Source organism: Notamacropus eugenii, chromosome 4 (assembly GCF_028372415.1).
Source record: "Notamacropus eugenii isolate mMacEug1 chromosome 4, mMacEug1.pri_v2, whole genome shotgun sequence".
Lineage (NCBI taxonomy): Eukaryota > Metazoa > Chordata > Mammalia > Diprotodontia > Macropodidae > Notamacropus > Notamacropus eugenii.
In genome coordinates, this window is record NC_092875.1 from 173,086,178 (window position 1) to 173,208,605 (window position 122,428).

General features: G+C 40.0%; 1 protein-coding gene and 1 pseudogene across 1 annotated transcript; one reads left to right on the top strand and one right to left on the bottom strand.

Annotated features, from left to right (window-relative positions):
• The first annotated feature begins 32,505 nt into the window (after positions 1–32,505).
• LOC140498294 (ubiquitin-conjugating enzyme E2 L3-like) lies at positions 32,506–33,013 on the top strand (annotated as a pseudogene).
• A 32,439-nt stretch (positions 33,014–65,452) lies between these two features.
• PXDC1 (PX domain containing 1) lies at positions 65,453–121,232 on the bottom strand. Its single transcript, XM_072603695.1, has 5 exons — positions 120,358–121,232; positions 85,798–85,889; positions 84,526–84,643; positions 71,989–72,100; positions 65,453–66,865 (listed from the first exon to the last, which is right to left on the bottom strand). Exons 1-5 carry the CDS (start codon positions 120,611–120,613, stop codon positions 66,748–66,750), a joined length of 696 nt encoding a protein of 231 aa, XP_072459796.1. The 5' UTR covers positions 120,614–121,232; the 3' UTR covers positions 65,453–66,747.
• Between the last annotated feature and the right edge of the window lie 1,196 nt (positions 121,233–122,428).

Below are 122,428 nucleotides of genomic sequence, written 5' to 3' on the forward strand. Positions count from 1 at the left end.
AAGAAACAATCTGTAAATAGCTATACATATACAAGATATATAGATATAGATACATGGGTATGACTCCTTTTGGGATTTTCTTGGAAAAGATATTACAGTGGTTTGCCCTTTCTTTATCCAGCTTGTTTTACAGATAAGGAAACTGAGGCAAACAAGGTTAAGTGACTTGCCTGGAGTCATGCAGCTATTAAGTGTCTGAAGCCAGATTTGAACTCAGGGAGGATGAGTCTTCTTGATTCTAGGCCCAGCACTCTATCCACTGACACTCTATCCACTGAGTCACTCAGCTGCCCTTGTAATAGAGATATATGTATATTTCTATATCTATTATTACATATTACATATCTATATATTATTATTTATCTATATATTATAACATACTATAAATCTATATATTTTATCTTTATGTATTATCACATACTATATATCTATATATTATTATTATGTATCTTTATTTTATCACATATGTGTGTATATTACTAGATATACAGATAATATATTCATGTATTTATATTATATATATTATTTGATACATAGAGAGGTATAGACATAGCTCTATGTGTTTATGCATCTGTATGTCTATATCTACATTTAGTGGCAATGGAAAGCAATTTAAGAGGGAAGGTACTAGGGGCAAGAAGGGCCTCCTACAGAAAGTAGAATTTGAACTGAGTACAGAAGGAGGCCAAGGAAATCAGGCGATAGAGGTGAGGAGGGAAAGATTTTGAGATGTGGGAGATTCAAATATTCCCCCAGTACTACTGAACTGCAATAGGTCTACAGTCGGATTCATTTTGATGTTCTCTCCAAAGATGCAGATTACAACCCCTCTGTGCTTATCTGTCCTGTGGGATTCTTCACTATGTGCCATAGTGGATAGGGCAGGTGAGTAGGTGGCCCAGCGGGTAGAGTGCTGGGCCTGGAGTCAAGAGGACCCGAATTCAAATGTGACCTCAGACTAGCTGTGCGGCCCTGGGCAAGTCATTTAACCTTATTTGCCTCAGTTTTCTCATCTGTAAAATGAACTGGAGAAGGAAATGGCAAACTACTCTAGTATCTGTTCCAAGAAAATGCTAAATAGAGTTACAGAATTAGATACAACTGAAAACAACTAAACAGCAACAAGTAGATAGAGCCCTGGACTTGGAGTCAGGAACTTGGGTTCAAATTCTGCCTCTTATTAGCTTGGTGACTACAGACACGGCACTCAGCCTACCCAGGCCTCAGTTTTCTCATCTGTAAAACGATGGGGGTTGAAATCAATGGCTTCTAAGGCCCCTTCCAGCTCTAAACTGATGACCTCATGATCTTTCCATAAGTTTGCCACAAAGCTTCCACCCCTAATGCCGAGGTCTTCCTTGCTTTGTCCTGACATCATAAAACTACCAGTGGAATTCTCTGTCATCACTTGCCTTCACCTTGTGACAACTCCATTTTCTCTTTCTGTCATATATTATATACTTCCATGATGACTTCCTATACTTGAGAAACTTCCTCATTGGCTAGATGCTGTAGCCTGCTCTCCCCCACCATGCATCTCTGTGCAGCATTTATTTTTAATTCTTCAGAGCTTCTCTTATATGGCAGCAGAAATGGGACATGGTGGCTAAGGAAGTTAGAGGAGATGTCAGTTTGAAAGGAGTCTATGACAAAAGTAATAGCAACATCTGGGTGTGGACAACTCTGCGCCAGAGGCAAATTGTCACTGAAAGGAGTAGCTTTAGTTTAGTGAAGTTAATAAACCCTTAATTGGATTAAAGGGAAAACAGGGTGGCTGGGAGAATAACAAGTCTTCTGGATATCATCAGATGTATGTCATGAGGGTGATGGGCAAGAAGTGACAGAAAGTCACTGACTGAATGGCACTACCTGAGAAGATTCTAATTTCAAAAGAAATTTATCTTTTCATCTTTTTTCTCTATTCTATTATGTTATGGAAATGCTTATTTTATGTCTTAAGTTCAGAATAAAATAAAGATTAAAAAGAGAAATTGATTAGATGTAGAAGAGAATAACGTTATTAAATAATAGTATTCACGTTGTTTTGAGATTTTTCTAGGGATCTGATATTTATTTCACCTGTTTATTACTTAGAGTGGACCACTTGGTGGTGCCAGGCCTGGAGCTGGGAAGACTTATTTTTCTGAGTTCAAATCTAGTCTCAGACACTTATCAGCTGTACGACCCTGGGCAAGTGTTTATCCCTGTTTGCCTCAGTTTCCTTATCTATAAAACGAGCTGGAGAAGGAAATGGCAAACTGATCCAGTATCTTTGCCAAGAAGACCTCAAATGGAGTCATGCAGAATCACAACTGATAACAATTCAACAACAATAACTTAGGGAGAGAGGCTGGGCCTGTTAATTGATAGAGGGTACCACCTTTTTCATCTAATGTGGAAGTTGAGGAGAACTTTTCTCCTCAACTGATTGTCTTAGAGAGTTGTCTAGAACATTGAGAGGTTAAACAATTTGCACAGTCATATAGCCAGTATGTCAAAGAGAGGCTTTGCTTATAAATAATTTAATTGTCATGTTGTCTCAATGGGTCTGGTTCATTCATATCCTGAAGTGTCTGCTCCTCATTGCTCTCCTGAAAGCCTCAGAAGATCTGTGTTCTAGTCTTGTTCCACGACTAATTTGCTGTGCAAATTTGAGTGAGTGACTTCACTTCTCTGGATCTCATTATCCTCCTCTGTAAAATATAGCTATTTATATCCCCCTCCACTTTTTCACATGGTGACTAAGAAGATCAAATGAGATAATGTGCATGAAAGTTCTTTAGAAAAGTTGTAAAGCGTTCCCCAATCAATAAATGATCAAAGGATATGAGTAGGCAGTTCTCAAAGAAAGATACCCAAGTTATCAATAGCCATATGAAAAAAATGCTCTGAATCACTAATAATTAGAGATAGGCAAATTAAAAGCAATCCTGAGGTTCCACCTCACAGCTATTATATATCAAACAAAAAGGGAAAATGACAAGTGTGGGAGGATCTACGGGAAAGTGGACACATTCCTGTGAATTGGTACTGGCAAGAACTTCAGAGTTATGCCCTCCCAATTATGCATGCTCTTAAACTCAGTGATATCTTCACTAAGCCTCTACCTCAAGGACATCAAAGAAAGAAGCAAAAGATCCACTGTACAAAAATATTTATAGTATCTCTATTTGTAAAAGTGGCAAAGAATTGGAAAGTAAGAGAATGCCCATCAATTGGAGAATGGCTGAACAAATTATGATATTTGAATGTGATGGATCATGATTAACACCTAAAGGGATAAATTCAGTGAAACCTGGGTCTACCTAAATGAAATGATTCAGAGTAAAGTGAGCAGAACAAAGAGAATAATTTGTACGATGACATTGTGAAGCAAGTTGCTTTGAAATACTTAATAATCCAATGACGAACTATGATGCCTGAAGACCATATGAAACACCTTCTGACAGGGAGGTGATACATCATTAGACATACATTTCTGGGCATGGTTGAGGTGGAAATTCATTCTGCCTAAGGCAAGGGATTTGGTTTTTCTTCTTATCTATTACATTAGGGGGAAAGGGAACAGAGATGTGTTGGACTCAACTCAAACCAACCCATGTTTACATTTTCAGTGTAAGCATTTATACCCTGGAAATCATCGAATTCCTACAAATCAGGGTTTGATTTATGGCTTTGTTAATTTCTGGGAGTAAGAAAATGATAGAGAAATGGTTAATAATTCATAATGAACTTAAAGGGTGTCGTGTGCATTTTTTGGGGAAAGCGGGTTGTCACTGAGAAGGTGCCACCAAAGGAGCTTTGTCCTTTTTTGTTTCAGTGAACTACATCACTTTTTGTAGGCTCTTTTTCTGGAGCTTTGGCACAGATCTCATTACCACATATTAGTGAACAATTTGGACATTAATGCAGTATGAAATGAATATGCTAATAAGGGATTAATGATAGACATTCTCTTCAATTTTACTGCAATGCCAAAAATGTGTGCAGTAATTAATTCTAGACTGTGCTAATGAGATTAACATGCTTATTGGGATATTATTAGATTATTGATATAGTTGTTCTTTGAGCTTTGCTAGGAAATTTCCCAAGAGAAGGGGATATTAACCTAGAACTTTCAAAGGTTGCTGTTTGGAAGAGACACTGTCGCTATTGTCATTCACTGTAACCCAGGGCGGTTCCAAAACAGCCATTGAGTGGAGTTTGGGCAGGGACTAATTGTTCTTCAATCCATGGACTTCAGAGTGTGTGTGGGAAGTTTTTGGGGGAGGGGGGAGTGAGAAAGAGAGAGAGAAAGAAATCTAGCCAAGTACCCCAAGTTAACTGGATAGCTTCCAGCCATCAAAATTTACCTTCTTTTGGAGAGGAGAAGGAGTGGAAAGAACTAGGTTGAGAGAGAGGATGAGGCTGAGTTACCCAGCTAGCTGAGTCCCACAGTGTCCCAGAACAGCAAAGAGCTCTAGACACAGTTTGCCTCAGGCCTTGTTTTGCCCATTCTCAACTCTTCAGGCAAAAGTGATTTGGCCAGTTCCTTTCAGGAGTTTTCACGCACTACCTCCAGAGATATAAAGGGAATAAATACAAAGAAATAAAAAGTGGTTAAAGTTAAGACAGTCTGGAGTACAGGACTAGCAGTTTGGAGGACCAGGAAAGGCTACATGCAGATAATAATTGAGCTTTATCTTGCAGAGAGGGATTCTCTGAGGTAGAGGGAAAGAGGAAGGAAATTCAAGGCATGAGCACCAGTCAGCCCAGAGACATAGGTTTGGGAGAGGGAGAAATGGCCAGTATAGCTAGGATTGAGGTGAGGATCAAATGGGATAGTAACTGTGAAGTGCTTAGCAGAATGCCTGGCCCATAGCATTAGTACTGTTCAGTCATGTCTGATTCTTTGTGATTCCATTTGGGATTTTTTTTTAATTTTTAGATTTTGACATTCATTTCCACAAAATTTTGAGTTCCAATTTTTCTCCCTATCTCTCCTCCCCCCCAGCCCATAATACCTTGCATTCTGACTACCCTTTCCCTCAATGTATCCTCCCTTCTATCACACCCCACCCTTCCCTTATCCCCATCTTCTCTCTTTTCTTGTAGGGAAAGATAAATTTCTATACCTCAATACCTGTATTTCTTATTTCTCAGTTATATACAATAATAATTCTCAACATTTGTTTCTAATACTTTGAATTCCAACTTCTCTCCCTTCTTCCCTCCCTACCCATCCCCACTGAGAAGGCAAGCAATTCAATACAGCTACATGTGTGTCGTTGTGCAAAAGACTTCCATAATAGTCATGTTGTGTAAGACTAACTATATTGCCCTCCATCCTACCCTGTTCCCCCCGCCCTTTTTTCTATTCTCTCATTTGGCCTTGTCCTTTCCCAAAAATGTTTACTTCTAGTTACTTTCTTCTCCCATTTGCCCTCCCTTTTATCATCCCCCTTATCCTACTTGTCCCCTTCTCCCCTACTTTCCTGTAGTATAAGATATATTTTCATATCAAATTTAGTGAGCATGTTATTCCTTCCTTAAGCCCTATGTGAAGAGAGTAACCTTCACTTTTCCCCTCACCTCTTCCCTTTTCTCCTCCATTGAACAAGACTTCTCTTATCTCTTTTATAAGTGATAGCATGCCCCATTCCATTTCTCCCTTTCTCCTCCCAATATTTTCCTTTCTCATTCCTTAATTTTATTTTTTTGTGGATATCATCTCTTCTGATTCAACTCAACCTGTACTCTCTGTCCATATGGGTGTGTGTATAATCCCTCCACCTACCTAAACACTGAGAAAAGTCTCGAGAGTTACAAATATTATTTTTCCATGTAGGAATGTAAACAGTTCAGCTTTAGAAAGTCCTTTACGATTTCTCTCTTGTTTACCTCTTCATATTTCTCTTGATTCTTATGTTTGAAAGTCAAATTTTCTATTCAGTTCTGGTCTTTTCATCATAAATGCTTGAAAGTCCTCTATATCATTGAATGACCATTTATTTCCTTGAAGTATTATACTCAGTTTTTCTGGGTAGGTGATTCTTGATTTTAATCCCAGTTCCTCTGACTTCTGGAATATCCTATTCCAAACCCTTCAATCCCTTAATGTCGAAGCTTCCAGATCCTGTGTTGTCTTGATTGTATTTCCACAATACTCAAATTGTTTCTTTCTAGTTGCTTGCAATATTTTCTCCTTGACCTGGGAACTCTGAAATTTGGCCACAATATTCCTAGGAGTTTCTCTTTTCAGGTCTCTTTCAGGAGATGATCGGTGGATTCTTTCGATATTTATTTTGCCCCCTGGTTCCAGAATATCAGGGTGGTTTTCCTTGATAATTTCATGAAAGATAATGCCTAGGCTCTTTTTTGATCATGGCTTTCAGGTAGTCCCATAATTTTTAAATTGTCTCTCTTGAATCTATTTTCTAGGTCAGTTGCTTTTCCAATGAGATATTTCACATTATCTTCTATTTTTTCAATCTTTTGGTTTTGATTTTTAACTTCTTGGTTTATCTCATAGTCATTAGCTTCCCTGAACTCCACTCTCTCTTTTAAAGATCTGTTTTGTTCAGTGAGCTTTTGAACCTTCTTTTCCATTTGGCTAATATTGCTTTTGAAAGCATTCTTCTCCTCATTGACTTTTTGGACCTCTTTTTCCAATTGAGGTAGCCTATTTTTAAAGTATTTTTTTGGTTCTCCTTTAGCAAGCTGCTGACTTGCTTTTCAAGCTCTTCTATGGCTTGAACCCATTTCATATTCATTTTGAAGGTATTGGAGGCAGACGCCTTGACTTTCTCTGACAGTGTGCCTTGTTCTTCTTTCATCTGAAAGGATGGAAGAAGACACCTGTTCACCAAGAAAGTAACCTTCTATGGTCTTATTTTTTTCCCTTTTTTGGGCATCTTCCCAGTCAGTTACTTGACTTCTGAATCCTTTGTCAAGAGGAGGGTCCTAGTGCTCCTCCTCCCCCCAGTACTGTGCTCAAGGCTGAGGTTCAGATCAGCTGCTCAATTCCCCCAGAGGCTTTAAGCTGAGCTGCCTGGACAATGGAATCAGGCTGCTTTGGCAGCCACCATAGCCTCTCGCCTCCTGCTGCTGCTGCTGCTGCCACCTCTGCCACCAGTGCTGGGGGGACCTCAGTCCCCTCTTGCCCAGCTGAGAAAGCCCTCCTACACTGACCTTTGGAGTTTTCATTGACTCTTGTGGCTTGAAGGATCTGGGGCCCTCCCTGTTGGGAATTCAGGTCTGTTCAAGTCCTGTTCCTCTCAGTGCCATGAGGTCAGGGCTGGGTTCTGCTCTGCTCAGCATCCCATGAAATAGACCATTCCTGTCAGCCTTCCAGATTACCTTTGGCTGGAAACCTCTTTCACTCTGCTGTTCTATGGCTTCTGTTGCTCTAGAATTTGTTGAGAGTCATATTTTACAGGTATTTTGTGGGCTGTGGGGGAAGTGCTAGAGTATATGTGTCTTTCTACTCCATCATCTTGGCTCCACCTCCCCCCCCATCAGAAGTTATGAACTGAAGTTTATGGAATAGAGATCTGTGCAGTAGCTTGAACCGGGAGTCATTATGCCCTGGGGAGCCTAACAAGGGAGAATAAGCTGGGAGGGTACCCCCCCCCCCCCATGTCTAATGGATGGTTATGAAAACCAGCACTTTCTAATTGATGATGTATGAGACTAGAAATCATATGGCCTAGGCTCTAATTCCACTTTTGCTACTTTAGTAGTGTAATTAGCCACTTTTCCTCTCTGAGTTTCTGTTTCTCATCATAAAATGTGGATAATAATAATATCTGTCCTAACCTGAGTCAGAGCTGTATTTGGGGGATGAAGTGAATAAATGCTTTATAAGCTGCTACACAAATGTAAAGTATTATTATTGTAATATTGTCACACCTAGTCTGTGCTATATGTACCATCTACAGAATGACTAGCAAGGATCAGGAATGCAGCTTGTCTGAGAGGGCCAATTGGAAAATTTAAATGAACAATCCTGGCTTTAGTGACTCTTTGTTCTAACAAACTGAGCAAATCAGACAACTTTTGAAAGTTTCATCCACCCAGTCTTTAACCCAGTAATGTGACATCTTATCTATAATAACTTAGAGAGATGATTATTACCAAGGAAAGCAGCCAGGGCAGCTACAGAAGAGCTATCTTGAAGGGAAATTGGAGGGTAGGGCTCTCTGGATGCCACTGCCCATAAATGAAAGTATCAAAAAAAAAAATGTTGTGTGTTGCAAATTTAGAAAACTACTTGCCAGACTTGATCCTTTGTTTGTCTCAGTATGCTGCTGTTGTAACCTAACCTTGCATATTATTTTTCACTATCCCCTCCCTCCATTGGACTTTGCTCATCCTGGTCTTGACTACTTCTGTTCTGGACACCATTATCTTTCTCTTTATCTCTGTGACTTGAATCTCAGGTCCTGACTTTCACAGAATACTCCTGATATCTACCTGTGCAAGACTTTCCTGTCATTCTTGCTTTCCCCCAAACTGGGAAAACTTCCATTAGTAACAAAGAACTCACCAACTTGAAGCCAAAAATTAGATTCAGTCATGGTCCCAACAAAATCTTGGGCTGGGTGAAACTGTGTAATCATAACCACTTGTTATCTGGTGTTAGAGAGGAGAGATTCCTCTCTAATTACATTTGTAGAAGGAGTAGAAATGGCTTATGATGCCTGTGTTTGTTATCAGGAGAAAGAGGCTCCTCACCTAAAAGAATAAATAGAGCAAGAATTCTTAACCTTTACTATGTCATAGACCTGTTTTGGAGTTTAATAAAGTCTATGAACCCTTTCTCAAAAGGATGATTTTAAATGCATAAAATAAAATACATATGATGACAAAGGACACTACTTATATTGAAATACAGTAATCAAAGTATTTTTTAAATGTTCATGGAACCCAAATTTAAAACCCTAGCTAAGGCGATAGGATCTGAGAAGTCTGATTATAAAGAAAGGAAACTGGCAGACATTTAAGTGACTGGTGTATTCAAGAGGAACTAAAACCTCAGAGATAATTTCATTCTTGAATTTAAAAAAACTTCTACAGCTAAAGCCAGGGCCAGCCCTTCACAAAATTGTGACATTCTCATGGCTTTTAAAAGTAGAAAAGGTGGAGTCAATATGGCAGAGTAGGGCAATCAAGATGGTGGAATGCAGTAAGCACTCAAATGGTCTCTCCCAACATTCCTCTCCAAACATCTTTGAAATGATGCCTCAAATCGAATTCTGGAAGGGCAGAGCCAACTAAAGGTGAGTATAAAACATTCTTCCAGCCCAAGACAATTTATAAGGTCAGAAAGAGAGAGAGAGATCTGTGACATGTGGCTGGAGGCTGTGCCAATCCCACATGGAGGAAACACTAGTGGTGGGACTAGGAGGTAGCAACAGAAGCAGTAATAGCTTTGGGAGCTCTTAAGTTAGAAATAGTAAAAGAACTTGGCAACTGGTCAGAAAGAGATTACAGAAGTTTCCTGTGCTAGTACTGGACATAGGACCAGAGGTTATTTGGCAAATCCATTGCCTATACCCATTTCTGGGCAACTAACTGGTATGGCAGATAGAGTAATGGTCCTGGAGTCAGAAGGACCCGAATATAATTTTGGGTTCAGACACTTACAAACTATGTGATCCTAAACAAGTCACTTTACCCTGTTTGGCTCAGTTTCTTCATCTTTAAAATGAGCTAGAGAAGGAAATAACAAACCACTCTAGAATCTTTGCCAAGAAAACCCCAAATGGGGTCACAGAGAGTTGGACACAACTGAAACAATTCAGCAACATCAAAATATCAATTTATGGGTTGTAGTTGAAGGGTAGAAAGGAGCACTTTCAGTCAAGAGGGAGAAGAAGCCCTGGGGAGCAGTATCACTTTTGGTCACAAGGAATCAAGAACTCTGAGAGGCAGTACTGATTGCAATCCTGTAGCAGCAAGCACCCTGACACATCCAGGATGAGCTGCTAGCACAGGTTCTCAGATCTGCCTTTCTAAAAGGAAAGCAACTTTTGAGGGGTTATCAATCTTCTTTAATTGCATATACCAACAGAGAAAATACAAGCAGAGAAATTAAGACTGATAGACAAGGCTTCTAACTGTCTGACCATAAGCAGTATATGCATTACAGATCAACAGACAGATCCAACTGTCTGATTATTACATATATATATATATACATATATATATATATACACATATATAGTTACCAGAGAGAGAAGCACCAACATCTGCCTTTTCAAAGTTAAGGGGCTCCTTAACAGCTACCCACAGTCTCATTTAGCACACACACCTTTGGAAGAAGAGTAAGCCCCATAGCAAAGCCTCACCTCAGAGTATACACACACTTTTCAGATCTGGAGGGCATCACTACCCAGTGTCTCATTAGAAAGTAACAAAAGGTGTGGGTCTTCCTACAAAACAAGCCTCCTGTAATCAAGCTTCCCTTAATAGGCTCCACCTGAGGTCTATTAGTGGGCAGGGAAGATCTTTAACTCTCATTGCCTGTGGTTGTTTACATTACAAATCCCAAGGGAACAGAGGTCCTTCCTGGATAAGGAACAGAGTGCAGACCAGGAAGAACAGTGACAATATCTCTCTCCAGATCACACCACCTTGGAAGCACAGAAAGCTTCCAAATCCCAAGGATTACCTCTGGAAAATAGCAATACACACATACACACACACACATACAGCCTGAATCTTGGGACAGTTCTTCTTCACTCCCAAGTGAGCAGAGCCTAACTTTAACATAAAGTTTAAAGCAAAAAAAAAAAAATAGACTGGGAAAATGACCAAACAAACTCAAAAAAACAACAAAACTTGACCATAGAAAGCTACCTTGGTGGCAGGAATAAACAAGATATACTCAGAAGAAAAAATGTAAAATGACTATAAGTAAACTGGACACATGTCCAACAAGAATTCCTGGAGGACTTTAAAATAATTTTCAAAAGCAAATTAGAAAAATTAGGTAAAGAAAAGAGAGCAAAATAAGAAGATAATGAAATGACAAGAATCTGGTTTGTGGAAGCATAAAAAATATTGAAGAAAATATCAGTTAAAAAACAAAACTGGCCAAATGGAAAAAGAGGCACAAAAATTCATTGATGAAATCAGGATTAGTCAAATGGACAAAAAGATATAAACTCACTGAAGAAAATAATTCCTTAAAAATTAAAAAATTGAATAGAAGCTAATGACTCCATGAGAGAGAAGCAATAAGGTAAAAAGAATGAAAAAGTAGAAGAAAATGTGAAATATCTCATCAGAAAAAATGCCTGCCTTAGAAATAGTTGAGAGACAATTTAAGAATTACTGTACTACCTGAAAGTCATTACATATATGTGCATGTATATATATATAGAGAGAGAGAGATATAGATATAGATGAAACCTGAACATCATATTTCAAAAAATTATCAAGGAAAACTGCCTTGAAATTCTTGGACCAGAGGATAAAATAGAAATTGAAGGAATCCAACAATCACCATCTGAAAGAGATCACTAAATGAAAACCCCCAAGAATATTATAGCCAAATTAGAAAGTTCCCAGTCAAAGACAAAATATCCCAAGCAGCCAAAAAGAAACTATTCAAATAAAATAGAGCCATGGTCAGGATCAGAAAAGATGTAGCAGTTACCATGGTGGATGGCATAGAACATGTTATTCCAAAAGACAAAAGAGCTGGTATTACAATCAAGACTACTTGGGCATGCAACTAAAAAAATTAGAGAATGAACAAATTTAAAATCCCCAATTAAACACCAAAATGGAAATCCTGATAGTCAAAGGAGAGATTAATAAATGTGAAAGTTAAAAAAAGAAAAATGAACTACAAACAAAACTAGAAGCTGATTTTACCAAAAAAAAAAAAACCAAAAAACAAAAAAAAAACAGTAAAATAGATAAACCATTGGTCTTCCTGCTTCAGATCTTCAAAGGCAGTTAGACAGAGAACTGGTTGCAGAATCAGAAAGACCTGAATTCAAATCCACCCTCAGATACTACTGGTGTGACCTTGACCGAGTCACTTAATTACTATCTACTTCAGTTTCCTCAATTTTAAAGGATATAATAGCACCTTCTTTCCAGGGTTGTTATGAGCATCAAATGAGATATTTGTAAGGCATTCAGCACAGTAGCTGTCTGGTATGAAGCAGGTGATTAATAGTAGCTTACAAGCCTCTCCCACTCTAGTCCATACTCCCTTTAGCAGTCAAAGTGATTTTCCTAAAGCACGGATCCAACCACGTCAAACCTTCATAAGCTCCAATGGCTCCCAATCACCTCCAGGATCAAATATAAAGCCCTCTGTTTGGTATTTAAAGCCCTTCAAAATTGAATTTGATGATCTCTGAGTTCCCTTCCAATTCTCAATCTACAATCCAACTGATACTTGGGCACAGGATAAAAATGCTCAGGGATAAAAGATGAAAGAAATGTAGTCAGTAATTAATCATGCTACACGGAGAACCAAGTCTTAAATTTGAATACAAGGAACTCAAAGACAATAGAAAGGTGCTCACTAGCTGGGATGGCTCTGAGAGCCTATCAAACCAATAGCAATACGCAGAAATTTGGAGGAAAGAAATTATTTTTGTAAGAAAGTCATATAAAAGAATGAAATCCTAGAATATTTAAAATTGAAAGGGATCATTTAACATGATCTAATCCAACTTTCTCACTTTTCAGGAAGGACACCCAGGGAGGTCTCTTGGACAACCAGTAACTTGCCCAAGGTCACAAAAATTGTAAGTAGCAGATAGAGTACTTGAATCCCAGTCTTTTCTATCTAAGTCTGTCTATAATACCACACTGCTTCTCAAAAAGAACAATGTTCTTCTATGACTCAGATGTTACAGTGTAGGAAAGATCTTTGATATTAGCGTGACCCCCTTTCTTCTCTCATTGCTCTCACCTTGACTGGAACTGGGAAGCCAGAGAGTCAGTGTGCAAAAAAAAAATAAAATAAAATATGAGATATGGCAAGAAAGGAGAGGTGTCCTGGGCATGTTGATAGGACTGAGAAGGATGGAAAGGGACATGTCTCTTGGCAAATGGAAACAGGAACTAGAGATGTCAAGAATAGAGGGATACTAGGATGGTATGATAGTGGCAGACTTCTTACTATCCATTTCCCCTGACCTATGAGTGATGAGCTAACCATAATGAGTAGCAGTCAGAGGTCACTGCAGTAACAGGACAAGGAATACAAATGTATTAGATACCAAGTCCATGCCCTTGTTCTGAGGAAGAGCTGAAATTCTGATTCCAGAATTTCTGATTCTTCATCTAAAGATTGGTCCTTACTGGATGTGTGAATTGAACATCGATTGCAAACTATTTTTTGTCTTCTTTATTTCCTTACCTGCTCATTGGAGGAAAGACTCTATATGCTAAGCAGCCTGAAGTGTGCCTTTCTCAGAACTCCTGGAGTTGGAGCAGCCTACGTACTATGGAGTGTGCTTTGTACTACCTGGAAACTGCCTAGGTCTGGGAGAAGCTAAAGGTATACAAACATATGGTGTTTTATTACGTATTTTCCTGCTTTTATTGACCCTATGCCAAAAGTAAAATGCTATGTACAACTAAGCAAGTTTTGTTTCTTTCTGTGGGGATGTGATTTCAATACGCCAAGGCCATGCAACTGGGGCTGAGGGAATTAGAAGTTCCAGGAAGAAATAGAGATTTGCAATAGAAAAGTAGCCCTGAGGTGCTTATTACTGGGAGTCACACTAACATACACCTGCTAGATAGATAGGCAGAAACTAGGGATAGAAAGTTATCTATTTCCCAGTACTTCTAGTAACTGGTGAAGGTTTATAACTTCCAGAGTGAGCATCGGATCTGCCCACCTATGATTCTTCCTGTTGAATAGGATCAGGTTAGTGGCTAGCAGCACCACCTTGTGGTTAAATGAATCAACAAACGCAATTTGTCTTTGAATCCCATCCCCTGACACAAAGCTATTTGCACATAAAAGACACTTAACAAATGCTTACTGAATTGAACTGAACTTCACTTTTACTAAATTGTTCCTTTGAACTAGAAGAGAGAATGAAAAGAGATGAACTGAAATTTCTCTGGACTCCAAACAATCCCTTAAAAGTGTCTTTTCTTTTTCCTTTGATGTGATTTTTACATATTTTTCACTCTGTATTTATGGGTAGGTGAAGAAGTTGATTTTGAGGAGTTTTTTAAAAAAAAATTACTGAGACACTATCGAAAAAGCACTTTTACATCTGCCTTGATATAATAAAGTCTCATTCTATTTAAATTATGGCAGCTGTCCGAAATGACCATTATCTCCAGGTACTTCAAAATAGAGCAACTCTACCTCTCTAGGACTTAGCTCTGCCTCATTATAGAGAAACGCTTCAGAAACATTAACATTAATGATCACCTGAGCCAGTCATGCACTGTTAAGAGAGAATATAAATTCTACCTTATGGGAGATTGAGCCTCTGTAAGGAAGAGAGGAGAGAACAGATATGGGAAAGCTCCCTACCCCATTTCTTTGGCTAATGCAGGAAGAATTAGAAAGGTGAATGAATATCTGTAATTCTATGGGGTATGATTATAGGCATCAGAACTAGGCAAAAGCTTGTGCCTGTGGCATTGGGGTGTTTGAAAGCCACCCTACATCTTATCACTGTATTAGTATAGAAGGCTAATCAGTGGTTGGACTGATTTATGGTACGTGTTTTGTCATGAGGACAAAGTATTAGTAGAAGACTTTGGGGTTGAGGTAAATGTACGTTTTTGCGTGACAGGTTGCTGTTTGTCCTTTGTTTTGGAAGAGGACTGTGACATCAGGGAGGTGATGCCATGATATGCAAGTTAATTGGATTTAAGTGGAGCCATCTGCGTCCTGTGGCTAGGTATGGATCAGAATGACTGTAGATGACCCAGGATGCAGTGAGGGACCTTGGCCTTTTCAAGCTAAGGTCTTTAACAGGCCTCAGTTTAACTGCGTTCAAAGAATATGGAAACTTAGGGCCCTCATTGCTGACAGGAATGCCTGAAGGATGAAAGTAACTTCAGAGTCTGGGAACCCCAAGCAGCTGACCTTGCCATAGAGTTCTTTCCCCTGAAAATCATCATGGTAAGGGATGCAGAGGCCAGAATGTGCATGACAGTAGGATGTGTGATCTGCTTGCTATATGTAAAAAATATATAAGCAACCCAGGAAGTGAGAAGACAGGATTTTTGTCTCATATAACTTATGAGCATACCTGAGCCATTTCCATAAGAGAAGGCCAAAGGGTAGAAAAGGAAACTGGATGACCTAACAATACTCAGTCTCCTCTTCCTTTCCCATTCACTTACCACATAGTGACAATATTTAGCATGATGATCCCAGGGCATGGAAAAGTACTGACACATTATTAATAGTCAAAAGAAGATGAAGTGTATGCCTAACATTAAGCACATATTAAATATATACGCACATATAGAATTACTTTTTAATTCTTTATAGGTTAGTAATCATGAATAGTATAAATAATTTTTTTAATCTAGTCATCAAATTAACCAGCATATACCATTCTCTGGTCATTCTGGATAAGTGAAAATGTTCTGTCTTTCAAATTTGTCAACAAGAATATATCATACGGTTTTAGAAACAGTGTAATGTGGGGGCCAAGGGAACCTGGATGGAAATCCCACATCTGACACATGCTCACTGTGTTACCCTGGGCAAATCACTTAACCTCTAAGTGCCCTAGACAGCTCTCTCAAGACCATTAGTTCTGAAGAAATTCCAATAAGCATTGGTGGAGAGACTTCCCTCATCTAAGAGTTCACTATGCCAAAGAAATCACAAATACTTTATCCTTACGCTATTAAAAAAGTATCACTATGGTCTCAAAATATGGTGGCTTACTACTAAACAATGTTATATACCCCAATTTGTTTATTTATTTGGAAAGGATCTGTTTGACTACTTGGCCAGTTCCTGGTTACCATGGCAACAGCTCAGTGGTAAATTTCATTCAAGTACAAGTGCCACAAAAGGAAACAACATTTAAGAAGACTTAGAACAAAGAATATAAAAACTGTCTTCACTTCACAAAAAATGGACTCATCGTCATTTCATAATTATGCTAGGGAGGCAGAACAGCTTCAAATAGCAACTTAAAATTAAAATACATAAGTCAAACCAATATTGAGGAAGTCATGTTTCATTTTATGCCTAGGTAAAAAGTGTTCTCATTTATCTGGTCTTGTTAGCTGCAGTATTTTCTTATTCCATCCAAATTATAAACAACCATGAATTTTATACAGAGATTAGGTGGCTCAGGTATAGAAAATGAATCCGTGAGAAGGTAACTTGAGTTTGGTTCCATGCTTGCTTATTGATTTGTGGCTTTGGGCAGGTCAGTTGACCTCTCTGTCACATTTTGTGGGAGATAAGACTTGACAGCAAGTCTTTTATGAGCAAGATGTTGGGCTTTAATGGACTGGAAGTTTTCAATAGGAATCAAGAAAGTGACATGGCAGCCAAAGAGACTAATGCAATCTCAACTTGCATTGATAGTTCAAAGCAAAAGTGTACTCTGCCCTGGTCAGCCTACACTTGACTATTGATTTCAAGTTCCTGCCTGGGATCAGTTCCTGAAGGGATATGGACAAACTGGAACATGTTCAGAGTAGAATGATCAGAATGGTGAGAGGACTTGAAACTATGTCCTGTAAGGATCATTTGAAAAAAAAAAATCTACAGGTCTCCATTTGACTAATAGTCAAAAGATATGAAAGGAGAATTATTACAGGAAAAAAAGAAAAAGGATGAGGAATGTTCAGCTTGGAGAAAATAATAATTATAGATAATAATAGCTAACATTTATATAAAACTCTCCTAAGAACAGAAAAGGCTACCTCTCTTGGTATGTAATTTCTCATCACTGGAAGTGTTCAAGCATGGACTGTACCACCACTTGTCAAAGATGTTATAGATGGGATTTAATCATTTATTAGATAGACAACCTCCCTCTATAGGTTCCTTCCAGTTCCAAGATCCTACCACGTCTAGTGGAAAACACACTTGTCATCCCACCTACCAGAGAGGTTGAAGGTAGTGGATCACTTGAGTTTGGGAGTTTTTAGCTATAGTGGGGCCAAAGTTGATTAGGTGTCCAAAATAAGTCCAGCACCAGTGTGCTGAGCTCTCAGGGAAAAAAATTACCCCAGTTACCTAGGAAGGGGGCAAAAAGGCCCAGAATGGAAATAGGAGAGGTTAAAACATCTATCAGGAATTGGGTCTACCAGTAAATGTCTGCTACACTTCCAGCCTAGGTAAGAGCTAAACAAACCACACAAAAACAAACAAAAATACTAAGATTTTCTGAGTCAGAAAAGTTATTATCAAGACATCTTAGAAAGAGAATTTTTGCCTCTTCCTTGTCATAACAGTGTTACCTATAATAGAAGCTGTCACAGGTAACATGTATAACCAGAATTCAGTGATTGCTGGTGCTGATTGATGTGTCCATGTATTGGAACATAAAGTATTTTTATTTATCACAACCTCTCTGCTAGAAGCCCACTTACCAGATACTGGGACCACAGAGAGCAAGGACCTTAAGCACACACACACACACACACACACACACACACACACACACACACACGGTATCTCAGGGACGTAAACACCACAACTCCCTTGAAGCCACTCCCAAAGGGAGAACAATTAGGGAGGATAAACAGGAAAAATAAACAGAGGCTTGAACTCCCAAGCCTTGACTGCTGGGACTACGCTCCCAAGTCACCCCTGAAAATTCTACCTGCATTCTCTCTTGCTCATTTTCACACACAAATGAACTCACAAAAAAAGTGCATGGTCAATTCTCCAAAAACAAACCCACCTTGTTTCCATGTTCATTTCCCTTAAATATCCTGATGATGGTGGTCTCAGGAAGAAGCGAAAGGCAGCTGGCCAAATTGACAGCTTTTATCAGTAGCCAGGACTCAATGAAAGACTTTTGGGGCAGCCTCCTATTGAGGATGCCTCACCTGATCTCTCTACAGAATGCTGGCAAATGTTTAATAACTATCTCTTCAGAAAAAAAAGTATGGATGCATATGTGTATTTGTATATGAATATATGCATATATATACACACATATGCATATATATGTATATATATGCACATACACACATATACCCACAACATGCTTTTAAGTTTAATTTGCACTGTTAACATTTTCTCCATAACTTTTTAAAATCTAGATAATTAGCACAACAGTAACTCAAACCCTGGTTTGTAGTATTTGATGATTTCCAAGGTGTACACACACTGAAAATTTAACAACTGAGCTCTCCCAATCACACTACTGTGGTGCACCCCTATCTGTCTTCTCCCTCTGAGTCCCATTATATTTCTCATTTGCCGTTATAGTGACATTCCAGAATTCTCCCCTCTCCTCGAAGCTGCTCTGAATATTAAATAAGTCTTTTTCCGATCCTCGAGTGACAAATGTTACGCCAGTAGAGGACATTATTATATCAACACAGAGCTGAAAGTAGTCTTTCTGTGCCCATCCATTTCATATTAGAAAGAACAGAATGTATCAGCATGCTCCATGTAAAACCAATTCATTTGGAAATATTCTCATCATGTATAAGAGATCTAAGAACACTGGAGAAGGTTCCGCAAGATTCTTAAAATCAGGAAATTCTCTCTAAAGTCTCCCAAAAGGCCCTTCTGCAACTATTTAAAACCATTCCTCGATCTTTGATAATTATCTTGCTACACTTAGACCAGGTCACCTCTCAAGGTTCTCTCCAGTTCCGGGATTCCATAAACTAATGTCCTCCTTCTAAATTCCACATCAGTGTGAAGGTAGAATTCAAAATTTAAAAAAAATCCAAGATTATACATATAGGTGGCTATTGGCTTCAGACATTTTGAAACATAAATTGCCTCTTCTCTGGGCATTTTCTATGCCTCATTACAAATCTACACTTTAGAAACATTAGCACTAAAGGGAAAACTTTCTCCAGACACACACCATTGAAGACAAAAATACCAGGCCCATCTGATGTTGCCAAAGTGTCTTTTATTACAAATTGGCCTGATCGTCTGGATTTATCCACAGCCAGGCCTGAGGCATGCTATACTCTTTCAACTCTAGGACTTTTTACACAAGTTTAATTTTATTCCATTACTTGTATTCTGGAGCTCCTAAGGTTTGTTTCTCCCTTTCTTGTTAGGAGAGAAGAGATAAAAGAAGAGAGAAGAGATGAGAAGAAGAGAGGGAGGGGACCGGTTTTTCTTTCACATGGTCAAGGCATGCTTGGAAACCATGATTCTCTAACAAGCCTAAGGACAGACCATTTCATACCTGTTTAAAATTTTTGTTGTGTCTTTTAAAATGTGTTTTAAAGATTAAATTCTGATACAGCTTGGTTTTGTAACTCCAAACAGATAAAGGAAGCAGGTGTATATGAGTACAGGGGTATCTATGTGATCTTACTGCTGAGAGTTGCTATGGAAACAATTGAATGCAAAATTTATTCCTACATAGCTCACCTAAGCTATCGATTAGGAGAAAGAAGCTTAGGGTAGTCTACCTTCAAAAAAATTAAAGGAAAGTTGGAAAGGTGTGTTTGTCTGAATAGAAACCTTCTGGTTCAATTCAATTAAAGAAGCATTTATTAAGCACCTACCATATGCAAGGTATTGTGTCCTAGCACAAATCTGTCTTTGGAGCTGGGAAAACAAAGCAGCAAGATCATTCTCTGTCCTTAAAAAGAGGTGGAGAGATCAGTCAAAAATACAAAATAATCCAAGAAGAGGGAAAATACAAATTTTGAAGATCTGAAAAGACTTCAAGAGGAGATGGCCCCTGAAGCTGGAAGAACTGTGATAAGCGATAGCACAGGAGGTGTGGGGAAATAATCTTTCGCTTTGGGGACCCACGAGAATAAGAAAGGAATTTTCTTCCTTAGATTAGGAAGTGTGGCCTGCATACCACTGGCTGGGGGGAAGTCTGAAAACTCCATGTTTCTGTTGCTCTCTCTGGATAAAATCTATTACAAAAAGTTACTGGGGCCCTGGCATTCACTAAAGTCTCTGAGAGTTCTTCAGACAAGTCTGGGAAGATCTAATTATGGAAAAACCAATGTTAGGGTAGGAAGGATTGATTATATTTAAGATTAGCCAGTAAGGTACTTAACTGTGGCTAAATGGTTTTTAAATTTTTCTTTAGCTCTTACTTTTAATTATATATCATCTTTTGAAATCATAGTTTTATATTATTATTAATCAATAAGCAATTATTAAGCACTTACTAGGTGCTAGACCATATGATAAATGTTGGTGATATAAAGACAAAAGTGAAACAATTTTTCATTCAGCTCTCTCCCAGGCTGTCCTGTTTGCACTAACCATTCTTTCCTCTTTTCCCTGTCTTGATCCCTTGATGAAGCAATTCGTGTGTACACTGCTCTCCTCTTTAATACCTAGCCCCCTTATCATATCACCAATTGCACCCAGTCAAGCCTTAGCTTTGGATATACACATACTGCTGAACAAAGATGGTGAACATTCTGAGTGGATCAACTAGAAATTTATGCTATACAGTCTCAAGTGGGTCCTCACTATTGCAAAGCAATCCTACTATCCCTTATCAACTAATCAACTTATCAGTTTATCCTTCTTTTGCTTTTTATAGATAAGCCATCAAAAAGGCCATCTACAATAGTAGCTTTCATAATCTCTCCTCTCACTCTTTTCTTTACCTCTTACAATCCAGCTTCCAACCTTGTTATTTCACCCACACTACTCTCTCCAAAGTTACCAATGATCTCTTAATTGACCAATCCAATGTCCTTTTCTCAATTCTCATCCTTAACGTTTCTGCAATCTTTCACACTGCTGATCACCCTTTTCTTCTTGATACTCTATCTTTTGGTGATAGCATTTTCTCCTGGTTCTTCTCCTAATTATTTCTCTAGTCTCCTTTGCTAGGTCATCATCCAGACCTCTAACTATTGGTGTTCCACAATATTCTGTCCTGTTTCCTCTCCTCTTCTTTCTCTATACTAATTCACTTGATTTCATCAACTTTCATGGATTTAATTACCATCTCTATGCTGATAATTTTCAGATTTGCTTATACTGCCAAAACCTCTCTTTTGACTTCTAATCACATGTCAAGCAGCCTTTCAGACATATCAAACTGAATGTCCAGTAGATAAACACAGTCTGCTCAAAACAGAACTCATCATCTTTTCCCCAAACCCTCTCACTTCCTACCTTGCCTATCACTGTAGAGGGCCTTGTCTTTACCATCCTCCCAGTCCCTTAGGCTAACAACTTAGGTGTCATCCTTCACTCCTCCCTCTCACTCCCATATCCAATCAGTTGTCAAGGTCTGACAATTTCACCTTTTCAGCACCTTCCAAATATACCTCCTCCTTTCCTGTGAGACTGCCACTATTCTGGTGGAGGCTTTCATCACCCCACACCTGAACTGCTGCAATAGCCTGCTGGTGGGTCTACCTGCATCAAGTTTCTCTCCACTCTAATTCATTCTCCATTCAGTCGCCAAAGTGATCTTCCTAAAGCACAAATCTAACCATGTCACCACTCTTCTCAATAAATTCTAATGACTCCCTATTGCCTTCAGGTACAAAATTCAAAGCCTTTTATAACCTAGCCCCCTCTTACCTTTCCAGTTTTCTTATACCTTATACCTTACTCACCACCATGTTCTTTTTGATCCAGTGACACTGGCTCCCTTGCAGTTCCATAAACAAGACATTCTGTCTCTTTGCTCTGGCTGCTCTCCATGCCTAGAATTCTCTCCCTCCTCATTTCCATATATTATCTTCTCTGGCTTCCTTTAAGTCCCAATGAAAATCCATCCTCTATAGCAGAAGCATGAAAACTCAAGACCCTCCAGTGGAAAGAAATAAAAAAATACAATATAGATAAGATTCGTTATGGTTTTCTAAATCAAGAGAAAGCTCACACGATCCCTTTCAATGTGAGTTTTACTTCACTGTTCTACAGGAAGCCTTTCTCAGCCTCTCTTAATTCTAGTGCCATTCCCTCGCCTAATTATTTCCTATTTAGCCTGTATTTAGCTTGTTTGTATATGTTTGTTTGCTTTTTGTGTCCCTCAGTAGATTGTGGACTTTTTAAGGGAAAGGACTGTCTTTTCCCTCTTTTTGTATAACCAGTGTTTGGCACAGTGCTTGGCAAATGGTAGGGCTTCAATAAATGTTTATTGACTATTGATATGTATGCAAAAGATGTTTATACATTAACATGTATATCTATACATGTATGTATACATGTGCATGTATGTATACACAAAATTGGAACAAGTTAACCGTAGAGAAGAATCCATAGACAGTTGGGGGTAGGGGACAAGGAAAGGTCTCTTGCAGAAGATGGTTCTTGGGCTCAATATGGAAGGAAACCCAGGATTCCAAGAGCAGGGAGTGAAGAATGAAAGTGTTACAAACATGATGGACAGCTATGGCAACAGAGATGGAAATTGGAGCATCAGGTATGAGAAACAGCAAGTAAACCAGTAAAATTAGATCCTAGAGGTGGTAAAGGAGAGTAAGATACAAGAATAAGGTAGGAAGTAGTGAAGTGGTAAATGCCAAACAGAGGTACTGGAGAACTACTGGAGTTTACTAAATCAGAGAATGATGTGGTCAGACCTGCCTTTTGAAGAAATGACTTTGGGAGAAAATAGGATGATATTACGATGGTGCTAGGTGTGAGTTGATAAGAACTTGAATTAGGGTAATGACTGTGTGAGTAGAAAAGGCAACAAATGTAAGAAATATTATGAAGGTAGACAAGATTTGGCAACTGATTAAAAGTGAGCATTTGAGGATAACAATAACATGGTAAACCTTAGTGACTGGAAGAATCTTTAATATTTTAATCTTAATAATAGGAAAGTTTAGAAGAAGGATGAGTTTGGGGTAACGATAATGAGTTTTGTTTTGGATGAGGTGAGTTTTGAGATGCCTTTGCTGCAACTAATAAGCAGTTCATAATGTTATAGAAAAGCTCAGGATAGAGATTAGGGCTGAATATATAGCATAGAAGTCATCTACATAGAGATGATATTGAACCTATGAGAGCTGATGAGATCTGCTGGAGAATGTGGAAAAAAAGAAAAGAGAATCCAAGATAGAGTCTTTGGGCAAATCCATAGTTTGTGAGTATAACAAAGATGATGATCCAGGAAAGGAGAGTGAGAAAGAGCTGTCGGTAAGGTAGGTAAGAGAAGAACCAGAAGAAAACTGAGTTACAGAAACCCAGAGGGGAAAGAGGGTATTCAGAAGCAAATGGAAGTCAACAATGTCAAATGCTGCAGAGAGGTCTGGAAGAATGACAGTTGAGGACAAGACCATTAGCTCTGACAATTAAGAAATTATTGACTGATGTGGCTGGAAACAGATTGCTAAGGGTTATAAGGCAGTGAGAGGAGGTGGATGCCTTAAGTGTAGGTAACATTCTCAAGGAGTTTGAATGAAAAAGTCAAGGATCATAGAATCTTAGAGGTAATAAAACCTAACCCCCCCCTTATTTTACAGATGAGGAAACTGAGGCACAGAGGCTTAAGAAAAAAAGTGCTTAGCTAATTTTAAGAGTTCTATTTTTATTTGGGGGAGCCATAGTTGAGAGATGAAGTATGCTACTCTCTCTCTCAGTTAACCATACTGAAAGGAAGCCTAGCAGTTAGAAGTATGAGGCCATAACCAAAGCAATATTATATACCAGATAACATCCTAAGAGTGGTCAAAATTCATGGCTTTCTAGATGGTTGGTCGTACAAAGTCAAATACATTAAATGACCGTAGAAGACAGACCAAAACACAACAGTTAGAGATTACTTAACCAAAGTATGAAAAATGTCCCATTTTTCTAATCAGCTTTTGTTTAATTACATTTATGGTTCGGGTAGTAACAGTAATATGGATAATGCAAAATAGTTCAAAATTCACTAGTGTAAACATGTCAGATATGGGGGAACTTCACCAAGAGCTTTCTTAAGCAGAGAATCCCCTTTCTTTATCTAGGGCTTCTGCTTGACTTCCTGTTTAGGGCTTATCCTGTACAAAAGCATGTATGCCTAGGAAAACCTGCCTATCCCTTGTGGGCCAGTTATCTTAACTCTCTGTACCCTAGGCAAACTCTCCAACACTAAAAATTTGCCCTTGCAAAGAGTATTGGAGGATGTTGTCACCTAAGAATCTTTGACCCAGTGAAGACATAGAATCATAGATTCTAGAGTTAGAAGGAAACTTAGATTTCCTTAGATTTAAACTTTAGTTTAAATCCTTTATTTTTGCAGATAAGGAAATTGAGTCCCAGACAGGTAAAGTAACTTGGTAATAGCAAGTGTCAGAGCTGGGAATTTGAACCCAGGTTCTCTTATGTCAGCATTCTTCTCCTGTATCGGAGTTTCTCTCTAAGTCACAGATTTTATCCCAACCCTTCCTCCCTCACCCCCCACAAAAGAAAATCACTCAGAAACTATGCAAAGAGCTTCGTAATTTCTCAACATGCTATATAAACGTAAATTGTTATTGTGACAGATATCTGTCTTTCCTGGAGATTTGGGAAGAATGAGAGGTATTTGGCCAGTTATTTGAGCAACCAATGTTTATGCAATGCCTGCTGAGTGTGAGGTACTGTTGGAGGTACCCAGACAGATCCCATGGCTTCATAGCTAGGTCCCCTCCAGTTCGAACATATTGTGAGTCTGATTTTATTATGCCTAAAGGGACATTAACACAACCAAAGCCAAGAGGAAATTTGAGAAAATTATGTGTATAATTTCATCCCACCTTCTTCCTTTCAGGGAGGTCTTGAATCCCAGTTATAAAAGAAAAAAACATTTTTTAAGACCTGAATTATCTAGAGCTGAAGTTCTTAACCTGGAATCTGAGAATAAATTTCAGGGTGTCCATGAACTTGAATGGGGAAAAAAATTACATCTTTATTTTCCTAAACCTCTAACTGAAACGCACATTTCCTTCAATGATGAATATAGGCAAGAAACATAGTCTTCAACAGACTGCCCAAAAGGCCCATTACAAATACACAAAAAGGTTAAGAACCTTTGATCTAGGTGGTCTGTTTATCCAGTGGGAATTTTCTTGCTAATTGTTTCCTACCTCCTGGGTAGACGTTGGGTCTATACATGGCTTTGTTGGTACTCCCTCAGCCCTATTAGCTAGGGATGGTGGAAACTAGCGGAAACCTATAAAGACTGAAAGGGGCTCTAGATCCCACCATCTGAGTCAGCTGCCACAACATTTGCACGCAAGCCTGTGGAAAATAACCTCATGGTCCATTCTATCCTTTTGCCTTTTCCTCCCAAGTTTCCTGTGTTGATAGCTTAACCTGGTGGCTTGGATGCACTAAATCCTGTCTGACCTGATGGAAAAGTAAAATGAATTTTCTGAGTTAGGTTACCCTGTCCAATCAAACCTCAAAGTCTTCATTATATACTCCCGGACTGCCCGTCCTCCAGTGTTTATGTTGCTTTTTTTATCCTATATCTGTTTACATTTTTTAGAGGCCAGTCCTTTTCTTTTTTACTTAAAAATCTAATAGCCCACAGCTCTCAACTTTTATCATTTCCCAGACTCTTAAACATGAGGGAGCCAAATCTTATTACACATTCTATTTCTGTAGCCTTTCCCCTTCAAAGGAAAGATGAGTTCACACTCTTTAAATGTAATCGTTGAGTCATCACCCAGCCCCTCGAACCCCCACCCCCTCTGACTGGATTGGGTTGAAATTGCAATAGTGCTTTTATTAAGGAACTAATCTGACTCCAGGGGTTTTAGCAACCTTTCCATAAGCCATTTGAAGGGTTTCTGAGATAATATCCAGAAAGTCCTTTAAAAATATTTCTTTAATGGGCATTTACAACCTCTACAATCTGATTCCAACTTACTTTTCCAGACTTTTATCCCCCAAGGCCCCCTTTCAGACAAGCATCCCTGTTCCCTGGTCTGCTTATTTAGTAATAATGACAACTAGCATTTCCGTAGCATACCAGGTGCTACAAAGTACCTAAAACATAGTAGATGCGTCAGCCAGATACTCTGGCTAAATATGTTGCCTTATTTAATAATAATAATAATAATAATAGTAACAGCTAACATTTATATAGTAGCTACTACGTGCCAGGCACTTTGCTAAGTGCTTTACAAATATGATCTCATTTGATCCTCACAACAACCCTAAGACGTAGGTACTTTTATTATCCCCATTTTACAATTGAGGAAATGGAGGCTAAGTGATTATCCAGGGTCACAGAACTAGTAAGTATCTGAAGTCAGATTTATACTCAGGTTTTCCTGGCCTCAGACCCAGAGCTGTACCCACTAAGCCACCTAGTTGCCATTCATCCCTAAAGACATTTTTGCGTAGGCTGTTCTTCTCTATGGAATGCTGTCCTACCTCCTGCCTATCCTTGCCTCCCACCTGGTCTATGAAGCCTTCCTGTAACTCAGGTTACAGAGTGCACTCTCTCTCTCTTTCTCTCTCTCTCTCTCTCTCTCTCTCTCTCTCTCTCTCTCTCTCTCTCTCTCTGTCCCTCTCTCCCTCCTCGCCTGTCAGTTCCTACTGTACCAGTCATTTGGCCCTTAGCATAGACCAAATTGTTCTGATAACTATCTTTTCATGGCTCTAAATCTTGTCAAATTTCCAAGGGGAGAGAGGGATGTCATATTTCATTATATCCACCATAGTGCTTTGCACATGGAGACACTGGAGTCATACCTAGGTTAGAGAAGGAACTTGCTCAAGGTAATCAGTGACAATCCTGAGATTTGAATCCAAATCCTCTGATTAAAAATCTGGGACTTTCATATCAGATTCCATGCCGTCTTAGAGATGGAAGGGGAGGGAGGGGGAGAAAATGTAAAACTTATGGAAGTGAAGGTTGAAAACTAAAAATAAATTAATTAATAATTTTTAAAAAAGAATCTGGAATTTTTCCCACATTGCCTTATTTTACAGATATAGAATAATTGGCAGAACTCAAGATGTCTCCAAGCATTTGAAGGACTCTCTCACATGGAGGATCTCTCACAGGTCCCAAAGAGCAGTGGAAGGAAGATTCAGAGAAGCAGATTCTCGATTTGAGACAAAGAAAATCTTCCTAACAATGAGTGTTATCCCAGAGTGGGTTGTCTGAGGAGGTAGTAGACCACTCTCACTAAGGGTCTTCAAGAAAAGGCTGGATGATCAATTGGGGAATGACTGGACAAGTTGTGATATATGATTGTGATAGAACAATATTGTGCTGTAAAAAATGATAAGCAAGATGATTTCAGAAAAACTTGGAAAGACTTTACACGAACTGACACAGTGAAGTGAGCAGAACCAGGACAACATTGTACACAGTAACAGCAATATTGTATGATGGTCAACTGTGAATAACTTAACTATTCTCAGTAATATAGTGATCTAAGACAATTCTGAAGGACTAATACTAAAAAAGGTTATCAACCTTCAGAGAAAGAACTGGTAGTTCTTTCTGATGAAGATCTGAACTGATGCAGATCAAAGCATACTTTAAAAAAAAAGCCTTTCATTTTCTTTTCTTCCTTTTGGTCTGTGTTTTCTTTTGCAACATGGCCAATATGGAAATGTGTTTTAGCATGATTACACATGTACAATCTATATCTAATTGCTTGCCATTTTGGGGGGGAGGGAAAGAGGGAAAGAATTTGGAAGTCAAAATTTATTAAAAAAAACAACAACAAAAGTTTAAAATTATTATACAAGTAATTTGAAAAAAACCTGAGGCTTCAATAGCTCAACTATTCATGAAATCGCCAGTGGAGGCAATGAACTTTCCCTCAGACACAACCTGTATACATACCTTTGTTCACAATTATTGATATGCAAAATACCCCAATAAGAATCTGGGAAGTGTAACTGACTGACCACTAAGGTCAGGATCCTGAACTGAGGGAAGACACTTCTGAACCAGAAATAATTCAACCTCTCCATGTCCCACCTGTAGATGACAAACTTCAGAGCTGAATTACTGAGTCAAAGAAGAGGGGCATCTGCCTCTTAAGTGAAGGATTACTGTTCTTGCTGGAAAATCCCAGTAGCGCTATAATAGCCACCCCAAGCAAAGACTGGATGTGGCGAAGACTGCACTTGTCCATTGACGAGTATGTCCAAGGAATCCATCATATTGCCCCTTTTGGCAGAGATGTTAAGTGACTTTTCTGGGTCAGCCAAGAAAGTCATAACACAGTCACTCTTGGAGGAACTTCCCAAGAACTGAGTGACCCATACATTAGTCCAGGGGCAAAGCGAGCAGCGACTGAGCAAGCTGTGTGGTTCAGCTGAGATGTAGCTGAATGACCAATTCAGAGTCTACTTTCTTCTAATAAGGAAGCACAGCTGAGCAATGAGATGTCACTCATCCAACACCAACACCTCAAAGTGAACTTCTTATGAGAAGACAGATACAAAGGACATATAAAAGAGAAATAAAGGACATTAAAATTAAGAAAAAATAAAATAAAAATGTTCTCATAAAAAAGAAAAGGTTGGATGACTGCTGTTGTAGAAGAGCCAAAGAGATATTTATACAGAGTTTAGCACAGAGCCTGTAAATAGTAGGTAGTAGGTAAATGCTTCTCTTTCCTTATCTTATCGATAAATATAACCCATATTAAAAAAAAAAAACTCTTAGTGGAGGAAGGTGGTATCCTCCATAATTTTTTAAGAGTTTGTTATAGAGGAATTCTTGTTCAGATATGGGTTGAACTAAATAGTCTCTGAGGTCCCTTCTAAGTCTGTTGTTCTTTGTGAACATCTACACCACCATGCAGAATCAGAGTAGGATTTCAGGTTTTAAAAGCAGGACAGGGATTTCTACAGGCAGATTAGATAAATGAAGTAGGTAACAAAAAACCCACATAGGATGGCAACAGCAGGAACAGTCAGACCATGAATGCAATTGTCCTAAGAGTGGGAACAGTCTGATTTTTTTCCCTATGAAAGCTGTATGGGAAGATGGCCCCACAGAGGGAATATGACAGAATAATCCCTGGGAACAGCAACTGTAACATGAGCTGGTGGGAGACCATGAGGCAAAGTACAGTGACAGTGATAGGGAAATCTCCTGGGGAGGAAGCATCCCTCCAAGGAAGCATGCCCCCTCATATATTGCACTGTGGGAGAAAGTCCCTCTAGTCCCTTGCTAGTTATGTCCCTAGGAAGCACTCTAGAAATATGTGATGAGTGACTGGAAAGCACAAAGTGCTATACAAATGTAAATATTGTAATTGTTTCTCGGGTTCTCATCCACTGATTATAAAAGGCTCCTGACTAAAGGAAATCCATGAAAACTCCGAACCCTTCCTCTCTCTATTGACTAAGGAACCAGTAGGCTGTATATTTGATACTTCAGCAATGTTAGAGTATGGGAATTCAGGTCAGATGATCCCTAATGCTTTTGGGTGTTGAAGTGATGGCATGCAGATTAGCCTGGGCTTTTTCACAGGGATTTAGACATGGGAACCAACAGCCAACTGTTAAAACCTACTTCCAGTAACATCATTCCCTGAAATCACTCTCCCTAGAATCTGGACCCTTCAGAAGCTCCCTTCAGTGGCATGCATGTGTCTAGTCTGCTGGTAGAGAAATAGGTCAAGCCAGTGAAGGTGGTGGTAGTAAAATGGGAGAGGGTCTGTCTTCAGGTCTCTGGTTGTGAAGAATAAAAAAGAAATTAACCTTCTCTACTCCTCCTTTGGGCAGAAGGAGTATAACCATACAAGTTTCCCAGTCTCTTCTGCTGACATTGACATGGAATGAAGTAAGCCCCTTTTGCAAAAGGATTTTTGTGAAGTAAGCTCCCGTTGTAATTTGTGAATTTCAGTTCAAGGATTCTATACCAGTGAATGTGAACTTGAGCCTGTAGCAGAAGGCAGCATAAAGGAAAAATCTGCACCCTTTAAGTATCTGTTCCCTGCACCTATGAAATAGCAGACAAGACCCTCAAAGCACCAATTCATTTTCCTGCCTTTTATTTTAGTTCTGTTTGCCTTTTTTAAAAAGATTCTGAGAGAGATTCAACATAGTATCTCTTTTAAGTCATGTCAGTGAGGAGAAGAGAGAGACAGACAGAGACAGAGACAATGAGAAACAGAGAGACAGGGAAAGGCAGAGACAGAGAGACAAAAACAGAGAAAGACACAGAGAAAAATAGACAGAGACAGAGAAAGTCACAGAGAGAGAAATAGACAGAGACAGAGAAGGAAAGGCAGAGAAAGAAATAGAGACAGAGAAAGAAAGGCAGAGAGAGACAGAGAGACAAAGAGTTGGAATGAAAATGAAGTGAAATCTATTTCTTTAAACAGGCACATTTTTCTACAACTCTTCAAAGAGTTAAGATTTCTAGTGCTGACAGCTTACAGGAATAAATGGTGTGATAACAACCAGCTTTGTGTGGAAAGAAGGTAAGTTTAGAAGAAAATAAATGACTTAATGAAAGACAGTAAAATAGAGGAGCCATATTACTTTCACCAAAGCTTTTAGGTTTTGAATCCTTTCCATTTCCAGGGTTTCTCAGTCTCCTTTCATCCCAACTTCATGGTTATGTAGACTGAAGCCATGTGGCTGCTCCCCATTAAGTGTCACTGATTCATGCCACAAGGAGAAACAAGAATGAAAACCCCCACATGATATGGGGTTTTTGATTGCCTCTACTTTTTTGGAAATGGAAATGTGGAGCCTAAATATCTTGAAGAAGCCCATTATTGGGTCTTGCCATTTTGATTTGGGTTTACCGTCATCCCTTCCACATTGCAACTTTCCCCATCTTGGTTTAAATATATCTTGGTTCAGCATAAGCAATTAAATGGAAATTTGGGGGGAGTTTTGCAGAAGTCACAGATGATATACAAAGGCCTATGATGACCAAATACTTAACCCACATTTTACAGTTAGTACTGTAAACATCCCATAAAAGTAAAAGAAAAAATTCAGACTTCTCTGGTAGGAAGGTAGATTTTCCAGATCACAAGTGTGCCAAGCCCCTGGCTCCCAAATGTCAAAGGAATAGCTGTAATATACTTTATTACTTCAAGGATCCATTACTTCACTGACATAATAATAGCTAACATTTGTATAGTACTTACTCTATATACCAGACACCACGCCAAGCGTTCTACAGTTATCGCCTCCTTTAATATTCACAACTCTAGCAGATAGGTGACATTATTAATCCCATTTTACAAGTGAGGAAACTGAGGCAGGGAGCAATAAGTGACTTTTCCAGGATTATACATTTAGTGTCTGAGGCTGAGTTTGAGCTCAAGTCTTCCTGACTGGAGACTTGTGCTCTATCCTTGTGCCACCTAGCTGTATGAGTATTTCTTCATGTTCAGATCTTAGCCTCTTTCTTAACTTGGAGGTCACACATACCTAAAGGATCCACATATGGATTTCAGAGGACCCATGAATTAATGTTTTTAAAATGGCTCTTAACGTGCTGACCTGAAGCCTAACATGTCTTCTCTTTTCATGACATTTCACAGATCCACACAGAAATATACCCAATGAATCATGTCAGTTATAGAGCAAAGAGAATAGGAGACTTCACTGTTCTGCTCAGCTTGGTAGCTGAATGAATAAAGTAAAGGCAAACAGCCATTTTGGTAGTGTTCACACTGAGATGTAGCCGTGCCAGAGACTTCCATATTTTTAAATTAAATTTTCTTTTCTTTTCACAAAGATCTGCCTCTTCTCCCTCCCACATCGCCATTGAGAAAGCTGTTTCATATTTATTAATGAACTCCATTAACCACAAACAATTCACATGGATGAAGCAAATATAAAATCTTGGCAGAACAACGACAGATTAGAGGCCAAAATAATGTGTCTCCAGAAAGCCAAACCAAGGGTGGTGGAAATAGCAAGATGTCCACTCTCCATTCTATATTTTCAGAGCTGACAAACAAACACACCAGCACAGGGCCTCAGGACACTGGAGACAAGTTTAAGTCATTACTAAATGAACAACCTGTGCCAATACACAAATTAAATCATTAAGGAAACAGCAGCTCTGTGGCAGAGGACCAAGCCTCTTTCACACAAGTCTACATTCCACATCCCTTCTCCCATGCGACTTTATCATTTTAAATAATTAATTCAAGTCACATAAATAATTAAGTCCCAATTATCATCTGGTAATCCTACGGTTGGCTAACACTTTCAGCTTCAGCTGATAGAAGAAAAAAATATTTTACACAGTGCAGCAGGATAACCCAAAGTGTGATATCAGGGTATTTCAACAAAGTTACAAGAAGCAAGGTGTAGCAACAGGCTACCTGGTAACTTCTCCATTAAGAAAATAAAAAGAATTTCAGATTCAAATCATCTCACAAACCATGGCTTCTGAAACTGTTTTCTGTTGGGGAGATGTAAAAGATTACAGAGATTATACAATGTGGAACAGCAGCAGCACCAAATCCAAAATGGCAGCCAACAGGAAACTGATGAAGGAATTGAAAGAAATTCACAAGGGTGAGATGAAAAACTTGCATAACATCCAGGTGGTTGAAGGTTATTTATTGACTTTATTTATTTGTTTGTTTGTTTGTTTGTTTGTTTGTTTATTTGTCATTCCTGACAACCCCCCATATAACCAGAGCCTTCGGAACAGAAATCAACTTCCCAGCAGAGTATCCATTCAAACCACCTAAGATCACTTTTAAAACAAAGCTTTACCACCCTAACATCGATGGAAAAGGGCAGATCTGACTGCCAGTGATTAGTGCTGAAAATGAGAAGCCAGCAACCAAAACTGAACAAGTCATCCAGTCCTTCACAGCACTGGTGAATGACCCCCCCCCCCCAAACTGAGCACGTTGACCTTTGGGTTGACCTAGCTGAAGAGTATTCTAAGGATTGTAAAAAAATAAATAAATAAATAAAGCTGAAGAATTTACAAAGAAATATGGAGGAAAGTGACCCATGAACTAAATCTTCTGTGATTGATTCCAACCAGGGTGAGTAGAGACCTGGAGCAATGCGTTTCCTACAGCCCTGCAACCAGGACTCCTTGGGAAATTGACAGGGGCTACCTCCTGGTGTTGACTTATGACAGTTACTAACTTTCTACAGTTTTCTTAATCAAAAGTGGTCTAAATAAAACTATTTTAAAAAAGGTTTGAAAATTTAAGATGTTCTAGTTTTGATTTCTTTAAGGTAGCTTCAGTCTATCTTTAAGAAAAAAAAGCAACACAGAGATTTATTCCCATTCTTCATATGCTTCCCAGACCATGGAGTGCCTCTGAATACAATCATGTGGTATGTGAGTCACTGGGCAAATAGGAACTTCAGAATCAAATGTCTTAAAGACATCTCCACAGGAATTAACTTTTATGAGAAATGGACAAAAACGGGTTGCTAGCACACACACGTACAGACAGAGAGAGTGACAGAGGCAGAGACAGACAGAGAGAGAGAATGAGACAGAGAGAGAGGGAGAGAAGGAGAAAAAGAGGGAGGGAAGGAGGGAGAGAGGGAAAAAAGGTGGTGTAGAAATACATCAAATTCAAACAGAGAAACAATTGGGTATGGGGGTGGTGGAAAGAAGGAGGAGATACTGACAGGAAAATGGTTTCAAGAAATATAAACTTCTTGATCATGAAGAGGAGGGGGGAATCAAAAGGAAATAAGAAAGCATAGCAACCGCACCCCTAAAAAACCTAGATTCTAATTGGGTGCCCATGAGTTACAGAATGGTTATGGTATATGAATATGTAATTGTAGTTTTGACACCATCCTTAAAAAAATAATAATATTGACCTGTAAGAAATGACTAAAGAGATGTTCAGTGAATCCTAGGTTGTATGAAATAATAGAGGATGAAGTGAACAGAACCAGGAGAACAATGTATACAAGGACCACAGCATTTTAAAGAAAAACGGCTTTGAAAGACAAGAATTCTGATTGATGTGTTGACCAACTGTGTCTCCAGAGGACCTAGAATGAAATATGTCAGTCACCTCTTGACAGGGATTAGACTTAAGATGCAGAAAGAGACATACATATTTTTTTACATGACCATGGCATAGATTTTATGTTTCTTGCCTCTGTCTTTTTGTACAATGTTTTGTTTGTCTCCGTTTTATTTTTTATTAATGGGGAGAGGAGAAGGGAGATAAGAATAGTGTTGCCAAAAAGGAGACACTGAGACATTTTTTAACAGACACAAAAAAGAAGAAAGTTCACAAGAGCCCAGACAAGCTTACAGTTTTCAAGTAGCCTCAGAATTTATTATATGCCTTTTTATTTAAAGCAAGTAGCATGAAATAGAGACACAGTTCCATATACATAACTCTGTGTTCTGCTGTAAATATAGAAATGTTCTTTTCTTGGTGTTTAATTTCAGAATAAAAATGCAGTTAAAAAATTATGTTGACAATGGTAGTGGCTTCCATTTCTATAGTACCTTATGGGTTATAATGTGCTCTTGTTTTAACAATCCTTTGAAGTATAAGTATTAAGAGATGAGAGAGCTATGATTTTTAGAACTAATTTGTCGCTTGGTAGTGGCCAACTCTTCATGACCCTATTTGGAGCTTTCTTGGTAGATATTGGAATGGTTTGCCATTTCCTTCTCCAGCTCATTTTTATGGAGGAAACTGAGGCAAACAGGGTTAAGGGTTAAACCCAAAGTCACATAGCTAGTAAGTGTCTGAAGCCAGATTTGAACTCAAGAAGACAAATTTTGCTGACTCCAAGTCTGGTACTCTATCTACTGTACCACCTACCTGCCCTGAACTGACAAGCTATGTAGTCACTTTGCTTTTAAGTGAGAAAGTTCTAACACAATCTATTACAGTTATCCCTTCCCCATCCCAGGGGTTAGGGGCATAGGATTCCCTGCAATCTGGAAAATCCAGTGAAATTTTTTTGACCCTGTCCTCATACCAGAGAAGAAATGTGATTTTTTTCTTTTTCCTTTATGGGGTGTTTACAGTACCTTTTTGTAAAATTTGAGTTAAGCATTTCAGAGTTTCTAAGCTTTTTCTGTGTTGTCATCTATCATCTGTGGCTTCTGCAAAGCTGCCCCCAAATTCCCATTTACAGCAATTTCTTATGCTTACTGACGATATATCAAAATTGTGATGGGGAAAGTCTCAATGTGGAAGAAATAACTACTTTCTTCTGGATACTGTCTCTGCTCCACATTTTCCTGGTTGCTTTCTCCTGCTTTTCTTCCCACCTGTCTGAATACTCTTTTTCGGTCTCCTTTGCTGGATCTCCCTCCAGGTGACACCTATTTGTAGGTGTCCAAGAGTCTTTCCTGAACCCTCTTCTTTTCTTCCCCTGCACTTGATGATCGCATTGGTTCTCAGTTGTCATCTCTACGTAGATGATTCTCACATCTATTTAACCAGCCCTAACCTTCCTCCTGACCTTCATTCTTACATAACCAAATGTCTGTTGGACATTTCAGACTGGACATGCCTTAGACATCTCAAACTCAACATGACCAAAAGAGAAGTCATCTTTCTCACTAACCCCCCTCCTCCTCTAAAATTCTCAGACCTATATGTCCAGCTCTTGTCTCTCTCCAGAGCTCCAGTCTCATATCGCCAAGTGCCTTTTGGACATCTTGAACTGGATCCAGTAGAGGTTTCCAACTTCATATCCAAAATAGGAATCATTGTCTTTCTCACCGAACATCTCCTCTGCCTAACTTTCCTATTCTTGTTGAGGGTACCAGTATCTAGTCCCCCAGGCTCACAACATTGATTGACTCTTCACTTTACATAGGCAAACAGTCAGAAATGTTTGTCATTTCTGTCCTCAGAACCTCGCTCCTATACATATCCCCTGCACTCATTACCTCCCATCTGGACTATTACAGTAGCTACTTAGTTGGTCTCTCTGTGGCAAGCATCATCCCACTCTGATCCAACCTCCCACCAAAATACAGGCAACTAGGTGGCAAAATAAATCGAGCTCTGGGCCTGGAGTCAGAAAGATCTGAGTTCAAATCTAACTTCAAACTAGTTATGTGACCCTGGACAAGTCATTTAACAGCTACCTACCTCAGTTTCCTCAACTGTAAATAGGGATAACAAGAGCCTCTGCCTCCTGGGGTTGTTGGGAGGATCAAATGATAACATATTTGTTAAGAGCTTAGCACACAGTAGGTGCTATATAAATCCTTATTCCCTTCTGTTCCCAAAGTGCTCCTGTGGTAATCTTCATAAAATGCAAGTCTGACCATGTTACATCCCTATGCAATAAATGCCAGTAGATCCTATGACTTCCAGCATCAAATACAAAGTCCTCTTTGGCTTTTAAAGCCCTTCACAACCTGGCCCCTTCCTGCCTTTTCAGTCTTCTCATACCCTTCTACATATCCCATGATTCAGTGACATTGTCCTTCTGCCAATTCTCACCCCATCTCTCTTGAACTCTGTGCTTTTTCACTGACTATCCCAAATGCCTGGAATGTCTTCCTTCCTCAGTTCTGCCTCCTAGCTTCCCTGGATTCCTTCAAGACAGATCAAATCTCTCCTTTTGCAATAGCCCTTCCCCATACCCTTCCACTGCTAACGCCTTCCCTTTGAGATGACGTCCCATTTACACTGTATATATCTTGGTTGTTCCTAGATGTTTGGATATTTCTCCCCCATTAGACTTTAAGAGAAAATAAGGGTAGCCCTTACAACAGCACCATGTTTTTGACTTCATATTTCCAGCATTTAGCATAGTGCCTGGCACACAGTACTTAATAAATGCTTGTTGATTGACTTTCCTCATCTGAAAAATGGGAGTGATAATTGCACCTTTCTCAGGGTTGTGGTGAGAAGCAAATGAGATGATGTACAGGAAGCATTTTGCAAATCTTAAAAATGTCATATAAGTAGAAGGTTTTATTATCATATTCTCTAAACCAGGCATGGGGAACCTGAAGCCTTGAGGCCACAGGTAGCCCTGTAGGTCCTCAAGTGAGGCCTTTTGATTGAATCCAAACTTCACAGAACAAATCCCCTTAATAAAAGGATTTGTTCTGTAAAAGTTGGACTCAGTCAAGAGGTCACACCCAAGACCCTGGAAGGTTTCATGTAGCCTCAAGGCTGCAGGTTCCTGACCCCTGCAAATAGGCCTCTGTCAGTCATTAAATTGTCTTAATCCTTCTTGAAATTATTTAATTTCTGGCTTCTATCACCTCAAGGTAACAGATTCTTTAGGTTTATTACTCAACATGAGAAGTCCTAAAATGCCCTTGTTTGAGTGACTGACACTCTGGGATTTAGAGAAGTCTATGAGTCTACGCTCATACTATTCAGATTCTACATAGCTTTGTAAGACTTCATTCTATATCTTCAGAGCGTATTGGAAAGAATATTAACAGCTTACCCTTTAAGGCATTTAAAGGCTTGTTACAAATATTGTTATCACCAGGCAATTAGGTAACTTAGTGGCTGGAGCACTGGGTCTGGAAGTGAAGAGTTCAAATACAGCCTCAGATGCTTGCTAAGTGTGTGGCCCTGGATGAATCATTTAATTTCTGCCTCAGTTTCCTCAACTGTAAAATGAGGATAAGGATGGCACCTCCTGCCCAGGGTTGCTATAAGGATCCAATGAGATACTGGTAAAGTACTTAGCACAATGCCTGGAACATTTAATAGATGCTTATTCCTTCTCCTCTCTTTTATAGATGAGGTCAGAAGATCGTGGATGCAGATCTGTAAGAGATCTCAGAAGCCATCTAGTTCAACACCTTCATTTTATGCATGGGGAAGCTGTTCAAGGTCATGTGGCTCCCGTAGATTATAAGCATGAACCTACATGCTCTCATTCCAGAGAGTTCTGCGCTCTTTCTGCTGTATCATAGTAGCTGCTTCAGCTCTCCCCCTTGACTTTTGTAGTGCGTGTACTGGCAGGCTCAGGATTGATTCCCAGGTTTAGAGATGCTCTTGTGAATTTGATTCACAAGAATCTCTTATACCTTAGGCATCCAGGCGGCACAGTGAAATGCCTGCCTGTATTCAGGAAGACTCATCTTCCTGAGTTCAAATCCAACCTCAGACCCTTACTAGTTATGTGATCCTGGGCAAGTCACTTAACCTTGTTGGCCTTAGTTTTCTCATCTGTAAAATGAGCTAGAGAAAGAAATGGCAAACCATTCCTGTATATTTGCCAAGAAAACCGAAAATGGGGTCATGAAGAGTTGGACACATCTGAAAAACAACCAAACCACAAAAACAGGCAGAAGAGTGATATTGTAGCTGGGAGAAAAGTGAGTTTACATTTGAAACAGGTACTAATGTACTGTACTAGAGGAAATGTTTTAGAAACTATTAAGAACAATTATTATTTTCAGGTTGAAGATGTCTGCTTTCATTTATCCTATTGCCTTTTCAGAAGTCAATAAATTCTTTAATGTTCTGCTCAGCACTTCCCACAAAAGCTCAGCCTGGAGGCTTCCCTCCTTAATAAAAATGACATGTTCTTTACTTGTGGTTGTTTTCATTTTTTTAAATCCATTCCTTCAACCCCCAGTCCACAGCGTTTTGTTCTGCTTGGGCAATTTGGGTAAACATGAATGTCTTTCTTAAAGAGGCACCATTCTGTATCATCATCAACCCATATCTGGGCTATTCCATCCTTAACTGGAGCCAATGTCTGTCAGTATTTTGGTTCTCACAATGTGACTTGGGGTCATTGATAAGTGCAAGTGGTCCACAGCAGGGCTCTTGCAGCATCTATCCATCATAGTCCAAGATCATGCTCTCATTTCTAACATAAATGAATCATTTATATCTGATTTTGCCCCCCACTGATCAAAAGCAGTCACAGTGTTCCTGTTAACTGTGATGGACTTTGATAGTGACATGCTAGAAAAGAGTGATACATGGCCTATGGAATCCCTAGAATGGTATCTGCCCCTTTAGCATATATTGAGAACCCCTGTTTGGAGGAACTTTGCATAGGCAGAGAAATTTTCCTGGAATAAATTGCCATCTTTGGGACCAAAAACATATGAGTGTTTGCAAAGTATAGTGGAAAGAATGGTGGACCCCGATGAAATCCAAGAAGTTGGGTTATCATGAGCAAGTAACTTAATCTTTTAGTGTCTCATTTTCTTCTATCTATAAAATAGGGAGAATAACACTGACCTATCTAACAAAGTGGTTGTGAAAAAAAAATGCTTTGTAAGCTTGAAAGTGTTACATAAAATATAAGTTATTATTGAGAGCTTCAAAAAGGAACTCTTAAAACACTGATCAACACTTTAATTCATGGCCTGTTGATCTAACATAGAGGATCATGGCTTTAGTGATGGAGGACACCTGAGGGTTCATGATAAAGGCTGGCATTTATAAAGAGCTTTAAGGTTTACAAAGCACTCTACAAATATTATTTCATTTGATTCTCACAACAACCCTGGAGGTAAGTGCCATTATTATTCCCATTTTATAGATGAAAAAATTGAGGAAGACAGAAGTTAAGAGACTTGATCTGGGCCACACAGCTAGTAAAGGTTCAAGGCTAGTTTTGAATTCACGTCTTCATGATTCCACTCCATTGCCTTCCTCATCTAAGTTGCCTTATTCTAGTCCAATGAACTTTTCTCAGGTCTGTGAACTTGGAAGGAGGAAAATATATATATTTATTACAATATAATTTTCTTTGTGATCCAATGAATTTTATTTTATGCATTTAAATTCATTGTTCATAAGCTTCACTAGACTGCCAAAGGTATCCAAGGGACAAAAACAGGAGTCATTGATCTAGTCGAGCCACCTTATTCTACCAATGAGGAATTGGCATTGACCTTGTCCAAGGTTACTGGGGTAGTCAGAGGGAGATCTGTGATTCAAAACTAGGTCTAACTCACAGGGAGTATTTTTTCAATATATCATGCTATACTTCTCCTAGGGCAGGTCACTTAGAACCTTGGGAAAACAACAAAAACAATGCTCATACTTCATCATTCCTTTTTCTTATTTTCTTTCTGGTAAATTTGGACAGCAACCTCAATTTCCTTCCTCACCAATATCCAAAGGCACTATGAACCAGTTCAGAACCTGAATATTGCTCTGGGAGAGAAGGGGTAAGTAGAAGGAGAACTGAGTGCTTTGGAAAGAGGCATCTCTAGTCATTCTGAGGAATATCTGACCACTGGGCCCAGATGGCTCTGGAGGAGAAAGTGAGGTTGGTGACCTTGCACAGCCCTCCCTCACTCAAATTCAAGTTATGTCATCATCTCTCTGGTGTCATGGTCCTCTTTGAGAATGAAGGACAAACACAACCCTTCCATCCCACAATTATTGTGCTGAAATAGTAAGTGAATATTGTACCTGTCACCTTACAGCAAAAGTTCTTAAGCGTTTTTTAATAGTAAGTGAATATTGTGCCCTTTACCTTAAAGCAAAAGTTTTTGTTTCTTTCGTTTGTTTTGTGTGTGTGTGTGTGTGCATGTGTGTGTGATATAGCCTCCTTAGCAGTCTAGTGAAACATCTGTCCACCTTCTCAGAATGTTTTTAAATGCACAAAACATATAGGATTAAAAAGAAAACTAATTATATTGAAATACAGTTATTAAAATATTTTTTTAAATCAAGTTCATGGACCCCAGCTTAAGAACTCTGACAGAGCCTAAAGAGTTAATATCTTACAGAATGCCTAGTTTATTCCCTGAATATAAATTAAATTGGGAGAGGATTCTGGATCTGAAGTGGTCTGTCAGCATCTTGACCCAAACCATCAAAGAGCAGCCATCAGGACACCTTCTGAATAGATATGAGCAGTAACAGATGTGTGTTGTTGCCCATCTCTAGCTAAAAATCTGCTTTGTATTTAAAGCCCAAAGATGCAAAATATTGATGGCAAAGTCTCCCATAGAATTAATGGAGAATACAGCAAAATTAGCAACTTTGCCCCAGATGAAGGGTTAAAATCCAAAGGCTCCCTCTCCTCTTAGGAAAGTACAGCATATTAAAATCCTTTTATTGCCCCCCTCTTCGTGTCTTGCTCCATAGCGACTCTGTCCCCAAAACGAACTGAGTACCAGGAGGCAGAGGCAGCCTGAGGGGAATTAGACTGTTCTAGACTACAATCTGAAGCCTGAGAAGGAACTGGAGAGTGAATTAGAAATGACAGGAGCCTTGGGAGCCACTGACCATGCTGAACTAAATTAGAGTTAACAATAGCTAAGGAGGGGGATTTTGGTATTGTCTGACATGCACCCTAGACTTGAGAAGAACTACTTTCTTTTTTTTTTTTTTTATTTAACTTTTAACATTTATTTTCACAAAATTTTGGGTTACAAATTTTCTCCCCTTTTATTCCCTCCCCCCCCAAACCCAAGCATTCTAATTGCCCCTGTGACCAATCTGCTCTCTCCTCTATCCTGAGAAGAACTACTTTCAAAGAGCTGAAAGAAAGGATAATGAGGTTCCCTGAGTCTAAAAGAAGAATTGGCACAAGGGGGAGAAGATGCCAAAATTCTCAAGGCACAGCGGTAAATGATTCCAGTGAGGATGAAATGAGAGAGAGTCTGAAGAGCCTAGGATGGCAGATCTGGAATCGCACTGATAATCTCATTGAGGCTGGGACCTTCACTGCTTGCTGTGCCCCACTCCAGGGTGTTCTCCTCTAGAAGCAGGAGCCAAGAGATGGGGTCAGTTGCCCAGAAGTGAAATAACTGATCTCAAGAGTTTTCATCATTGGATCGCAAAATGAAGCAGACCATTTACTTTTGCATTATGTTTTGTCTTGTTTTGTTTTGTTTTACAGTTTCTCCCACTCATTTTAGTTCTTCTATTCAACATGACTAAGATGAAAATGTATTTAATAGGAATGTATGTGTAGAACCTATATAAGATGGCACACTGTCTCAGGGAGGGGAGGGAGGGGAAAAAAAATCTAAGATATATGGAAGTGATTGTAGAACACTGAAAATGAATATTTAAACAAAGAGTTTTCATCACTGATTATATGATGTTATACATGACCTTAATGGTAATTTAAAGTTAGTGGTGAGTGAGGGGAAGAGTTAAAGATCTTCCCCACTCATTAATCAACCTCAATACCTTTTGCTAATTTCTACTGAGGCACTGGGTCAGAGGGTCCTGCCCTCTGACTCTGTAAAGTATATAAATACTCTGCGGTGAGGTTTTACTGTGGGGCTTAGTTTTTGGAAGAAGTTTCCTGTGCCAGACGAGACTCTGGGCAGCCACTTAGGAGCCCCTCAGCTCCACTTTGAAAATCCAGGGAGTGCTTCTCTCTCTGGTAACTATGTATGTATTGCTTATGGTCAGACACTTGGAAGCCCTGTCCGTCGGTCTTTATTTGTCTATTTATCTATGTTTATTTATTATATCTCTTGGTTATTTTCTCTGAAGTTCGGAATTTTTCTCCTGAACTAAGTGAATGATATATGAGCTTGATTAAAGGGATTGTTGACCCCTCAAAAGTTGCTTCCCTTTTAGAAAAGCAGATATAAGAATCTGTACAGCAGGCTTTATGTGTATGCTGGGGTCCTTGCTGATATAAGGACACTAGCAAGCAGACTATGAACCCTTCCCACCACCATGCCCACACTCCCATGCACTATGATAAACAACATGCAGAGCAAAGAGTTCTATGACAAGCCCTGTGATGGTAAGCATTGCTAGATTCCGTAGTCTAGTGAATTCATTCTCTTCCCTCACAATGAAAGGCATTTTGTTGTTCAATGGCTTCACCTGAGTCCAACTCTTCGTGACCCCTTTGGGGGTTTTCTTGGCAGAGATGCTGGAGTGTTTTGCCATTTCCTTCTCCAGCTCATTTTACAGGTGAGAAAACTGAGACAAACAAGGTTAAATGACTTGCCCCAAATCACACAGTTAGAAAGCGTCTGAGGCTAGATTTGAACTCAGGAAGATGAATCTTCCTAGCTATTCAAAATAAAAAGCATACTTGCAACAAATATTTGAAGAAGAACTTTGGAATTGATTGTGTAACATGAGAGACACTGGCACAGGACCACCCAGCATGGTGTACCCTCATCAGAAAAGGTATTGTGTTCTATGAGCAAAGCAAAACTGAAGTAACTCAAATGAGATACAAGATGTACAAATTTAGAGAATCTACTCCAAATGTTCACGTGGTCTATTAGTGCCCGACCTGTGGTAGAGCATTCTGAGTTCGTGTTGGTTTCATCAGCCGTAGTCAGACAAACTGTTACTTGACTCTAGCACAGTGATGTCATTTTGGTCCTCTTTGACAACGGACAATAACCAACCAACCAATCAGCCTGCCCAGCACAGGAGGTAGAGCACTGAGCTTGGTGTCGGGAAGACAGGGGCCTTATATCCTCTCAGATACTTACTACCTGTAGGAGTCAAGTGGTTTAACCTATCTGAGACTCAGTTTTCCCATTGTAAAATGGGAAGCATAATATCACCTACTTTACTGTTACTATAAGGATAAAATAAAACAACACTCATAAAGCACTTCACAAACCTTAAAAATGCTGTATAAACATGATCTGCTGTTACCGTCGGGGGCATTTATCAGCCCTATGGCTCTTCCTGCATTCCAGCCCTCACCATAACTGCAATGGCTTCACCCCACCCTTTGCCACGTGCTCCATCCCTTTGTCTTGATGCCCCTAAAACTTCCCATGGGATTGCAAATGCTAACTTTCCTTTCGACTTGCTTTTGCAATAGAGAGAAGTAAGGAGAGAATTATCTCATGTAAGAGACAACACCTGGCTCTATTTTCCCCTTCTCAGTACCATAACAACACAATCTGATAAGAGTTGTAAAACTGAGAGCAGGATGACCAGTCTAGAAGGAAATTTGAACACGTCATTTGCTCAACAGAGTCAGAACTAGTGTAGAGTGACTGGGGTTTTGTCCCAGAGGTCTTGGGGGTATGCTTTTCCTCTAGAGGAATATCTCCTCAGGGAGGGATGGTGTATTTCCTTACTGCAGTAACCCCTATCCTCTACCAGCCTTACATGGGTCCTCCCCCCTGTTACTCCCAAGGTTTCATCACTGATGCATCCCTGTCTGTTTCAGGCTAATTGGCCTTAAACTCAATCCCCAGGGTTACATGGATCAGACTATGATGGGAACAGTTTGCTTCATCTCTCAATGCGGTTGCACGCACAGTCATACCATCCTGTGTGCCACCACCTGTCTCCCTCAAACTAAAGTTTGTCTCAGGCATGATAAATCCTAGTTATGTCTCTGTTGACAATATCCTTCCGAGTTGCAAATGTTTCTTAAAGTATAGTCTGTTCAGTGAACATCTGCACCAGCCATTGGTGTAATAGTAATGTGGATCGAAGGAGCTGGAGATTTCTAAACTGGAGACTCAGTAATAATACCAATAGTTGGAATTTATATGCAATATTCAATTTGATCCTCAAAACATTTCTATGAAGCAGGTGCTGTTACCATCCCCATTTCAAATATGAGGAAACTGTTTAGAGGCTGTGACCTGTTTAGGGTCACACAGCCAGCGTCTGCAGTTTAGATAGGGTATGATTTGTTGTTGTTCAGTCATTTTCATTCATATCCAACTCTCTGTGACCATTTTGGGGTTTTGTTGGCAAAGATAGTACAGTGGTATGCTATTTTCTTCTCCAGCTCATTTTAAAGGTGAGGAAACTGAGGCAAACAGGGCTAAGTGACTTACCTAGGGTCACACAGCTAGTAAGTGTCTGAGGCTGGATTTGAACTCAGGAAGAAGTCTTCCTGACTCCAGGTCCTGCACTATGTCCACTGCACCACCTCAATGGAAGTGTTACCTAAGGAACAGAGATGAGAAGAATTCTGCTCAGCTCCAGACAGCGGAGCTAAGAGAAATGGGTGAAAGTTTAGAAAGATAAGTTTAGGTCCGATGTGAAGGAACGATTCTGAACAATGAGGGCTTGTAGAGGATAATTAAGACCTATGAATCAGAAGACCTAGGCTCAAATTCAGACTCCACTATATATCCACTCGTATGATTTGGAGCAAGTCTATTAACCTCTCTGGGCCTCAGTTTCCCCATCTATAAAATGAGGGAGTTGGACTGAGTGGCCTCTAAGTTACTTTTTAATTCTAAAGTTCTGATTCTTTGACTGCAAGTTTTCCCCTTCCATTTAATAAGCACCTATTCTGTGACAAGTTGACACTGGGGATGCAAAACCACAAACAAAAGCAGCCCTCAGCTGAAAGAGCTTACCTTCTATCAGGGGAAACAACATATACCCAGATCAATCAACACATGATCTATACAAAGTGGCTTAGGGATAAAAGGGGGTGAGGGTATAAGGGGTTTCTGCTAGCAGCCAAGGGATAAGGAAAGGCCTCATGTGGAAGGTGGTATTTGAACTGATTTCTGAAGGACATTAAGCATCTAAAAGGAAGAAAGAAGCAGGACGTGCATTCTAAATGTAGTGATGCATGGAGACAGGAGATGAAGTACTGTGTATAGAAGAAAGCAAATGAGCCAGTTTGTCTGGAAAGTAGACTGAGGGGTACGTAACAAGCCTGGAAAAGTAAGGTAGGGGGCAGGTAGGTAAGATAGTGGAGTCAGGAGGATCTGAGTTCAAACGTGTCCTCAGATACTTAATAGCTGTATGACCCTGGGCAAGTCACTTAACCTCAATTGCCTCAAAAAGAAAAAAAGAAAAGTGAGGCAGGACCAGATTGTGAAGTTCTTTTCATGTCAAGCAGAAGGGTTTATATTTGATCCCAGAGGTAAAAAGGAGCTTCGTCTTGATCAGGGGAATGACATGGGCAGACATATGCTTTAGAAATGTTAATTTGAAAAAAATTTTTTGAAAGAAATATCAAGTGGGAAGCTATATGGAGGATGGATCAGAGAAGTGGGAGATTGGAGGCAATGAGGAGAGCATTTGTAATCCTCTATACGAAAGGTGCTGAAGGCCTGGACCAGGGCGGCTACGTAAGGAAAGAGAAAGGAACAGAAACAAAGAATCTTGTGGTGGTACAAGACTTGGTGATTGATTGGATGTAAAGGGTGGGCAAGAATGAGGAGTTATTCAACTCTAAGATAACAAACATGACTAGAAGGATGATGCCTTCAATAGATAGAAAAGTCAGGGAGAAGAGTAGTGGATTTAAAGGGAAAATATAATAAATTCTGTCTTGGTCATGTTGAGCTTGGATTTTCTATAGGGTATAGAGTTAGAAACATCCAACAGATAATTGGTGATGCTGAACTAGGGATCAGGAGAGAGACCAGAGCCAGAAGTCATCTGCAAAGAGATCATAATTGAGATAGTGGGAAGAAGAGAACAGAAGAGAAGAGAGGGGAGAAAAGTGGAGAGGAGCAGAGGGGAAAGGTGGTCCCAGAACTGAGCCTTGGGATCTCTCTCACTAGAGCACCCCAAGCAAAGGCTAGATGACCACATGTGGAGAATGTCACAGACAGGATTCTTGTTCAGGTACAGGTTGTACCATACAGCCTCTGAAGTTCTTTCTAACACTGAGAGTCTGTGACTTGGGGTGAGGTAAACAAAGGGAGGGAGGAAGTGCTGTGATTTAAGGAGGGCAAAAAGTATATTCTACTTTTGACAATACATGATCTGCTGCTATCATAGAGCAGTTGCTTATAGGAAGTGGCTCAAGTCCCAAAGCCTTTGGGGTTTCAGAGGGGTATGTCTATGTGTAGATATAATGTAAATAAGAATTGTTTCTGTTTTAGATGGAAACCCTAAAGGTCTTTCCCTCTCAGGTTGATTTTTTTTTTTAAACTTGGTAAAGAGACCATTCTCTGCCTCATTTCTTACTTAACCTTAATCATAGAATGGGTGTTGCGTCAGTCAAACTGAAACCTGTTGAAGACATTCAGGTGTCCCACTGCATCCAGGGCCATCTCCTGTTGTCCTGATCTATATCTTGCCACTGGAGCCAGATGGTTCTGGAGGAGAGATGAGGTTGGTGACTTTGCATAGCCCTGCCTCACTTAAATCCAATTCATTTTCATGTCATGGCATCACCTTCCTGGTCCTCTTTGAGAAGGAAGGACACACAACAACAAACAATCTATATATGTAGTCAGGCTCCCACAGAGCCTTCCCTGATGTGGACATTCCTTGTGTGCTTTCTGGTATACCAGCCCTTGTGAAGTTGGCCAGAGAAACTCTCTTGTCCCCTCTTTGAATGGGGTCCTGTGGCTGCTCTTACTACCTCCCAGCTGGCTAAGAACTCATATTGTTGGTAGAAGAGGATCAGCAATGAGACAGTCTACACTGTCCTGAGACAATTCAAGCTATACCCCTGGTATGTTATTTGTCTAAGATTCTGCCTCACCAACCTCAAAAGCCTGAGATATACTATGGGCATTCTGAAGCCCACTCCTCCTTTTCTTGTCTCACTGAGTGCGAGGCCAGATGGTTCACAGACTGGGGGACCAGCTGCATGAGCTGTAGAATTTGGGTGGCAGCCAGGACAGTCTTGTAGCAAAATTAGCCCATTTTAATCACCATGTCCATCCCTGCAACTCTCCCTTTGTTGGTCCCTGGTAATGCCAGATACTTTCAAAAAGTACCAAGATTGAGCAACAGTGTGAAATAGCATTTAAGACAATCTCTCACTTTGATGGCAGAAAGAACCTTGGATTTGTCAATGCTCTGTCCCAATCCAGAGACTTGGGATTGAACACTGTCTCTGCCACCTATTAACCAGGTGACTTCAGGCACTTCATTTAACTTCCCAAGGCCTCAATTTCCTCATCTGTCAAATGAGGGGATTGGATTAGATGATTGCTCAGGTCACTTTCGGTTCTACCTCTACAAACCTTTTGTAACTGTCTCCCCAACTAGAATGAAACTCTGTTGGGATCAGAGACCATTTTTTTCTTTGTAAACTCAGCACTGAACATAGGGTCTTGCACCTAATATGTCATCTAATAAATGTTTGTTGATTAATTGGCTGATGGTGGTTCAGGTAGTAGAAGGTTTTGCAATAAGAAAATTAGGTGGAGCTTCTATTGAACAAATAGTTCCCCCAGAGATCAGAAAAGCAGCCCCTGAGAAGTGCTTTAAAGATAAGCTCTCAGCAGCATTTGGGTCCCCAATCAGAAATGTGATTTAAGGACCACAGTGGTAGTTCTAAAACAAAGTGCCAGTCACTAGTTTTCCATCTTAATGAATTTTAACAGTGACAAGCAATTCTAAATTGAAGAGAGGAATGCACAAGGAAACATTTAGTTAAGGATTGAATGGGGAGTTAAAAAACTGATTAGAGGGCCATTTGGTTTCTTAAAACCTGGCAAGAGTAATCCACTTTATCATTCAGTCCTGTAAGGGGCTTGGATGAGAGGAAGATGTAGTCTTTGGTTTAAGAGGAGGGCCAGTTCAAAATGATCAGTCAGCACAGAGAAAAGGTAACTGAAGGCAGAAGAGTCCTGAAGGAATGGGGGAGAAGGAGGGCTCAGGGCAATGCCTAGTCTTTGTTTATACTGCAGCACCTCTAAGCCTCAGACCTCAGTGTAGACAAAAACCTTCCAGATCAGGCTTTCAACTTAAGCTGACTCTGAATGAGACAAAATATGCAGTTCACAGGGAGAGACATAGAAAAGTACAAAGATGAGGTTGGGAAGGCCATTTGATGACCCTTGGAATTAAGACAGTATGGGAAATACATAAGAGTATGTCTGGGAGGGTACAGTGGAAGACCACTCTCCCTGAGGGGAACTAAGAGTCAGAGTACAATAGAAAGAGTTCTGAGTTTGGGGTCCTATGACCTGCCTCTGCCACCTGTAATACTTGTGTGGCCTTCAGTAAGCCACTGATTTTTTTTCTCAGTTTTAGTTTACATCTGTAAAGTAAGGGGGTCAGATTAGGTGGTTTCTAAACATCCCTTCTGGCTCTATATCTATGGCCCAATGAGTTCTGATACCGCTGAAGTGATAATCAAAAATGTAGCCCTGTGTGTTGCATTGTTGATGGCCTGACCAGGCACAGGACATCTGGCATTATGTTCAAGACTAATGCTAGGACCAGTTCACGAAGAGGCTCAAATGGAAGTCATTGGAAACACTTTGTGCATAAAGGTTATCAAATAGAAACTGTTTTTAGAAAAGATTTAGCGATCTAAATGGACCATAACCATATAAAAAATGTTTTAAATCATTAATAATTAGGAAGATGCAAATTAAAGCAACTCGGAGATTCTCTACCTCACACCCATCAGACTGACAAAGTAGACCCAAAACACAGGAAAAACAGGAAACATGAGGATACTGTTGCTGGAGGTTTGAAATGTCTCAAGCATTCTGGAAAGCAATTTGGAATATAGTTACAAAATTGTAAATAGGCTTCAACCTAGTGACGCCATGATTAAGCCTACCCATGTCCCAAGGAGATCAAAAAAAGGGGAAAAGGACTCATACGGACAAAAATAATTTTAGAAGCTCTTTTTGTGGTGGTAAAGAACTAAAAACTAAAGGAGTTTAGGATTGGCTGTGCAAATTATGATTTATGAATGTAATAGGTTATTATCGTACTATAAGAAGCAATGAAAGTAATGGTTTCAGAGAAACCTGAGATTTCTATGAACTGATGCTGAACTGAGCAGAACTGGGAAAACAATTGACTCAATACCACCAACACTGAAAAGACAAACAACTTAGAAAGACTTAAGAGCATCGATCAATGCAATGACCAATGACGATGCCAGAGAACAAATGATGAAGTCCTGAGAGAGGAGATAGATTCAGGTATAGGTTAAGAGATACTGGCTATGGCTAATGCAGGAATTTGTTTTGCTTGACTGTACATATTTGTTACAAGGGTTTTGCTAATCTATCTTTCTTCAATGTGCATACAGGGAGAAAAAAGTAAGTTTTTATTTATTGAAAAAATTATTTTATAAAAAACTATGAATTTAGTCTTCTTCCCAGGAAATCAACGTCTTCATGGCCATAGGATCATGTCTCAAGAATGTGTTATTTTATCCCATGTTGCCAACTGGCAAAAGAATGAGGTGTTTTTTACATGAACTTCTGCATACATGGACTTGTGATGCAGACTGTTCTGAAGAAGAAGCTGCATTCACTACTAGGTTCTGGAGAAAGAAGACTTCAGGAAAGACTAAAGTTTGGTCTACTGAATACAGCCATATACTGCCCCACAAGTCATCGCATGCATACGGCAATCAACAGTCTCTATGCTGACATATTACGTACTTTGCATGATTGATTTAATTCTAATTGGGAGGGGGTTTGTTTTTATTTTTCCATGAGCTGGGAGTTGGGTTCTGGCCTGTTTATTCAAAGGAAAAGTCCTCTTATTAATGGAGTTCACTAATGCTAAGATTAATGTAAAATAAGCAAGATTCTAGGAAATAAAATATCTTGGACAATAGACTTAAAATGTTTTTCCAATAATTATGGATTTAAGAAACAGGGCACCCATAAATTCAAATATTTGGATGGCAGAGTTTTCCAAGAACAGCATGATCCAATCTAGCCTTAGAAGCTCACCTTTTCCCCAAGTCTGCAGTTTCTCTCCAAGTATGTCTTGAAGGCAGAGCTGATTCTCAGGAAATCCCAACCTTGGTGAAGTGGTAGCAAAAACAAGCAGGGAGCAGGGAAGCCCAAGAGATAACAGACTGTCACCTCCATGTGGATCCATTGTATTTGACCAGGCTTATTTTATTTCCTTCATTTATCTTGGTTAACTGGGATGGGAGTGGGGAGGGGGGGAGGAGGACGAAGGACAACCGGAAATACTGATGCCTTCCAAAAAAAAAAAGAGACAGAGCCTTTGAAACATTTTTACATAGAATGGTTGCATAGAAGCACAAACAAGCAGGACAGGGTTTTTTTTAGCATATTGTGTAAAATTTATTGTATGTTTCTTTAAAAAGCTATTTAGTCATTTACTGTCCTGTCTGAGTCTTCATAACCCCATTTGGGGTTTTCTCAGCAAAGATACTGGAGTGGTTTTTGCCATTTCCTTCTCCTGCTCATTTTATGGATGAGAAAACTGAGACAAACAGGGTTACGGGACTTGCCCAGGGTCACACAGCTAGTAAGTGTCCAAAGCTGCATTTGAGCTCAGGTCTTTCTGACTCCAGGCCTGGCACTCTACTTAGCTTTCCTTTAAGTAAGAGATATAAAATGGAGGCTCACAACTTCATAGATAATCCTGCTTTTGTGTTTTGTTATATGTATGGAATTTTTTTTCTTTTGGTGTACAAGTTTAGAGTTTTAATTTTCTTTTCTTTTCTTTTTTTTTTAAAGAAAGTAACAGATCAGCAGAACACAAAGGTTATGTGGTGGCAATCAGGAGATGAGGTCAGGCTAGACTGCACATACCTCCTGGCATGTCAGTTCTTCTGGCTTTTAAATGATGTATGTTCAGGTCTTTTGTCATCTGTCAGTGGCTGAACCTGACTTCTAAGCTAGGCCTACCACAGAGCCCCAAGGCTTATCCAGGCTTTCATGTTTTATGCCTCAAATCCCCTGAATTTCCAAGCAACAATGGAACTGACTTGACCCCTTTACAGGCAGAGTGAAGTGATAAGCATGATGAATGGGAGATTTTGGGTTGCCAACAAAAAGAGCAGTGCTGGAACTACCTGATCAAAAGAAAGACTGAGGTTCAGAAACCCCCACACAGAATCGATGGCCTCCAAGCTCTTTCCCCGGTTAGGAATTTCATGAGAGACAGCCAGAAAAGCATTCAATGTTTTCTCGTGGAGCAAGGCAAGAAAAAGACTATAGGAAGGAGATATTATCAACACTATATCTTGGAATAATTACACAATTTGAAGTGGCAAGCTAGGTCAACCACACACAAGGAAGAATATGAATTCTGAGCTCTGTTATGCCACTTGTATACGCTCATGGTCTTAATGAAGCACAAATTCATTTTCTTGAGGCCCTCAAATATCCAAACTGGAGTGTAACAACAGCTCAGACTTTGCTTCCTCTTCTTGCCTTGTGCCATATGTGATGATTTAAGAGAAAGAATGGACAGAATGACGAGTATACTACAGAGAGAACAGACAGATAACATAAAACATGACAGGTAGCCATAAAACATTGAAAGAGCAAGAGAAAAGTTAGTCTGTAAGAACATACTGGCCACTATTATGAAGTTTTGTGGCAATTCCACTTGCTTGCAGAGAGCAGCTCAGACCCACGTAAGACTCTGGGATTTGGAAAGGGTATGGCTATATTGCTAAAAAAAAAAAAAAAAAAATCCCTGACGAAGGAATTTCTCTGTTTCTCTTATTCTAGTAATCTTCAGAAAGATTTCCAGGCACTGACAATGAGAATTGCCTCTTGTCTCTTGACAGAAAGATGGTGCTAAATGAAACATATATTATCAAAAATGAAGCCTTCCATATTCCAGTCAACCTTGAATCTCTCAGGGCATCCCCACTCCTGGATGTAACAGCAAGGACCACAACATATGCAGGAGGACCTGCTGTTCAGGTTCTTGGATCTGTTCTTTAAAAGGAAAGCAACTTTTGAGGGGCCAGCAATCACTTTAATCAAGCACATATGTATCATTTACTTAGTTCAAGGGGAAAAGTCAGCACCCTTAACTTCAGAGAAAATACAGAGAAATAAAAATTAACAGGCAGGGCTTCCAACTGTCTGACCATAAGCAATACATATATCGTAGATCAACAGACAGATCAGCCGTCTGACCATTACATACATACATACATACCAGAGGGAGAAGCACCAACATCTGAGCTTTCAGAGGGGGTGGGGAGTTCCTTAGCGGCTACCCAGAGTATCCTCTGGCCAAACAAACACTTCCAATGAATAAGCCCCAAAGTAAAACCTGACCTCAGAGTATATATACACTTTTCAGAGTCAGAGGGCATCACATCCCTTGAGAATCAGTGCCTCATTAGAAATTAACAAAAGGCGTGGGCCTTCCAACAACAATAACAACAAAAATCTCCCCTAATCAAGCTTTCCTTAATGGGTAGGACCATTGATGGATGAAGAAGATCTTTAACTCTCATTAGCATTACACTAGAGGATCTCCTAGAGTTGTAGAGCGTCCAGACTTTATGGGGATAATACCGATGCAAAGGTTTTATCAGGAGATTAAGGTGTAGTTGACTGGTTTTAATGAATGGTGGAGCCCATCTGGAAAGGTCAATTTTTGTTTCCAGAGAGGTAGTGACTTGCATGATATGAATGGCATGAAAGAACATCAAGGTCACATATGATTGGGAAAAGTGGGCCAGCCATGAAGCAAGAGAGAGGCAGAACAGATGGACAACTGGAGGGCTATACAGGTAGCCATGAAATATTGGAAGAACTGCAGAAAAGCCTTCATTTCAATGGGCAGTTCCTCTGATTTTCAGAAACACAAGTACAAAAATGCATAGAATGAGAAACCATGAATGGGTCACAACTTGCACTCATGGAAGGAACACTCACTTTAAGAAGACCATGGATCCACTGAATCTTTCAGTGGCTTCCCTGACCTATAAACTTTAATATCCAAAACCCCATCTTGGCACAGGTCAGTGGAAAAGTGAGTGCCAGAGGAACAAGCTAACCCAAGGCAAGAAGGCAAGGAGATCATTTCATATGTCCCCCACAAATTTTCGGGGTAGTTGAAAGTCAATGGACAAACCCTGATGCCTACCTTCAAGATGAATGTTATGCTTGCTTTTTTATTAATCTTAAGAGTTGTCTCTTTGATAAACTTAGTTCTTCTCAGCAATGCAAACATCTAAGACAGTTCGAAGAGACTCATGATGGAAAATGCTTTCCACATCCAAAGAAAGAACTATGGAGTCTGAATGCAGATAGAAGCAGACTATTTTCTTTATTTTTTTCTTTCTCATGGCTTTTCTGTTTTGTTCTGATTCTTCTTTCATAACATGACTAATGTGGAAATGATGGTTTAATATGATTATAACCTATATCAGATTACATGCCATCTTGGGGTGGCAGGGAGAAAAAAAGATTTGGAACTCAATCTTGTAAAAGTGAATGTTGAAAACTGTCTTTGCATATAATTAGAAAAAATAAAACGCTATTAAGTGGGGAAGAGGGGAAAGAATTGTTCCGAGAAGTTGCATTCTCAAGTTGGAATTATACTTAGAAGAGTGTGTCTTTCAGAGTTTACTTGGTTCACCTCAGAGAACCACTTTGTTCTCAAAGAGATCAAAGAAAAAGGGGAAGGATGCTTTGTGCAAATATATATATTTTAGCAGTTCATTTTGTGGTGGCAAAGTACTAGCAACTAAGGGGGTGTCCATTAAATGGGGAATGGCCAAACAAGTTGTGGTATATGAATGTGTTAGAATACTGTTTTGTAAGAAATAATAAGGGGGTGGTTTCAGAGAAACCTCGGAAGACTAAAAATTGATGCAGGGAAGTGAGCCAAGTTAAGGGAATGGTATATCCAACAACAACATTGTTCAAGATAACTCTGGAAGACTTAGGAACTCTGATGAACAAAATGACCAACCATAATTCCAGAGGACTCATGATGAAATATTTTACCCACCTGCTGATGGGAGAGGTGGCTCAGAGTTCAGACTGAGACATTTTGGAGGGAGACATATGGACAATTTTGGCCTTTGGTTTGTTTAACGATACATGTTTGTAAAAACAGTTTTGTTTCTCTTGCTTTCTCCATGAGAGGGAGGGGAGAAAGAGAGTGGAATCTTCATGAAAAGAAAATATAATTTTTAAAAGTGCTGGATTAAATTAAATTTGAATTCAATTTAGTTGAGTTATTAAATTAAATTATGCTGCCAAAAGCAATGCTATGGGGTATGTTTGTAGCGAAGTGAAAACATACTTTGCCCTTCAAATTTTCTTCGCTTAAATTCAAAACTCAGTGTTGCTGACAAATTGAATACTTACCTCATTGCCTGCTCTTTCTCCAACAACATTTAAACAAGGCTTTTGTTTTCTTAATTAGAAAAACTACCTCAAGATTTTAGGGATGGAAGAAAAGGTGAGATTGGCCTAAGCAAAAATTGTGAAAATAGCAAAGATTTGTCTTTGCCAGTCTCTGCTTCCCCTCTCCTCTCCTGCCCATTTACTCCAGATCCAGTTAATAGTCCCCTAACTTCAGTCAATTTATGCTTTTTTGTACAAAGGGGATCTGCGAAAATCCATTCAGGAGGAAGGTGTTTCTGGCTTAATGTGTCATTTGCATTTTGAAATGAATCTCTAAAGACTGAATTTCAAGCATAGGACACCTGGGTGGAGAAGATATTTTCAGACTAGTAGCCTTCCGAATCAGCTTCAGGTCACAGAAATGGACAACAGAGGTCATTTATTCTGTGTAAAATCAGCCCTAGTGGGGAGGTACAGGGAAAATAGCCACAGGATTTGGAGTTAGAGGATCAAGTTGATTCCAGATTTTCAGCTCTACTCAAGTAGAATCTTTGTGACAATGGGCAAGTCATTGAGTCTCAGTAAAATGGAAGAGAGAAGTAAACTAGATAGCCTCTAAGAGCCCTTTTGGCTCCAACTCTAGGGCCAATTCTGAGATTGTTTCTATGGCATAATAGTCTCAAAATGATTGTCATTTAATTCATACAAATCCTTACCCCAGATTCCAATCTTGGATTACAGAATTTTTAAAACTGGAGGAGATTTATAGACTTATCTATTCCAATCCTTCTCTTTAAGGATGAAGAAAATGATGCTCCAAAGGAGAAAATATATTATCCAGGGTCATAGAACTGGGACCTCATCCAGGAGCCTGATTCTCACCTTTGGTCTAAGGAGGATATAATAATAATAACCATCATTTATGGGGCACTTTAAGATAAAAAATCATTTTTATATTATTTCATTTAGTCCTCACACAATCCTGTGAGATAAGGTACCAATACTTTCCCCATTTTATAAATGGAGAAACCGGGACCAAGAGAGATGAAGGGATTTGCCCAGGAACACATACTTAATAGGTGTCTGGGTCGGGATTTGAACTTGGGTTTTCTTGAGTATAACTCCAACATTTTATCTACTATACCTCCTAGGTGCCTCTCTCTAGTATAGATGGTAATATATAGATGATAAATCACCTCCCAACAGGACAAAGTAGAAACTGCACCTTCAAGCCCCTCCTGGACTTTCTACAAAGTCCAGAAAAGCAGTTTTGCTACCAAGAGGCTCCAAGGCATGTCTATCCCCAATGCAGTCCTTACATTGCCCCCTGCTGTCCTACTCTAGAGCTCCCTTCCTGAGTGAGGGTGACAGAAAATAGGATTAGATGAAGGCAAGCTAGACAATCATCGAGGTTGCCCAGAAGGGTAGAGAGAGATGCTTCTTGATGCTACTTTTTATAAATGTACATATTGTTAATTCTAGAACATGTGCCCCTCCTTTTTTATAGTTCTTTATTTTGTGATGTCAAGTTGCTTGTATTTTAGTGAACATTCAAAGTCTCTGCTGGACAACATATACACAAGGGACATAATTTTTTAAACTAGCCCAAGGTTAAACACTCACCACACCTTTTACCAGCTGTGGTAGTGAAACAGGGGCCAGTATGTATCAGGTCAATGCTCACCCTAACTGGAGGGAGGGGGAAGAAATGGGAAGGATTAACTCTCAAAGTCTGGTCTCCCCAGAGAGATGAAACTTGGAGGTGAGTGCCAAAGGCCAAAGCACACTCATCATAGCTATTATTTGAGAAATCCAAACGTAAAGGGAGAAGTATGTACAGACATGAGGTTTAAAATGAACCATGAGAACAATGAGAACACCCCTGAATATAGTCACTGGTGTGTGGTTTTAAAGACTATCAAATAATCTCTCTGGTTTTCCTTTAAACATGTTTCAGGAAGTCTTGATTTCAAGCTCCACAATTTCCATTTCCATTTAAATTTTGCTGAATTTTTTTAACAAATCAAACTCATTCTTTTAGGATGAGAGTTATCTCAAGCAGACTATGGGGATGCCTAGTTAGGCAGTTCTCTTTCAACTAAGAGAAAACAATACGGTCCAAAGTGTTCGATGGTAAAAAAAAAACAAAAAACAAGAAATCCCCCCAAACAGAACAAACCAACCAAATCTTCTTTGAAAGCTCCATAAAGAACAAGTCTATGTCTTGTACATACACAGTTCTCCTATCATCAATTCTGTGTCTTCTCAGCAAACAGATGTTCCTTGGGAAGGAGGTAAGAGCCACAAGTGACCTAATACCAGGACCTGGTTAAAACCATCTACCATAAGGCAGCTGGAAACAAATGTTGAAAATCTATCAGCAGACTTAAGTGTTGGAAGGGTCCTTGGAGGTCTATTTTATAGACAGGGAAAGTGAGTCTCTGAGAGTTTGCCTAAGGTCACACAGCTAATAAGTAGCAGAGACAGGACCTTCCAAATTCAGCCCTCTTCCCACTGTCCTCTATCTATATCTACTCACTATCTCTCTTGTGATCCTCCATCCCTCTTCCAGGTCTATTCTTTCACTTGAAGAGTCAGACACTTCATGTGCATAATAAAAGGCTAACCTGAAGCATCTTACCTATGCTCTAGTTGTGGGAACTGCTAACTTCTTCTCGTTTACTCTGTGAGTTGGATCTGAAAGGGATGAGGCTGACGTTATAGAAAAAACATATAGACCTAGTGTTTTGGCTTCATCACATTCAACTGTACATATAATGAAATGTTCTTGATGATGTAAACAGGGGTATTGCAACACAACTTTGGGGCACAAGAGATAGGCCTTCCACATCATGACTTTCCCCATTGTGGTTTCAATATATTGTGGTTTGGCATAAGAAATTTAAATGGGAATTTGAGGAGAGTTTTGTGGAAGCTGCTACCAACATAGGAAAGGCATCAGATGATCCAGAAAAAATTTAGAAGCTCAGAAATGCATAAAATATATGGATAGTATTGTATAATGTTCCCATATTTTATTTTTAATACCATAACTATACTCAATTCTTACAAAAAGATATTCTAAACACCCTCTAAAAGAGAAAAAAAAAACCAGACTTCTTCTCTGGTATGAAGAGAAGGGCCAAAAAAATTTTATGCAGATTTTCCAGATCACAGGGGCCCTAACCCTTCTATGCGGTAGGGCTAGCTCTAATGTTTAACTCAGGCAAATCCAGAGTATACCAATGAGGGGTCAGGAATAGGGGTCAGCAAAGGAGAGAGAGGAGGGTGTGAAGTCTCTAAAAGCCACAAGAGGCATGAATAACCAAAGACAGGGAGCAGTCAGTTGGGTCAAAGGCAGAACCAAGAGGATGCGGATGAAAAAAAAGTCATTGTATTCAGTGACTAGGAAGTCACTAGTAACGTTTGAAAGAGTAGTTTCAGTTGAAAACCAGACTATAAGGGGCTGACAGAGTGGATGATGAAGTATTACATTTAAACAGCTATCACTTCCACGCTGATTATTCCCAAATGCAGTACATTTTCCCATCCACCCTGGCTTCCAAGATTCTCCTTCATTTGTTACCATTTCGTTTTTTCCAAACTATCTTTGACCACTCCCCCATAAAGATTCTAGAACTGCCTTTTGATTATTTTTAGTCATTTCAGTCCCATCCAACGCTTTGTGACCCTATTTGGGCTTTTCTTGGCAAAGATTCTGAGATGGTTTGCCATTTCCCTCTCCAGCTCCTTTTACACACGAAGAAACTGAGGCAAACAGGGTTAAGTGCTTGCTTGGAGTCATGCAGCTAGTAAGTGTCTGAGGCCAGATTTGAACTCAGGAAGGTGTCTTCCTGACTCCAGGCCCAGTGGTCTGTGCACTATGGCACCACCTAGCTACCCCTTACTGTCTCTTTACTGTCCCTGAAACCTTTGTCCACTCCTACTTCCATCATGCCTTTCTACTTGCTCTTCTCCAGGTTTGGAACACTCTTTCTCTGCCTCTTCCCCATCAAATTCTTTAGGCCCAGGCCCAGGGCAATCTCCTGCTTTTCAGACTACTTGTGGCAATCATTACTCCACTTCATTATTAAGTACCAACTACATGCAGTGCATTATGCTAGGCATGAGGAGTGATAGATACAAAGACAAAGAAATGTCCCCATCTCAAAGAGCTTAAAAGTGCCAAAAGGGTACCCTGTATGTGTATATACACACACATACACACACACATATATATATGTATGTGTATATGTATATATTCATGTGTACATATATACGCACATAGACATACACATGTGTATATAAAGCAGCTAGGTGGCACAGTGGACAGAGTACAGAGTCTGGAGTTAAAAAGACTCATCTTCCTGAGTTCAAATCTGGCCTCAGACACTTACTAGCTGTGTGACCCTGGGCAAGTCACTTATTGCTGTTTGCCTCAGTTTCCTCATCTATAAAATGAGAAGGAAATACCAAACAACTCCAGAATCTTTGCCAAGAAAACCCCAAATGAGGTCACAAAGAACTGGATACAACTAAAATGACTAAACAGCAAAGATGTATAAAATGTGTGTGTGTATATATACACACACATAAATATACACATACGTATGAGAATGATTTAGGTGTCTAACACAGAATTATAAAGTACTACAAGGTCAAATAACAAAAATTGCTTTCTCCCATGAAGACCAGGAAAGCCTTCACAGAGGAAGTATCCTTTAGAGTTCTTAATGATGTATACCATAAAACCTAATACTTATTTATCTGAGTTCCTGCATGATTTTCTAGTTTATAGGCTCAGATATAGGGCTGGAAGCCACCTAATCTGACTCCTTTATTTTATAGCTGAGGCAACCAAAGCCCAGAAAGTTTAAAAGATTTGCCTAGGGCCACACAGTGAATAAGGTATCTGAGGTACAGTTCAAATCTAGCTCTTCCTGACACCAAGTCAAAATGCTGGAGCTTTGCTTTATCCACAGCACTATTACGTCTTGCTACCACAAGAGGCAGGAAGTAGTAAGGTGGTACAGCCTGGCATCAGGAAAACCCCCAAGTTCTAATCTAGCCATCGATATTTACTAGCAGTGTGACCCTAGGCTAGTCACTTAACCTCTGCCTCAGTTTCCTCAACCATAAAATAGGGATAATAATAACACCTATGCCCCAGGGTTGTTGTGATAATCAAACAAAATAATACTTACAAAGTGCTTAATGGAGTTCCTGGCAGATAGCTTTAATAAATGCTTATTCCCCACTACAACTACAACTGGTAAAATCCTGGATTATAGTAACACCATCTTGTACTTCTTATATCCCTCACAGCACCTGCTACACCAGTGAACACAGTACAAGTCTTCTTGCCTTCATGTTTGTTGGATAGTAAAGGTCCTGTATGGACAGGATTGTACCAGGCATCATTGACATCTTGGGGTACCCCCAAACAGACGTACCTATGCACTCTTTGTCAGCGCTTCCTAGGAGAGGAAAGCGTTAGATCATCATTCATTCATCTGACAATTTTGTTCCTAAGATTCTATTAATAAAAAACATATCCAAGAAAGAGAGCTTCTAAACATTGTCAGACTGACCTTGTTAAGTAAGGGTCATTCATCCATATTTGGAGATATCTAAGCCATACAGACCAGATGGAGGCTGGTGGCCTTATTCTAAATAATCATGCTGTTTATTGGACAATGCAAGAGGTTAAGGCAGGATCTTTTTTTGAAAAGTTTATTGTCCTTATTTGGGTGTGAGATTTAGTCATTGGGAGAGTTTGGGACTGGAGAAATGTACTTGATTTCCTTTTTAATGCCCAGAGGAGAGAAAAGTCATACATGTTGAATGACCTACTAAACCAGTCACAATGGATTAAAGAAACCCAATCAATATGGATGGAATAGAATCTGAGGAACAGGTGGCATAGGAAAGTAACCTGACCTAGCAGCAACCTCAGCCAAGATTTATAGTCATTAGCAGACGTATCAATTTGTTTTGTTTAACTGGTTTTTGTCATTGATGTTACAAGGGACAAGTCAAGGGTGTGGGGAGTATCACTGGAGAGTGATGGTGATGTAAAAAACCACAAAGCATCAATAAAAACATTTTTTAAAAGATTTATAGTCAGGATTTCCTATTAAAAATAGACTTAAGGTACTCTCTAAAACAAAGGCATAATAAATAAAATTCCACATTATGGATCAGGAATGAGAAAATGGAGGACACATCACAGTTTAGTTGAAAATATTCAGTCGTTTTTCAGTTATGTCTAACTCTTGGTGACCTCTTTTGGGGTTTTGATAATGGTTATCCCTTCCACATCACAGGGGTGAGGGACACAGTGCCCCTATGATCTGAAAAATCCATATAAAATTTTTTGGCCTTCCCTTTGTACCAGAGAAGTTTGAATTTTTTTTCTTTTATGGGGTGTTTACAATACCTTATTATAAAATTTGGGTTAAGTATTTGGTCAAAGGTTCTGTGTCACCTGCTGGCCTTTGTGTGTGGTCTTTGGCTTCTGCAAAACTCTACCAAAATTTCTTTTAAATTTCTTATATTGACCTGTGATATATTGAAACAGATATGGGGTCAGTCACAATATGGAATAACCATGTTATTTAGCACAGTTGCTGAAAAAGTAGGTGCTTAATAAATGCTGGTTTCTTAATGACTGCATGAATGTGTGTTCATCCTTCGTTGCTGAAGACCATGCCATCAGAGAAATGGTGACATGACTTGCACTTGACTTCATTCTGAGTGAGGGAGGGCTGAATGACATGAACATAAACAAATTGAACATATTTTCAAAGTTACACTTAACAGTGTCAATTACCCCAATAAAAGGGCCAATTATAAAAGCAGCTTTCAGCTCACCAATTAGCCTCAAAGGCAGTGGGAGCCGAAGGGGACACTTCGCTAAGGGACTAGTGGTTATCACTACGATATGTAATGATCAGAAAAGCTGCTCTAATTTCTTACTCACATAGATAACCTAATATAGGAAACTTTTAAAAAAGCAACAATTATTCAATTCACAATTGTTTTATAAAAGTAAAGTTTCTTTTAAATCAGAAGTGTCAAACACTGCCCTGATCAGATAAAAATATAATTGACAAATATTTAAGAAAATAAATAAAAAATACAATAGAGCATATGTAATGTTAATATGTGGTCTTCTAGGTCAAAATGTAGCCTGCAGAGAACCCTATGTATCACTTAATGGTCCTGTTTCTATTAGAGTTTGACACTGTTGTTTTAAATAGTGAACTCCCCTTAATGCATTTAAAATCAGGTAGTTTGCCAAAATCCCATTTTAAAATAACTTTTCAGAGATACATCTACTGTGTAAAGTGTATCTACTGAGGAACACCTATCTATTCATCTTCCAGTCATCAGGACTTGACTGTCCTCTTCTGGACTACAAGATTATGTCAAACCTAAAACTCATACCACTTACTTCCCTACCCCTGGAATTCCTCTCTCCCCCTGATTGGAGATAACAGAAGGTGAAAAACAGAATCTCCATGTCGGGCAGGCTCCCAGACCAGTCATCTCTTCATTTCCCATCTAGCTGTACTCCTCTGGACTTCATAATCCCACCAGTTCCATTCCCCCCAACCCTGTACCAGGTACCCTCCCTACTCCCTTCCCTTGCCCCTTCTCCTCTATGGATTGTTTTTATGTGAGCACCTTGAAGGCATGACTGCCTTCTACCTTTCTTTATTTCCCTGAGGCTTAGCACAGTGCCTAGAACACAGAGGGATCCAATAAATGTTTACTGATTGATCACAACTCTGGTCAATCTAGACCATCCTTGCCCTCAGAGGATTGGCAGCAATGCACCCCTCACTCCTCTTAACAGAGATGTGATTGACTACGGGTATGAAATAAAGCATTGTTGTCAAGTTTGGCTAATTGCTTCGTTTTTTGGCTTAACTAATAGTTCTTTTGCTACAAAAGAAGTTTATAAAGAGAATGGGGAAGGTCACTGGGAAAGAAGTAAAATTTTAAAAAGGGATCAAGAAAGTATATGTCTTTGATGAAAGAGACAACTTCAGAGAAACCTAGAAAAACTTGTAAGAACTGATGCAGAGTAAAGAAAACAAAACCAGAACAATTTACACAATAATATAAAATCAAACTTTGAAATACTTAGGAACTCTGATCATTTCTACAACCTACCATGAGTCCAGAGGGACCAATGATAAAGTATGCTACCTATACTTTAAGAGATAAGTCAAGTCAGGTAATGGATTCAGGATGAAGAAAGAGACACATTTTAGACATGCCCAATGCAGGAATTTGTTACGCATATTTATTACAAGGGTTTGGTTTTGTCCTTTTCTTCCCCTAATGCAGTGGGATGAAAAGTAGGAGAGGAAAAAGTTTTTATTTGAAAATAAAATTTTCAAATATCTTAAAAAACAAAAATAGCAGAGAAAACTTGGCCAAAAAAGAAAGTCCTAAGATTACCTAAGGAACTGGAAAAGTTTCCTTCCGGAGCACTTGATAATGAGTGTGCTTGTCCCTCGTGGATGAAGAAGACCATGCCATCAGAGAAATGATGACATGACTTGCACTTGACTTTGTTTTGAGTGAGGGAGGGCTGTGCAGGTCACCAGCCTCACTTCTCCACCAGAGCCATCTGAATCCAGTGACCAGATATTCATCAGGATGACTGGAGATGACCCAGGATGAGGCAATTAGGGTTAAGTGGCTTGGCCAAGGTCACACAGCTAGTGAGTGTCAAGTGTCTGAGATGAGATTTGAACGCAGGTCCTCCTGACTCCTCTACCCGCTGCACCAACTAGCTGTCGTAGGGCACGAAACCTGATTGTGATCCCTTATGCTTCATAAAGAATCTTTTTTTTTAAAAAACTAGTTTTCCTTTATGGCCAACAGGGTAAAGGTTGTGTTGCATGTATGAGGGAAATAAAATTGGTGGCATAGCACTGGCAATGCCAGGTGAGGGAGGTACAGGTTTCTTTGAGGCACTGTGTGGCAATGCATTTGTAGATGATACTGAGGTGCAGGGGGGGGGATGGGTGAAGTAATTCTCTCCCTACGTTGAGCTTGAGCTAAATCATCCCTGTTTAGGTAGGTAGCAGCCAGGCTCGTACCTGGAATCTCAGAAGCTCTTGCCTCCCAGCTTCATCAATAAGTTGATGGGAATCTCTCAGCACATAAGGGGTGGGGAGAGAGATGACAATAACTAGTGTTGGGGGTGTAAGCTCAGTTCCATGTGGACAGTCTCGGGCGGGTAAAGGTGAGAGCTTCTAAACCTTAGAGTTCTCATGAGGCCCCCCAGGAAACAGCAGGGAATTGAGGAGTGAGATCTTGTGTATTTCCGCCTCTTCCCGTGAGAACGTGATGGGAGAGAGCATCCCCGCCCTCGAGACTGGCCCGGATCTGGGCACACCTATTGTTATCTAACAGGCACGGTATTCAGGTGCAAACTACGCGGCCAAAGAGCTTAAGTAGGGTCAGGGAAGCCTGAAGGCGCTCTTAGTGCTGAGGGGCCCTTACAGGACAGAAGGCCCGTTTTCCTCTCTTCACTCTTCCCTCTCCCCTCTCTCCCCACTTCCACTTCTGCTTTCATTCTCTTACTGTAAGATCTTTGCCTCCTTGGGAGATTTCTCTCTCTCTCCTAAGGAAGAGTTCCCTCTGCACATGTAACCAGGACCCTGAATAAAGTCTAACCCTTGTTCGACTCCGGAAAGTCTCTTCTCTCATACGTTTATCTGGTTTGGCCAGCCGAAGACCTGTGATAGGTAAGGTAAGACTCGGGTAGCCCTCAGGCCTCTAGGCCTGGCAAACTAGAGGGCTGTTGGGGTGAACCAATGCTTGGTCAAGGAGATGGGCTCTCTCATCCTAATCTCCAGTGAGGAAGGCCCTTGCTAAGATGGAGAGGACCCTAGTATGGAAGGGAAATCCAGGACAAAAGGGTATAGGGAGAAAGCCCTACCACAAGAGGGTATTGGAGACCTGGAAAGGTCATGAGATGACATGGGGCAAAGGTTATTGGCAACTTTTTCCAGGGGTTCTCTACTATTGGCTAGTCAAATAGCCTCCAATCTTTTTCGTAGGGAAGCCCTCCCTCCTTTCTCTGGCTTAGAAAAGATCAGCTGCTCATTGATGTTGATTCAGAAGGTTCCAGTGCTCCTGAGATACAACCTAATCACAATGCCAGGGCATTTTTCTTTCAGAGTTCTAGTTCCAGTAGGTGGTCAACAGGTCCGTCATCTCTGAACTGAAATGGAAAGTCAAAAATCTTTTCCATGCGCATAGCTTGAGTTCTCTTCTCTCAGAGAAGGATAGGGACCAATCTTTGCTCTTTCCAGAATCTGAAATGCGGAAGGGGAGGGAGCAGGGTAAGCCAAATTCCAAAATTCATTATGTTTGTTGGTTTTGTAAGGTCCACATATCACACCTGAGGGGCATGAGGTTCAGAGAACATGTACACACTTCGTACAATACAGAAAAAGAAGGATCCCCAGATGGGATCCTGAAGGTGTAGGTCCCTCTTCACTCTGGCCACTGACTCTCTCATGAATAAATACATAAAGGAGTAGAAAAAAGAAGAATCTTGAAACTGAGCCATCTTTAATGGACTTTAGGAGAGTAATATATTTTATTTCATTAAAATAGATTTTAAAACAGACTGTGTAAAAGAATTAGGATTCTCAATAATTTACTATTATTTACATTAGCAAATGTTTGTGGTTAGTAGACACTTAGCGATGGAAAGTTTGTCGGGAGAATGTAAGGCAAAGCACCCAGAGGTGCTCCCAGGCTAAGGAAACCACCACTGGAGAGGTAACCAACTCACAAATAGCTTTCTTCCTGTTTCCTATCCCTTCAGATTAAGCATGGTAATTATTTCATTAAATACTTGACAAACAGCAAGTGAGGTCAAACCTCTGACTGCTGGGTGGTAATAAAGAGACTCATTATTTCTACATTGAAGAGCTGTTAGCCCAGAACAGATTCTTTTCCTTTTGGCCTGATCTCCCAAAGCCTATCATTAAATCAGTCTGAGCATATCCAGGGAGTAGCCTGATCCTCAATGGTCTCCTCTTGTGCTGCCGACAGTATTACCCATTGGTGATTATCCTCCAGTAAAAACAATGAGAACATGCTTTAGCATAACCCTCTTGTCCAGATGTGAGCTGAAAACAACCTCTAAAATACACATCCTGGTTCCCAGGGAAATCCTGTAGCTACTCATGGCCTGGCTGGCTGACTCACTTTCCCTTCCTGTCCCCAGAACTTGGCAATGGTTCACAATCTCATTCCAAGTATTTTCTAAACTTGACATGTGAGTCGTGGGTGTGTGTGAGGGTAGAGGAGAGCAGGGTTGGGAAGAGGATGCCCAGGGTACTTTAAAGAAAGAGAAGAAAGTGGGACACTTTTCTTCAGGAACCATACAGTATAAACCTGTCAGAACTAAATGGAGTAGTTGACCTCAAAGTATGTCTCCCCTGTAGGCACTGGGTGGTTATCCATCGCACCAGATGTGACATGGGGACTTCCCAGGAAATGAAGAAATGGGAAGGTTTTAGTGAAAGGAAAAGGAATTTCCATGGGGATGCTCTGACTATGGTCAATCATACGGGTGGTCCTGAGGCTTCTGCAGCTGTTGCAAACTTTGCCATAATAGAATCCACCTGAATGTGAGTTCTCTTCCCCTGTTTCCACTGTCTTCCAAAAATTTGTACCTTAGGAAGTGCATGGAGACCCACCGGCCATCTGAGCCACGACACCGATGTCTTTGTAGGCATCATCTCATATCTGGAGTTAGATGACCACCTTTTGGTCTAAGTGGTTGAGGGCTATGGAACAGCAGCATAAGTCAGTAATAAAAGGCCAGAAGGTGGGTGAATGGTTTACTGGAAGGTCAGTCCAAAATGTCCGTCTCAAAAGGGACCAGGTGATAGTAGGACAGGTTGGTGACATAGGCTGCTGGGTCTTCGCTGTCCTCTAACTCTGGGGTAAACTCACTGCCATTCTCAAACCTGAAACCAAAACAAAACAAAAAATCCAGAGATGAGAACCTATTCATCAGTACCCACGTACATAGGAAGAAGAAAAGGGAGAGATACAAAGTTAAATGGACAAAATCCAAAGAACTTTATGGAAAGACACTCCTAAGTGATACCCATTCCCTCAGTTGGGATCCTTGGACAATAGCCCTTTCAAGGAAATGTGTTCCAGGAAAATAATTCTAGCCAGTGCCCACATTTATAAAAAGCAGCAAGAGCTACTCAAATGTACACCTTTGTGAAATGGATCCTTCTATCCTTAGTAACAGCTCTTAATGCCCCATGACACCAATTCCCCTTCCAACCTAAAAATGGTCTACTAAAGCCAGAAATAACTAGGAATGTAGTTTTAGATCTGGAAGAGACTTTAGAGGTCATTCATTTCAACTGTCTCATTTTTTATAGTTATAAGAAAACTCATAAGAAAACTCTGATCCAGATAGAATATAAGAATTAGACAAAGTCACAGAGGTGGTAAAATGCTGACCAGGATTTGAACTCAAATTTTCTGACTCCACATAAAGTATTATTTCTACCATACTACACTGATCTACAACTAATCCAGATCTTTTAAAATCCACAACTAATTAAGCCTTTTTTTTTTTTTTTAAAGCTGGCCTGGAGAACAAGTGAAGGCAATAGGTGTCAGATACAAGAAGTAGCCCCCCCACTGGAAAGAGAGGATTAGAGATCAGATGCTTTACTCCTCCATGATAATTACAGTGTCTAAATCCCTTCTTTTGAACAGACCCTTGATCAAAATTCTAGTAGGTGAGACAAAAGTTATTTATTAGAAAAATGGTGAATATAGCTTTAAAACTGTTTTGAAAGGAAGAAACAAGACTAAGCAAAACACACTACAGAAGAAAAAAATAACTGGAAACTTCTGGGGACCTTCCTTAGACTTGTTGGCAGATGAGGCTTGAAAGAAGGGCTCACAGATCATGTTGCATAGCAGTAAAAAGACCCAGCTTCCAAATGACCTGATTGCCAACATAACTCTATAGAAAGGGTTTCTCTAGTTTAGGTGGAATAGATGTATGTCATCATTTCTTGGGCAAACCAGTCTCACAGAGCAGTGGTTCCCAACCTGTGGGCAGATGTGTCCTAGGAGGGGCAGAAAGTTATTGCAAAGAGTCCATAAAGCCATATGCAGCCCAAATGGTCACCTTGTACTTTATATAGCTCCAATAAGATATGGTAACCAAGCAAGCATACCTTCTGTAGACTGAATAAACAATGTCTTAAGCATATATACATTACGATTTTGTATGTATAAAATACAAATTCATTTAAAAGCATGATTGAATTTAGAGGTACTCTTTATCATAAGAAGACTTAAGGTCATAATCCCCTCTCAGAAACCTACCTTAAGCAAGTCACTTAATCGCTGTCCACCTCAGTTTCCTTATTTGTAAAATGGGGATAACAAGAATAGCCCCTACCTCCCAAAGTTGTGGTCAGAATAAAATGAGATAATATTTGCAAAGCACTTTCCAAACCTTAAAAGCACTTTATAAATGCCAAGAATTATCATTTGGTAAGGAAAAATTAAATAAACCAAAGAAGCAGTTTGCTTTTGCCTTTAGGAAAATGTGTTCATGGTGGCTTGGAATAAACCTATGAACTTGAAAATGACGTGGATAAAGTATCTGCCAAGGGGCAAAATCTCCTGCTGAATATTTTCCTATCCATGCACCACACCTCCCTCATGAATTAATGCTATCCAGGAGTGACAGAGAAGGAAGGAAGGAAACCCTTGGAAAATGAGTCAGGATGCTGAAGTTATGACTTTTACTACTGAATTCATACTACCTCTGACAGTCATTTCAAATACTTCTGGTCTGAGGAGGCTAGAATGACCTGTTCAATTTTTGCCCTGAGGTTTGGGGTTTGGCACCTCTTTCAGTCAACCATGGCAAAGAAAGGGACAGTTGGTGATGTTTTTCTTTTCTTTCATGGGCTCCTATGAGGACACCGCAGACAGATATAGTACATTTTCAACAAAACACAATCATTTCATGTTGGGTTATTGTTAGTTAAAGTCTCAGGCACCCACTGTCTTTATGCTGTGACACCATCAGAAATAAGCTCCATCTCATGTCCTAGCAATGTGCCTGCTAAGAATCATCTGATTCATGGGCACAAGGCCAAGTGGTTAAACCTTAGTGGAGCTGAGGACAAACTTTAATGGAGAGAGACAGCCTGAGGGGCAAAACCTCCAATAAATCAAAACATCATCCACTCTTCACCCTCTCACTGGCAACTTGTCTGAAATTAATAAACAGGCTTGTTCCCCAAGGTCAGAACAGTAGTTCTTCCCTGGATTCCAGATATCAAAGAAACACTCCTACTGAAAGATCAGGCAGGAGTTTATGGACAGTTCTCTCTAAAAGCTCGCTTGAATGACTAACGATCCGACTTCTGGAGTAGGGAAGGGACTATTCAGAAAAGAGTCAAAAAGCCTGGCTTTCTATCTCCCTCTGCCCCAAGAAGTCTTTTGTCCTTTTTAAAATAAAAATGTTGACTGATATCTTTTGTTTTTTACATAGCCTAAATTTCCCTCTGAATCTCTCATGCTCTTCTCCCTTCCCAGACAACCATCACAGATATCAGACTTTTTAAAAATTAAAAATAGAGGGAAAAAATGAGCAAAACTATCCATATATTGAAAAATTCTGAGAATATATGCATTTTTTGACACCTATTCCACTCCATACCCAACCATACACATACCTCTGCAAAATAGTGGGGCAAAGTGTCTCCTAATCTTTGGGGCCATGCTTATTCTTTATAACTTTGCAACACTCAGTTTTAATTGCTTTGTGATCTATGTCCTTTCAATTTACATTGTCTCCATCATTGTGTGTTGTTTAATTGACAGCATACTTTCTTTGTATCAGTTCATGTAAGTCTTTTCATGCTTTGTCAAAATTGTCGTTTCTTGTGACACATTTCATTATGTTCATGTACCATCAGTTGGCCATTCCCTCATCAGTAGGCAATTACTTTTGTCTACACAATTCTTTGCCATGATAAAAGATGCTTCTATAAATTTGGCATATGGGGGGGACTGTGCTTTTAACATCCAGTTTCCCCCAAACAAAACAAAGACCGGATCTACCATGTAACACCAAAGTCTTTGCCTTTTCTTTCTTTTTCTACTGGATTCCTAAATTCCTGAACTCACTTTCTCTGACAGTCATATCAAATATCTCTCCTCTCAACTTGTTGAGGAAGAAACCTTTTAAGTTTAAGGTTTGAGTAAAGACAGTAATTTTGATGCTCAAAATGCTGATGGGAAAGGACCACTCTGATAACAGTAAGGACCCTCAAGAGTATGGAGAACACTTCAGGGTCAATATTCTAGGACCCCTTAGTAATTGAGGATAGAGGCAGGCAACCAGGATGGAGAAAGGACTTCAAAACATGCCACCGGATCAACTGTAGGCTTCTTAGTGTGGAGAAGAAAAGACTTGGTTGGGGTTAAGGAGTGGGAGAAGTGGGGAAAATGCTAGGATATGATCTGTGTCTTTTTGAGGGGCTTATTTCCTATTGGAAGGGCTTATACTATTTGATCCCAAAGGAAAAACCAGGACTAATGAGCAGGAGCTAAAGGAAGGTAGATTTTGGCTTAGTAGAAGGAAAATTTTCCTAATGATAATTGTCTCAGAGGGTGATGGGTTCCCTGTCCTGAGGGTTTATAAAAGCAAAGACCAAATAACTACTTATTAAGGATGGTATCCCAAAGTTTCATGCTTTAGACAAGAAATGGATCACACAGGCTCCGACGTCCCTCCCAATGCTACTACTCCATAATGTGTCTAAGAGTTTTGGCTTTCTTCATCCGCCAGTGTAGTTCATGAACTCAAATTTCCTTGTGGACAAAGAAAAAGCCATCCTTTAATATTATTGTGCTGTAAGACATTATAAGAGCAATAAATACAGAGAACCCTGAAAAGATTTACACAAACTGATGCAAAGTGAAGAAAGCAGGACCAGGAAAAAAGATACATGCACTGACTAAAAGCAACGTAAATGTAAAGAACCACCACTATAGAAAAATGAATGTTGCAATATTATAAAGAACAAGTTTAGTCCCAAAGAAGAAATATGAGGTATCTCTCAGTTTGCACCTCTCCTTTACAGAGGTGGACTCTATGGATATAGAACATTGTATATAACATAGATTATTTTTTTCAGTGTGTTGACCGTATTTAGTGAATTTTTTTCTTTTTCTTTTCTTTAAGATAGAATAGAGGGAGAAATCTGGACTATGTAAAAACAAAACGTATCAATAAAAATATATGCCAAAAAAAGAAAAATACATCCTTATAAGCTTCTTTAGAGCACGGACTACGTAATTTTTAAAAATTCACACATCAATTCAACAAACAAAATGAATATTAAATATGTGCTGTGAGCAAATCATTATTCTAGGTGTTGTAGGAGATACAGAGTTTAGTTAGAAAATAGTTCTTACCCTCGATATTATAATTTACTGGGATAAGATAGAAATACAAGAGCTCCATATGCATTATTACATGACAACAAGAATTAAAGAAATGTGCCACAAAAGGAATATTGTTTGACAACAGGGGAACTTGGAAAAGGGCCTGATGATGACGATAACAACAACCAGAATTTTTAATGGCACTTTAAGGTTTGCAAAGCACTTTACAAATATTATCTCATTTGACCCTCAAAACAACACTGAGAAGTAGATAATAGCATCCCCCTTTTGTGGATGAGGAGATTGAGGCAGGCAGAGGTTAAGAGACTTGCCCAAGGTCACAGAGTTAACGAGTCTGACTCTAGATTTGAACTCGGGTCTTCCTAACTCCAGACTCAGCACTTTAATCATTGCACCACCATGGGTAGGGTTGTAATTGATGGGCAGGGATTTAGCAGGAAAGAAAGAGCACTCCAGGCTCATGGAAGCGCACACACTGCTCTGCTGTTACTTATGTTTTTCCTCTCCCGATGATGCCTACGTCAGAGGTCTCATAAATGTTTGTTGAACTGAATGACCCCAAAGTTAACCAAGGATTACATTGCTTTTTCTATACAGCCAAAATTCAAAACAAAATACTTACAAATGTTCTGTTGAATCCACATCCAAGTGACTGTCTTTTCCATTTGGTATACTGTGGTCAATAACTATCGTCTCAGTATTTGCTAAACAAAATCCATTAGATCTCATGATTTCTGAAATGAAAGACAACAGGTTAATGACATAGGATTCCTTGTAGGATGTATGCCTCATGGCTGAAATCAAATCCAAGGAGATGAATTACATAAGGAGAAGGGTTGGGGGTACTGAATTGGTTTATACCTTAATTCTGTTAACGATTAGATTCAGTTTTCTCCTTGAAGCCCAAGAAGGCATTAGCAAGATGTAAATGTCCATCAACCTGACAGTTTCCTCTTTCACCTAATCCAAAGGTTCTTAACATTTTTGGTGTCATGGATCTTGCTTTAAGTCTTGTAAAGTCTATGAATCTCAGATAAATGAACAAAATAAAATACAAAGGATCACAAAGGAAACCAATTATATTGAAATATAAGCAACTAAGTAGTTCAGTATCAGTGCCTGGCCTGAAGATGGGAAGACTAGTCTTCGTAAGTTCAAATCTAGCTTCAGACACTTAGTAGCTGTGTGGACCTAGGCAAAACATTTACTGTTTGCCTCAGTTTGTAAAATGAGCTGGAGAAGGAAATGACAAACCAATTAGTATCTCTGCCATGAAACCTCCAAATGGGGACACAGAGTCAGACAACTGAAAAACAATTGAACAAGAATAGTTATCAAAATATTAAAAAAAAAAAGTTCACGGACTCCAAGTTAAATACTCTTCCCTGTAAGGTGTATAGCCCTAAGCTCATGACTAGCCAGATCAGAACTTTCGTGCCCAAGTAGGGGGAGGGGGCAGTAGGATCAACATAGGTGTACTTCAAAGGCACGCATACCATCTGGAAGACCACTGAGAAAAATAACTGCATAAACTGTTTTATAGAAGCATTCCCTCCTGGGCTAGCTCTGCCTTCTGCCAACTCCAGTGTAAACTGAGAGATGCTTCACCCCTCTCATGGAAAATCTTGCCAAAATAACCAACTCCAGGCAGATTTCAGAACACCTGGAAAGACTTGCATGAACTGATCCTGAGTGAATTGAATACTACTAGGAGAACACTGTACACAGTAACAGCAACCGACCTTGATAGACTTAGCTCTTCTCATCAATACGATGATTTAAGTCAATTCCAAAAGACTCATGATGGCAAATGCTATCCACATTCAGAGAAAGAACTATTGGTCTGGATGCAGATTGAAACATACTATTTTCTTCTTCTTTTGGTTTTTTCTTTCTTGTATTTTTCCCTTTTGTTTTGATTCTTTTTTCATAACGTGACTGATGTGGAAATGTTTAATTAAAAAAAAAAGAAATTCAGGCACTGGGGCATTTAGGTGGTGACTAATGTGGAAATATGTTTCATATGATTATACATGCATAGCCTACATCAGATCGCATGCCATGTTGGAGAAGGGTAGAATATTTAGAACTCAAAATTTTATAAAAGTGAATGTTGAAAAGTAAAACTAACTAAATAAAAATAAAATAACTAGCTTCCCCTAATAACAGGTGAGGACTGAACTCAAATATTAGCACGTAGTGTTGTCTTATTTGCCTCCATGTTTTAGCTTGTAAAAGCAAACCCCTAAAGGTTGGGGTGGCCAGTGTGGTACAATGGAAATCTCAACAGGCCTCAGTGTCAGAAGACAGTTTCTGACCCTAGCTCTGTTTATAACTGGTTGGGTTTCAGTGCTGTGGCTTCCTCGTGTGCACAATGAGAGAACTAGATGATACAATTTTTAGTGCTCTCTGGGCTTTGAAATTTTTTTTTTTCTGATTCTATGTCACCTACCCATCTGAGGGACAAACACAGCCTTAATACTTTCTCGTGTCTGGTTCAGCCAAATTTATCTTTTCCAAGTGAAGGTGTTTTCCATCACTTTCCCCTGCAAGGTCACACCACAATCTAACAATAGATCTGATGGACATTAATAGCTCTCTCTCCTCCTTGGTGTTTATACACATGATTCAATTATCTGTAAACCTTGGCATATTCCCTAATCCTTAATTGTCCTCTAGCTGAAGAATCTGTCCGCTCATAAATAATTGGGCTTTTTTGTCTTACCAATCTTAAAAGGAACATTTATGATACAAAATAATCTCCAAATTCCTGGCATATCCTCAACAACTCCACACTGGAGAACTCTTACTTCCTTGTTTGAGATTTGAAGCATGGCAGGATACAACTTAAAATAACCTTTGATGGTGTGTTGGCACCTCACAGGGCAAATGAGAACCTAGTTAGCTGTCCATAATTACACTGAGCCTCTAAAGGCTCTAGCATTTCAAAAGTTTTTTCCCCTTCTTCCTTTCCCAGATTTCTTTTATTTCCCCTACCACTCAGCCTGTGTTTTTATAGTCTAAATCAGCTTATGATTTTTTGGAGTTATCAAGCAATAAACTATTAGTCAAGTCTAGGTGTCCTTACTATGGTGCTATATTCTGGGGGTACAAAAGAAAGGCAAAAACAGTCTGTGCTCTCAAGGAGTTCACCATATAAATAAATATGTGTGTATATGTATGTCTGTGCATCTATGTGTATGTACATATATATGCATATATATATGCCTATTTATACATACACACATATAGTATAAATGGAAGGTGATGTCAGAAGGAAGTCACTAAGGGAGGGGTCAGGGATGGGGGACAGTAAGAACCTTTTGTAGAAAGTAGGTTTGGAGCCAAGGCTTGAAGGAAGCCGGGAAAGCCAGGACGTTGAAGTGAGGAAGGGAACCATTCTAGACATGGGGTATGGATACAGGAGATGGGGTGCTGTGTTCAAGCAAGAAGGTCAATATCACTGGATCCTAGAACACACAGAGGAGAGTGAAGTACAAGATGACCACAGAGGGAAGAATGGATCAGGTTGCCCAAAGGGCTATAAAACTGCATACCCTTTGATCCAACAATACTGCTACTAGGTCTATATCCCAAAGAGATTTTTAAAAAGAGAAAAGCAGTTATTTGTACAAATATATTTATAGTGACTCTTTTTCTGGTGGCAAAGAACTGGAAATTAAGAGGATGCCCATCAGTGGGGGACTGGCTGAACAAGATGTGGTGTAGGAATGCAATGGAATACTATTGTGCTATAAGAAATGACAAGCTGACTGATTTCAGAAAAACCTGAAAGACTTACACAAACTGATGCAAAGTGAAGCAAGCAGAACTAGGAGGACAACTGTACAGAGTAACAGCAGCACAGACACAAAAACAGCAAGGATAACCAACTGTGAATGACTTATTTTCAGAAATACAATGATCCAAAACAATTACAAAGGATTTGTGATGAAAAATGCTACCCACATCCAAATAAAGAACTGGTAGAGTCTGAATGCAAACCAAAGCATACTATTTTTCACTTTATTTTCTTCATGTCTTTTTATTGGGGAGGGGGTGTCCTGTGTCTTCTTTCACGATGTGACTAATATGGAAATGTTTTGCATGATTGCACATGTATAGCCTATATCAAACTGCTCACTGTCTCAGGGAAGGGAGGGGAGGAAGGGAGAAAATCTGAAGCTCAATTTTAAAAAAGTGAATGTTAAAAATGTAAAAAAATTGGGAAAAATAAAATATTATTTTAAAATTTAAAAAGACCTTAAAAAAAAAGAATGAACCAATGCAGGGGTGGGGAACCTGCAGCTCCAAGGCCACATGGGGCCTTCTAGGTCCTTGGGTGTGGCCTTTTTACCAAGTCCAAGTTTTATAAAACAAATCCTTTTATTATGGGGATTTTTTTCTTTGAAGTTTGGATTCAAGGGGCCACACATGAGGACGTAGAGGGCCACATGTGTCCTCAAGGTCACAGGTTTCCCAGCCCTGGTTGTAAAAGGCTTTAGAAGTAAAACAGAGGGTTTCACATTTGATTCTTTTTATTTAATACGTTACTACAATTTCTACTTCTATTCTATTATAATTTATAATATATTACATGTTTATAGGGTGTAATGTTTGATACAATTCTTATTTATTATGTTATTTTGTATCATTTTATATTTCTTTTTTTTTTTAGTTCTAGGTTACCTGTGGCCATGTCAACAGAACAAATGAGGTAGTGATCCAGTTTCCATTCACCAAGCATTTCTTAAGCACCTACTATGTGCCAGGCACCCATGTGCCACATGCAGGGCAGACAAGGACAAATTTAAAACAGTCAAGTCATGGTGCTGCATTCATCTGGATGACACAGGTGGGAGCTTCGCTTGATTACACTGCCCAGGCAATTGCTTAATTCTCTTGTATGACTGTCTGATGAAGTGACAGGTCTCGTTTCATAGGTCTCTGGCCAGGAAGCAACACTGACACCCTATACTCCTACAAAGCTCACTGCTTCCCCCGGCTCCCTCCTCCTCCTCCTCTTCCTTCCCATTGCCAGAAACAACACGTCCTGTATTTGGTGCTGGAGCTCTTCATGTCATGTGAAAGGGCACAAGAGGTAAAGTGAAACATGAGGGTTTTTTTTTTTAAATCTCTGGGGTCATCTCTACTTCTAGGTGTAAAAAAGAAACCAGTGTGTGGTTTTCCTGGCCCAGATTCCACAGTTTCAAGGTTTCTTGCCCCCTTCCTTGAATCTGGTTCTATGACATGGATTAAATCTTACCCTAATGATTTAGATTCACTTACCATCCAAAAAAAGATATATGGTCTCATTTAAAAACAACAAACTTCTTTCCCATTTTGATAAACTCATACTCTTAGCAACCATAAAATGCTGCAAAATTGACATTTTCTCCCTTTACCAGGGGATTTTTTTAAATTGACAAATAACAAAGACCATTTACAAACATTACAAAATGTTGATGAGTAGACATCTGAAAAGGTATTTCTCAAAAAAATGGAATTCTTCCCACAAATAAATCTAGATCTGGAGGTAAATTTTCTAAATCTTACCTCTAAAAAAGAAGATAATGTATGCACAAAAAGGAGACTAAATAATTCCCAATGCCAGGCTGGAACCTCAACTGTAAAAATCAAAAAATAACTCTGCTGCCTAGCTGTGTGACCCTGGGAAGGTCACTCTCTCAGTTTCAGTTTCCTCATCTGTAAAGTGAGAAAAATGACAGCACCTCCCTCACAGGACTGTTGCAAGAATCAAATGAGCTAATCCATTAAGCGCTTTGCAAACCTTAAAGTATTACATCCGTCTTGGCTATTATTAGCCAAATCACTACCATATAAAGACCTGGAAGACTTCATATCCCCTGTTTTTTTCAGGGACATCTACACTAGTTTGATTGAGATGAAAATGAAGCGCAGCCAAAGAATGTGGGTGTTCTGGAGCTCATTAAAACAAGTCCTGGAGAAGCGGGGCCAGGCTCTGGTTTATCTTTTCCTTTTTTGTTCTTTTAGTTAATGTCTCCCCCAAAGTTCAAATGACTCTCAAGTCTTTCCCTAGTCCAGATTTCTGCCCCCGAAGTTCCCCTTCATTTCCCACCTTCTATCTGACTTCTCCTCTTGGATCACTATTGCCGCTTCCAACTCAACACATACAAACTTGAGCTCTTCATTGTCTTCCTCCTAAACCTATGTTTCCCCCAAACTTCCTTATTTATTATTTCTATTATTTATTCCTTATTAAACCTTAAGGATACCACAAGCCTCCCAGTCATCAAGACAGGAAACCTCAGTCACCTTTGATCCTTTCTTATGCTCTGACACCTCCAGCTGCCAAATTCTGTTGATTCTGCCTCCACAGTATCTTTTATAGCCAACCCTTCCTTTCCAACACAGTCTCCAATTCAAGCCCTAATACTCGTCATCAGGACTATTTTAATGGGCTTCTAATTGGTCTTCCTGCCTCGAGCCTCTTCTTCATCCTTCTCATCACTGCCTAAATTATCTTCTCAGTTCATCCCTTAGATCCTCTCACCAGGACCAAGCTAATGGGCTTCTAATTGGGTTTTGCTGCCTGGAGCCTCTCCCTTAACCAATTCATCTTTCCCACTGCTATCTAAACTATCTTCTCAGACAATCCCTTGGATCCCATCAGTCTCCTACTCTCAAGCCTCCAGGGTTTCCCAGCTATATGCATAATAAAAGCAAACTCTGGAGATAGGGAGTTAAGGTCTACAATCTGGTTGCAACTTACTTTTCCAAGCTTATTTCATATTCTTATTTCATTCAATCTCTATCTCAGCTACTCTAACCCATGATCTCATCTTCTTCTACTCTGTACACCCACAGGATGGACTGGAACATGATCCCTCTACACCTCCACTTTTTGAAACTGTTCTCTCCTAATGCCACCAGGTGAAAACATTATCTTCCTTCCTCAAATTTCTCTTCATTTAGACATCTCCTTGGTACCTACTGCATTTTGTCCTGAGGCATATATGTCTCTATACATGTTTTAGCCGTACAATAAGATTATAAATGCTTCTGGAGTTTGAATGGAGACATTTTTCTTCTTTGTATTCTCAGCACAGGCTTTATATATAGCAGTCACTTAAGAAATGTTTGCTAAACTGAACTGAATTAAGCTAACCCTACTCTCGTGACCAACCCTGGTCGCAGAGTCAGAAGGCCTGTGTTCATGTGCTGGTTCTCTGATGTTTGTTGTGTGATTCTAAACAGACTTTTAATGTCTTTGAGCCTCAGTTTCCTCATCTGTAAAATGGGTTTCGGTGAGGAAAGTGCTTTATAAACCACAAATGTGAATCCTTATAGCAAATAAGATTTTAGATTCTATCTATCTAGGTTCATAGGCTCCGAGATCAAGTATACTCATGTCCTTCTTGCAAAGACGTGGGAGAATGGCCCTTCCAGGATATCTGGATTCGTCCAATACCAGTATTTTTATTTCTTGAGTAGGGCTATTTTTTAAAAAAGACATTTTCATAGATGACTTTGGCTCTACAGTTGTTTTCCACCCTCTTCAAACTATATCCTTCTTTGTGACAGAGACAAATAATAAAGCAAAAACATCCACTATGTTTAATCATGCAAACAGTACTCTGTCCCTCTGGTCCTTCACCTCTTTGCCATGAAGAAGAGTCTTCATTCATTCATATGTTTCATTATTAGTTCTTCAAGACCTTCACTGGTTTTTCCGTCACTCAGATTCTCACTCAGATTCATCTTTTAGTTTAAAACATGGTTGATTTATTGGGACTAAAATCAGTCAAATCAAGCTGATTGGCTAAACTGAGCAGACATCTCAATCTGAACATTTGCTCTCAAAAACAAAATCTGGAGAGGAAAAATACAAACATTCTTTTTTAAAAAATAGTTGTGATTTTTCTTAGTTCAGGAAAAGGACAGAATTGTTTAAATGCATTTGGATTTTCAAGCTATTGACACTTGTACATTTTTATTTTCTCACCAAAAAAAAAAGTCTTGCTTCATCATCTACCATTCCAGATTTATCTCCCATTACTGCTCCCTACCACATTCCAGGCAAACTGGATTACTTGCCAAGCCCTAAACCCGGCACTCCATGTCTGTGACTTTTCAGAGGTTCTAGTCACCTCCACCTCGGTTCACTCGCCCAATCCTACAGGCAGCCTTTCTGGAACTCACCAGGTGTAGGCCCTCTTTCCTTTCTCAAAGTATCTTGTATTTACTTATCTATTAAGTGCTGTAAACCCTCCCACTCTTCCCCCATGTAAGGTCCCTAAGGGTAAAGATGATTTTTTTTGTTTTTGTCTTGGTGTTTCCAGAAGTTTGTGAAAGCAATTGAAACCATTTTTGCTTAAAAATCATATTTTTTGGATTCTCAGTTTACCACCCCCAGGCTCACATAACGTACTTCAGTTTGGAATTATTCTTCCAGTATAAACCAGGAGATAAAAATCTAAAGAAGTATCTTTTTATTCATGGTTAAAACACAGCACAAAATGAATGATAATTATCTGCTTAACTTAACCATGGCATATATGAGCATTCAGGAGAAAAAAACCTCCTGTGGGTCCTGAGTGATCAGCTTTTGCAGTCTACACTGATCAAGTTAGCCAGGTAATGGTTATCTTTATTTCCCTTTGAGTTTACAAGTATAACTACAAAGCTAGCAATGGGGCACTCTGCCAGTCATTATAGGATCACATCCCTAGGAACGAGAGGGACCTCCATGAAGTCCACCTCCTTCATTTACAGATGAGGAACTGGAGGCAGAGGGAGATAACTGACTTAACCAAAGCCACACAGATTTGGTCAAAGGGGGAATGTGAACCCAGGACCTCTGACTCCATGACTCTTTCCACTCCTACATCATGGGTTTTCTTTGCTCATGTTGGATGAACATTTATTTTGGTAATGAGTCACTACATTATAAACATGTTAGGACACCTGGGACACCACAGTATTTATTCCATCTGTCCTTGAAATTGTCCTAAATTGTCCTAACATTTTATAACAATTCTCCCATTGTGAGCTATTTTTCAGAGGTTAACAGCACCACCTAGTGGACCTCCTTATCATGCTAACAAAAGCCTTTGAAAATCTACCTGAACCTTCAGAACCAGATTACTACACCCATTCATCTCCAGAGAAAATTCTAGTCATGTCTAGTAGGTCCACCTTTAAAGTTCCTTTGAAATCCTTTCAGCTAGAGAGCTCTATCAGGGATGGGGAACTCTCTAGGTCCCCAAGGGCAGCCCTTTGACTGAATCCAAACTTCACAGAACAAGTCCCGGCCATATGTGGCCCCAAGGTTTCAGGTTCTCCACCTCTGTGTCAATCACTGTTCTCTGTGACAATCACCAAGTCTAATTATACACATATCTCTGAACAAGGTGTTAGGGTCAATCAGTTCTCCTTCCAATTCTAGATTGAAATGGACCTAGACCTATATATACTTAGATAATGTGGAAAGTATATTCTTTTTCCTCTGACTTATTTCATGTGTATTTTACCCTCCTCCATCTATTTTTAGAGATTTGGGGGATGAAGATATTGAGGAGGAATGAAGTCTCACACAGTTCTTTGAGTAGCCTCCAGAAGTCTAAACACTGGGCAGAATTTGGCTCTATCTTCTGGAAGATAATTCCTCTTCAATGGAATATCATCAGATAGCATATCTAGGGCTTAAAGTCAGCTTTTACTACTCTCGGACTAGTTAGGAAAAAATTGGTCAGTTTAACTTGTTTGCTACACCCTACCAGAAGGGGAGAAAAAGAGAGAAAGAGAAAGAGAGAGGGAGGAATGAAGGAAGGAAGAAAAGAAGGAGGGAGGAAGGAAGAAAGAAAGGAAAAGCAAGAGGAAAAGAAAGGGAAAGGAAGGATCTAGCAAAGTTATTAAGATAACACCACAAATGGGAATCATTTGTTTGAAATCAATCAAATTCAGGTTCTTCTATAAATCTACAAATAATTTTCAAAAATTAATTTCTATTTATTTAAAAACATATTTTATGTAAATTATTTTTAGTTTATTTGTTATTAATGTAAATTAGTAATATAGTTTTGTTATCAGTTTGAGGACTGACTTGAACATCATTTCATAACAGCTAATTTTATATAATGAAAAGTAAAAAATTAAATCATCGTGAGCACAAAGAGAATTGTCTAAGTGTTTCTGAAATGACACTTCTTGTTGCCTTGGGGGAGTACAATGAAATTATTTCCACGATCTACTCTGTTTGCCTCTTACAGAAGAGCCTTGGAGCCACACTTCCATTTACACGAAATGTCTTTGGTATAATGTCATTACGGTACTGCAGTTCTATTATTCTAGTAGTATTATCAATTCACTGATAACCAATTAGTGAGCAAAGATTGCCCATGTAGAATACCAAGAGTCAAACTAATGTTTGAAGACTAGGAACTGTGTGATTTGCAGCATCCTTTAGAGTCACTGCAGTCGGGGTTGGGGTATACAGAGTACTGAAAGCCATTTTGTATTTTTGTCCTTTGCATGGATGACTGGGGCCCATAAAAGTTCATCATTTGAAGGTCTTCATTTTCAAAGAAGACAATGACATCAGGAAGGTGTTGTCTTGATTTGCAAGTGAATTAGATTTAAGTGAGCAAAGGCTGTGCAAAGTCATTAGCCTCACTCTCTCCTCCAGAGCCATCTGAGTCCAGTGGCAAGGTACAGACCAGGACAACTGGAGATGGCCCCACATGCACTGGGAGATTGTCCCAGATGCAGTAGTGAAGAGCTTCTCCATACCTGTCTAGACTAGTCCTCATGCAACAGACACAATTTTATCATCAGGTCCATAGTCAAATCTTTCCAGCTTAGGAGAAAGTTCCATAGCCTTCAAGAACCCAACATGAGTGCCACACCCCAACAAGGCATTAGACTAAAGCTATCATGGAAGAACTATAGTCTCAAAAAGCTGTGTTCTAGCTCCCTTTTCTTTGTAATTTATCATAAGGGTGCCAATATAGGCCATACTCTCCTCCAAAATCTGGCTTACAGAAAACTTGCATGTGGTCAATACTCAATGTTATTTTTCATTGCATAATTTCTTACAAACAGATATTATTTTAATGGTATGGCTTTCAATGGAAATAATAACATTTATCTTAACTCCTTAACAACATTAAGTGAACTGAATTTTTGCAAAAAAGAAGCCAAGCCCTCTTGTTCTGATACAGGATCTGATCATATTTGACCAGGAATCATGGAGTAGTGGTCAGCCTTGGAGACTTGATTATTGCACGAGCAGCTCAGCATCAATTACATCAGAACAAATGGCATTTAGTAGCCATTAATCACCATTTAAATAAATGGTGACTCTTGAATGACTCCATGCAAGAACAATTCATTCAGTGTCTTGGGGAATTACATTTGGCAGCCAACTCAGGCTGGTGAGAGAGGTAGTGTGGTACAGTGGAAAGAACTGAATTTAGAGACCAAGCACCTTATTTTCAATCCTGGCCACCAACTATCTGTGCACAATTGGGCAAGTCACTTCATTTCTCTGGGTCTCAGTTTCCCTATCTATAAAAATAAGGGGCGTTGGATGTACTAATTGACCTCTCAGACCTCTTCTGGTTCTAACTATTCTCTCATCAGAATCTAGGCTTTAAAATGAGGTAGGGAGGGTTCAATGGACAAAATGATCAGCTGGTTACACCTGTCCTCAACACTTTTCAGGTAGAAATGACCTGTCCAATGTCATGAAGCTACAAAAGATTTATTAAGCACTTATTCGGAGCAGCCAGGTGGTGCCATAGTATAGAGTACAGAGCCTAGAGAAAGGAAAACTCATCTTTGTGAGTTCAAATCTGGATTCAGACATGTACTAGCTGTGTCACCCTGAGCAGGTCACTTAATCCTGTTTGCCTCAGTTTCCTCATCTGTAAAATGAGCTGGAGAAGGAAATGGCAACCACTCCAATATCTCTACCAAGAAAATCCCAAATGGAGTCACAAAGAGGTGGACACAACTGAAAAAAAGGAACAAAAAGCAACCCAAGCACCTATTATGTGGCACTTTTTTTTTTACAAATATGATTTCTTTTAACCTTTGAACTTTGGCATCTGAAAAAAAATCACTTGCCCAAGTACTTCAAAATATCCAAAGTTCTTTGGAAAGAAAACTTTGGCTCCATTTACCTAATGCTCATTGCCATACAAAAGTGTGCTTGGCCCTCTCTCTGGGTAAAATTATAATCTGATTCTTAAAACTTCCACAGCAAAAAAAAAAAAAAAGGCTGACAGCTAAAGCATGTGACCATTTTAACCAGCAACAAAGACTTCAATCATTAATCGACTATGATCCAGTTCTTTCCAGAAGTTCTTAAATTTAAGATACCTAATACGTGAAAGCAACTCAGTGGAAAAAGCTTTCCACTGTTCAGAATTTTCCAGGTTCTATTCTGGAGTTCATTAGAAAGCAAAGTACTTGAACCGTATTAACCCAGCCCCTGCAGAGATGCCTTCACTGACTTACAATTCAGTATTATGCCCTCAGGCTTTTAAGAGGCTGTCTGAATGCTCCTGTAACTTCTCCCAAATCATGTATTTTTCCCAGTGCCATTTATCCACCGATCTGAAAAGAACTGAATTTGTCTTTGTTTAGTTCTAGGAGGACCAAAAAAAAATTAGTCTCTATATGTGCAAATACTTTCTTTTATCAGTTACCAAATGATTAAAGCCATGTAACCCAATGTAATCTTTGGGGGCTTCTTTTCTGGGCAACTTAAAAGGTGAATTCAGAATAGGGGAGATCTCCAGTAGGCATCCGGAGTTGTCATCTTGTTAGTATCTACGATCTGTGCTCCTTTTATAAGGAACCAATTCAATCCTCAATGTTTCATTCTGCATTATGCTCAGTTTTGTAAAGCTGCCTCATATCCTTTAAAAGTAGTCAGGATACAAATCCCAAATCAATCAGTATATGTTATTTTACAAAAATGAGATGCTGACTTTCTTTGTTATCACCTATACCACTTTTTCCACTTATTCCGGTAATTTTTTTTTCTCTGGCCTAAGTGGGAATAGATAGAATGAGCGACCGCCTCAAAATCCTTTTTTCTTCACTGAAATGGTTAACAAACAATGTTTTTGAGAGCCAGAGTAATCAACATGAATGTGGTTTTTCTTACCTGATATTTTGACTGGACTCTGAAAACTCGGTTGAATTTTATGAACATTATCATTCTTTAATACTTGATCTAAAGGGGATCTTTCAAAGAAGGTAAGCACCACTTCTGACCTAGAATACTGGGGAAAAAAAGACTCATTACTTAGAATTTAGGTTTATTTTAATTTTCTCTCAGTATCAGAATGTTAGCTATAAAAGGCACCTTAGGGATTATCAAGTTCTACCTTTTAATTTTATAGCCAAGGAAGCCAAAACCCAGAGAACAACAGTATAGTGTAAAATGGTAGAAGTAAGACCTGAGTTCAAATCCAAGCTCTGACATTTTGTAGCTGTGTGATCTCAGACAAATCATTTTACCTCCAAGTCTTGGTTTTCTCATCTTCAAAATGGAGATAATGATACTTGTACTGTGTAACTCAAAAGGTTGGGTTTTTTGGAAGCAATCGGGTTAAGTGACTTGCTAAGGGCCAACCCAGCTAGTAAATATCTGAGGCTATATTTGAACTCAGGTCTTTCTGACTCTAGGGCTGATCTTTTATCCATTTCACCTCCTAGCTGTCCCCTCAAAGGGTCATTGTAAGGAAAAACTTTGAAAGCCTTCAGTGAATGCTGAGTCATTACTATGGCACTTATCCAATGTCACAGCTAGTTAACAGCGGACTGATGGACTAGAATTTGGGTCTCTTCCTTAGTAAGAAACAAAGAAACTTAGCCAGCAGTGATATTCTGTGTGCCATGGGAGTAAACTGGTTTAATTCATCAAGAACCTGGGTTCAAATCTTGACTCTGCCCCTTGCTATCTGTGTAACCTTGGAGAGGTACACTTCATCTGAGTCTCTGTTTCCTTATGGCTTCATGTCCATGATTCTAACAGGCATAAGGAAGTTATGGATAATTCCAGGAATTTTTTTTTTTAAACAGGCTTAGTCTGACAAAGCTGTCCTTATTCAACCTACTTCAATGGAACTCAGTCATCTAGGGATTAGTGAAAATGAAGGTGGTATCCCACAAAAACTAATTTAAAACAAATGGAATTGACCAACTTCAGACTCCTTTGACGCCAGGGCACATTTCACACTGAGAGCTGATCTGACTATTTTTGTTTAGCTTTGTTGTCATCCCCTACCCCATCTCCATATATGTCCGCCTGCGATAAAATCCCTCCCTTTCCTTACCTCTTCCTTCTCTCCCTTCATCACCCCCCCTCCACCCCTGGTCTCTCACTGCTCCTCTCCCTCCCCATCAACCATAATACAAAGATGACAATACTTACTTTGCATGGCATGCTAATAATAGTTTTCAGAAGTTTCTCCACTTCATTGAGTCTGGCTTCTATATCATGAGCATCCTTTATTGCAATTAGCCCTAGGAATTAAGACAGAAAATTCTGTCAAAATAAAAATCCCAGAACCATGGGCTTTTTAAACAAAGACAATGACCGTCCCACTGAAGCTTGTAGCATTGTCCTGAAATGTGCAGAAAGGGTCCTTCCTATCATTTCTAGTGCTTATACTAAACAATCCTAGAAGTATAACACCATTCCAGAAACTCCTGGTCTCAACTTTTACTATTTCCACTGAGACATAATGAATTACTTTGAGTAGCTTGACTACCTTTGGGAAGCAGAGCTATTTGATGATGGGGGAAAGTTAAAGCCATATAATGAGAAGACAGGACTCACTGGAAAAGATCCTGATATTGGGAAAGATTAAAGGGAAAAAGGAAAGGAGACAGAAGAGGATGAGATGGATAGTGTCATGGAAACAACGAGCATGAACTTGGAGAGTTCAAGAGATAGGGGAAGATGGAAGGGTCTGGAGTGCTATGAGCCACAGGACCATGAAGAGTTGGACATGACGGAATGACTGAACAATGAAAGTGAAGCAGAAGTGGGGTTAACAGCTGAAAGCAGGAGAAAATCTTTGTTATTTCTGAGAAATCTGGATTAGGGACCCATAGAGCAAGGGGCAGGAAGGGGCCTGACTCAACTCTGGAATATCACTCACAGTGCTTAATCATCCCTCAGCTGAAGTGAGTTGCAGGGAAAGATGAGAAATGTTGAATCTAATTCACCAGATCTCTGTTCCTAATTATGTAGTTACGGTGGCCTGTCACTAGAGGGTCTCAGTAACCTTCATCAATCCACAGAGCTCGTTGGAAACACACTTATATTAGCCATTTATTTAAATGCTGGGTTTGGAGAGGGAAACAATTAGCTCTTTGCTCTAAGAAAACCAAACTGGACATGAGTCATAGGTCTTTCCAAGAACCACATGAACTATCCCACTGTGGCTGTCACTAGACATTCTAAAATGCCTATGTAAGGAAGTAGAGGAACTCTGAGCTCGACTCAAATATTCCTAAGTATTTGAACATTCTATTGATTTCAGTATTTGTGTGGAGTAACTCTATTTAAATAATTATGACTACAGACCCCAGACCTGTGATGTCACTAGTATCATAAGGAACTCTCAGTAAGTAGTTTCCTTGGACAAAGTTGGTCTCCACAACTTATAAGCATCAACTCTCAACTTAGACTCTTAAAAGAGCTGCGTAATAGGAATGTATACATGGAGCCTATATTGGATTGCATGCCCTCTTGGGGAGGGTGGAGGTGAGAGGGGAGGGAGGGGGAGAAAATTTGAAACTCATGGAAGAGAATATTGTAAAAACTCAAAATAAATAAATTAACTTATAAAAGAGAGAGCTGACTAGCACAAAGGTAACTGTCAAACAAGAGGCAGCCATGTGCACAATACTCCTGCTGCTGAACCAGATTAAAACAGAAATAGTTAACAAAGTAAATAAAAATACAATAAGATATAGATAATGTTAATATGTGGTTTTTGTAAGACCAATATGTGAACTAAGGAGATCCTTACCTATAGTTTTGTGCAGGGGTGGGGAACCTACAGCCTCAAGGCCACTCATGGCCTTCTAGGTCCTTGGGTGTGGCCTTTTGAATGAGTCCAAGTTTTATAGAACAAAAGCTTTTATTAAGAGGATTTGTTCTGTGAAGTTTGGATTCAGTCAAAGGGTTACACTTGAGCACCTAGAGGGTCATTTGTGGCCTTAAGACTGCAGGTTCCCCACCCCTGGTGGTGACTCTCATTTCTATTTGAGTTTGACACCATTACTCTAGTTTCTAAAAATCAGTTTTCTAGAGGTGGGAAAAGAAAACTGCCAAGTATATTAGAAACTTCCCGATAATTCATTTAACCCAGGAACTATTGTCTGTGTTGTCTATGGGCAAACCACAGCAACTATATAACTATTGTTGTTAAGTTGTTTTTCAGTCATGTCTATCTCATCATGACCCCATTTGGGGTTTTCTTGACAAAGATACAGGAATGGCTTGTCATTTCCTTCTCCAGTGGGTCCCCATTTTACAGATTAGGAACTGTGGCAAATAGGAGTTAAATGACTTGCCTAGGGTCATACAGATAGCAAGTGTCTGAGGCTGCATTTGAACTCAGGAATTCTGGACTCCAAGCCCTTCCCTCTATCCACTGTGCCACCTAGCTGCTACAATGATAGTAGCCACTGATTAAGACAGGTTAGGAAGTTTAAACGTCACTAAAATACTGAGCCCAAAGGCATGGATAGGACCCCACCTTACTTGGGGTGCCTTGAAAGGCGAGATCTAATTTTGTAGGGCTCAGTGCTTCTGTGGAAAGATGGTTAATTGGTATGAGGGAGGTGAGGAGAAGTAGGCTGGATTCAAAATATAAACTTGGGCCACTGGCTGGATAAATTGCTTATTAATCCAATATGTTTCCCCTTTCCCTACTAAATTCCTATAACAACTATTATCTGTACCCTTCCTAGGGTGTACACACATACACACACACAATATATACATGTATACATACACATGTATGTGTACATTGTGTTCATATTCATATATAAGCTAAGGAAACACTCTTGCAAGGACAAATTTATTTGAACACAAAGCATCTGATAAATAGATCTAACAAAGCAAAAGAAACAGATTAAATTGTTCTAACATAAAATTCCAAGAAAATGCTTAGTCCCCAATTAAATACACACAAAACTGTAGGTGTCTTATTAATTAACGTTCTCCCCACCTTTACCTGCTCATGTCCTATTCTGCTTATTTGAAGGTAGGCTGGCAGATAGCAGGAGGGGGAGCAGGTAGGAGAAGAGGGATGATAGGTAGCCAGCCTTGGAAGGTATTATTTAAAAGTCCAGAAGCCTTGAACATCCAAACTGCTCATAAAACAGCTGTGTTATAATTAGGTAAAGGAAAACAAGCATCCCTCCCTCCAAAATCCTCCTTCTTCTCTATACACCTGCCCCCAACCTCTCATGTTGCCTTAAAGAAGAGGGAAATGCCAAGAGAAAAAAAAACACATGTATCAGATTCAAGAGAGTTCTTCCTGCTCTCCAAAGGATCCTCGCTAAAGTCTTAAGCACTCTCCTCTGATATTTAGTCTCTAACAATTGCTTTTGAAAAGCATAATTCCAATTCTGAGGCCAGCTACATCCAATCCTGCCAGGCCTAGAGGCCTGTGGGCTACCCGAGTCTTACCTTACCTCTATCGGAGGTCTTCGGCTGGCCAAACCAGATACTCGTATGAGAGAAGAGACCTATCAGAGTCGAACAAGGGTTGAGCTTTATTCAGGGTCTTGGTTACAAGTGCAGAGGGAATTCTTCCTTAGGAGGGAGAGAGAAAGATCTCCCAAGGAGGCAAAGATCTTACAATAAGAGATTGGAAGTAGAAGTGTAAGTGGGGAGAGAGGGGGAGGGGGGAGAGGAGAGAGGAAAAGCGGAGCCTTCTGTCCTCACACGTGGCCCCTCCGCCCAAGAGAACTTTCAGGCTTTCCTGACCCTACTTAAGCTCTCCAGCCGCATAGTGAATACCGTGCCTGTTAGATAACAATAGGTGTGCCCAGATCCGGGACAATCTCGAGGGCGGGGAGAGCTCTCTCCCATCACGTTTCTCACGGGAAGAGGCGGAAATACATGAGATAGCTCGGTTCACCTCGATTCCCAGCTGTTTTCCTGGGGGACCTCGTGAGAACTCTAAGATTTAGAAGTTCCCACCTTTACCCGCCCGAGACTGTCCACATGGAATTGAGCTTCCATTCCCAGCACAATCCTTTTGAATATCTCTGCTTATCAGAGAAAAAGAGCACAGATTCACACTTTCCTGGAGAGATTTTTTTGACTTGAGTAGAGAGGCAGACCTGTGGATTTCTTCCTTCCACTAATGGCGGATTGACAACCGTTTTACCTTTGTAGACTTAGATAATAAGTACCTTGGGACACTGAAAGATTAATTGAGATGCCCAGAGTCAGAGAAAGCCTTTATGTGTCAGATGTGAGGCTTTAATTCAGATCAGCCTCAATCCCTTATACTTCACTGTCTTTCTGACCTTCCAAATAATGCCTTCCTCCCCTTGCCACCAAAAGGTTTCTAAATCCAAAGGAGACAAACAAAACCACTGTATTTAAAATTTGATTAGTCGGTAGAATTGTGAATGGGACCAACTATTTCAAAAAGCAAAGAAAGTTACCACATGACTAAAATGTCCATACCCTTTGACCTGGAGATTCCACGGCCACGCATTTTTTGTTCTTTGCTATGGGATCAAGGAACACATTGGGAAATACAATGATGTAGAGGAAAGAAATAAGCATTTATCAAATGCCTACTGTGTGCCAAGCATTTTACAAATACTATCTATCTTATTTGTAAACTAGGATACCAATAAAAAAGTATCTGTAAACTACTGAATGAATTCTTATTATATAGTTGGGATGTTAGCTTCACACAGGCCAAATATGGTTTCTTACTTACAGGGCTATTGAGTAAAACTCTCAGAACTTTATTTCTGTGTGTTGTATGATTGTACACTGGACCCCTCCCCCTTTTAAAATCAATGTGCACAGCACATCCCTAGCCATGAACCTCCAAGATCATCGAATTCAATCTCTGTGTTACAGAGGGAAGGGAACCGTCACTTCTATAGAGCCAGGTACTGTGCTAAGAGCTTTATAAACACTAACTTACTTGATCTTCACAATGACTCTGGGAGGTTGCTGCCATTGTTGTCCCTATTTTCAGATGAAGAACGTGACGCAGAGGGAAGTTAAGTGATTTGCCCAGAATCATACAGGTCAAATTTGAACTCAGGACTTCTTGACTCCAGGCTCCAGCACTCTAAAGACTTTTGTCACCTGGCTGCCTATGAGGAATGAGGATAAGGAAAGTGCAGTATGGACAGGGGCTGCGACTGGCCTACATCAACGCAGCCATTAGCAGAGTCCTGATTTGGTCCCTGATTTCAACCCCCCTGGCTGTTCTTTCCACACCAGGGTAATAGGATTTTTTTTTTCTTTTTAGGTTTTTTTTTCCCCTCACTTAATAGTATTTTATTTTTTCCAATTACATATAAAGATAGTTTTCAACATTCACTTTGATAAGATTTTGAGTTCCAAAATTTTTTCCCTCCCTCCTTCTCCCCTTCCCCTCCCCAAGATGGTAAGCAATCTAATATAGGTTATACATATATGATTGTTGATATGACTTTTTCTTTTTAAGTTTATTTTTTCCACTTAATAGTATTTTATTTTTTCCAATTACATATATAGTTTTCAACATTCACTTTTATAAGATTTTGAGTACCAAATTTTTTCTCTCTCACTCCTTCCCTCCCTCTCCGCTCCCCCTCCCCAAGATGGCAAGCGATAATCTGATATAGGTTATACCTCTACAATGGGTAATATGATTTTGAAATGACTACAGAGATTTGTGTACTTGTTGTAGGCACAGAGATTTAGAGTTATTTTATCTTAGTTATTATAGTGTACTCTTGGTTCTGTCTATGGTTTATTGAATGTGGGACATTGTTCCTATGGGGAAATAGGATGTGTGGAATGACACTGTTTTCAATAACAGCTGTGGCGAAACTCAAGGCCTGTTTTAAAGGACTGTTAAAGATGGCAGGTAGGTGACTCAGTGGATAGAACACTGCGCTTGGAATTAAGAAGACCTGAGTTCAAATCTAGCTTCTGACACTCACTAGCTGTGTGACCCTAGGCAAGTCATTTACCCTCTGTTTGCCTTACTCCCCTGGAGAAAGAAATGGCAAACTACTGCATTATCTTTGCCAAGAAAAGCCCATGGCAGCAGGGTCCACATGGTCACAAAGAGTTGGACACAACTGAATAACAGCAAGAAAAGCTACAAGGGACCCTAGGACAAATATTATTTATGGTCCCCCTTTTACAGATGAGGAAAGTAAGGATCAGGAAGGTTGACTTATCCAGGGTCACTCAGCTACAGAGTGAGAGAGCTGGAAATGGAACCTAGATCTATCCAGAAGTCCTGTACTCCTTCCACTACAGTACACTGTACTGCGTTAGAAAAACCACAGCATTGGGTTCCAGTGCTAGGCCAGAAGAAATCACTCTTCATCTTAGTTTTCCCCTTAGTAAAATAACAGAGTTGGACTAGATCAGGGCTCCAGAAAATTCTGCTTTGTTTTGCAAGGCTCATGGTACCTAGTAATCCCATCACAGCACCCGGTGCTTTCAGTGGCAGTTTGGATGAAACCACAGAAATACACTCCTCATCTCATCTGTCTCTCACATTAATTCAAGGAAACATCCACAGCATCCGAAAAGTCACTTGAGCAGTGGGGATTTCCTTCACCTGTCAATGCACCTTATCTAGTCCTGACTTGGCCACTAGTTCCACAGTGCATGGGGAATGGGGATGCGGAAGGCAGAGGATTGGTAGGAGGGGTTCACTGGGGCTTCCACCTGCTTCTCCCATGGCTGAAGAAGAATTCTGGTGTGACACGTTCAGCTCTCCAAGATCACAGAATGATAAATCTAGAAGTAGAAAGGCCCTCAGAGGTCATCAAGCTTAATCACCCTCACTGTGCAGATATGGCAACTAAGACCCATGGAAGTTGATTTGCCCAAGGCCACAAATGGAATAGGCATTTGAGAAGAGAGATGAAGCAGGGGGCCTATGATCCCAGAGTTGGCATTCTTTGCTCTCTTCCCTAATGCCTCCCTCTCTGATATCTTCCAGCACTGACAAGACCTTTCTGTGGGCCCTTTAAACAGTCTTAATTTGAGTACAGACTCGATGGAAACCAATACTCTGAGCAAACAATCTGCCCACTTTCCTTAAAAATGGAAAGATTCAATTGGCTCCTACATTTCTGAAACATCTCCTGGATTCAAAACAAATCTGTCAGGTCCTGAACTACCTATGAAGACCTGTGAAAGATAGTTTTCACCACCAGATCCTTGGTAAAGGTCACATGTTTCAATACAAGAAATGGATATGGTTTTATCAGTAAAGATGTCATTTTAGAAGATGCATCACCAACCTCTGCTTTGCCAACGTATCCTAAGAACCATAGGGACTTTCTACCTGACGCTGCCAAAGCCTCTTGTGTTGTCTCTCTATATGAGAATAGGAAGTCCATGGAGGAATGACTGCTTTTCTTTTCTATTTGAATCACCAGGGCTTAGCAGAGTGAACTTAGTAAGTACCTAATATATGGGGTTTTTTTTACTCATTATGTTCTCTTTATTAATTATCATTAATTAATTGTCATCAATAATTAATTATATCATTATAATTATAATAATAATTAATTATCATTTTAAAAACCACAGAAAGAAAAAAATACCATTCAATAGCTGGATGCCCTCCATAGACAATTTTATCAGGAAAGATCAGAAAAGAAATGCTCATTCTCTGGACAAGTGCACTAGATTTTCTCTAAATAGGTCACGTCCAAAATAAAATCATGATCAATCAATCAACCAACATTTATTTAATGTCTACTATGTGCCAGGCACTGTGTTAAGCATTGGAAATAGGGCTGCTTCTGTTTAATTTATTCTCCTCTTTTCTGCTACTCTCCCCACCCACCCCCAGGCTTCACATCCCTAAATGAATCCTGTATTGGGTTTCCCACCTTTTCTCTTAATACTCCCCTACAGGATGAACCAAACTGAACTGTCCCCTGAGCACTCCTAGACTCTCCCAGGCCAACCTTTGCTCATGCTGTTCTCTTTGCCCATCGTATCTTCCCTCCTCTCCTTTGCCCACTGAATTCCTATCCTGACTTTAAAGCCCAGTTCAAGCATTTCTGTTTCTAGAAAACCTCCTTTGTCCAACCCCTAGCCCCTCCACTGACTTCACAAGTAACTATTTGTACTTTCTCTAACATCTTCCCTTATGCACCACTAGGTGGTAGTGGGTTCCTCCTCACTGAATGTTTTCCAACAGATGAAACATCCCAGAGCTAAAACTAGTTATTTCTATACCTGGGACAAGTAGCAGCCTTAGAAGAAGCAGGGCAGGTTCACTATGGTAAAGGAGAGAACCTTGTTACAACTCTGGGATGATCACCTATTTGTCATGTATTTAAAGAAGAAACTCTCTGGGAAGGCACTGGTTGGCCTTTACCCCAAAAGTTGCTTCTCACCTCCTGTGATCCTGTGATTGAATCCAACACCCTCACTTTCCAGATGAGGCCCAGAGCAGATGGAGTGACCCATCCCAGGGCCCAGAACCGACAAATGTCAGAGCTAGGCCTGCCTCCAAGCTGAGTGATGCTTCCTCCTTTCCCACAATGTCTCCTTTATCATTATGTGTTTATGTCTTATCTAATTGAAAAGAGGCACCTGTGTTCTCCTTCCCAGCATCATATTTAGCCCCTGCCAGCCACTGTGAGCACTGCTCAGTAAATATTTGTCAGCTGCTTCAAATAGCCTGAGAGTGAACCAGCATTTAATCCACGGAATCACTGTGAGCCATTATTGTGGTTGATAACAGGGGGTCTTAATGCACTTTACTATGAGCAAGTGTTGAATCTCATCACTGTCTCAAATGATCTTCAGGACAAACTATACAAGCCAAGTAGGCACTGAAATGATTATTTCATCCCCATTTAACAGATGAGGAAACAGAAGGTCAGGGTGCCTTGTCCAAAATCAGACAATTAAACCTCAAAACTGGGAGCTTAATCTAGCATGTGTGTGGACAGGTCCAGGGCTCTATGAATAAATGACACTTTTTCACTTCCTGATTCTTGTGCCTTCCTCTTTGTGTCAGGGTCAGTCAGTCAACTAGCATTAATTAAATGCCAGCTATATGCCTGGCACTGTGCTACATAGTGGGGATTCAAAGAAAAGCAAAAAAAAGGGGGCGGGCCCTTAAGAGTTTACATTCTAACAGAGGAGAGAAAATGCAAACAATTAGGTACAAACAAGCTATCTACAGGATAAATTGATAAAATAATAATAATGATAAATGAATGATTGGTTGGTTTTTGTCCTTCATTAGCGAAGAGGACCAAAATGACATCACTGTGCTTCATAGAGTCAAGTTTCAGTATGTCCAACTGTGGCTGATCAGACCAATACGAGCTCAGAATGATCTACTACAGATTGAGCACAGATAGTCCATATGAACATTTGGGGTGGATTCTCTAAATCTGCACAGCCTGCGTTTACTTTGAACTATTTCTTCTAACCACCATGTGATCGTCTGCCCGCAGAGTCTGAATGCTTGGCATTCAAGTAAGGACCTCAGTGTCTGGTACCTTATCCTGCCAGGTGATCTTCAGAATCTTCCAAAGATTCAAATGGAAGTGATCCCATTTCTTGGCATGGTGCTGGTAGACTGTTCATGTTTCACAGGCATACAACAATGAGGTCAGCACAATACTCTCATACTTTTCTTCAGAGCCTCCTAAACACTGAGCTAGCTCTGGCAATGTGTGCATCAACCTCATTGTTAATGTGTACATCCCTGGACAGTACACTACTAAGGTAAGTGAACTTATCCACAGCATTCAAAATTTCTCCATTTGTTGTAACCAACGGTTACATGAACCAATGGTGTGGTGGTGGCTGATGGAGCACCTATGTTTTCTTGGTGTTAATTATTAGCACAGGCAGCAGAAAATTGATCCACACTTTGTTGCACCTCAGCTTCAGAGGCTGCATTGAGTTCACAATCATCTGCAAACAGAAAACCATGCACCAACACTCCCTCCACTTTGGTCTTGGCTTGTAACCTTTTCAAATTGAAGAACTGACCATCAGTATGGTAGTTGACCTTGATGCTGTGTTCATCCTCATTGAAAGCATTTGACAACATGGCTGAAAACATCATGCTAAAAAGCATGGGAGCAAGCATACAACCTGTTTCACTCCATTGGTGACTGGGAAGGCGTGAGGGCATTGTCCACTATCCAGAACCCGAGCAAACATGCCATCATGAAATTGACGTACAATACTGATGAACTTCTCCGGGTAACCAGATTTTGACATAATTTTCCATAAGCCCTCATGACTAACAGTGTCAAAGGCCTTGGTCAGATCCACAGATGTTGTGTACAGACTTCTGTTCTGCTCCTGGCATTTCTCCTGGAGTTGTTGGGCAGCAAACACCATATAGACTATTCCTTGACCCTTTCTGAAGCCACATTGGCAATCAGGTATATGACCATCTTCCATGTGAAGGATCAGCCTTTAAGGAGGACTCTAGCAAGAATCCTGCCAGCACTGACTAAGAGAGACCCCACCCCCCACCCCGTGATTGTTGCAGGACAATTTATTCCCTTTACCTTTATAAAGATGGACAATGGAGGCATCCTTGAACTCCTGGGGGATAACCTCCTCTTGCCACATAACCTGACTGAAATTTTCTGACTGAACTGAATGATAATAAATAATAAGATAATTAAATTATAAATAATAATAAAATAATACAGCCTTGAAGGGAAGCATAAAGATTAAGGAGTACTGGGGGGGACCTCTGGCAGAAGGTAAGACTTTAGCCAAAACTTGAAGAAAGCCAGGGAATCCAGGAAATAGAGATGAAGAGGGACACATTACAGGCATGAGGACAGCCAGTGAAAATGCCCAGAGTTGAGAGATGTGGTGTCATGTGTGGGGAACAGTAAGGAGCCACTATCGCTGGATTGCAAGTGCATGGAGGAGAATAAGGTATAAGAAAATGGAAAAGGGTGGAGGAGAAGGCCATATTATAAACGACTTTGGAAGTCAGAGGGTTTTATATTTGATCCTCAGGGTAACAGAGCTGTGAGAGTTTATTGCATAGGAGGATGATAGGGTCAGACTTGCATTTTAGGGAGATCAATTCGACAGCTCAATGAAGGCCAGAATGGAATGGGAAAAGCTTTAAGGCAGAAAGACCAGGCAGCTGGCTAACTGCTGAATGTATTGTGTGTATGTGGAAATGTCCAGAATCTAAATCTATTTCTCCATTTGTGTTTCTGTGTTTACTGAATGGAAGCCAAGAGACGCTCATCAAAGCCTGACCATACTTCAGTGAAGCATGATGCAATGGTAAAAGTTCTGGAATCAGAGGACCTGGATTCAAATTCTGCCTCTGACACTACCTTTGTGACTGGGCCTCCCTGGGCCTCAATTTCCTCATCTGTAAAATGAAGGGATTGGGCTAGATGACTTTTGAAGTTCTTCCAGCTCTAAATATATGATCCTGTGAACAGAAGAACACTCTATAGCCAGTCATTCACTCAATAAGCACTTGGTAAGAGGCCACTAGGTTCAAGCCACTGGGCATACTTCCTATGATCTTCACTGTATTCTAAGAAAAAGAGGAAGCGAAACTGAGATGAGGTTTGATGTTACAAGAGAGGAGACACTGAATCTCCAGCACTGAAAGAAAAGAAAAAGTAGACAATTGTTTCGAATAAAACAGTGCTCCAGTTGAGATTGGACTATTATCAGTTAATTCCCTGAAGGTGTTTTCAAACTATTGGCCAAAAAAAAATGCTGGATTTGGAGTCAAAGGACATGACTTCAGAGCCCAGCTTCCCTCCATATTAGCTGGGTGACAGGGGAGAAGCCATGCAGGTCTTTGTTTCTTCATATGTAAAATGAGGAGGGAGAAGAGGGTTAGACTACATAATCTCTGAGGTCCCTTCTAGCAATAATAATAACAATAATAATAATGTTATTATTAATATTATATATATAACATATGTAACATGTATTATATACATAATATAATGCTATTATTAATATAAGCATATATATGTTATATATACATATACATATAGTGCTTAAGTTTTGGAAAGTGCTTTACATTATCTTATTAGATTAGAATCACAGTCCTGGGAGTAGGTGTTATTATTATCCTCATTTTACAATTGAGGAAACTAAGGCAGAGTTACATGATTTGCTCAGCGTCACACAGCTAGTAAGTTACTGAGGTCACATTTGAGTTCAGGACTTTCTGATTTCAAGTTCAGAATCCTAGGTACAACTGAAACTGGATGATTCTTGAGCAGCAAACTCAGCCTCAATCTCAAGGTTTGGCTTTCCATGGTGCTGATATCTAAGAATTTGCAAACTACTGAAAGGAAATACAAAGCTAAGAGCTCCAGATGTGAACCTCCATTTTTCAGCAGAATATAGTTATTTTAGACCTTACTTTAAAAGTGCCTAGCCCAAGACAAGAAAGTTAAATTTCATCTAATTCAACAAATATTCATTCCACTACTAATGGCATTATTATTGGCATCCAAACAGATCTAAATTCTGAGAAAAAGGCCCTATTTCATGCTGCCTCCCTTAGGTAGAAAAATATTTTCCTCAGAAATGGAACCTGGCCACTATATAATCGGTGATCGTTCATCTCTTCTGACCAAAGCGTTACACTTGAGACTATATCCCAGAGTACTTAGTCAAATGCAGTAAAAAAGGAATGATACAGGCCAAGCATGGTAAAACATGCCTGTAATCACTGCTGTTGGGGAGGTTGAGTTTAGTTGCTTGAACTTAGGGGTTTTGAGTTTTTAAGTTTCAGTATCCTAAAGCAGGTCTAGGGTCCCCACTAAGTCTGACACCAATACAGTAAGCCCCCAGGAACAAGGGGGCACCAAGCTATCAGAGAATGAACAAACCAGCCCAAATTGGAAATGGAGCAGGTCAATGTTCCCATGCCAGTCAGTGGTGGGGTTTCACCCATGAGTAACCACTACACTCCTAGTCTGGGTGAGATAGGGAGACAGTCTCAAAAAAAAACGGGGGGGGGGGGGGGAAGAGAAATGAACAAAAATATTCATAACAGCATTATTAATAATTTTTTTAAAGTGAGTATGCCATAGTAGAGATATTCTCTTCCAAATATGGGAGTTAGCCACTGACACCCTTTGAATTCTGAAATTCTATGTTCCAGTCCAGAAGGAACAGATTATTTAATAAAACTATAACATGTCCAAAAGGCATAGCTCATCCAAGAAGAAATTAATATGTCTACAAGTGTCCCAACCTCTATAATCTTAAAAACTCCTACCATTGTTCTTTTTCAAGACTCAGGTACTAGTTAAATGACTAGTTTGGCCTTTTAAAAATCTGCCTGTCCAGTTGAATAATCATTTAGAGGTCAATCCTGTTAAGTTTTAATTTTTGCTATTATCACCATTTTGAACTTTACAAATGCACTGTTGAGAATCACAGAGCTAAAGGACCTTAAGAAACTATATATAGCCCAAGTCCCTCACTTCATAAAATGAGACCAGAGATTAAGAGATTTACCCAAGGTCATAAGAAGTCATACAAGCCACAAAGACAAGATGGTAGCATATACATTTTCTACATAGACTAGGATTTTTGCTTCATTTACTTATTTTTCTGATGCTATACATGGCAAGAGAGGATAAAGAAAAAGTTTTGCATCAGTAAAACATTTATGTGCATATCTATAATGGCAAAACACAAGAAAACATTTATGTGCATATCTATAATGCCAAAACACAAGAAAACATTTATGTGCATATCTATAATGCCAAAACACAAGAAAACATTTATGTGCATATCTATAATGCCAAAACACAAGAAAACATTTATGTGCATATCTATAATGGCAAAACACAAGAAAACATTTATGTGCATATCTATAATGCCAAAACACAAGAAAACATTTATGTGCATATCTACAATGGCAAAACACAAGAAAACATTTATGTGCATATCTATAATGCCAAAACACAAGAAAACATTTATGTGCATATCTATAATGCCAAAACACAAGAAAACATTTATGTGCATATCTATAATGCCAAAACATAAGAAAAACTATTCTATCACCCCGAAACAAAAGCTTACAGCAAAAGCTCTCAAAATGTGATCTGCAGCCCCCTAGACCCTTTCAGGGTCTCTGTAAAGTCAATCAAGCAATAAGTTTATTTAAGTACCTACTGGCCTTGTACTGTTTTCCTCATACAAACTATTTTCCTAATACAAAAGTGTTATTTACCTATTAAAATATTCCTCTCTTTTCAAGCTAATATCTGTCTGAGGCTGGATTTTTTTCCAAATGCTTCAACTAAAACAGCAAACCACAACAGGGTAAATGCAGAATCAGATATGATCATTCAGGTATTCTGCAAGCCAGACATTAAAGAGATTTACAAAGATATGTGAAATAATGCCACTTCTCTCAATAATTTTTGTTTTGGAAGATGGAATTATTTTTTATTTATAAAATATTATTTAACATATAATAAATTATTGTAATTTTAATAAGTATTTTTAAATGTATCCATTTTCATTTTTAATATGATAAATATCCATATACATAAAACAAAAGGGTCCTCAATAACTTTTAGGAGTGTCAAGAAGCGCAGAACAGTAGCTTAGAGAACAGGACTCACAAAACTTGGGCTGCCACTCTGGAAACTGAACAGAAGGGGGCCCTAACGTTCCATATGTGCACTGCAGCTTGTTTCTATCTGAAGGCAAAGATCTCACTTGGAAAGAAGTCCACCAGGCTCATTAAAGAATTGCTCTCAGGGAACTGATACGGAAAATAGTGCATGCCCTGGCAATTTCCCTAATTTCTGCTAAAATACAATCACTTAGCATCCATTTGACTTTCAGTTTTACATTCCATAGGCGGGTGGCACAAAGGACTGTATTCAGCTTTGCTCCAAGCATCTGGAAGTTGGAAATAGAAACTGGGTGATAATACCCTCTTCACAGCAGATTGCCAATTCCACACTCACATAGGGAATGAATCGCCCTGAGCAGTGAGTACTCTTCTCTCCTAAACTGGCTCCCTCCTGAAATCTACTAGCAAGGAGTCTGTTTTGCAGTTAATTTCCAGTTAAATTTCTTTATGCATATGAAAATGCTTGATTTATTTCTGTGTACCAAATGAGATTACTTTAGGAAAACACAAGAATCATTGAAGATGAGCTGTCATTCCCTAAAATTTCAGAACTGGAAAAGATATTGAAGATTTAGAGCCAGAAGGGACCTTGGAGTCCACCTCCTTCAGATCCCTCATTTGACAAGGATACCCAATTTCACTGCTTGTGGGCTACAATCCCTTCATGAACTGCTTGTGGCACAAAAAAACAACTGTCCCTTGGTGAACTGTTTGGTTGTTTTTCAGTTGTGTCTGACTCTGTGACCCCATTTGGGGCTTTCCTGGCAAAGATGCTGGAGAGGTTTGGCATTTCCTTCTTCATCTCATTTTACAGATGAGGAAACTGAGGCAAACAAGGTTAAGTGACTTGGCCAGAATCACACAGCTAGTAAGTGTCTGAGGCTGGATTTGAACTCAGGAAGAGGAGTCTTTTTGACTTCAAGTCCAGCACTGTATCCAATGAGCCTAACTTTCCCCTGTACCTCCCCTTCCTTTTAGTGATAAACTTCTTTGAAATGAGCCACAGTGGATGATCCACAATCCTAGATTACAGACACACCTGCACTTGAGGGTTCACTAGTTTCATAGGCCAGCCAGAACTTGTGCTTGGGAGGAGATAAGGCCTTTGGAAATCCAGGGTGTCACCTCTAATCAATGATGAGGCATCTGAACAGGTCTTTAGAAGAGGTTTGAGGCATAAATAAAACAGGTAATTACCTCTACTTTCCAAATTCAGAAACCTAACAATAATTTATATGACTTAGTCCGAACATTGAAAATATAACCAAATGATAACATCTTTAGTGATCTGCTAAAGAAGACAATTATTTTCATAGAGCTAGCCAGCAATAGCTAAGATGTCAAACACATGGCCTGCATGTGGCCCACAGCATTCCAAAATCAGATTAAAATGCAACTGGGAAATATTTGACAAAATAAATAAAAATGCAATGTTCTATCTTGCCTGACTCTTCATGACCCCATTTGGATTTTTTTCTTCACAAAGATATTGGAGAAGTTTGCCATTTTGTTCTCCAGCTCATTTCACAGATGGGGAAACTGCAGCAAACAGGGTTCAGTGACTTGCCCAGGGTCACACAAGCTAGTAAATGTCTGAGGTCAGATTTGAACTCATGAAGATGAGTCTTCCTGACTCCAGGCCCTGATGTTCTATCCATCATCAGGCCACCTAGCTCCCTAAAAACACATTAGAATACAGTTAATATTATATTTTATAACTAAGTCAATATGCAGACCTCAGGGATCCTTACACAGGAATTAGTGGCCCTCAGACTCAAACATTTGAATTTAATATCACTGAGCTCTGGGGTCAGGAAGAACTCCTGTCTCTTTGCATTCTGGTTATTGGATCCTGAATAAGTCATTTAATCTTTCAATATCAGAGTCAACTCTCTAAAATTATAGAGAATATATATATGTATATATATATATAAAGATATATAATAGTGAGGATATATAATAAAGAATATATAAAAATATAAAACTGTATAACCAGCAGCAGCAGATTAAGCTTCCTCTAAAGATCTGTAAATACAAATGAACCAGTTCCATTTTCTTCCCTGCTCCTACTCTAGATGCTCCGTCTGTCTCCTCCATGTCCCTGTACCGGCTGTCCCGGATGCCTTGAATGCTGTCCCTCCTCAGCTCTCTCCTAGCTCCCCAGGCTTCCTTCAAGTCTCAGATAAAATCTCACCTGCTGCGAGAGGTCTCTCCCCTACTAAAAGTGCCTTCCCTCTGAGCCCACCTCCAGTTTGCACCATTCATATCTTGTACATCCATAGTCGTTTGCATGTTTTCTCCCCCCAGGGACTGTTTTTTTTGCCCCTCTTTGTATTCCGAGCTGCTGAGCATACTGTCTAATTTTTGCTAATCATCTCAGTTTTGAATTTTGTATTAGAAATATCCTTTTTTGGTCACAGAGGGAGGAAGGGAAGAGAATGACAACACCAGGAACAGTAACTATAGCTCCCCTTTACACCGCACTTACTCCATGCCAGGTTAAGCATTTCACCATCATTATCTCACCGGAAGCTCACAACAGCCCTGGAAGGTAGGTTCTATGAATCTCCCTGCTTTACACACAAGACACGGGCTGAGTGATTTATTCGGGATCACACAGAAAGTAAGTGTCAAAGGCTGGATGTGAACTTGGGTTTTCACGGCTCCATGCCCAGCACTCCATGCCACCCGGTTGCATTTGGTGTTGCTGTTCAGCCATTTCAGTTGTGTCCAACTCTTTGTGACCCTATTTTGGGGTTTTCCTGGCAAAGACGTTTAAGTCATTTGCCATTTCCTTCTCCAGCTCATTCTACTGATGAGGAAACTGAGGCACGCAGCTAATAAGAATATCTGAGGCCAGGTTGAACTCAGGATGATGAGTCTTGCTGACTCCAGGACCAACACCCTGTCCACTGCGCTACTTAGCTACCCATTAATTAAGCACTTATGTGCCAGGCACTGTGCTAAGGGCTTTACCAATATTATTTCATTTGGTCCTCACAACAAACTTGGGAGATAGGTCCTATTATTATCCCCATTTTACAGTTGAAAAAAATGAGGAAAACAATTTAAGTGACTTGCCCGGGGTCACAGAGTTAATAAGTGTCTGAAACAGGATTTCAACTCAGGTCTTCCTGACTCGAGCACCAGTGCTCCATCAAACTTGAACACAGGAGGTACTTAATAAATGTTTCTTGACTTGGCTTGATTTGAAACTATTAAAGAAAACCTAAAGTCCAGAGAACAGGAAGAAAGAAGAGATTATGATTCATGATGTATAGAAGGCACTGGGTTTACACCCTGGGCAGATTAATAATGACAATAAAAGACCCATATGCACAAAAATCTCCAAAGAAGCATTATGTGTCAGAATAAAAAGTTGGTAGCAAACTTTATGGCCAACACTGAGGAAAGCTGAACCAAATGCTGTTTGTTGTTGCTGAGTTGTATCTAACTCTTCATGACCCCATTTGGGGTTTTCTTGGTAAAGATGGTGGAGAGATTTATCATTTCCTTCTCCAGCTCATTTTATAGATGAAGAAATTGAAGCAAATAGGGTTACACAGCTAGTAAGTGTCTGAGGCCAGATTTGAACTGAAGAACATGCATCTTCCTGGTTCTAAACCCAGTGTTTTATCCACTGCGCCACCTTGCTGCTCTTCCAAATGTATCTGAATGCAATACTCAACATAATGAATGATACTATGAAAAACCCAAGGCAACATAGGTAGACTAGCATAAGGTGATCCCAGGACCAAAAGAACAGTATATGCAATGATTTTGGCAATTTAAATAAAATCTATCAAACTCAGGTCAAATACAATGGACAACTCTGGTATTAAACTATCAAACAGTCTTCCATTCTATTAATAATCAGTCAACTACAGAAATGGAAAGTGTAATGGACAATCAGTCCCAATCTATTAGATGGTTTTCCTTCATTGATTTCCAGTATTATATGATTGAATGGAAGAGGAGGGGAGATTTCTTTGGGTGCAGTTTGAGTGACCTGGGATTAATGTGCAAATATAGCCTGTTTTAAATTCATGATAACTACTGCCTAATTTGTTGGTTTATAAATCCAGGCTACACCTACTTATACTGTTTGGGTTTTAGGAAGTAAAGGGAATAATTGATGGGTTTGGGAGCAAGAGTCTTACAGCTTGGAAACCAATGCACTCAAATAAAATTTTTCTTAGCCCTGGAGTGCCTGGGTAACAAATCCCTGTGTTAGTTACACTGAAGGCCTGAGTTAACTCCCCAGGCAACACTGGCTGTAGTCCTTGGCAGGGAGGCTGAATCCATACTGGCACAATTAGGAATGAAAACAGATTTGGGAATACTCCCCACATACAAGTGAAGTTCTGTTGCTTAGGAAGATTTGTGCAGAGGTGGAAGTGTGGCTTACTGGATAGGGGTTTGGCCTTGTAGGCATGGAATCAAGTCTGGACCAGCATGCCTGGCACTGTGCTGAGCTTTGGGAAAACCTGAGTCCAAGACCAATCACTGACACTTATTGATAGCTGTCATCTATATGGGTAGGTAGGTGGCACAGTAGATAGAGCGCTGGGCCTGGAATCAGAAAGACTCTTCTTGAGTTCAAATCCGGCCTCACACACTTACTAGCTGTGTGACCCTAGGTAGATCACTTAATTCTGTTTGGCTCAGTTTCCTCATCTGTAAAATGAGCTAGAGAAGGAAATGGCAAACCACTCCAGCGTCTTTGCCCAGAAAATCCCAAATGGGGTCATGAAAGTCTGAAACAACTGAACGATAACAAAGTTATATAGAGCTCTAAGGTTTGCAAAGCCCTATACATATATTATCTCATTTTACTTCCATTTTACAGGTGAGGAAATTGAGGCTTTTTAAAAGAGGTTAAGTGGCTTGTCCTGACCTGGGTCACACAGCTAGTAAGTATCCAGGGTAAGATGCAAACTTCAATCTCCTGGCTTCAAGTCCAGCTCTCTATTCCCTATTCCATATCTCAACAATATGACTCTAGGCAAGCGGCTTAACTCTCCAAATGCCTATGTCTAAACTTATAATTTGCCAGGCAGGTGCTGGCCTGAGTTGGTAGAGGGAATTGACTCAGCTTGAGTTCCCTATATTCATGAGTGCATAATATATGTATGTATGCATGTATTACTATACTATATTATGATATATCACATATGGATGTATATCCATATAAATATATATTACTTAGCATAGTATATATTTATTCATAAGGTGTCACAGAAGATAGAGTGCCAGGTCTGGAAGTCAGGAAGACTCATCTTCCTGAGTTCAAATGCAACCTCAGACACTTACGAGCTGTAGGACTCTGGGCAAGTCATTTAACCTTGTTTGCCTCAGTTTCATCATCTATAAAATGAGCTGGAGAAGGAAATAACAGACGACTCTACTACCTCTGCCAAGAAAACCCCAAATGGGGTCATGAAGAGTCAGATGCAACTGGACAACAATACATACTATACTAATTCGGCTAATAATGGCCCTTGCATCATAGCAATCACCCTCCATCCCCACTTTTGAAGCTTTTTGTTTTGTCATTTCTAAAGAATTTAAGTTGCGGGTCACTCAGAGGACAACAGAGGAGCATGATAGATTTAAGCAGGTTGCACCATATTATACATGAAGAATTTAATAGAATGAAAAACCATGAGGTTTAGAGATAGCAGGGGTCTCAGAAGTCATCCTGTCCAACTATACCTAGAGAGGTAGCAGTCAGTATTCAAGTGAAGGCTTTCTGACTCCAGGTCCAACTGTCTTTTCATTGCCTCAACATCTTTAGGAAAATATGATTAAGAAAAAAGGCAGGGAATCCTGCAGCAAGAAATGAAGGACAAGCACTAGGTGTCTCCACTGGAATCCACTCAATGTCAAGCAATCTAGGATGATGGCTCCTCAAAACACCGAGTGAACCACTGGGACTTGGTTTACTGGAAGACATGGACAAAAGGAAGGACATGAACAGATGGCTTGTTTTTGTCATTTAGAAATGATAAAACAAAACCCCACAAAACAAAAAACTTCAAAAATAGGGGTGAGTGTAATTGCTATTATGCAAAGGCCATTATTAACTGAATTAGTATAGTATATTGTTGTTGTTCAGTTGTGTCTGACTCTTCATGACCCCATTTGGGGTTTTCTTGGCAGGGTTACTAGAGTCGTTTTCTTCCATTGGTAGGTACCAGGTGCTACTCTAAACATTTTACAATTATTATTGATAAAATCAGATTCATAAAGTATCCAAGTGATTTTTATTTGTGTGTTTTAAGATCAGTTGAATTTCTTTTCTATCTTCCTCCACTTATGATAGGTGTGGTCTTTCCTACCTACGAGTCCAAGGAAAAAAGATAAACCCTGAACACAGAGGCAAAATTTGGTGACAGGACCACAAATATGTCTCAGGAGAAGAGACAGGATGCATACATGAGAGACAAGAACTTTATGATCAACTTTTTTGAATTGGGCTGAGAACATTCCACAGTACACTCAAACTTACGCCACATTGATATATGAAGAAAGAATAGCGAGGGGGAGTTGTATTAAAATAAGTTCTTCTGGTAAGATATCCAATCATTCTTTACAGAGACACATAATGCAGATGTTGTTTTCATTTCTAAAGCTGTTTCCTCAAGGGAAGAAGATCACTTCCCTTCACATGCAAGAATAAGATTGACATAGCTTCCTGATAATAACATTATAACCTTATTTTCAAAGCATTTACACATTCTTAGGAAGTAAATAATGAACATATTTTACTACAAATATGCCTCTGACGCATACTAACTACATGAGTATGGAAAAGTCACAACCTCTTTGCTCTAGACAAGAAAGAATGTGTCAGTGTGGATTGATAGATGGAATTTCTTCATTCTGCAATTTCATGTCTATGCCAGTAAAAATATACTATCGGGCATGTATCGGGCACAGTGGATAGAGCACCAGGGCTGGAGTCAGGAAGACCTGAGTTCAAATGTGACCTCAGAGATTTACTAGCTGTGTGACCTTGGGCAAGCTACTTAACTCTATTTGCCACAATTTCTCATCTGTAAAATGACCTGGAGAAAGAGATAGCAAACTACTCCAGTATCTTTGCTAAGAAATGGGGTCACAAAAGAATCAGATATGATTGAAAACAACTGATTAAAAACAATAAACTAATGAAAAAAAACCACAGGTCTAGCCCTTTTGTTCTTTATCCCTTGAAAATACAAAAATGTTAAATACACAGGATCCAGGGCTAGAAAGGACCTCAACACGCATCTAGTTCAAACCCTTTGTTTGCAGATGGGGAAACAAACTTAGAATCTGAGTGGCTTTGAAGTCTTCTTCCTCTAAGTCCAATATTCCTTACTCTATTTTCACTTCACTGATTTTTTTTCCTACAGTATTCCCTACTAAATGTCCCATTTTCCACTTTTGAAATCTCTACAAAGCAAACGAGAACTGAAGTTAAGAGTTAAACACTTGTGAATATCATTAAAATAGGCCAGTCTTCATTTTAAAATAATACTAGGTATTCACTGGGCACTCCATTCTCAGCTCTCACTTGGATCCTGTCAAAACATTATGAGTCTCAGCTTCTTTCAAAAGATGACTGATGACTAAAAACATATCTTACTAAACAGCTTCAATATTTTGTTCAACCTAGAGAAAATGAATTAAGCAAAAGTCAAAAAATTTATTCAAAAGCCATAACTGAAAGGAATTATGCAATAGACTTAACTGGACAGAACACTTTTCAAAGTGCTAAGGAAATTAAGATTATTTACATTATGCACTCACTGGCTCCTAAAGGTGAATCAAAGGAAAATTGATTTGGCAATATTTAGTTCATTTTTACAAGAGAGTACAAGATTAGAAGCACAAGATTTAAAGAAAATTACCTGACCATCAGTCTAATTCTCTCCTTTCAGGGACCTGGTGCACTAACAACTTATGCTGTGGAGCCACTAAAGTGAAAAAAATTCCGACTAGACAAAAGGAAGACAAAGACATATTTACCAAGTCTCTCACCTCTAGATAAATCTGGCAGCGAGTCAGTCAATAAATATTTAAGTACCTACTATGTGCTGGGCACTGTGCTAAGTGCTAGGACTAGGAAAAGAAGCAAAAGCAGTCCCTGCTCTCAAGGAACTCACCATCTAACAGGGAGAGACAAGAAGCAAATAAATTTGTACAGACAACCTATATGCAGGGAAAAATGGGAAATAATTAAGAGAGAGAAAGGCATTAGTATTAAGGAGAATTGGGAAATGCTTCCTGTAGGAGACAGGATTTTAGTTTGAACTTAAAGGAAGATAGGTGAAGATGAGAAGGGAAAGCATTCTACATAGGATGATCAGAAAAAAATTCTCAAACTTGAGAGATGGAGTGTCTTGTTCATGGAACAGCCAGAAGGTCAATGTCACTGCGTTGAAAAGTAAGGCATAAGAAGATGGGAAAGGTAGGAAGGTGGCTAGGTTGTGAAAGGCTTTGAATGTCAAACAGACGATTTTGTACTTGCTTCTGGAGGGGACAGGAAGCCACTGGAGTTTATTGAATAGGGGAGGACTATAACACGGTCAAGTCTGTGTTTCAGCAAAATCACCTTAGTGACTGAATGGGGTGGTGAGAGACTTGAGTCAGACAGACCAACTAGAAGGCTATAGCGATAATCCAGGTGTGAGGTGATGAGGGCTTGTACCAGGAGGATGTCAGTGCCAGAGGAGAAAAGGGGTTGTATTCAAGAGATTCAAGAACCTAAAGATGACTTTGCCTCTCTGCCCTAAGAGAATTAGACTGAATTATAGTGAAAGAACCAAATGTGTAATCTCATGCTAGACTTGAAGATGGAAGACCTAGATTCATTAGATTCAAAGAGTTTTGCTGGTGAGCACCTAGTTCAAAGTGGGTTTCCTTATTTTCAATTTCTTATAGAACTCATCAAACATTTGCCCTTTTGCCCTAGTAATACAAGATATAGAAAGGATCACTGTTTATGTTGTCTTGCCTAGGAAAGACTGAAATATGTTGAAAGTCCCTCTTTGAGTTCAAATCCAGCCTCAGATATCTATTAGTTGTGTGACCTGGGCAAGTCACTTAACCTTGTTTGGCTCAGTTTCCTCATCTGTAAAATGAACTGGAGAATGAAATGAAAATCACTCCAGTATCTGTCAAGAAAACCTCAAAATGGGGTCATGAAGAGTCAGACACAATTAAAACAATTGAAAAACAACAAGAAAAATGTTAGGAATTCGGAGATACATGTGCTCTGGTTTAGACAGACAGCTAAAAATCCTCCTAAGTTAGGACCTTTTTCTTGCTCCATGCTGCCAGCAGTCTATTTCTCTAGTGGCAGGGATGTCTCAGACTATACTTACCATCTCTGTTTCAGACACTGGTGTCTATTCTCATGAGTGCCTATGAATTACTTTAGAAAAGGAAGGGTCTGTTCTTTATTGTTTTATTCAGTCAAGCCCTCCCTGAGGCCAGAAACTCACAGATCTAGAGCCCTTAAGGACCTTAGAAGCCACAATCCAATCCCCTCATTCTACAAATGAGAAAAGTGCGGCTCCATCAATCAGGGAATGGCTGAACAAGTTGTGGTATATGAATATAGTGGTATACTATTGTACTATAAGAAATAATGAGCAGGCAGATTTCAGAAAAACCAGGAAAGACGTGAATGAACTGATGCTTAATGAAGTGAATAGAACCAGGAGAACATTGTACAAAGTAAGAGCAACACTGTGTGATGACCAACTGATTGACTTAACTCCTCTCAGCAATACAACAATCTAAGACAATTCCAAAAGACTCCTGATGGAAAATACTATCGACATCCAGAAAAAGAACTATTGAGTCAATGCAGATGAAAGCATATTATTTTCTTTCTTGTGGTTTTTCCCTTTTGTTCTGATTCTCCTTTCACAAAATGACTGATGTGGAAATATATATATATATATGTATGTGTATATATATATATATATATATATATAGAGAGAGAGAGAGAGAGAGAGAGAGAGAGAGAGAGAGAGAGAGACTATATCAGATTGCAAGCTGTTGTGGAAAGAGGGAAGTGGAGAGAGGGGGGAAATTAGAACTCAAAATCTTATGAAAGCAAAGTTGAAAACTAAAAATAAATATTTTTTTTAAGAAAGTAGAATTTATAAAGGAATTTTCATATTACAAATACTTTTTTTTATTCTTTAATCTGTATTCTAGCAAACTCTAAGATTAAAAAATGCAGAATAGTTGCTGACTTACATTGAAAACAGGGAGTTTCCTCACCAGGAGTTCCACGCATCAATCAAATGACAAATCCAGTGTACAAAAAAGATAAAGAGACAGAATTTGTCTGTGCAAAAGGATTCTATCCCTCTAAAGTTTTCATCTCTATCGGGTTTTGCTTCCACAAAGTAAAAAGCAGTGCATGTATCATTTTTCCATATATTTTCTTTTATCCTAGGAGAGGTTAGCATCAGCTATATCAATTGATCAACAATTATTTCTTAAACACACATCATGACTGAAATTAAACCAAGGCACGAAAAAGTGAATGTTGAAGTCTATCTTTACATGTAATTGGAAAAAATATACAATTAAGCAGAAGAAAAAAAAAAGAGAAAAGTGAGGTTCTAAGTGAGTGTCCAAGATCACACAGCTAGTAAATGTTAGCAGTTGGATTCGAATCTAGGTCTCCCTGACTTAACACTCTGAACCACTCTACTATTTTGTCTTCAGTTCTAGAATGGATTCATTTAGGAAAAACTCTTCCTGTTCTTACTGCAAGACTTTTAATTGCTCTGATGATAGAATCTTAATGTCTTTGGCTGATGCCCTGAATCTAGGGAACACATCAATAACACATAATGAGAGCTTAGTATATTTAAAACTAACCTGCAGGTGGGAAAAGGGCATATTAAGATAGCATGGTATCTCAATGCAAATTAATCCAATTATTCTGGAAAACAATTTGGAAGTATATGAGGAAAAGCTTATATACCAAACTATGAAAACCTGCTAGGCATATATTTCAAGGAGGTCAGAAACAGGAAGTTCCAGTACGTAAGAGAAACACTCCCAGACTTCCTTCTGTAGTAGCAAAGAACTGGAAACAAAGGTGGGAGTTGAAAGAACATGGAATATCTCAATAAACTGCATACAAATGTAAGGAACTTCACGGTACATTAAGAAATGATGAATTGTGAAACTATTTGTGTGAAATGATGCCCAGAATAGCATCATTCATCAAAGACTATACTATGAATGAAATGAAAAGATCACCAAAAGGAAACGTAACTATTAAAAAAACTATTAAGGGTCAGAAGGGCAGATAGATAATGAAGCTTTTCTCTAGCCTCTCTACCTTGGTTATGAGACAGAGATCAATGGCTGGGAGTGAGGAGATAATATAAGTAATGTATCCAGAAATAATTGTATTGTACCAAAAACAAAACAAAACAAAACCCCACACAACTACTTCAAAAGTACCTATTTTGCTTAAAGGAAACCCTAAACTGGAGTAGAAATGGGTAACCCAAACCAGTATAATTGATATGGAAGCTGGGTCAGTGACCATCTATTTGAAAGGAGGGAGATAAAAAATGAAAGGATGGGAGGGAAGTTGTCTATTCTGAGGAAAATTATAACAGGCACATGGCTCATTAGCTTGGAAGTGACATTTCCGCTCAATCTAAACTGACATTGTGATTAATGCAGTCTCCAGCCAGTACAAAACACAATGGATGGAAGGAAGAGTCTCTGGCTCTTTTTTGGTTTGTTTCACAGACCAGCAATATTAGTGATGAAAGAGCTTGGCTAAAAGGAAGGGGGTAACTGGGGGAGGGGGAGGGTGTTATCTTTTCAGCTGCACCAACTCGGAAATGAAAAAAAGGGGTTCCCTGGTAGAAGTCAAAGATAAATACAAAGACAAATAAAAACTGTGATTTCAGTTAGATAACTGGGCTAAATGACTGATAATGAAGAGCTGGGCTCATTGTCTCCCAGATGCTCAGGCAAGCTCCCATTAATGAACTGTTGACATTGTCAACGATGAGAAGAGGCACAATGGAAGCAGTGTTATTTATTGGTGTCTTCCCAGCACAGGGACAGCTGCGGCTCCCACAGAATGCTCTGAACAAAACCAGCTCCCTTCTGGCTTTATGGGGAGAATGCAGGGCTGTAGACTCAGTGACAGCGTGCAAACCAAGAGACTGTAACCTACCGTCTGCCTCTCACCATAGACTCTCAAGGGCAATTTTTATATGCACTTACCAAGTTCCAAGATGAAATCCATTGAGAAGTTATAAAATCACTTAAGTTTTATTTGTTTTAATTGCTACCATTATCTTAAAATTGCTGCTACAATTCACTTTCCATTTAGCCAACAAAGCGATCCTACAAAAGTTGAAGTCTGACCATGTCACACTCCTATTCAGTAAATTCTGGGGCTCTGGATCAGCTCCAGGACCAAATATAAAATCTTGTTTGGCTCTTAAAGTTCTTCAAAACTTGACCTCCTTCCTACTTATCCAGTCTTCATATACCTTACTCATCACCATGTACTCTGATTCAGTGACACAAGACAGTCGTCTCCCATGCCTGGAATGCTCTTCCTCCTCATCTCCACCTCCTGGTCTCTCTTTACTTCCTTTAAGCCATACCTTCCACAAGAAGTCTTTCCCTATCCCTCTCAAAGCCAGTGTCTTCCCTCTGAGATTATCTCCAATTTATACTATATACATCTTATTTGTAAAATGGTTTGTATGTTATCTTCCCCAGGAGATTATGACCTGCTTGAGGGGAGGAACTGTTTTATACCTTTGTATACCCAGCACGTAGCAAAGTGCCCGGCACACAGAAGGTGCTTAATAAATGTTTTGTTGATTTGACTTTGACTTCTATCTGCACACAAAATCGTAGTAAAACAAAAATCACCTATGTGACACAGGGCTCGGAGGAAAGTCGAGGTGTTCTAAATGTGACTCGTCTCCCCTGCTGGCAAAAAAATAAAAGAAAAAGGAAAAGAAAATGGATGCATCAAGGGAGACCCAGGATCTTGGACGAGGGAGGTCGTAGTTCTGCTGTACTCTATTGGAGTCAGAAACCAACTGGACCAGAACTGTTTCTGTAGATAAGGGGGAAAGGGCAAATTCAGAGGTGCTAAGTGCTATAGAATGCTTGTTACATACAAACAACTGTGTTAAACAACAGCCAATCTCCTTTGTTAACTTTTCAAAAAATTGTGATTGCCTTACTTCACTAAAAACAGAATCACCTATGTGAAGATGTGTCAAATAAGAGAGTCTCCAAGCAGAAATAAAAATAATGGATACCTCTGACTTTAATTCTAGTTAGAGCCAAAACCTTGCCTGGGTCACATAAACATAACATATCATAACAATGGTGATGATACTAGATGGCATTTATGAGACCCTTTAAGCTATGCAGAGAACTTTACAAACAATGCATCTGATCCTCATGAAAGCTCTCAGAAGTAAGCACTATTATTATCTCTGTTGTATGAAAGTGTGACTACCTGTCTTGTCCTTAATGTTTCAGGGCAGCCTTGCACAAATTTCTTAATCCACTTCTCTTGGGCCATGAAATTTATCTGAAATTAAAATTTATGTTTTGCTCCAAGAGTTGGCCTGGAATGTCTAACAGACCAGCTTTAGTTGATCACAAATTCAGGAATGTGCTTCAGGAATTCAAAAACAAGAAAAGATTCACTGCTTATTAAATGTCTGCTATGGGAAAGCTCTCTGCTGGGCTTAGTGGCTACACAGATGGGGAGGATGAGAAGTCATTGTCCTGTCCTCAAGGAGTTTATAATCTAATGTGGGGATCTAACTGGAACATAAATATGATACAAGGGAGTATGTAAAGAGAAATTTAAGCAAAGTGCTCTATGAGAATTTGAGGGAAAGAATAGATCACTTCCAGCTGGAGAGAGCAGAGGAGAAATAAGAAATTAACTTAACATAGGGGAACTCAGCACAGCAAAGACATGGGGGAAATGACAAGAAAAAGAGAAAAGAGTATAAAGAAAATGGGAAGAAAGGAGAGTGACAGTTAAAAGTTATATTGGGGACAATAATTCAGATCAAGTTACTTCTCAGGATATGAACACGTTGATTCTGGAAAGGTAACCCCAGACAAAAGAAGGCATCCAACTATAAATAGTCCTACTGTCCCTATGTTACCTGGGTAAAAAGTACTAGAGTTGTTGGTTCAGCCACCAGCAAAGAACTTTTGTGGAAATATACTATACATTTAAGAACAGCTAGAAAAACTATAAAAATCAATAGGTGACCATAGTTAAGTCATAATAAGCCCTGAGTAGAATGACAGGCAGGCACTATTAAAAGTGAAAACTGAATCTAGTTCTCAAGTGTTTACAATCCAAAGAATAGCAGACAGAGTGACTTGAGAGTCAGGAAAATCTGAGTTCAGATCCCAACTCTGGACACTTACTATGTGACTGAGCCTGGACCAGTGAACCTGTCTGCCTCAGTTTCCTCACTTATAAAATGAAGATAATAATAGCACCTACCTCACAGGTTATCTGAGTATCAAATATATACAGTGATATTGCAAAATTGAAAGCACTATATACATATTGGCTATTGGTTAAGAACTATATATATCTAAAAGTGAGGGGCAAGATGGGAAGAAAAGCGAAGGGCAGAAGGCAGCATCATTATGCTCCAGTGTATCCTGTGAGATCATGTGAGAACATGAAGAAGCTACTCTGAGAGGTAATGGAAAGCACTGACTCTGGAGGAAGGTGAGGTCTGGATTAAAATCCCATCTCTGATATATACCAACTGTATATCCATAGACACCATAGGGACTGGTCATTTAACTTCATTGAGTCTCAGTTTTCCTCATCTGTAAGATGGGACTAATAATGGCTCTACCAGAGATACTGTAGAAAATTAAATGAGATTTAGATAATAGAGATAAGTTATGAAGGACAGAATAAGACACCAGATATGGCCCACACAACATACAGGATCCTCTATGTTATTTGTGGGCCACTCTGGCTGCAGGTTGTGACTGCGCCAGATCAAAAAAGGGAAAAAAAGAAAAACTCCTCAGAAAGAGACCATGACATGGTCAAAGAGTCTAGTGATTCTCCCCCAATGGCAATACTTTGTGCAGTAACTGCACCTCCAAAGAATATGGGTTCCTGAGTCCTCTCTGTCAGTGCCTACATCCATGGCCACCCTGGACCCTGTGAATTTTTATGTGCCTTTGTACTCTGTGCCAGACATCATGGCATATCATGGCAGCCAAGAATAACTCCATAGAGTGTAGACAACAGGATAGACAGCATCCTCTTCCAGTTCCCATGTAAACATTCTCTGCCATGCTCAGCCCCAGTACTCTAGGGGATTGAATTAGACTCCACAGCCCTTTAATTACATGTAAATTTTAAAATGTGTAGAGGAGCCAAGGTGATCACACTACTCAGAGGGTGTTCAATCACACATCTCTAGGAGCTTACAGCCTGCTGCCGATTTCAATTCTGAAACCAACAAGCATTTTTCTCCTAAAGCTTTGAAGATTTTTTATTATACTAGAGGGCAAATATAACACAGTCCAGAAATTATTTCAATAAATTTAAGTCAGTAGAACCTGATGAAATATAGTACTGAAAACAAATAAGTATTTTTATTACAACACATACATCTTTTGTTTGTTATAGTTTTTATGTTATAGTGTGGACAGAGGAACCCTAACTACCACTGACTAGTTTGTGACCTTAAGCACACAGCTTCCCTGGGCCTCAGTTTTCTCATTTATAAAACTGAAGACCAAACTAGTTTCTACCAGAAGTTCCTTCAAGTCAAGTCTACATCTAGACAACTCTATTAGGTAAAGATTAAGTTATATAGAAAGGAAGTAAAATCTTTTTTTTCAGATACACAATTTTTATTCTCTTACTCTGATGCCTTATTTGTAGCGAGATGACCCTGGGCTCTCTGGCAGAGCACAGCTGAGGTGGGTCCTACCAAACTTGAGAAGCTGCCCAGAAATGGACTGAATGTATATATGTTGGTCAGCTAAGGATCAGCCTACGTAAGGCTAGGAGAGGCTCACCACCCACCAGATGGTCTGCTTACTCTTTGTTGTAGCAGAGGGGGTACCTATGTTGATGAAATGAAAGTTCTTGAAGTACTGGATCAGAAAAAGAAAATCAAATCTTTTTCTGATATTTTGATATTATTCCTCAATAATCTGAAGGGGTAAGATAGAGGAAAATATCTTTCCCTCCCTTATAGGGGAGGGGGAGAGGCAATCCTGGTAAAATGACTTGTCCAGGGTATCACAGCTAGTGAGGCTATACTTGAACTCAGATCCTCCTGACAACCACTGTGACACTTAGCTGCCCCTTCTCTTTATTTTACAACAAAGATCAGAATTCTTTTGGGGCATGGCATGAAGACTTACTTACAAATTAAGAAATATTTATGAAGCATCTAATAATAACAATAATAATGTTAGCCAGCACACATAGAGAGTGGCTTTATAAATACATAGGTTATAAAGATAATACATTTATTATCTCAAGTGATCTATATGCTGAGCAGTGAGTCGGGAATCAGAGTTCCCTCAAGATTATTACTAGGTTGCTTTTTTTTAAGAGTCTTCATGGAAAGGACTGGCTATGGACATAACACAGGCAGCAGCATCTACCAGGCTAGAAACGTCTGTCCTGAAGGCAGCAAGGTCAAGGGCATATGAATGACAAAACTGACACCCTTCCCACCATCTCTCTTCTGTTCTGGAAAAAGGTACCCAGCTAACTGGTGCAGTGGATAGAGAGCTGGACCTGGAGTCAAGAGGATGCCAACTCTGTGACCTTGGGCAAGCTAGTTGGTTGTCAGTTTCCTCAACTGTAAAATGAGAATATCACCTACCTCTCAAGGGTTGTTGTGAGGATTAAAGAGATAATCTTTATAAAGCACCTGGCACATAGTAAGTACTATATAAATGCTACCTATTATTATTACAAAGCCAGATTAATGAGGTGACACAACTTGCCAGCTGAATTATGGTAGCCAGGTGTGAGTGTGTTTATCTTTCAGTGATGGTTCTTGTTCACTGTCCTCCTGAGCTCAAAATCAGAAGTCGGTTCAAAAGTTCCATTCTCTTGGAGTTCTTCATAACAGTGATCTGCTATCATCTATCTGATTTTTCCTTCATCTGGAATTTCCTCACTTTGACATTAATTTATCAAGTGAAAAAAGGAAATATGCCCCAAAAGGAAGTCCAAGAAAAATTATCAAGATATAATCTGAAATGATGCCCAGAACTTTCACAAATAGGGCAGATCAGAGTACCAGGCTTAGATGATCAAGGCAACTGATGCTTGCTGGGGAATTTTGAAGTCCCTCCCAAATGATTTCATTTGCCAGGATATGTCTATAAAACTAGAGTAAATTGCTGAACTAAGACTAATGATAATAATAATAATAGCTTATATATAGCTCCAGGTACTTTACAAATATTAACTCCTTTGATCCTCACAACATCCCTGGTAGGTAGGTGCTACTATTCTCCCCATTTTATAGATGAGGAAACTGAGGCAAACAGAGATTAGGCAACCTGCCTAAGGTGGAACAGCTAGTGAGCGTCTGTTTTGCCTTATCAGTTATACCACTTAGCTGCCTCAATTATGTGAATATCTTAAACCAACCAAACAAAAACCCTCCATATCTTGAAGGGAACATTAAGAGTTTGTCCCAAGAGAATGATCTTTTGCATCAAATTTACTTTGCCTTGTCACATGTGCCTGAGCCCTTCAAGTCAATTATTCAAAACATTCGAAGTTCAAAATTTCATAGTATTTGTAAAACATTTAGTACAGTGCCTGGCACATAGCAGGTGCTACATAAATGCTACCTGCTATAGTGTTCTCTCTTGAAGGAAGAGCAAAAGAAGATTGAGGGTGCCCCCCCCACAACTTCACTAATTCTTGCAGGTGATCAGGAGGCTCCCGTTCCCTTGGCTACAAAATGTCCTGCCCTCTGGTTATCTTAGGGTTGGTGTCTGTTTCTGCTTCACTGCTTTCTCTTCTTTCTTCTTTTCTTTTATATCCATTCTTCATTCTCTCCTTGCCTTCTTTCTAGTTTCCTTTCTCTCTTTCCTTTCTTCCCTTCCTTCCATTCAAGCTTTCTCCTCCCCACCCTCTCTTCATTTTTCTCAGTTCCCTCCTCCTTTTCCATTTCCAAGTTTCCTCCATTTTTTCCTTCTTCCTATCTCTCTCTTCTCTTTCTTGCCCTTTTTCTCCATCCTACCTTCCTTCTCTTCTACCCAGTCTCTCCTGGCTCCAGTGGGCAGTGTGGGAGGGAGCACAGACTAGGTGGTTAGGAAGAAAAATAACTATTTTTCCAAGGACAAGAATGCTTCCCAGGGAGCCAGGATCATCAGTCACGGGTTCAAGACAAGGGGGTGGCAGTAGTTAATAAAATCCACATGTTTTGACAAGGAGCTGGGGCCAGAGACATATATGCTACTCAAAGCTCTGCGAAGAAAGTCGAAGCCAACCCTCCTCCCTCTACTCCCCACAGGGCTGAATGACTAAAGGACAGCGTGGCATCTTGCATCACGAGTTTTGTCATCGATTGAGCAAAAGAAGCCAAAGTCCGATGCCAATAAACCATGCCTCTCTGAGGAATTATTCTGGTAATGCAGCGGAAGAGATGACAGATTCCTACAGACAACTTTACAGTATTTAGCTTGTCCTCATTATCACCTACGCGGAGTATGGAGAACCGCAGAAAACAGCTAGGGGCCACCTCCATCCTTGCCAGTAGTCAATCCGCTGCCTCTGAACAATGTACTCGTTTTCTTCTTGATTCACCAAGACAGTGATGTCAGCAAGCATTTATTAAGCACCTACCATGGGTCGGACTTTTTTGTAGGGGCTTTATTGTAGGGGCTTAGTAAATGTTAGAATTTCTGAGTTCTTGTCTTTGGGGATAAGAATAGGAGCAAATGGCTTGCATACCCCTCGCTACCTTAAAGCAAACAAATCTCCAATCTGTGTCACGAGATAACCAACAGATAGAACCATGTTACCTACCTAATTGTCCTGCTGTTTCTTGGAAAAATCTCAGCTTTTCCTTTTCATTTAAACCGTCAACTTTGTTCTCCCAGGACTTTTCTCAGTTCCCTTTCCTGACTCTGACCTTAACAATTTGTGAGACCGTAGGCAACTGACAATCTCTGGGCCTCAGTTTCCTTATTTGTAAAATGAAGTGACTGGACTTCATGGCTTCTGAGGACCCTTCTAGCATCTCCTAGTATAACAAGTCTATACTAGGAAACAAGCGGTGATGACCTGTGGTCAAGCTCATTTCCAAGTTTCCAACTGATCAACAGTAGGTAACTTGCCTCTCTCTCTCTCTCTCTCTCTCTCTCTCTCTCTCTCTCTCTCTCTCTCTCTCTCTCTCTCTCTCTCTCTCTCTCTCTCTCTCTCTCTCTCTCTCTGTCTCTCTCTCTCTCTGTCTCTCTCTGTCTCTGTCTCTCTCTTCTCTCTCTCTCTGTCTCTGTCTCTCTCTCTGTGTCTCTGTCTCTGTGTCTCTGTGTCTCTGTCTCTGTCTCTGTCTCTCTCTCTCTCTCTCTCTCTCTCTCTCTCTCTCTCTCTCTCTCTCTCTCTCTCTCTCTCTCTGTCTCTTTGTCTGTCTGTCTGTCTCTCCCTCCCTCCCCCCGTTTATATCTGCATGAGGCCAGCTTCAATAGATGTTAACCGGGCGTTTTCTATTTTATTTTTCTGGCCCCCTTAGCAAGGGAGGAAGAGACGTAATATTTACGACTACAATAACTCTCTCATCTTTCTTCTTCCCCTCCTGATCTCTTACTTCAAGCTGTAGTCAGTCAATAAGAATTTATTAAGCGCCTTCAAAGTTCCAGGCACTTCATTACATTTTCAAAATGATCTCGCAAGCTCTTTTCTTACTAATATCCTTCACTTAATAAACACTCCTTCCACGTCGTTTTTCCCTCTTCCCTTCTCCTCCCTCCTCCCAAGTATGCCAAGCGGACAAGTCACAGATGAGTAAAGAAGGGGAGAAAGGGAGGCGTCTCCAACCAACCTTGCAGGAGCGGGGACCGTGACAGCTCGGGTCGGTCCTCGGGAAAGGAGTCTCGGAGCCGCTGGAAGAGGCGTCCCAGGTCCGAGTAGCTCCGGTGCAAGTACAGAACGTTGCGGTCCGACCACTCCGTGCGGATCTCGAAGAACTCCTCCTCGTCGCCCCGTCGGTTGATGATCAGCCTCCGGATGCCATTCACCCAGCAGCCCCGCACGAACATGTTCACCAGCGAAGTGCCCTCAAATACCGCAGATGCCATGCCCGCGGTGGCCGCACATGCCCCGGACGAGGGAGGGCGCCCCGTCTAGCCGCGCCCGGGGAGCAAGAGAAACAGAAGGGGAGGCGGAGTGGGCTGGCTTGAGGACGCCGGGCTTTTGACTCCCGGATCCAAACGGGCAAAACAGCGTTGGCTTCCTTCTGCGCTCCCTCAGAGGCGCTGGCTTTTAAGGAAACTTTTCATCACGGGTTGCTCTGGTCTACGTTGCCGGGTGTGAGGGCAGCCCTTCCCCCTCTTCTCTGCTGGCAGACAGGCTCCCCCGGCCCCCCGGCTCCCCGGCCCCCTGGCCCCAGAGGAAGTGGTTTTCGGGAGGCTAGACAGCCTGCAAGGCTGTGCAAACTGCCCGCCCTCTCGTTTGGCCCCGCAAGGGTCACCTCTGGCTCCTTGACTCGCCTCGGAGGTGGACGCCCACTCTCCCAGTTCCTCCAAATGCCGAGGTGGCTAGACAGCCGGGGTGCCGGGGTTCCCCCGGCCCCCGCCTCCGCTTAAGTAGAGGAGTTTCCCGAGGGTAAATCCCTGGGCTCGGGGAAGCAGCTGCCGCCACCTCCGCCTCCGCCTCTTCGCCCCGACACTCCCGCGGAGGGACCGCCCGCGCGCCCCCCACCCCGCACCCCCGGAGAGGCGAGCAGGAGCAACTGAACGAGTCCAGCGAGCTCCTCTCTCCCCGGACTGCGTGGTGAGGGGTGGCAGAAGCCCGTGCAAAACCCCTGGTCTGCCTTGACTCCGCGGGAAGTGCCAAACTGGGGGTGCGATGAGAACACACTCCTCCTTTTCCTTTTCCTCCTCCTCCTCCGCCGCCGGGCTACTGGGCTGATGCCGCTACCGCCCTCCTAGCTGATGCTCGCACTGGTTAAGCCACAGCCTTCCCCTAAAACCACGTCCCTCCCTCCCCGGTCCGGTGCCTTCTGCTCCGGGTCTCGTCCCTCCTCGCCGAGTCGCTGATTGGGCCACCAAGCAAGGAAGAAGAGCCCGAGGACCCAGACACCCTCAGCCCCTCCTGCATGGACGGCTTCTCTTTTTCTTTTTGAAATCTCGGAAGTAAGCGGGCTTGGGTGGAGGCGCGCCTGCCACCCGCCTGACTTCAGAAGATATCGCAAATGTTCCTTTCTTCTTTCTACCCTTCTTAGACCTCCGCCCCTAGGAGGGGGCTCCGAGCTTGGCCCAGGCCCCGGGCTCCCGCTGGGGCAGACTCAGCGTCGTGTGGGGGTGGAGTAAAGGTGGGCGGGAGCCTCGGTAGGGAGGGGACATATATAGTTTTGTTTTTTTCCCCCCTTTGGAAAAAAACTCTGCTGCTTCGAGTGCCAGGAATTCCTCCCGATCCTCCGGGGGAGGAGGAGTTTGGAACATATTGCAAACGCCTGCAGGGTTGGTTTTGTACTCTGCTTTTCTTCTAGTCTACACTTAAAACACCGAAAGCTCAGCCTCTAGCCCGAGCCTTAAACTGATAAAGTACAGCGCGAAGGAAATAAGACCCAGGGAAAAGGGATGCCAGGTAGGGTCACACGGGCCCAGTGCCCGGACAGAGAAGATGAGAAGAGCCAAAGAAGCGAGCAGCAGCAACCTGTCACTCCTCCTGACCTGCGGAGAGCAATGGGCTTAGCCTTATCCCTGCCCCCGGACTTGGTCAGGATGCCTCCAAGTGCCCGGTGGCTTGTCTTTGTGGCACATTCCAATCATGCTTTAATTCCAAGGAGGAAGCCACCGGGACTGACCGGCTGGGCTACAGTAACCCAAATGATAACCATGACAGGGGAGTGCGGGTGTGACCGAGGTAGTTTCTGCATCAGGGACAAACTT

What these genes read in the sequence shown, in the direction of transcription:
- PXDC1 (XM_072603695.1), bottom strand. Translation starts at nt 120,613, where the DNA reads ATGGCATCTGCGGTATTTGAGGGCACTTCGCTGGTGAACATGTTCGTG. An exon ending in GAGTCCAGTCAAAATATCAG is followed by an intron (nt 72,101 to 84,525) that starts GTAAGAAAAACC and finishes CTTTCATTTCAG; the next exon opens with AAATCATGAGATCTAATGGA. An exon ending in GTGGATTCAACAGAACATTT is followed by an intron (nt 66,866 to 71,988) that starts GTAAGTATTTTG and finishes TTTTGGTTTCAG; the next exon opens with GTTTGAGAATGGCAGTGAGT.